Source organism: Amborella trichopoda, chromosome 6 (genome assembly GCF_054954075.1).
Source record: "Amborella trichopoda isolate Santa Cruz 75 chromosome 6, AtrichopodaSantaCruz75HAP2 v2.0, whole genome shotgun sequence".
NCBI classification, from domain to species: domain Eukaryota; kingdom Viridiplantae; phylum Streptophyta; class Magnoliopsida; order Amborellales; family Amborellaceae; genus Amborella; species Amborella trichopoda.
Genome location: NC_142341.1, coordinates 49,860,034 through 49,976,015, shown reverse-complemented (window position 1 = coordinate 49,976,015; position 115,982 = coordinate 49,860,034). Strand labels below are relative to the sequence as shown.

Below are 115,982 nucleotides of genomic sequence, written 5' to 3'. Positions count from 1 at the left end.
TGATTCTTGCATTTTATTCACAGTAAACATAGTTCATGTGAGTATAAAGGACTTACTTTCATCTGCATTATTGTAAATCTATTATTACTTTTTAAACTACAGTGTGCTAGCGTTGTGAAGAAAACATAGCGTAACAAAGCACGTAGACGTGAGACAAGCAAGAAAACGGAAGCGCTAACGCGCCGTACTAGCTGTTGCTTTTTAGCTTTTGAGTCGAAGACAAGCAAGAAAACGGATGTGCTAATATGCCACTATTTTTTTTTAGAAAGAAATAACTTAGACCAAATCAAATCAGTGCAACTAAAAAATAAAAAGAACTTGAAAGACACTTTTATTGCTAATATCATGTAGGTTTGGAAGAACCATATATTGAATGAAAAGAGCTCTCATTATTACCTTTTTTCTTCATGTAGTTGCATTTCATCATCGCCGTCAAAACCTTTTCCTAACTAATTGGAGGCAGCTATACAAATCCTTGTACCTTTCAATATTCATGATAAGTTTTGGCAAAATTTTATGTTCGCTGCTTACCTAACACAATCTTTTATCTTGGCATGAGACAGGTTAAGAGAAAGTTTAAAGTCATCACATTTCATAGACTGATGTAGTTGCACTGAATGGCATAACAATGAATCTCTTTTTGGATTTGATAACAAATTTATAATTTTACTTTGAAAATTTTGTAGGTTTTGTAGTTTGTGTTTTTTTGCCATGTTGTTGCACTTTATTTAAAATTATCTTGATTAGTATAACTAACGAAGATGATATTTTCACTGCCTAAGAACTTTTATTGAGGAAAAAAGTTGGGGTCGTGGCAGTAACATCCCAACACCTAGTTACCACATTGTGATATCTATTCCTATCGCTGATACCCTCAATTAACACTTTTAAAATGTAAATTCTCTAATCTATTGAAAAAACGGGTAGGGCCTGTCTTCCCCACTTAATTACCAAAAAAAAAGAAAAAAAAGCTTGTATTTATGATATTTATGAATTTATGAAAAAAAAGCTTGTATTTATGACCAATTTCTTCACATTTTATTACGAGTTATAAAATATTCTAAAACGATAAAGATATATTTTCTACCGAAGTAGGATGCTGGTTGTAAGGTAAAGTTTTTTTTTTTTTACAAACAATTGCAATGTTATTTATGAACTTTTATGCTCTTCAAATTTGTCAGCTTTTCTACAAAAATAGGACACCACTCTTTAGAACTTTCGTATTCTTGGCAAGCTTTTATGGTTTTTAAAACTATTTATGACTAACGTTTCAGATTTTTAATATGAACTTCTACACGTTTCAAACATTTAGAGGTACACCTTATATAAACCTCACTAACTTAAAATCACTAATAAGTGGAAGGTAAAATGGTCATTCTTTATTATTGTTTGGCAATATTAAAAAAAAGATGCGATTTGTATAGAGATGGGGTTCTAAACAAATTAGAGCCCACCTTCAAATAGTATCGAAAAATATAGTTTTAATATTAGAAATTTTTGTGGTAGCCTTAAAATATATTTTCATCTTTAATTATAAAATTTAAAGTTTATAAAATACTATATATCGAGCAGATCTATAAACACTTGAAAATCTTGAAAATTGACGGTCCTAAAATGTGTTACAAGACGCACTATTTCCAATACTTGAAATCCAATTTTTTCTCGTGTCCATGCATCTTGATATCGAGATGATCAATTTGAGTATATTTGAACATCAAAACAACCTCTTTCTAGTAAAATTTTTGAGGTAGTCTCTAATTTGATCGTTTAAAGCGTAAGATCTATATAAACTTTTCCCTTAAAAAAAGCTATTATGAAATTAGTTGTTATCATTATTGGGGAAGCATATTTGGATAAGTCACTAAAGTTTGGTGTAAATTTAAGGGGAAGTTTGGTGATATTTTCCCCAAATATCTATTATTTTAAGTTCAAGTTGAGGTTTCAAGAACTTCAGGCCTTCAGGCAAGGGTAGTTTGGAAAAATAAAAAAAGTAGAAAAATGTGTATGAAATAATAGCGAATATTTTAAAAATTTAAATACTTGTAATTTAGGAAATATTAGAGTAAATTTCTCTCAATTTCACCCATCTTTCTCTCTTTCAGCTATTTTCCACACTGCTGATTTTCTAATTTACCACCGCTATTTTATCTCAATAAAAAATAGCTATTTTCTCTGCTCTGACCACCGCTAATCTAGTTTCTTCCTAACCGTGCTTCCTTGATATCGACGGTTCGTGGATGAAGTATTTATTTCTACAGAGTGTAAAGTACACTTCCTTCACTATCTCTCTTGTATTTTTCAGTTTTCGGACAACCAGATCACACCATGTTTGCCGCTACTCTTGGATGCACGGACACACCTCTCTCTCTCTAACTTTCTCTCTCCTCGAACTCTCTTTTTGGCGCCTCTCTCTCTCTCTCTCTCTCTGGACACCAGCTCACGCGTTATTTCCCGCTTCTCTTGGACGCACGGACATCTCTATCTCTCTTTCTCTCTCTTCATTCATTAAATTCTTTGGGGACAAACAAGAAGCCATGGTCTGAACTTCATTTGGCGCTTCTTTGTGAGAATCAAATTGGGGTTTCAATCTGTCACTTTATGCAAGTGGAACAAACAACTATCATCCTTCTGGTGCGCGCTCTCTCTTTCTCTCTCTCAAATAATTATCTTCAGCTTCCACCCAACCTCAGGTAATCTCTCTCTCCCTATCTCTCTCTCTCTCTCTCTCTCTCTATTGAATATTTCTTTGTTATTTCAACTCTGCATCCCATTCTTTTTCGCAGACTCCCCATCACCAATCTCTTAGCAAACCATCTCTGCTATTGTTTTCCTCAATTACTTGAAGAGTTTTCAGATTTGGAGTGGTACCCATCTCAGCTATTCTTCCCCATGTTGTTTATTTGCTTGAATGGTGTTGCTTCTGTGTATTGATGGATAGCCGTTTTAATGTTTTTGGTTTTTGTGCTCTTTCTCTCTCTCAGGGCACCCATTTTGGAGAATATCTATATCACTCCTCTCTATATATCTCCTCTTTTGATGCATGTGTTATATTTGAGGGAGCCCCCTCAGTTTCGTCTTATAAAATTTTATAGAGAAAGATGGGCGCAGTTCAGATGGCTAATAACTCCCTTTTTGGTGCAAATTTATTCATTCTATAACTTGCAAATCTTGCAAATATTGCAAAGCATATGTTCTATGGTTGCAGGGTTATCAATCCCATGACACTTTAACTCTTAATCAATTGTCCCTTTTTGGTGGGTCCGAGCTATGAATATTTAAACTGTTTGGAAAAGGGGTGTTAGGGCTTGTACTAATTGTAGAAATGTTTAAATTGGAATATTCTCTTTTTAAATTTTCTAAAATTGGAAATGCTAAATTTGGAATATGCTTACCATTCTTTAAAATTTAGAGTTCTTTTTTTATTGGGTTTGATTTTTCTTGCAGTAGCTGTTGGGTTGGTTTGTTGATAGCTGATGGGGAGTCCCGACGAAGAAGATTTCTATCTCAACCTCTCTCGCAGAGAACTTCAAAGTCTATGCAAGAAGCATGGTCTTCCTGCAAATAGATCACAGTCTTATATGGCAGAGTCACTTATTTCACTTTTCAAGGTAATGCTGATATTGTTGATTAGATTTATTAGTTATTCATTTTATTGTAAGTTTTATTATTTATTTGTTTCTAAGAAGTTAAAAGTTTTAGGGTGAGCTGTTATGGGACCTTACTATCAATTATGGCAAAGCCTGTATTCTTTTAATTGAGCTTCAGCTTAGGATAAAGTGCCACGAGCTCTAATTTGTGATTTTATTCCCTGGACTCAAAATAGAATGCATGTGGTGTTGTTTGTGCCTTGGTTATATGTACATTAGGTAAAATAGGGCATGAGAGAATGGAGGGCCACATGAAGGATGGCATACTTTTTCCTGTTTTTGGCTAGTTTTGTACTAGCTTGGCTTGCCTAGGTTTTTAACTTTTTTCTGTATAGCTTTGGGTTCAAAGTATCATGTTATCTATGTTTCCCATTGTATATGTAATTTATAAGATTATTACTTCTTCAATTTTGATGTAAACCTTTTAGTTCTGTAATCCGAGAAAAAGTTGTATGTTATACATTAATGTCACAGGAAAAGGAGCACGATGTGCGAGGAGATTCATGTACAAAGAATCCAATAGAAGAGAGACCTATTAAAACACAGGAGTTGAGTGTTAAAGCTCCATTGAGCTTCTTTAAAGAAAACAACGAAGGTACATATGATTAGGGGTTTATTTTGCACATATTCACACTACACATGGTCCTGAACTGCTCATTATTTTCTTCTTGCAGTTGATTGCAATGGAAATGTGCAAGATACTGTAGGGACATCCAAAAAAAGACTTGAGGCTATGGATCCTAGTATATCTGGTTCCTTTAACTCCGTCCAAGGCAAAGAGCATCACAATGAGAGGAATAATGGTTTTGTAAACCAGTTTGAGAGAAGTGCCTTAAGGGAGTGTCTTGAACCTTCTAATCAGGTATGACTTCATATGCATGCACATAAGAATGTGTGTGTGCGCACGTGCCCATTAGGATATATGCTTTTAGTGTTGCACTTGTTTTTTCCATTAGGATATATGCTTTTATCGTTACATTTGTTTTTTCCACATTTATTGTTCCTGTTCCATGGTTTGTGCTTCTGTGTTTTCTCTATTATTTGTAGTTAATCAAGAAGCATGTTAACAACTAGTTCTTAGTATACATCAATATATTTACTTTTCTCTTGCAGATAGAAAGGGTCACCCAAAACTTGGCTCCTGCAAATTTTGCTGATACCAACACAAGAGGTGGCTCTGGTTCAGTCTTCAGTCGTAATGCCTGTATACACGAAGGTATACAACCTGTCCAAGCACGTGATACCCAAGACATTTATGGAGGAAATCAATCTGCGGGTAAAAAGGATGATGAAAGCACACAAGGTGTACGTAAGTATATTAAATTACTACCTAGGAAACGCTATAACATTTTCTCAAATTTGTCGATTTTCATTTAAAAACAATTGACCCCATCTAGAGAGTATTTTGGGACTGAGTGCTGATGTTTTGTTTTTTCAGATGATCAATCTGTTGAAGGGTGTCAAGGGTCTTTCCAATTCTTTGTCAGGTCTGAGGAGGGAATCAACCTCTATGTTGATCTTAACTCAAGCCCAGCAGACTGGATTAAGAAGTTAAAGGATGAAGTGCACATTTATCAGCAAATGCACTACCACAAGCCCTGGGCTCATGAGCCAAGAAATTTAGAAGACATTTGCCATGGCAGTGGTGATGGGAAAACATTAGACCAGAGAATTATTGATAGCTCCTCATTAACATCAATTGGAACTTCTTTAGGAACATTTGGGGCTTTGGAGTACAATCAAATGAAACCAATGCCCTATGTACCTGAGTGTGATAGAGAAAAGGTTTTCATGTCTTCTATTGTTTCAAGCAAGGGCAAAGATAAGCCCCCGAATTCAGTGGCTTCTTTTGAGACAACAGTAAATAATGCTTATGTACCTGGGAATGACCAAAACTTAGATTCTGTTAGAGACTCAGGTGTGAATTTCCTTGAGTGTCAACTTCCCATTACTTCTGGCATTGATCGAGAGAATTCAAACAAACGCTTATCAGTTGGTCTTCATGAAAAATCAATCGTATCCAGCACCTGTAATCTTGAAAAGCCAAACAGTGTGCACGGTAATTCCTTGGCATTTGGAAACAAAGCGCCTGAAAGAATAGAAGCCAAAGATTCCTTGTTAAGTGAACATAAAGTGCCTGAGATGATAGAAGCAGCAAATGATCAGCCCAAGGGTATATCATCCGGTGCCACCAATGATGCATATAGTGAATCACGTGCATTACCTGAAGAAGATGTATGATTTCTTTTGCTTTTACTTTCTATTTTAATTTATTTACTTAGAGGATGCTTCTAATGGTAGAGGTTCTGACCGTTGCAAGGTCTGAGAGTAACTTTGACAGACTCTTTATAGGCAATGAGAGTAATGTCTGAACTGAAAATTATTTTGTATTCTTTTTTAGGCTTGATAAATCCATAATCAGATTGAAAACTATAATGGATTCTTCTAACTGTTTTGACTTTTGAAAGTAAGTGCTGCACTATGATGATATGCTACTTCTTTCTATGCTGTGGTATGTGATGCTATGTTGAAATGCATTTCAAAATTATTTATCTTAAAACAAGAATTTAAAAAGCTAGACTAAAGGTGAATGCAGCCTGCTTTGGTCCTCTCTAGATTGAATGACAGTTTATGTCACTTTATCCTATAAGGTCAGAAAGGTGTCACATGTATTAAATTATAAGTTGAAGTACATTACAACAGTTAAGAGAAAATGAAAAATAAAAAATGGGAATATAGTTAATACTAATATTTTTTTATTTTTAAATGAGGTTTTTGGTTCTCCAAACTTTAGACACCCAAATCCAAAACCAATAATCTCTGAAGTAATTAGAAGTCTCTGTGGAGGCACCTAGTCTTGTCTTTATTTAAGATTTCTTATACAGGCTTTAAATGTTTCTTGGGGTGGGTTTGGGCCTTAGGCCTTTCGTAGAATCCCTGTGGTTTTGTGGAGGGACTTGAGGTTGGCTAGAATGATTGGTTATGATATGGAACATCTTGAAAGAATGTTCATGGTGGAGCACAGGATTGATCATGAAAAATTAATTTGGAATGATAGGTCCTATGATGTTCCTGGAGGGTTGGCTGGTAAGGGACCTTAAATAGGTTACAAAAGATGATTTATCATGTTCTTGAAGTAGTTTATTCCCTTGAAAAGGATATGGAGATGTAGTAGTCATGCATTTCATGTTTATAAAGCTTAACTTGAACTGGCAAAAGTAATCTTGGGTTTGTCAAACTTTGGAATAAAGTGACCCCAGAACTTTGCTTCTTGCCCTTGACCCCTAAATCGCGGTTGCCTTTATCTTATCATTCATCATTCAACTAAATGTTCCTCTGATTCTAACATCCTGCCCTTCCTTCTACCCACATGGACCACAGAGTGCATCTTTAGTTACTTCTCATAGAATGATCCTTAGCATTGGTGGCATCGGGGTATATTATTTCGAGAATAAGTCTTCAATGGTTTCAAGCATAGTTCATTTACTACATTGTATCATACCTTGATGGCTGTGTTGCAATGTAGAAATTGATGCTTCACTGATTCAGCTCTAGATTTCCACATCATGCATCTGTTGGGAATGGGAGCTCCAAGGATGTGGTATTGTGTTTGTTTCTGTTGGGGGGAACTTTTGTGACTGATGGATGTGGTGTGGCAAACCTGAGAGTTGAAACTAGATAAAGACTATCCTATCGGAACTAGGGGGCACTTAGCGTTATTATTTTTTTAGTAGTTATCATTCATTGCAATAAGGAGGCAATTAATTTGCTTATTTGTTGGCTAAGGGGTGAGTTGAGCAATCTTTGTTCTTGGTTAGGGATCCTGGAGTGCCGAGGTTTGTCTTTTGGGGATTCAAATGGATAGATGATCCCATGTTGTCATCAATTGAGGGGAAAAAGAAGAATTCTGACTTGTGAAGTGAAGAAACACTGTACGTTGATTCTCTTCTGACTCCATTCTCTTTGATTATTGGCTGTTTATGCTCACTGCTATTGATGACATGGACATGATGTTATTTGCATTGTCATAAAACTGTCTATCTTGGTCTTTGATCTGGTTGCATGGTTGTTACTTGGGGTGTGCGAGGTCAAGTGTTCAATTCCTCGAGTGCATAATAATTTGTTGGGATAGATGGGGGGAGGGCACGGGAGGGCACAAGAAAAAAAAAAAAAAAGAAGCTCTTGGGTTTGGGCTCTGCTTGGCGGTTAAGGTGTTGAGGCCCTCAACACAACATCCAAGGTTGACCCCTGGTTAACCTACTTGTGCACAACATAAATGTAACATACCTGCAAAAATTAACTTCTTTTTCTTTTTTTTTTCCACTAAGAACATATTGTCTCTTCTGTGCTGTGGACAAATGTAATTAGGAAATGTTTTCTCTTTTTGTGGCGAGTTGCTTTGCGCAGAGACATTTGTTTCTTCTTATCTTTACTTTTAATGTTAAATGGTCTTATATTTTGTATCAAATTACTATTCTTTCAATTGCATCATGTTTAAGGTGAAATGCCTGCTTCAACATTTTTGTTACTGGATGATATGATTTATGTAGTAGATTTTTCATGAGTGCGTGAGGCTGATTTTATTAGGTGGATAATATCATAATTGTGTTGATGCTTATAATAAACGGCTAAATTTTATGCTTCCTGTTTCTAGGTTATCAAGGCTCCATTTGGTGAGAATCAGATCTCAGGGTACATTCTAATTCGCAAAGTCATTCTCATGTTTGTTTTCTTTCAAGCTTCATTTAATGATCTTTTAATTATTTTTTGTTCTCAGAAATGCACACTTGCACACCTCTTCAGATAAGGCTAGTAAAAGAGCTCGCAGTTCAGAATGCTTAGAAGAGCTGCATACTAAGCAGACTGATATCATGGACCATCATAATAGTCAGGATGATGCTACAACTCCGAAGAATTTAAGAAGTCTGAAGAATCTGGCAAGAGTTTCCACTCAGAACATGGCAGTTACACCTCGACGAAGATCCATGCGGCTGGTTCCCAAGGTCTGTCAGCCTTTCATTTTTATTAATTTTGTTCGCAAAAAATTGATTTGTAAGCATTTTATGTTGGTTCATGGTTGACTAAGGAAGTCGCATATTTGATCAAGGGTGGATTTAGTTAAACGCAGTTGCTGTTATTTTATGAATAGATTGGTTCAAATTGTATGGGTTGCCATGGGAGCTATATTGTGGCTCCATAAGTTTTGATGCCTTTTGTGCATCTCACCTGGTATTTTCCTATATGTGAAGGCTCTGGCTGCTGTAATGCGGCTACACAAACTCCTTATGGTTGTCCTAGACTTTGGGACACTTGTGGTGTGTCATGTGAGCATCGAGTGGCTTAAGAGTTCCTTTTTTTTTCTTTAACGTAAATTTATGTGCATGTTGTATATTGGGGAGGAAAAATATATTTCTGTCGAATTGAGATTAGGAGGAAAAACTAATGCACGTTGAATATTGGGGAAGGAAAAGATATCTCTGTCGAATTAATATTAGGAGGAAAAATTAATGGTGCCTTCAAGCCCATCATGCGGGGGTTTTAAATGCCTATAGTAGAAAAGGAACTTTTTAAACATGTACCCTTTGTCCACAGTATGTGCTGTTTCTCTGCATGAATCTGTAGTTTTACTGTGGATATGTGCGCAGCACTAAGCAACTGATAAGGATCAACACATAATTTCACCTCGTTGGGGTCTAATGCAAACGTCTGAACAGGCCCTTAATCAAATGACTACTGGATTGACACACCTTTATGAAGTAAAAGATCTCAAACTGAAGCACCAAGACCATGAAGATATTGTAACTGAAGGATCGGAAATAGTGTTGGCTGTGGCTTGATATGCTAGCTCTTCATTAGACTGAGCAGTCGGTCTCTGCTTAGTGCTCAGACTATATTAGAGCCAACATATGATAGAGCAGGGATCATCAGTTGAGTTGCCATATCTAGTCTGTATAACAAATTCATGATGGTGCTAACATGGAAAGGACCCTGGTCTCTCGTGCCCTTATGAACCTGTGATTTGTAAGATGCAATTCCAACTACTGTGCGATAAATCTTTATATGCAAAAAATACTAGAGTGGGCCAAGCCCTCTCATTCCGAAGGTGAGTTGAAGGGTACTTTGAATGCATGTGATTTCTTGTTGATCTTGTTTGCTAATAATAGAGTTGAAGGGTACTTTGAATGCATGTGATTTCTTGTTGATCTTATCTGCTAATAATATTTCATCTAGGCATTGTTAGAAAGCTTGTCGATCTTGTCTGCTAATAATTATTTCATCTATGCATGGTTAGCAAGCATCATGATGTACATCAGAAATATACTAGGTTCACAAAGGAACATCATTTTACATATATTTTTTTTTTCTAATTTTAGATTTTAAACTGAACCATAAAGCACCCCATATATGCTGAAAAATCTGTTCCACCATGTATGAATATCGACATACTACTGAAGGAAATCTCACTTTCTTTGGGTCTCTCTCCCTCTCTCTCTTTGTGTGTGTGTGTGAGTGAGTGTGTGCGTGAAGAAATTAATTGATTCACAATAAAGTTGGAATTTGGGTCTTTTTTGTCATATTTTCTTTATAGATTTGCTATTATTTTTCACCGGATCTACTAGAAAGCATGGTTGATTTTGCCTATATTCCTTTAGGGATGCGTCAAACTGTGTGGTTCACACTTACCATATTGGCTCATTTTCTAGATAGGTGCAAAAAACCCATTCATGGTGACATCCATATAGAGCTTCTTGTGCATCTACTTTCCATTTACATACCTCATGGATCATTTTAATTTCTCTTTGATGATTTGCACATTTCCCTGATCAGTGTCATAACACATTAATCTATTATTATATCCTTTGAGTTACCAGTAAGACATATTGAATCTTCAAATTGGTAGTTTTCTTGATAGACCTTTACAATTATTGGGTTCGTTATATTTACTGTATTCTAATCTTCTTTCATCTGACAGTGAGACCCAAAGTAATGTACTTATCAACATTTCCAATTTGGAGGACGTTATCTGGGTGTACCTGGGTGGATTGTGCAATACAAGTCCATGTAGAATGTGCATAGGTAAGGGTTACAACTAATTGTCGTGTCATCGATGGAATGTTCCTTTTTTTGCAGGCATTCCAATATGGTGCCGTTTGTGACCTTAGGACACCACGATTATGATGCATGATGTTTCCATGGGACTCACCAGGATCTTGAGGCGAGTTGACTCAGGTGACTCATTCAACTTGCTGCGCATTAATACACTGGTCATGATCATGATGGTGGTGGTGGTAATGAAGATGAACAGATGATGTTGATGGTTTTTGCCTATTAGTTAACATTGATATAAACCACCTCGAGGTGGGGATTCGTGCTCCATTAGTGTTTCAAGCTTACCACTATCAGCATGTGTATCATGGGTAATTCATATCCCTCGGACATGCTTTTATTTTTCAATGAATTTGTCATTTGGCCTACAAGTGATCAGATCGAAATGTGGTATGATTCATTGCATTGGGTGGCTTCATGTTCTCTGAGTAAAGCTGGTGGGCTTTTGAGCAGTGGGGGATGGTCGGCTGTATATTTCCTTGATAAAGAGTTAAACAATTCGGTAAGTTTCACAAGAAAATGTTAGAACAATTTTTAGCACTATAGATTTGTGAATACATGAGTTTTAGGCAGGCATATTATTTTAGGGGATTGTATACTGTTTACTTTTGGAACAAGGAGGTCACATTCACTCTCAGCCATTGGATGTCAAATCTAATTCATAAAAGTGTGTTGCAGTATGCAAGAAAATATATTTGGGACTTTGTGGCATATCAATGATACATCTCCAATCACTTGATTTCATATCTAATGGTCAACAGAGGTTGTGACCTTTTTGTATCAAAAGTAAATGGTCTTATTATAATATTTTTTTTATATGTAGAATAACACGTCTTTTAGTGAGCTGATTCAACTTATTGGGAGAAAGCAGAGGATAACAATTTACTTTCTCAAGGAATCAGGCTTTGGTCAAGATGGTAAAGGCTGGGTTTTCATAGCCTAACGTCTCAAGTTCTATTCCTATGTAATCTTGTCAAAAAAAAAAAAAAAAAAAAAATTCTCACAAAAAAAAAAAATACAAGAAAGGAAGAAAAAAAAACATACTTAGTAAGTGCTCATTTGCCCCAAGGTTAAGTCCAAATGTTTTTCTTTTATTAGAAGTGTTTCTCTTTTAAGAAACATGGAGGGTACATATTCACCTTTTTGAAAGACGAGCTAAGGAGAAATTGTTTTATAAGGTGGCAATTGGGTTGACCCAACCCGTGTTTGGGCTTGGACCTGGATATTGGATCTCGTGGGTCCTGTCTACGTTTGGTGACCTGGACCTGGACTTACCCGGGTCAAGGTTGGGTCTGGATCCAACTAGTACCCAGTCTAATGGGGACCTAGCGTGTTTACACCCATAATTTTTTGGCGGGGCATACAATTTCACTAGTGGTGTTGACTGTAGCTGGCGGATTGTCCTTCATCAGTAGTCTTAGCCGTCCGTCATCAGGAATAATGGTGGATGCTCAAGCAGTATGCCTGTACACAAATTATAGTATACCATAGACAACTTGTGGTGTATGATGATGTTCTGTTCCTTTTGGAGGGATCTATTTCAAAAGTGTACAAGAAAAAACAGAAATGTCAAAATGATAACACATTTAAACCCTGTTTGGTAGACTAAAATTTGAGAACAGGGTACCTTTTTTTCCTCTGCAAAATTGAGAGTGAAAAATGGCCTACTTTGGTCTGCTCTAATATTCAAGTGTGGAGGGCTTTTATAAACCTGTTTATCAACAAACCACTAAAGTGCCCAAAACACTGCAAAAGAAAAGAAACCTTCCTTCCTCGTACATAGCTTCTTTGCATGCAGTTGTTGAACTTTTAATGTGTGGCCTTTAAAATGTCTTCATATGAAAAATCACAAACAGATAGTAAACAATGAACATACATCCTAATGGATCCGGACCCGATCCGACCTTTTCTCAACAATGGTAAAACCCAGTATATGGGTGTCTTGGTCATCATTTTAGAGTTAGGAGAAGACACTGGAGATCTCAATGGCACTCGAAACCAATGTAAGTACAATGGGAGATAAGGTACTATTGCAACATTACATCCCAGGATTGACAGGTGCTGAAGCACCAAATATGAGAAAAGGGGGAAAAGCCAATACATTTCCATGTATTGGGGAATCAGGAAAAAAGGTGAGGTTTGTATAAGGTGCCCACTGTATACCATATATGTAAGACATCTCTAAATTTTGACGGAAGATGTAGATTCAATATTGGGAATCTTTGGATGGCTTGAAAACCCATGTTGAATCTTAATTATGTGATTTAAAATTTCAAATAGTACATATTGAGCCTATCTATAAACAATTCAAAATCTTAAAAATAGGCGGCCCAGATAAATTTGTTACGGGATGAACAATTTTTAGGACTTGATTTTTTTTTTTTTGGTTTATATCATACATCTCTAGGTCAAAATTATCAGTTGGAAGGTCTTCCAACTTTAGAACACTCTTTTTCACTGGATTTTATGGTACACCTTACTTTAATAGTATACCGTTGTAACCTGATATAGGTTTTTTCCTTAAAAAAATAAAAAATATTAGATGCATTTTTTTTTTAATGTATACATGGTATGTAATCTCTCATCCAATCTACAAAAATAGAAAGGAAATATAATTGTCTTTAGTGTAAAATTGTAGCACTACCCACATATAAAATAAGGATTGTTTATAAAGAGACCATTTATTTTTTGTACATAGAGGTCATAATCTTTCTCACCCATTAGATGTCAAATTGGATAGCTTGGAGTAAGTCACGAAGTTAGATATATTTTTTTTTTAGAACTTTGAGTCTATTTAATGACACTCTTACAATCACCTATTTTGAAATTTAAGGGAAAAAAATGATTGTGACTTCCAAATACAAAAGATAAATGGTCTCGCTGTGCGCAATGCCTATAAAATATGTATAATTGCTATTCCTGGCCATTAGTCATAATGTCATGTCAAACACATGTTTATTTTTAATTTTTTCTAATAAATATTGAGATAAAAACAGCGGCCTTCCAAGGCTACACCCAAAAAAATGTTTTTGATAAAATAAAATAACCAAAGTTCATTTATACATTTTATGGGTATTTTGGTCATTTATTATTTTAAATATTTTTTTTTTTAAATTTTATTAAGTGCATCTCTATGAGAGGAGAGAAGCCCTAAATTTCATCCCAAAATGATTTGTAAATTTTTTTTAAAAAATCAAATGCTCCAAGCCATCCAACAAGATCATATACTCAAGGCTAACGTCTAATATTGTAACTCAAGCTATAAATTCACGTAAGATAGCTGGGAATTGTCACATATAAAAGTTTGGGAATGTTGTGGTAACCTGTCTCAAATACGATTAGCGGATACCATCATGACCCCATTTGTTTGTTGTAGGACCCATTTGGACAAAACCATACAGAGCAGGCGGTGGAGATCATGGGTACCCTGTATGTATGATACCCATAGACAATGTGTGTAGGTTAATGTTGCCATACCGATTTGGATTGGATGGAGGAGATTTGGAGTAGCATTTTGTTATTTATACGTTTTTTAGTTTAATATTATCTCAAAGTATATCGTTTACTTTTTGTATAAAGAAGTCACAATCACTCTTATCTCTTAGATTTTAAATTGGATGGTTGTAAAATTATCATAAAAAAGACTCAGTTAATTTTTTTGCTTTCTCAAACTTTGTGACTAGCTCAAACTATACAATTTGACATTTAATAAGTAGAAATGATTTTGATCTCGCTGTCATCATCATCATCATCATTTTAACATTTTTCCAATTAATTGGAGTCGGTTACATGAATTCTGATTTTTCATTTTGCTCTATTAATGACCATATCCTCAGTGAGGCTATAACTTCCCATATCTTTTCGGACTACAGCCAACCACGTCATTTTGGGTCTATCCCGTAGCCTTTCCAATCCTTCCACTTGAACTAATTTGGACTTTGTACTCTACTCTCTCTTATTTTATCACATATTGATGACATGCCTAAATTCTCGCGATTAGATGATTGTGACCTCATTGCAATAAAGAGAAATGGTCTCATTGCATACAATCCCTAATATTATATCTATAGTGATAATAAAATGGAAGTTTTACAATACTGTAACTCTATCTCTTTAAGAAAAAGTAAAGTTGCAATCTTATATAAAGTTTTTCCAATAAGTAAAAGTTTTGGGAAAAGTTTTTATACTTCTCTTACATCATAGAAGATCTATGCTTCCCCTATCATTCAACCGTCCAATTTTGATCAATAGAGCCACTCATCGTTTGATCTTAGATTCGATATCTCAAAGTATTTTATTTTTAGTTTTTTTTATTTATAAAAATTGTATGAGTATGAAATTTGGTAAATGCCATCTTCTCATTGGGGCGCACCTATGAAAAATATTAAAAATATTTTTTCGATAAATTATAATGATCAAAATACCTTTTAAACTTTCAGAGGTATTTTGGTCATTTTATTTTATTGAAAATATGTTTTTTATATTTTTTGCTAGTGCGAGTTTACTAGAGGATTGGAGGTACAAAATTTGGTGTTAAAATAGTTTGTAGAAAAAAATTAAAAATAAAATAATATAGAGACGTGATATTGTGATTGAGGCAATCTTAACCTTTCATTCAGAATAGATGGTTGGATAAGGGGAAGTGCATAAATTTTATGTTGTAAAGGAAGTATAGAAAGCTTGCCCATGAGTTTTACTTATATTCCCAACTTATATTGTTATTTGTTGCCTTTTTCAAATTTGCCAAAAACTTAAACAGCTATAGCCCACGGTACACGTGCTTTTCTTGTTTCCGGTTGCAAATGAAGGCTAAGTAGCAACTAAGTTGGTGCTTAAGCTGCATTGTAGGTCCGGCTCCCTGCCTAATTATTCTTTAATAGCTAATGATATGTCTGGTGCATGATGCCTCCTTTAAAAATTAGATGAAAATTATTTTCAAAATATTTAATCTAAGTAAAATATAAATATATTACCTTTTAACTTCTAAGTTTTAGTTATTCTCTTTATATTATTTTTTAGCTTTTAATTTTTAGTCATTTCTAGTTATATAATTTTTATTTTATTTTTCATGTTTAGTTATCTTTCTTTAATTTCAATCATTTCTAAAATAAATGAACATACGACTTAGGTATATGTATTTTTAACTTATATTGCACAATTATTTTACATATTTTATGTTATCTAACTATTATTTATTCCCTCTATTTTATTTGTAAAAACTAAATTTGGTAATAAACAAAGGGAAAAGTTTATATAAGGTTGCAACCTTAAAATGTAGAACTATGGATGCACCTCAAAACTCCATTGGTAAAGATTGTTTTAATGTTGAAAAATCCTCTAATTACTCATCTCGACATCGAGGTGTACGACTATGAAAAAAAAAGGATTTTGAGCCCCATAAATGGTACATCTCACAAAACATTATTTAGACCATCCATTTTCAAGATTTTTATATGTTTATAGATCTACTTGATTTTAATATTTTAAAATTTTATAATTATATTTGAAATTAGATATTAAGATAATCTTAATTATATTCTACATCAAAATTATATATATACGATAAAAGTTGAAGGTACGCCTTAAATGGATTGTTTAAGGTTGCAACTTTATGAAAATGAGAGGTTAACAGATGTTAAATTTAGATAATGAATGAGAGGTTGTTATTGACATATGCTTATTATAAGAAATTATCCAAATGTATATTTGAATTTACATAGAGAAAAAAAAAAAGTGTTTTTGATAGCCCTACATGATTGGGACTCGATGTTTAAAGTAGTCAATGGAGTGTGTTGAAAGGCGTAGAAAGCAAGCTAACGTCTTGGTCCATTTCGTATGAGAAGGATTGATCTTGCTATTTTGAGCAATTGGGGTGAAACTTCAATTTTTCTATGCCTCAACATTCACATGATCCTATCCGAATAATTTGTTGAGGTTTGTTTGTACAAGGCACCCACTTTACTGTGTACAAGTAAAGCGTACTTTTAAATTTTGTTTCAAGATGTAGTTCCAATGTCAAAAACCTTACGATTGATTGAAAATTCATGTGTAATCTTAATTAAAAAATTTCAATTTTAAAAAAGATAACGATTGAGGAAATCTATAAATACTTAAAAACTTGAAAATAGACGGTCCAGATAACTGGTTACAAGATATACTATTTTTAAGACTTAAATTCTTTATTTTCTTTTTATCCATATATTTCGAGGTTAAGATGATCAATTAAAAGGTTTTCCAATTTTGAAACTCTTTTTTTATTAGATTTTTGAGGTGCATCTTTCTTCTATGGTATTAGGTTGCAACCTTATATGAACTTTTTCCTTGGTACATAAGAATCTACGCTATTCCATGACATTTCTTATCAAGAATATAGGTTGATGACGGTTTGTACCTAGTAGAGTTGCGGGACTGGTCGACCCAAATTGGATATGGGTGTAGGCTTTAAAAGGGGTTAGAATTTACCCGGTTTGGATCTGAAATGCGAATTTCGGACCCTATTTGGATCCGTATTGATCCAAGATTTGGATTTGATGAGGGATTCGGATCTAAAATTTGGATCCGAATAATAATTCTAATTTGGATCAGAACTGGATACAGGTGGATCTAATTTGGATATGGCCTTATTATTAATATATATATATATATATATATATATATAAAGATTATATTAACCCGCTTGCTCATGCCTCTAAGGTGCGCCAAACGGCCTTGATTAAAGTGGCTTGTTTGGATGGCCAAGATGCCATCCCACACACGATGAGTGTTTGAAAGTTTTTTTTTTTTTTTATTACGCAGTACTGACACCCACAGGAGCTCATATAATCTTTTTCTCTATCAGAGGCATGAGCGAGTGGGCTAATATAATCTTTTTCCATATATATATATATATATATATATATATATATATATATATATATAGAGCTGAGGCTCTAAACAATCAAATTTGAGCCTACCTCAAAATATTTACTAGAAGCGGTTGTTTTGATCCTCAAATATCTTCAAATTGATCATCTTGATACCAAGATGAATGGATATAAGAAAAAAATGGATTTCAAGTTTTGAAAATAGTGTATTTTGTAACGCATTTTTGGACCGTCAATTTTCAAGATTTTTAAGTTTTCATATATCTGTTGATCTATACTATTTTTAAGTTTAAAACTTTATAAATAAAAACAAAAATATAATTTAAGGCTAGCAAAGATTTCTAGTATTGAAACCACATTTCTCGACACTATTTGAAGGTAGGCTCTAATTTGATTGTTTAGAGCCCATATATATATATATATATATATATATATATATATATATATATATATATATATATATATATATATATATATACACACACACACACTATGAGACCCTCCCACACCCATGTGAGTAGGACCCCAATATATATATATATATTATGAGACTCTCCTACACCCATGTGACCACCATTAAATTTTGACACAGATATTTAGAAAAGTTATCTCACACCCATATAATAACTTTTATAGAGATCTGTGTCAAAATTTAATGGTGATCATTTGGGATTCTACAAGTGTGGGAGGGTTATATATATATATATATATATATATATATATATATATATATATATATACTACAAAACGCCTATAGGTGAAAATGAACAGTGATTTCGCCTACCCTAATCACCTTCCAAAGTTCATCGTATGGTCACGATTTTCCGATAGTGTCTCATTTTTTATTTTTTTTTACAAATCGGAATGATCTGAAATTTGGAGCGTGTGTACATCTTCGTGAGACGAACATAATAGAAAAATAATTCACGAAAAATAAATTGACCAAAATAACTTCGAAACATTTCGGGGGTATTTTGGTCAATTTTTTTCATGTAAAATATTTTTTTGATATTTTTCGTAGATTCACCTATTTTTTATAAACGCATGCTCCAAATTTAAGGTCATTCCGATTTGTAAAAAAATAAAAAATGAAACACTACCGGACAATCGTTACCGTGCGGTGAACTTTAGACGGTGATGAGGGTAAGCGAAATCACTGATATAGTATTTTTTTGTTATATATTATTTTATATTATAAAATAAATCTCTAAAATAATTGTTTGCATCCAAATGGGCCGGGATCCGGATTTGATACCATGCATACGTTTCAGAACTAGATTCGAATATTCTGGATCCGATCAAATCCGGATCCTAATGGATCTAGACCCGATCCGACCCATTCTCAGCCCTAGCTCTAGATCTATACCCATTGCGTTAGGTCTGGGTCCAATAGATCTGGATCCAGCTAGGTTTGAGTGCAACTTGGACCAATCTGTGTCAGGTGTATGCCCTCGAGCCCATATGTCAAGTTTGGGTCTTGGTCAGGTCCAAAACAGGGTTAACAAATAGATAAAAAATGTACAAGGAATACACACCCTACGCACGACACATGCATGTGCTTATAAGATCCCTAATTTAATGTGTACCTTTGTTTTTGGATAGTAAATGATCCTGCTCTTGCTCTAAAAATATTATTAGGTAGGAGTAATCTTTTCATTAATGTGGAATGGCCGAATGTTTTCAAAAAGAATATTTATTAGTAAACAGAAGTTTGTTTTTTTTTAATTTTAATTTTATTTTTATGTGTTAATGGTATTGCTGGAGGGTGGGTCATTACATTGAGGCATCAGCCCCGCCTAACCACCAATGCTCTAACCCCCTTCCCCTTATTAGTTGAAAGGTTTTGTATGCTTAATTTTAAAGAAACCTTTTTATACAGCACCACGGACGTTTAAAACATAGGGGAATTGATCAAAATACACATGATTTATTAATTATTTACTATTGTACTTATTTTCAACCATTTCTGCTCATGATTATACATCTTTTGATGGGATTTAAAAACAAAATATATTGGTATAACGTTAAATAGTTCATTTCTTAAGTACATATTGACAAAATTTCTTGAAAGTATATATAATTGCTATTCTCAACAGATTGCAATGGACATCTGAGACATCTTCGGTAATAGTTTTAAGTTTTTTATAAATCAAATTGACATGAAATTTGAGGTATGCCAACTCTTTATAGGGTGTACATAAAAAAGTTTTATAAACATTTTTAATAAACCAAAATGACCAAAATATGCATACAATTTATAAGGGTACGTATTTTTTTAAAATTTTATTAGGTATGCCTTTATGAGGAGTAGGCACACCCTAAATTTCATGTCAAAATGGTATATAAAATAGAAAATAAAAATTAAGTATGATATACACTCAGAGATGCCAATCGAAATCAGATGCTATGAAGCTAACTTGTGATAATATGACTGAAGCTATTCTAATCGTCCATTCATTTACACCATATGTATTTTGGTCCCACAAAAAAGGTTTCCGTAATTCTAAACCTTATGATGTGTGTTATTTAGTCCATGTGATTCATAAATGAAATAAGAGTCCCGAGTTAAGCAATTAACAAGGAATAGGGCCCTTTTCTCCTCTATCTAATCATGAGGGAAAAATGGCCCAACTCGGTGTGGTCCACTATTCAAGGGTGACTGACTTTCGGCAATCCTGTCCAAATGATGCCACCAAAACATCCATATAATCAATAATGAAAATTTGCTTTCCCCCATTTATAAACAATTCCCTATTTTTTGGTGTTGTTCAATTGCCTAATCTGGGGAGTTTTAACATTGAAGTAGTGCAAATTAAAAACAGGAAAAAGTTTATATAATGGTAAGGCCCTAAACAATCAAATTAAGGGGCACCTAAAAAATTCATTGGAAGAGGTTGTTTTGATGCTAAAAAATCCTCAAATCAATCATCTCGACCTCAAGATGAATGAACATGATAAAAAATTGATTTCAAGTATTGAAAATAGTACATATTAATGTACTTTTTAGATCGTTAATTTTCAAAATTTTCAAGTGTTTATATATCTGCTCGATCTCCACCACAAAGGTTTCAATACTAAGACATTTTTCGACACGATTTGAAGGTGCACTGTTTACGGCCTCAGCCTTATACAAACTCCACCCATTAAAAAATCCATGAGAGATTACCTATATATCTTATATAATTTCTATAATTACAAAAATCCTCCTCAATTTTTAAAATACGAGGCACACATCCGTTTTCTGATCCCATTTTTGTTATTCCTAATTTACCCTCATTTAGGATGTTGAAAACCCGAAGTCACAAAGTTACCTTATGATTGCATATTTTCCAATATCCGAACTCCGAAGTCATAACACAATCATAAGGTAATCCAATATCTTAATGAGGTGACCTTGTGACTTCGGGTATTGGAAATCCAAAGTCATAAGGTGACCTTGTGAATTCGGACATTGGAAATCCCAAATCCTAAGTGACTTTGATTTTTAACATCTAAAGTGAGGGCAAACTAGAAACAAAAAATTAGATCGAAAAAAGGATATGTGCGTAATATTAAAAATTCGAGGGAGATTTTAATAATTCATTAATTACATGGGGATATACGGGTAATTTTCTCAAAATCCATTTATGTCAAATGCCTTAAATCTCTCATTGGTCTTTCTCCCCCTTTTGCATGTCATTATGAAAATGGCTAAATCCACCACACACTTAGGTCATCTCTACCACTTATGGTGAACAAGATTAACCAAGATTATCACTCACTAGCTAATTTAATCACTGTCAAGAAAACTTGAGAACATCTTGTTCAACTCCCAGTCAGATTCTTTCCCTTATATCTTAGTAGGTATTTACTTTTGTGTTTTCCTATAAAATATTTAAGAATATCTCAATCACTTCTTGTCACTAAGCTTTAATAAAGAAGTTGGAACCCCACCACAATCACAAGAATTTACCCCCAACAAAAAACTACCATCACAAGATGGAACTCTCTCTCTTTCTCCTTGAACAGTATCTCTTTCTCTCTCTACCTATTTTTCTGCAGAAGAATTTGATGAGGAATGCATATTTAGAAAATTTCCAATTTGTGACTAGTATTGATTAAATTTTTTGTTATTATTAAAATTGTATGATTGAGGAACAAGGAAGCTTTCTAGAACATACAAAATAAGCCCAACCAACAAAAAAACTCAATAAATACAGAAATTAAGAGATACATTTCAATTAAAGTAAAGAAACCTGACTAAAGAATTACAAAATTGAGGAACAAGGAAGCTTTTTAGAACATACAAAATAAGCCCAACCAACAAAAAAACTCAATAAATAAAGAAATTAAGAGATACATTTCAATTAAAGTAAAGAAACCTGCCTAAAGAATTACAAACCACCCCCCCCTTTGTCTATCACTTTTATGGTAACTTGATCCCTCTCTCTCTCTCTCTCTATATGGTAACTTGATCCGTCTCTCTCTCTATATCTCTCCCTTAATGGTAACTTGATCCCCCCTCTCACTCTAGCCCCCTCTCTCCAATCTCGGTCTTTTTCTTGGTTTTTGTTGCCCAAGAGTTTGCAGAAACCCAGGCAAGAATACTAAAAAGTTTATCATTTTGTCGTCATTCTTAATTTATTAGTATTAAATACAAATATTTTCACTATTCTAGAACAAGGAAGTTTTTATGACAGACAAAATAAGAACACCAAACAAACAAACATAAATAAAGAATGAAACCCATTTGAAATCCAATTCAATAGAAGACATGCTAAATCCAAGAAATCTCTCTCTCTCTCTCTCTCCTATTTATGTTAATAATTCTCAGAAATCCATGCATACATAATTTAAAATTTAAAATCTTCTACAGTTCATAGTCAAAATTTCATGTTTCGAGAACGAGGAACCTCAGACAAGAGACCAGAAATGAGGAACATGTACTGAAGAAAGAAAACTCATTTGAACAAAAGTCTATCTCTCTCTAGAATTTTGTTTGTGTATTAGAATTTTCAGAAATCCAGGTATTACAAGAGCATTAAATTCTCATTTACTCCCTCCCACCTAATCATCCCCGATTCAGAAGCCTGCCATTAATGCACTATTCAATGCTCTCTGTTAACCCACCTCCCTACATGGTTTCTACAGCAAATTTTGGATCCAAAAGCAATAAAAAAAAAGCCCATTTTCTCTCTCTACATCTGTGATTCTTCCTCATGAAGATCCATCGAAGAAACCCGCCTCCATTTGAATCTCAACTCTCAGTCATGAACACCAAGGGACCAACCAGAGAGAGGAGGAGGAGAAGAAGCTACACTCTTTCTGGCCCAACAGCCAGAGAGAGAAGAACCCACTTTTTCTCAATCTCCAATCTTCACTCTCTCCTCCTGCTCTTCCTGGTTTTCTATGAATTCCGCCAAGTTTCAGGCCTTGGATCCATGTCATCCCTTGCTGTCTCTTATGGTGAGAATGGACCAAGCCTTTGTGGCCTAAATGCTGATGGTTCTCACCTTGTGAGCTGCTATGGCTCTGATACATCAGTTGTTTATGGAGCTCCATTTAGAATTCCATTTTCTGGCTTAACAGCAGGTGATGGCTTTGTTTGTGGTCTTTTAATGGAGTCAAAGCAACCTTATTGTTGGGGAAACAATGTCTATATTCAGATGGGTGTACCTCAACCAACGGCTCCAATGGCTTCTTACTCAGAGATCAGTGCAGGTGACCACCATTTATGTGCTTTGAGAGAAAACCCATCTCACGTTCTCAATGGTAGCTCAATCTCAAGCTTTCAAAGCTTCGAATCCTTGAATTTAAGCTTCAGTTACAGATTGGAAAGGAGCTCTATAGTGGATTGTTGGGGCTATAACATGACTGCAACTCATGATATTCAGGGTGATTTGAGGTCTATCACAGCTGGTTCAGTGTTCAATTGTGGTCTTTTTAGAGAGAATAAGACTGCTTTTTGTTGGGGTGATGAGACTGGGAGTGGGGTTATAAGCTTGATTCCAAAGAATTCGAGGTTTAGAACCATTTCAGCAGGTGGATTCCATGTTTGTGGTGTTTTAATGGCCTCCCTTTCAAGGGTTCTTTGTTGGGGTAGGAGCTTGAGTCTTGACAATGGCAAAATGGAATCAATTCCTACTGATTCTATGATCTCCATAGTGGGTGGTAGGTTTCATTCTTGTGGTCTAAGAGCAAGGGATAAGGGTGTTTCTTGTTGGGGTTTCATACTTGATACTAGCACCCCTGTTCCTGCAAATATTAGGGTTTTGGCTCTTGCAGCTGGTGATTACTTCACCTGTGGGGTTTTGGCCTCTGCAACCTTACAGCCAGTTTGCTGGGGTTCGAGCTTTCCAACCAATTTGCCCATGGCTGTGAGCCCTGGAATCTGCTACTCTGAGAAAACTTGTAGTACTGGTTTCTATGCATTTCGCCATGAAAACTCAGATATAGATCTATGCAAGCCTAATAAGCTCTGCTTACCTTGTAGCCATGGCTGCCCTTCTGGTATGTATCAGTCTTTTCCTTGCACTGAGGCCTCAGATCGAAGGTGCGGCTTCAATTGTTCGATTTGTTCATCCCCTGAGTGTTTTTCTGCCTGTTCTTTTCAAATACACGAGAGAAACAGGGCTCTCCTCTCTCTAAAATCCCCCGTTTTCTTCATTGAACTAGCCATTGCTGTAGTACTAGTTAGCATTGTTTCATTGCTTGCTGTTGCTTATGTTCGAATTAAGTTGCAGAGGTGTAATTGTTCGGCGATAGAGCCAAAAACCAATACGAAAACCTGTTCTTTTCGCAAGGAATCAATCAAAATTAGCCCTGATTTAGATGAGCTAAAGATCAGAAGGGCTCAGGCCTTCTCTTATGAAGAGCTAGAGAGAGCCACAGGTGGGTTCAAAGAGGAATCCATTGTTGGGAAAGGGAGCTTCTCAAGTGTGTTCAAAGGTGTGCTCAAAGATGGAACAGTGGTTGCAGTGAAGCGAGCAATAATGGCTTCTGATGTGAAGAAAAACTCAAAGGAATTTCACACCGAGCTCGACCTTCTCTCTAGACTGAACCATGCTCATCTTCTAAACCTGTTGGGCTATTGTGAAGAAGGGGGAGAAAGGCTCTTGGTCTATGAATACATGGCTCATGGCTCTCTCCATGAACACCTCCATGGAAATAGAAAAGAGCCTCTAAATTGGGTTAGAAGGGTCACCATTGCAGTCCAAGCAGCAAGAGGAATCGAATATCTCCATGGCTATGCTTGTCCACCTGTGATTCACAGAGATATCAAGTCCTCAAACATATTGATCGATGAAGAATTCAACGCAAGAGTGGCAGATTTCGGTCTCTCTCTTTTGGGTCCAGCTGATAGTAATTCACCATTATCAGAGCTTCCCGCAGGTACATTAGGCTATCTAGACCCTGAATATTACAGGCTGCATTACTTGACCACAAAATCAGATGTTTACTCATTTGGGGTTCTTTTATTAGAGCTCATTAGTGGTAGAAAAGCCATTGATATGAAATTTGAGGATGGAAACATAGTGGAATGGGCTGTTCCTTTGATAAAAGCTGGTAATTTGAATGCAATCTTAGACCCCAATTTGAGACCACCAGTGGAGATGGAAGCAATGAGGAGAATAGCGAACATAGCGAGTCGATGCGTGAGAATGAGAGGAAGAGAGAGGCCGTCAATGGAGAAAGTGACAACCGGGCTCGAAAGGGCCTTGGCTTTGTTAATGGGAAGTCCATGCAATGAGCAACCGATATTGCCAAGTGAGGTTGTTTTGGGGAGTAGCAGGCTTCATAAGAAGGCCTCTCAAAGATCGTCGAATAGGTCAGGAAGTTCAGAGACAATTGATAATGAAGATCAAAGGTTTGAGTTTAGAGCTCCTTCTTGGATTACTTTTCCAAGTGTTACTTCTTCACAGAGAAGGAAGTCCTCAGGGTCGGATGGAGATGGAGATGGGAAGAATTGTAGTGAAGTGAGAGATGGGTTGAGGTGTTTGGATGAGGAAGAGATTGCGCCTGCCTCACCTCAGCAAGAGCTCTTTTTGCAGCATAATTTTTGAGGTTAGAGAGAGAAGGGAGATGAGAGCAAAGTGGGTTGGAGCTCCCTCTTTCTCTCTATCCTATTTTTAAATTTTTGAGGTTAGAGAGAAGTCAGTTGGATCTCCCTCTTTCTCTTTCCTAGTTATTGTGTGTGTTTCTCTCTCTCTCTCTCTCCCCTAGAGGATTGGGTGTGATTGTGGAGTGAGATGGGTATGCTTTCAGTCATAATACTCTTTGCAAGTTGAGAAATGGGTTTTAGATCTCTCTTCCTCTGGTTTTGAGAATTGGGTGCATTGATAGAGAGGAAGTGTTTTGGATTCAGAATGTTGATGTTTTTTCTATTTTGAGAGACAGAATGCATTGCTCTCTCACTTAATTTGCTTTCCGTCATGGTGGCTTTCTGATCAGAATTTCTGGGATCAAGATGGGGTGCTACATGGGTGATATTGCTTGGACCTCTCTCTCTTTGGAGATTGGTTAAAGGTGAAGAGAGAAGTGATGTGTTCAGTCATGGGCTTGACCTGATGAAAGCTTTGGGGACTCATATGACTGATCAAATCTGGAAAGGCAAATCATGAGAGAGAGAAATGGGATGGTTTTCTTTGTTTTCTTGAAGCAATGGGTGTAAATGTGAGATCAGTTTGTTGGTTCAGTCATGGCGGCTTTTATCTCACAAAATTTTGGAGGTCCATGTACTGCGCCTATCAAATTCCCACACTAATTGTGTTTATTTGGTGTACTAATATCTTAAAACACTTGGCTTTGAATGCATTACTGTGTTTCCAATTGTTTATGCAAATCTGAGTGCAGCAAATTTTAGTCCTATATGCTCTTTGCATTTCATATAGTACTTTGTGCGCGTTCTAGACCGTCTGGATTTTATTTTCTGTCTTTACTTCATGACACAATTCCCTATTGTAAGGTTGTAAAGATATTTGTTGTATTTTCTCGAGTTCTATAAATGAAAATGGATCAGGGGCTTTTCCTCCACTGATTTAGCTAAAAAAAAATAGTGTTTTTTGTGATGGAAAATTGTTTCATAGATTGCATTTCTATATATACGGCCTACAAGGTGTAAAGCATCCATTTTAAAGATGGTTGTAAATAGATGGTCCAACCAAAAACAATTGAAACTAATTGTTCAAATGTTTTTTTAACAGAATTATTATTTTTAATTTTTAAAATTTATTTATTTTTTCATATTCATGATCTCCATGTTAGAGATTACATGTCCTTAAAAATTAGATAAAAAAATCCATCTTAAAAATAGATTTTTAAGAGGCGACACATTTCTACGTAGATTCATAGAAACCATGTCCCTTTGCGATTCAAGTGTACAGTGTGCTCCTATGGGAGCACGCTATAGGCACACTCGTGCTTTTCATTTCTAAATCTATTTTGTTTTTTGTTTTTTTCCATTTTGCTTCATGTTTTACCTCTTTTATTTATTTATTTATTTTATTATTATTTTTCTTCTTCTTCTCTTCCTCCGATGTTTCGTGTTTTTCCTATTTTTTACAACTTGATGAATGTTTGAGTGGTATTCATTGATGTGCTGACTAGGTAATGGGGTTTTGTAGGTACAAGATAAGAGAAGAATTTATTAAGAATTCATGAAAATTAATGATAAATGCAGGCAACTTAGAAATAAATAATACTGTGAGAAGAAAGTTTTTTGTAGAGGGGAAAAATAAGAACCAGTAAAACTGTATTTTTGTCGAGGTTTGTTCCAAAATTTTTGATGTAACTGTTATTGGTATAGTGGATTTCAGTTTGCCGTGCCCATAAATGTAGGTCTTCTAAGATGGACCACATAAATCTTTGTGTTCTTGTAATATGTATTTCATGTTTTATTTTTCATATTTTATTTGTCAAAAAAATTAACCCATTAAGTTTAAAAATATCAACCCATTCGATTTTGCGCATACCAATAATGCCACATGTGAATGTGGTAATATAAGTCCATCATACCATAAATATCTTCTCTCTATATAGTCCCGTGAGCTTCTTAACATCAATGAGAGAAAAGATGTGGATGTTTCCTACCTGTAACTTCTCTCTCATTGATTTTATAATGGTCATTGGTCAATCAAATTTTAGAAGCCACTTAATAATCACTATTTATTATTCTCAAAAGAAAAAAATATGGATTTGGAGGTTTTGATCACTTAGATATCAACCTCTAAAGATTAGTTGATCTCTATTTAATTCAATTTTTGAAAATTTAATTTGTAAGCTGGGAGTGAGTTGCTACTCAGCTGGCTCTCCCAGGTGATGATGGTGTTTCCCTCGATAGAGTTCTCCAAAACATCAGCAAGTTACTTTGGAGTTGGCCAGCTATTACCGAGGAAGGAAGGATTTGGCATTTTTAGAGTGGATGCTATGCTTAATCTTCCAAATCTTTTTCGCTTGGATGTCGTCAAGTGTTGAGAAGCACTTGGTCACTTGACCATTAATGGGTTGTTTCAAGCTCAATTTTGATGGTATAATAGTAACCCACCAGCATTGGGGGAGTTCTTAGGAACTTGAATGGGGTTTATTTTTAATTGAAACAAAATTTAGACAAGATAAGAAAGTGTTTCTCTCTTTCTTGGTTTCTCTGAGGCACACAACGTCTCCCATTATTATTCTAGCATGTTTGAGCAAATTCATGCCTTTGAAAATTGAAAAATTGTTGACCACCAAAGTTGTTTGTGCCTTCAAATCTGTAATTTATTGTACTTTTGTTAGGTCCAGCAAGAAACTATATTCTGTTTTGGATATGAGTGGTTTTCATAGACATGAGACTGATTTCTAATCTCATGGCTTTGAAAAAGTGGTATACTTTTAGAATAGAAATGAATCGGAGGCTTAAACGTAGCCGTAGCAAAACTCTCATATTTTGGACCAAGTCCATTAAGAAGCCAAAGTACTTTATTTTCATCTGGTACATGTTTTCCAATAACTGCTAAATCATCACAAATACTCTTGAATTTGTATATGTATTTTGATATGGTTGAATTCGTTTTCTTGTAAAGTTGGAGTTGCTGGGTAAGTTGGAACTCCCTAACTTGAGAATTACCTACATAAACATTCTTCAGACATTTTCAAACTTTTACATAAGTCTTGAGGCAACAACAATGACTAAGACACTCTTTGGATAGTGTCCTTGTGATCCAGGTTGTCCCATGCAGACTTTAAGAAGCTGGTCAGACTTTAACCATGATTTGTAATCTGGGTTTTCGATTTCACTATTACCATAAGGAGAAGAAATCTTTTGACTTGGAATAAGAAAATCGCCATTAATGAATCCAAAAAGTTCCCGACTCTCAGTTAAGGAGAGCATTTGAGTTTTTCATAATAAATAATTGTTATGTGTGAATTTAATAGACACAAAATTTCCTATATTAAAAGTTGAGGGATAGTGATAGGATATAACGGTTTTTTTTTTCATAATTAATGAGGATATACGAGTGGATTTGGCGAGTTCGTGTGATAGAGAAGAGGGCTTTGATTCGAAATTTATAGAGAGAGAATGACGAGCAGCAAAAGACAATTAAAGAGTCACATTTTGGAGGCAAAAGACCAAGGTATTACGTAGACCAGTAGGACAAGCAATAATCAATGAACAATGAACAAGTGTACTGATAACCAGTGAAAGTGTGTAACGTTTTGGATAAAAAAAAGAAGTAGAAAGGGATTGACACGACCAGTAGGAATGACACGACCAGTAGGAATATAGGATTAGGTAACGGGCGTACCAGCCTTCTGAATTCGAAGCTCCAAAACTAGACGAGAGATCTTTAGCTGCTTGCCATAGAACAAAAAATATAAGATCCGCTGAAAAAACTGATGCCAATATTCGACCTGTGATAAGCTTATAAGCTTGGCTCTGATATCATGGAAGTTTTTGAGAGCTCAACTTTTTTTAATTTTCACCTATTCTGGCCCCATAGGTGTTGCCACTACAATGTTGTCGAATTTTTGGCTCTTCTCCAAAGTTTACAACTCTTTTCAAGTAAGAATTTGGGAACCTTGTGATTCGATGAATGTCACTGCAATAAGAAACAAAGAGTACCTTGGGAGTTTAGATCAACTTGGTTGCAAATCCTCGATTTGCCTAAATGTCTCAATATATTTTGGGAAGTTAATTCTATTGCTGATTCCCTCGCCAAGAGGGGTATCTTATTGCCTTCTCTTTTAATATCTGACGCTGTAATTTCCTCGGGGCAAGTTTTTTATGTTTTTTCTACAACAGAAAACTTATATACTTCCTCTTATCCAACCATCCATTTTGAATGGAGGGCTAAGATTGCCCCAATCACAATGTCACGTCTTTACACTATTTTATTTTTATTTTTATTTCTATAAACTATTTTGACACTAAATTTTGTACGTCCAATTCTCTATTAAACTTGCACTAGTCAAAAATGTATAAAAAATATTTTCACTAAAATAAAATGATCAAATTACCACTGAAAACTTCAGGGGTATTTTGGTTATTATATTTTATCGAAAAATTATTTTAAATACTTTTTTTATAGGTGTACCCCAATGAGAAGGTGACACAAACCAAATTTCATATTCATACAATTTGTATAAAAACTGGCTAAAAATAAAATATTTTGAGACGTCAGATCTAATATCAAACAGTGAGTGGCTCTCTTGATCAAAATTGGATGGCTGGTTGGTAGGAGAAGTATAGATCTTCTATGCTGTAGAAGAAGTATAGAAACCTTTAATTAATATATTTGTTAACTTCTGTTTAAAAATAAAAGAATTTAATTTTTAGTGCCAAAAAGGAGAAGTTCATCAAAACACAACTAAGAGATGCATTCAATCTTGAGATCTTTTTGGAAGTGCTAAGGGTGCAATTATAAATTCTTTTTGGGAAAGTTTACAAATTATTCATGAGAGATGCACTATTTACCATTTGCACTCTTAACACTATTCCGAGCCTCTTTATGGATATTTTTGATAATTTATACTTCTATTTATTTTTTGAGGTTAAATCTAGATGGGGTTTTCCCCAAAGGTGCATAATATCTTTTTGGCTAAAATACTTTGCATAAAATTTCCCCAAGGGCACTTACTCTTAAATAATCAATCTAGGGATGGCAACCTCAATACCCAAAAAAATGATACGGGACTCGGACTTTGACCTAAAAATATAGTGTAGGACCCAGACCCGGATCCGACCTAAAAATTAAAACATCTATACTTTGATTGAACTATATTTAAATATATTTCATATAGTAGATACCCAAAAATATATTTCGTATAGTAGATACCCAAACAATATTACGGGACCCGGGCCAGACCCAGCGGGTTCAATTTTTTGGACCCATACTAGGCGAGCTTTAAACCATTGCATTGAACTATATTTAAATATATTTCATACAGTAGATACCCAAAAAGTATTATCGGACCCGGACTGGACCCACCGGGTTCAATTTTTGGACCTGTCCCGGAGCAGGTCTACCCCACGGGTTCGGGTCCATTGCCACCCCTAGCACTTAGCTACGCTAAAATAATTTGTATAATTCTTTCCCAAGGGCTAGCCGCGGCTAAGTTTAGAAAGGGGTAAAAAGGAATAATGATCCTATTGAAAGAGAGCCGACAATTATTCTTCTGATGAGGATGGATAAATATTTCAAAAGCGTAAGGGCCGTATCTGAAATGGCAAACCAATCATGAGGGAGGGATAAATCAGAAGGATGCATAAATATTTCAAAAGCGTAAGGGCCATATCTGAAATAGGACAAAAACAAAATGGGGATAAAATTAAGGATGAGAGAATTCGTTAGCATTAATATTATAAAAATTAGGTGCCCCCACGCAGGATCGAACTACGGACCTTCAGTTTACAAGACTGACGCTCTACCACTGAGCTATAGGGGCATCTTATTGGCCTAACTACTTTAATATGATATACAAATATGTTCTCACTCCCACTATAACAAATCATCCTCTCCCTCTTCCCCAAACCCCTAAATTTTTTTTTAAAAAAATCTCTCCCCATGACATCTATTTTGACCCTATGACTCTCTTTCTCTCTGTCTTCATAACATCTAATTTGACTTGGGAGATCATAACATCTAATTTGAGTTGAGAGATCATAGGCATATAAATAAAGTGAATGCTATTTACAAAATATATAAAATATTAGAAGTTAAAACAGATATTTTTAGAATATCATTATAAAATGTTGGTTTGAGGCTTAGGTTTTATAATAAAAAATAAATTTCACTTCAAAGAAATTATAATTCTAGTGTTGTACAACTTTCAAATTGACCACCTCGACCTTGCAAGAAGGAAAAAGAAGAGAAAGGATTTCAATCTTCTAAAATAATCTATTTTGTAACACATTATATAGACTGTTTGTAAGTGTTGACAAATTTGTTGATCTGTAACATTCTTGGAGTTTCATATTTTATAATTTTTGGGTGGGGTTTTTTTGTTATGATGCATGAAACAAGCATCCATAAAGAGATGATGATTTGTTATGGTGGGAGTGAAACAATCATCCCACATCCATCTTAAAGATGCATGGGGAAAAGTGGTGGCCCCACCTTAAATCAAAATGAATGGTGTTAATAAAACGACACAAGTTTATTTTTATTTTTTAAAATGTATTTTCTTTTTTTATATTCATATTTCACCAATGTTGAGATTCTCGATCCATAAATTTTTAGATCTAGGATGGATTTTGGAGGGAGTACCCATAGTTAGCAAGTCGAGGACTTTCAATAAATCGGTTTATCTAAAAATTGGAAAAAAAAATTTTGTTTTAAAAAATCAGATAAAAAAATACGGATAGGCAAAAATACTTCATGTAAAGAAACCACCAATATATCATACAAGGCTAAAAAAATCGGATAAATTAAAATATTAGAAATTTTGAAATTTTTAAAAATAAAAATTATGTCGAAGCTATCATTAACTAATTCATCCATAAAATTTTTTATTAGACTAATATAATTAAGTTAATTAACTTTACTACACCATATAAATTTTTTATTAAATACTTTAGGTGTCTTTTCATATCGTAGTCTTATGAGCTTGCTTTCATAGATGGTTCGAATCCTAAGCTGTCTTTTCACTGCCGAAATCAATGGTGGACACTGAAAAAGCGCGCCAGTGAGGGGCTTGAGAGCTCGATCTACCTTTGTGACATCAGGAACAGAGGAATGGAGGGTAGCTATGCAAACATATTCCTTCCCCGTCCCTTGCTGAGATTTCACAAGGCGGGTAGCTCTATCAATGCAAACTATCAATGAACCAGTGACCTTGGGATCGAGAGTTCCGCTACGGTCAGCTTTCGAGACCCTCAGGATGTGTTTTATCCATGCCATCACCTCATTAGAAGATGGGTTCGCTGGTTTATCGAGGTTTATGATGCCATAACGAATGTACTCTTCTAATCGCCGCTTCAACGGAGAAAAACCAGAGGTGATTGGGGTGTAATGGCCTGTTCTTACATTGAGGCGGTCATAGTTTTTTAGGAGAATATGCCATTGAGAGGTGTCTAGAGAGGGAGTGAAGGTCTGGGGTTTTATGAGGTAATCCTTATCGGCCTGTTCTTCCCCTGAAACTACTGGTTCTTGGCTTGGAAATGGTTCAAAAAAAGTAAAAAACTATTGGTTCAAAAAAAAATCTGCACAACTGCTGTTATAGACTTAGAACTACCGGTTAAAAAAAAAATCTGCACAATGATTTCGGTTAAAAAAAAAAAAACAACCAATCTGCACAACTAATGGTTCAAAAAAAACCAATTGAAAATTTCCATTAAAAAAAAATCTGTACAACTAATGGTTAAAAAAAAACCGTTTCAAAAAAAAAAAAAGGGTAAGATAACATGCTTATAACTAATGGTAAGATACTGTTTCTTTACACAATGATTTAACAATATTTTTTTTACACAATAACTACTTAAATCTGCAGCATGTTGAAGTTAACAAGTAAAAGAAAAAAAAATCATACCTTAAATCTCAAAATGTGGCTGTGAACAAAAAGAATATAGCATAAACCCTAAAATAATAAAAACCCTCGGTCCTAATAATACATAACTATATTGGGGATAAAAATTTCTATTTTTGATTTTTTTTTGAGAAAATAATATATTCTTTCAAAAATTACACATATTAGTAAAAAAAGTTGTTTCGCATTTTAAAAAACATTACAAGTTAAAAAAAAACAAGAACAAGGTTTTTTTGTCCCCTTTTTTTCATTCCTCATAAAAAACGCGTTTTTAACATAATTCTGAAAAATCGTGATTTTTTGCCAAACTTTTCAAAAAAACGACATTTAAGACGTTTTTCAAAAAATCACCGATTTTTTTAAAAGTTCGACGATTAGTCACCGATTTGCTAACTATGGTTAGGATTGCCTTTTAAAACTCGAGTTTTAAGGTTGTAATTACCCCAAAAAAAACAAAAAAGTTTAGGGATGTAAACTCAAAACCTAATGCAATCAAGGTCAATTTTTTTTTTCTACAATTTTTTGTCGTAAACCCTAAACTTTGAACGTTACACATTTTTTCGCATGCTTCATTATCATCATCATCGATATAAGAGCTTTTTCCCATCTAATTGAGTTAGCTACATGAATTATGATCTGTCATTCTATTTTATTATAGGCCATACCCTCGGTGAAGCCATATGTCTCCATATATTTTTTTGGGCCTACTCGTTTTTTTTTTTAGCCTTCCACCTAAATTAACTCGTATATCGTAACAGGTATTTGTATTGGATCTACACTACACGTGGTCAGCTCGCCTAAATCTATTTTCTATCACCTCCTAACTAAGTATTTGTATTGAGTTTGCACTACACGTTGTCAGCCCACCTACACATCTAAATCATCTTGAATGTATCCGTTTGAAATTATCTCCCTTTTAGTCCTGCTACCCATCCATCCCAACTACATTCATTCATGGATGACTTGTAAATATCAATCTAATCCCCGTGATTTTGGTTTTCTTTAATATCCACTATTTTTTAAGGGCAAAAAATTCGTACCATGCTACGTAACATTCTTCGCTGTGTACGCTGGAACCTGCAATTTTTTGGTTTAACGACCGAATTCAGTTGTCCATATCTTTTGTCAATAAAGTGAAGTAATTTTACAAAAGGAAAATGACCACAGTCAACAGTTTGCATTTATGTCCATTAATACCATTCGTGGAAGGTTGTTGCCCCAGTAAACTTCATTTTTTCCCCCAGTACATAAAAAGTCATGGGCCCATTTCGAGATCCAGATGATTCATGGTAAAAATAACCCCAAAATCACCCAGTCTCTCTTCTTTTTGTAATTTTTTTTATACTAAAAAGTATTCATCTGTCGACGTAATGTTTCACCTACTATTTCCACAGTTAACATATCAAAAAAAAAAAAAAAAAAATTTATCCGTTTTGACTTCAGAGTCATGGCTTGGATTTGGGGCCTTGGCTCCATACCCCTGACAAGTCCGAACCCGAGTCTGAGTCTTTAATAAGCCGAACATACCAAGAAATGAAAGGACATTTTAACCACCTTAGGAAAATATATGTATTTGTGGCGGTTGAAAGGGTGATTTGGAGATACATGGTATATCCTCAACCCTTTTATCTCAGAAAATAGGAGACATTATGCCAAATATTCCCAACTCAATAGACGGTCCAGATGCTCATGATGGGATCATATATGTCCTTTCAATCTAAGTCATATCAGTTGGTGAAAGGAAAGGCGGTATAGACCAGGGATGGGAATGTTTACTTTTGTTTGACTCAAAGCTACAACTACAGTTGCATATGAATGCTTAATCTACTAAAGGAAAACTATAATATGGTAAAGGGTATCGGTAGTTGTGGTGTGGTAGCAGTCGCACATCGTGCTTTTCAATTCGACTTACAGTTTAAAAAACCTAACTATTTAAAAGAAAATGATACGGTTTGTATTACCCACTCAGTTTCGTCCCCCCTCTCCCAACAAAAAAAAACAGAAGACAAATATGGAAAAGTATTTTATGAAGCAGTTGACTAGGTTCTTGAAATAGGGACTTGAAATACATTCCAAATCACTGTAAATCCATTATTGTCGAGGTTCTTTCAATTTGGATCTTTAAAAATAGTGAAGAATTTAGGTGTGGCTCCAATAGGCCATAAGATAAAAGAAAAAAAAAGCTTAGGATAAGCCTAAAAAGATATAATTGGAAATAGTGAGAAAATATATGAGGACTTAAGGATATAAAGATTTATGACGTTATTGAGGGTATAATCTTTGATAGAGCAGAATAACAGGATGTGATTCATATAGCAGATCCTAAATAGTTAAAAAAAGACTCTAATGATAATAATGAAAAATAATAGAGACCTAATGATCTATGACGAATTCAAATAGGGATAGGATCAGGACTAGGTGGTGAAAGTGTCAAGGTAGTACAACATTGAGTTCTACTCCTGCATTGAGTAAAGGATCTTTTTTTTTTTACTAAAATACCCCCAAAAAAAAAGAAAAATACGAAGAATTAACGACCCAAAAAAAGAGTAAAACATAAAATCTTTTTGATCTAGATTCATGGGCATGGTGGAGATAGTGGACTTGCAAAAGTCTCGATCCCAAATCCACCTTCAAGATGGACCTTGGGAGGGGTGAATCCCTACCCAAAATTATTGGAGACGTTTTGATATTAAAAATCAAAGAAAAATTGTTAACTCATCCTGTTGCTTGCAACAAACGTCAAAGGAAAAATAATCATTCAAAGAAACTGATTACATAAAATTGGGAATGTTAACAAGGAGACCATTTATTTTATGTACATAGAGGTTACAATCATTTGCACTTATTAGATGTCAAATTGGATAGCTTGAACTGAGTCATGAAGTTCGAAATTTTTTTTTTTTGAAATTTTGTGTCTATTCAATAACACTCTTACAACCACTTATTCTGAAATATAAGGGACAATAATGATTGTGACCTCCATGTACAAAAAATAAATGGTGTCTTTGTAGACAATCCCTATAAAATTTTGATTCTTTTGAATTACTAGTTATTTTTGTATGGAATGCGTTACTTGAAATAATTTTTCACTATTCAAAATTTTTGAAAAATATTGTCCATGTATCTCAAGGTCAAGATGGTCGTATTTGAGGGTTTTTCGATATTGAAACAATTTCTCTTGAATATTTGAAGCGTGCCTTAGTTTAATTGTTTAGGGCCTCCATCTTAAACTTTTTCCTAGATTTACGTTGGAAAAAGTTTATATACAAGTAAGGCCCTAAACAATCAAATTAACGTACAGGTAAAAGATTCACTAGAAGAGGATGTTTGGATGCGAAAAAAATCTTCAAATTGATCATCTCGACCTCAAGCTGTATGGACATGATAAAAAACATATTTCAAGTCTTGGAAGCAATGGTTTAAAAAATGGATCGGTGACCCGGATCGGGCTTTCAAAAAACCGATCTGGATCGACGAATCGGCGATCTTGATTGGAAATCGGGTGAATCGGTCATAATAAAGCTTAAAAAAAATCCGAAAAAATTATTAAAATTCATTATAAATATTGTTTTTTAGGAATTCAATAAGAAATGAGGGTACTCCATTAAGAATTTTCATGTTTTTGAATGAATATGCGAATATTGATATGTTCTTTCCCTGCATGAACCGCCATTCAGCATTTAATTTACATCACACAAAATGATAAACATATAATTATCATGGAATAAGTATATCAACATATATGTACTACAATAAAACATAAAATTAGTAACATATGATCTAAAACTAAAATGATAGACGACGTTATTGTTCTTCTTGGTCATGCTGGTGCTATTGATTGAATTCATTTAACAATTTATTGATTTGATCTAAAAACGAATCATCGATATCAGTAGGCATCTGACTATTCTCAAATCCTTGAGTGTTAGTGTTTTGTTGTGTTCCCAATCTAAAATCCTCGAAGTTTGTCCATCCTTCATGCTCACCTGCATTGTCGTGCTCATCCCTACACTGTTGCTGTTGGGACTCGATATGTGAATAATATGGTTGGGATAGGGTGGCCTTAGAATCATCATCTCTCTCATTTTTTCTTTGAATAATATGGATTAAAAAAAAAAAAAAACAAATTTTCAAAAAAATAGATCATGGATTAAAAAAAAAAAATCACAAATTTTCAAAAAATTCTATCATGGATTACAAAAAAAAATTCTATCATGGATTACAAAAAAAAATTCGATCATGGATTAAAAAAAAAAATCACAAATTTTCAAAAAATTCAATCATGGATTACAAAAAATTCGATCATGAATTACAAAAAATTCGATCATGGATTACAAAAAATTCGATCATGGATTACATAAAATTCGATCATGGATTACATAAAATTCGATCATGGATTACAAAAAAAAAAAAAACAAAAAATTCCATCGTGGATTACAAAAAAGAAAAAAACAATTCGATCATGGATTACAAAAAATTCAATCATTGATTACAAAAAATTCTATCATGGGTTACAAAAAAAAAAAAAAAAAAAAAAAAATTCGATCATGGATTACAAGAAAAAAAAACAAACATTTCGATCATGGATTACAAAAAATTCGATCATGGATTACAAAAAATTCTATCATGGATTACAAAAAATTCGATCATGGATTACATAAAATTCGATAATGGATTACATAAAATTCGATCATGGATTACATAAAATTTGATCATGGATTACATAAAATTTGATCATGGATTACAAAAAAAAACAAACAAAAAAAAACAAAAAATTCGATCGTGGATTACAAAATAAGAAAAAAACAATTCGATCATGGATTACAAAAAATTCAATCATGGATTACAAAAAACTCTATCATGGGTTACAAAAAAAAACAAAAAACAAAAAATTCGATCATGGATTACAAAAAAAAAAACAAACATTTCGATCATGGATTACAAAAAAAAAAACAAACATTTCAATCATGGATTACAAAACATTCGATTATGGATTACAAAAAATTCTATCTTGGGTTACAAAAACAAAAAAAAAAAACAAAAAATTCGAACATGGATTACAAAAAATTCTATCATGGGTTACAAAAAAAAGAAAAAAACAAAAAATTCGATCATGGATTACAAAAAAATTCGATCATGGATTACAAAAAAATCGATCAAGTATTAAAAAATATCTATCATGGATTACAAAAAAAAAAAAAAAAAAAAAAATCCGTACGGAACTCGCCGATTTCGTACAGTGAATCGACGAGTCACTGTGCAGAACCGTCCGGTTCTCTCTAGAACTGGACGATTCCCGTTTTTTTTTGCCGATTCGATCTGTCTATAGCAATTCCCGAGTCGAACCGGGCCAGTCCGGTTCGACTCGACGTTTTTTTAAACACTGCTTGGAAGTAATGCACCTTATAATACATTTTTTAAACAGTTAGTTTTCAAGTGTTCATAGATCTACTTGATCTACACTTTTTTATAATTAGAGATGAAAATAAATTTTCAGCCCATCACGAAGATTTTCTGTCCTTAAAAAACATTTTTTGATACTATTTCAAGGAGCCTCAGCCTTATAAAAAAAGGATTTAGGGCTCAAGAACTGCCCCCATTAAATTTGATCGAAGACTAAATCTGGCCCATCCACTCTGATGGGCACTAGATCTCTTTGAGCTCACTCTTCTTCTTTTTTCCTTGTTTGCCCTTTTTTTTTTTTTTTTCAAAAACCAATCCCCGGAATGAGGAAGTTTGGCTGCGAGAGCCGAACATACTTTGTTCCCTCCGTACCACCATATATGCTGAGGTAAAAGTGTTATTTCGTGATAAATATCTGCATTTTCAAGTAATGCATGATCTGATAGCTGAATGCAAAGTCGAAAGGTGTTCTATTGTATGCACTGGAGAGAGAGAGAGAGAGGCTTATGGAAAAAAAACTTTGTTCTGACATCATTTTCATTAGCCATAAGATTTCTATCCACTTCTGCACACCATCGTAAACATCTGAGAGAAAAAAAAAAATGATTCATGTATAATCAAGCGATAAACAGTTCAACCGCAAACCAAAAAAAAAAAGTACAAAAAAAAAAGACAAAAGGATACCTTGGATGTGATAATGGATAATGCAGGATAAAAGCCACATCAAAGGAAAAGATTTTTCAGAATTTAGAAAGAAAAATCTGGAATGACATTAAAAGATGCTCATTGTTGTCCCCATCTTTTGTACAAAGCCGCACTATAGCCTGCGTGGACATACATTTGTTCATCAAAGAAAGCAATATACTAGCACACAACAATGTGCATTCAAGCTTTTCCGCACAATAGCTTCTAAAACACTAATTTTTTTTATTTTCTCACTGATTATATACGAGAACTAGTTCCACTGAATATTGAAATTTTGCAGTAATGGAGAACATAATGATGACTGTATTCTGGATTTCTACAGACATTTCAAACTAATGGACTCCATATATTGCTATTACAAAAAATATGGCTATTACAAGTAGCATCTCGCCATGTTATCTCCACAGATCACCATAATTCCAGCAGTGTCTCCGCTGTATACATTGTCAATGAGGAATGCCCTTGTATAGAAAAGCCCTTTATTGATCCTCTGAATTATCCCTCTTGTATAGGAATGGACCCTTGGCCTAGGTGGTAAGGGTGGCGGAGCCATAACGTGACATCAAGGGTTCTGTTCCTAGCCGTTAAAACATTCCCTCTTGTATGGAAGAACTTCAGTATATGTTTGCTGTATGGGAAGCCATTTCTGTACAAGAAACAACTAGAGCCAACACTTCCCCAGAAAATGGGAAGCAAATATATACTCTAGAGATTTGTATGATGATCCTGACTACAAACTTAGATGTCCGTCTACTCCAACTCTTCATATTGAATTACTATTTTATTTGCATCTTCCCTCCACGAATCCCAATTTGATACCCATCAACTCAATTCAATACCCATCAACTCAATTCTCATGATATCAAGTCGCTATCTTATTCACATCTTTCTTCCTCCATGACATAATTGGAGAAATGATATACTAAGTTTCTAACTGCACACGGGCCAATATTACAAAGAGGAAAAGAATGATCAACTCATCATATGAAATCAGGAACAATCTGTCAATTTTGTACACTGCTGTAACAAAAACAACACCATGATTACAATCTCAAGTCATAGATGAGAGGCACCAAGTACAAATTTCTGATGGAGCATGTTTGAGAAAGTAAACAATTGTCCAATGGACTATGGTGTATGGCACTCGGAGGACACATCCACTGTCCATTCCCACTGATGAATGACTGGACATATATCAGAGTCTGGCGATAGGGACAATAATCAGGGTACAGTTGAGCTTCAACCATTTGTGAATGGAATGAAGCTGCAGGCTTGAGTACCATACATCATATGACTATCATCCAATGGATGATGGTATACTTCTATGAGAATTGAGAATTTTAGGCACCAAGTAGTCTGGATTTCCAGGAATAGGAGGGAGCATCAAAAGGAAAACTACAACACCCATTTTCCTTTTACATATTAGACAGAAAAATGTGAATCCAATTCTTCCAAGAATGGACCATAAAACACAGTATTCAAGGACAACCAAGAATATGTGGCAGATATGTTCACAGCCACAATATAACCATTGAAATACTGATGTGCATTCCTTATCACATAAAAATTTAAAGAATTAAGTGTGCTAAGACAAGTAATTTCAAATTATCTGTGGTGCTTACGATCCCTTTCATGAAATGTTAAAGCATATGCCACATTTCTTGACACTATCAGAACAACCTAAACTTTGGAAATTATTGGGACAATAATTGGAAACATCCACAAAGATCACACAGGGGGTCCAGAAACTTGAAATATCAGAATAGTACCTAGACCAATCAATTTTGCATTTGACCATTTTACCCCTATCTAAAACATTTTAATACAATATTGTTACCATGGAGGCAAAATAATCGTCTAAAAACCTCAAGGCTTCCAAGTAAACGCTAAAATCTCAAGTTTCTGGATGACCAACATGACATACAGGTGTGCCAGTTACTGTCCTGATATTTCCACTAGAAAATATAACTTGACCTTTTATTTTAATATGAAAAACATATGGAACACATCTTCCATTTCAACGTACGCTTACTGTCACCCAACAATGGAACTGACCAAGCATGAGCCAAATGAGTCCATGGTGATGCAGCATGGATTATTGGACATCTACATGTTTTGGTTACACTCACTACATGCATATGTCAGTTAGAAACCAACCTGAAAATTGCGGGCAAATAAAAGACGATCTCAATTCCAATCTTTCAGCATCGTGATCCTCCATGATTGTGCTGAAGTTGCTTCTGTTAAGAACTTTATTAAGATCTCTTTCTTAATCTCCATGTCCTTTTTATGTTCAAGATGCCGCACCTATATTGACAATAAGAATTTAAATTCATACAATAGACTTCTAAAATTCCATTATAGAATATCAAACCTGCCATCTTTTGTAATTTCACAAATTACTAGATATTTATCTGCAGTGTTTATTTCTTACTTACACAGAGACAGTTCTAGTAATTGTAGGAAAAGTTGTCACATGGGAACTGATAAAAGTATCCTTACCAATAAAAAAAAAAAGAAGACACACAAACCCTCATACTTGAGGGGAAAAAATACAGGGCACTTACGTACTACGGAAGTAAAAAAGAGAACTAGTTAGCCACCCAAGTGGCCGCTAATTGCTCAAAGATTCAATTCACTGTAAGAGGAGCAGGTAATAACATTTCTTTCTGATAATCAACCTATACGATGACATTTGAGATCAGCATTACCTTCACATTTCCTGTCTGTGACAAACCAGTTTCAGTTAGAATGACCAGCCACTTAATATCATGTTCATATGCATACTCATACTGCTCTGTAAGGCTGGGATCTGGTGTAGGGACAAAATCAGCCTGATTCACAAAAATATTCATCACAAATGAATCAGCTATGAAACTAATTTTTTTCTGTTGTGGGAATCAAAGTATCAATCACCTTTTTTTTTTCTTCATCTTTTTAGAAGAAACAAAGAAACTTAAAGAAATGCTTAAGATTGCAGAAAAGGAAAATCACAATTTCCCAGGAAAAAAGAAATTGAGGACCTAGTTTGATGTTTAGGGTTTTGACAATTGCAACATTACATCCCGATTCGAATCCCACTGCTGACTTACCCAAAACTAAATAAATTAAGAAATATTTTACCTATACAAATAACAAATAACATTTGGCACAAATTGGAAACTTATCCCCGCCTTCAAGGGAGTAAAAATAATTCTACACTAAAAGGTGATGACAACGCCTGTAAGTTTATGAAATTCTATTCCTTTAAGACCAAAGATAAATATAAAAATTTTGATGCTCAAAGCTTAGAGACTTTTCTTTTGGCTAAATTTAAAGCTTCAAGACTATGAATGCAAAATCTGAAATTTTAGTAGATAATTTAGACCCACTACCCTTTAAGACGAAATGGCAAGGCGATTATTTCGTAATAATTTTACCATGCCCATGTTATTGAGACTGGATAGGACCAGCAGGTCTCAACCTGCTGGACCAGGGACCAATAAACCTGTCTGGTCCACCTAAAGCAGATTTTGATTAAAACTAGTCAAATTCCTATGATTTAGTGGCTTGGGAACCAGACCAGTTGAAAGTTAATATATTTTTCAATTTGTAATTTTTCCTTTTTCTAAAACTCTGGTCTGACTGGTTGTCTGGTAGGACTCGGCCAAACCAGGAGGTTAAGCTCACTGGTCTCAACAAAAGGTGGCTTATTGTGAGGAACATGTTCAACAGATTATTTAGCATGCCGAAAATTCGGTTGATTTTATCATTTCCATGAAAAATGGACTATTTTGTTTATTGTTTAGCAACCTAGGTAATAAATTGTTTATTCTCAAAGTCTTAAGGGACAGCCAATCACTTCTTCACCTTGATGTTCGCCTGCCACAATTCTGAAACTAATTCCATGCGCTCTTCCAGCAAGCCACCACCACCTCTTGAGCAAACAAGAACTTTCGAGCAGGTTTCAGTTCTGCAATCCAAGAGATAAGGATGGGTAATATGAGATACCACTTCCCCCTTTTCTCTCCCAAAATGCATGAATGCAACATTAATGTTCAAGAAGTAAAAAGACAGATCCACAAGAACTATCCAGATAATTATATGAGTCATCCAAATTATAAAAACAACAACAATAAAACCACTAACCGCTCTATTGAACCATGATGCAAAATCTTTTCCAATGCAATACTGACTCCAACAGCGCCTGGAGGACTTGATTTCTGATCAATAAATTTTGTGAAGAAATATTTAGGCAAGATATACGAGAAAATGATAATCTCATCATAAATTATCAGGTAGCTTTGTCACTGAACAATGTTTTATTTTGATAATTAACTTTTTATTGACGAATAAAAAATTACAGATTGTGTTGCAGGGAACAAAATGGGGTATACAATAAGTGTAAAACATATGTACAGGCTATAAGAGAAATTGTGTCTCAAGATGGGGAAAGTGTACAGTGGATGATGAGGAGGTTGGATCTTGATATGCCTCCTTGGGCTAGGGAGCCTGCGAAAGCATGGACTTCTCTCCAATGTGTGCAAATGCCACCAGTAGGTTGAGGCAATAGAACAAAAATCTGGTTAAAATAATGTTGTACAAACCAAGGGCTTGCAGAAGACACTTTTGCCCCGGCAATAACATTTGAGTCACTTAGAATTGGGCTCCTAATCCTACCAGAAGTTTGCAATCCCACTACCAGGGTGTGGGTCTCTGCCAAAGTGGAGTCTGCAATTCGTATTGATCGTGACTCCTGAGTATGTGAGTATTTCACCAAAGTGATTTGTGAAGGTCCTACTGATGCATATTTCAAGGGAAGCCAACACAGCTGCTGACACCCTAGCCAAAGAGGAGCTACACAGTTATTAGACACGCAGCACTTTTAGGGGAATTTCTAGCACCTTTTTGAGCACAAAGTCCCCATTTTGTATCTTTTACTGTTTTTACGTTGGAAGCCCATTTAAGGGCTTTTATTTTTTGAACCCTAGTGGCCTTTGTACAGGACTCCTAATCTGTAGGGTGCCTACTCTCATACTCTCTCTGTATCTTCCTCTTACTAATACAACAGTTAACATGTAAAAAAAGAAGGTCCCACCGATGCTGGCATGAACCCAGGTCCCCCCCTATCTGGAGTTGCCATCAAAATTGAGTTTGATGGCACCTTGGTTTGGGACCACACACTGAGAATTTGGGGACTGAATTACGCTTTGACCAGATGAAGCGTTTCCATTGGGTGTCCTGTTCAAAAGATGAGAATGATTGCAACTCTTTGCAGGTTAATGCCCAAGATATGATCATGGCTTTCATGAGGTCAGAAAAGGTATTCATGTGTAGATAGAAGATCTGGAAGATCTACTAATCCTGTACCAGCCAAAAGGACCATAGTATGGCCATCAATTGCCATAGAACCGGCCCAATGATGAGAATAAACTTCTGATGAATCTCAGAGTTAACCAATCGCATCAAAAAGGTCCAAATAGAATGATTGCACTTATAAGGCAAACCGAAAGTGTAACATTAAGAGATTAACCATTTCTTCCTCCTGTCTACACATGACTAACCCCTAAGTTCACCACTCCTTTTCTGAATTTGTTTGACCCCAACTTCTAGGTGTAATCTCAAAAACACTAGTTGAACAAGTCAAAGAAAAAAAAAAGAAAAGAAAAATTTGATATTGGACACATCTAAATTTCAATCTAGTGGTGCCCCAAATGGATAGCTAACAGTGTATCAATTTCTCTCACCTCAGAAAACCATATTTTAGGTTCTTGCTTTCAAGTTTATTTTTCATTGAGGTTTTGATAGGATCAAGAGGATGTGGCTGCAAAAAATAGAGTCAAACAAATAGCCCTAACATCCATAAATGGGGTGGCACTTTTCTACAGCATTAGCTTACATGCTAATGTAATCTTTTGGATTCACGCATGCATACATCATACATAAATACATACATTAGACACCCACACACATGATAATGATGATAAAATCAAAAGCATCGATGTGCCGTTCATGATACACAAGCTTATCAGGGTCCTGGATGTTGGCAATTTCGGGGTCGGATTCCCACTCCCCTTGTCCGTATCAGTACCCATATATGCATGTAGCCATCTTAATGAAAGCACATATCATGCACATATCATGCTTATTCAAATCATACACAGTGCACATAGTTTCATGATACATGCTCCAACTGCGTGTTATTTACATCTACTGAAATAGTTTCATTCTTTCTAATGCATGATGCTATTGAGTGTTTTAGGGAAAGGAGAAACATAGCAATCCAACTCGGGAAGAGAACTGTAAGGATCCCTCAGGAAGCAGAATAATGACCATGCTTTAATAAAAGTAAAATCAATAACAAATCTCAATCTCTTCCAAAGCACATCTTAAATCGAAAATAGGACGACACTAGACATTTTCCATGCATAAACCTACATATTCATGGCCCCACATCCGATGAATCAGTTGATCATAACGCCCACCAACAGCAAAAAGGATTTCTTTAGAAGTTGATCCATGAGTATTTTCTTTACACCAGTATATCTGTTCAAAACAAGTACTCAATCACTATAAGCATGATTAAGTCACATGAACTCAAATTTAAATAGATGTTTAAGTGATAAAATATATAGAGAAAGTGATAAAATATATAGATCTGTGAAGGAGATGAGCCAAGCCAAGCTTGGGCATGTCCATGCATGGTTTGTATCGATTGAGGAAAAGCTTAAGCTAGGTTTGATCTTGACTTGAGCTTGAATCACCCACTTTGAGCTTGGCTTGGTTTTACTTGAACAAGCCAAGTCAAGCCATAAACAAGCCAAGCACAAGTATATTAACAGCGCAATATATGATTCAACACCAATATTATATAATATGATACAAATACCAATATTATATAATATAACATCTCAACTTTGCTATTAAGGTGAGCTCAATATAATATAGTACACATGTAAAGTATTATATCTTATATTAAACAAACTTGAGCACAGCTCAAGCCGAACTTGACTCAGTTTCAGCTAAAAATGTGTTAGCTAGCATGCTCAACTTCGCATGGCTTGTCACGCCAAAAAGTATTGCTCAAGTTTAGCTCCTAATAAGCCAAGTTGAGTCGGCTTGCGAGTTGGCTTGGCTTGTTGACACCCTTAAAAAAGTAATAGAACATCGAGAGCAAAAATCTCTCAATGCAATTCTTGAAACATGCATAAAGGACACACAACATCATGAATACATTTCTGCTAAGATTGGTAAAGTAAAATGATGTTTATTTAATATTTAAAAGTTCATAACTCTAGTTGGTGCTCTTGAAGTACATGACACCTGATCCTACTACATTAAACATTAATTGAAACTAGTGATTTCATATTCATTTTCTTCAAGCCAAATCCCTCAAAACCACAATTGGCCCAAAATCAAAAGCAAAAATGTTTCGAAATGATTGAGGAAGAAATTTCGCCTAGTTCAACTGAATCCACCAACGGAGTAGAAGTGCATGAACTGAAACAATTTGGTCAGTTATTTCTATTTTTATTTTTATTTTGAAATGAAACCATTTGGAAACATTGGCAGCAATCAGAGTAGAATAGATCTAATAGGGTAGATCCATTTTCTAACAGCAACGTTGAGTCTTGATAGATCCTCCAATCCCTAGTTTTCACATTTCCATAATTTGTAACTCTTCGGCCTGGCTACTTTCTGAATTTTCAGGTTATATGTACAAATGCACATGGACATAGAGATGGAGGCAACAAAAGAAGAGACAAAATTAACTTTCAAATTTATGACCAAAATAAGTGTTGTAAATTTGAAACCACCATCCAATATCTTCACATGTGCTATTGGGTTTACTAGTTCTCAAAAAAATAGAACTTGGTGGCTGAGTGTGCCATTGCGAAAACCGAGTTAGCTCTACCAACTTAAATAGTTAATTCCGAAAGTTATTCAAATTTTTTGTGTGAAAATTTTTAAAAGATGGTATCTTTAGTGTGAGTCAAACCCCAGCTCGTCACATTATCATAGGACATCACTACCATATCAGAAGGGACAATTTACATGTCAAAACAATGTTGAAAATTATATATAATACACAAATTGGAGTCCAGGTGACTCAGGGAAGTTTTTCTGACTTGGCTGGGTTTTACTATTGAATGAAACCAAAGATGCCCACCATGGTTCCAATGTATCCAAAACTATTTTCTTAGGTTTGGCACAAATGGAATAACCACTTTCATAAAGGCTCTAAAGAATTAGTTTCGCTCCTTTAAAAAAGAGGACTTGGTCTCAAGGAGGAGTTTGACGAAATGATTATTGCACTTAGGGACAAAACCAGCATTTTTAGGATTCATATTTTACAAGTACCGTAATGCTCAAATACTAAGTTGATGTGATGCTGGCTAATGGTTGTGCATGCCAGTTGCATAGACAAAATCCTGCATTCAATTTTCTCATGCTTGCAAGGAATTTTTCCAATGACACCTTAACAATGCCAGCACTGACTAGAACAAAAAAAACATGCATTTCATCACCGTAGAATCAATTTATGAGATAGATAGCACCTAAGCATGTGCGCCTCTGATAATTTCTAGAAGCGAAAGTGAATATGTGATATTCTGTGAAAGCATACGTCCGGCTTCCATCGATGAACTTCTCATGAAGACGAGAAAAAGCACATGCTGATTTCCTACAATAGCAGCTTACTGACCATTTGTAGAAGTGGAGTTATAAGATCTACATTTAATCTGGCCAAAGATTATAGAAGTAGTTTTAAATAAAAAATAGGTCAATTTGTGAAATTCTTGGAGCATAATACTTATGTTTATAAGTTATTTCTTCTCCGTCAGTTTATATTTCTAAAATATACATCTTATTTTTCTCTTCCAAGTAAAAGAAAATGCCAAATTTATGAGCTTGCATAATTAGGCGAATTTTGACAAGTAAAATTAACAACTAAGACATCTGTTACTATTTTACAAAAAAAATTATCTTATATAATATTATAGATAAAATTGCCATGATGTAGGTGTTTCTAATAAGATTCCTTTTTTTTGTTTTGAATGGATATAATCTAAGACCATATAAATTACTATAGTCACATATAAATTGTGCATATTGTTGTGGGAGTTCAATATTTCTTATTTACATATGATACAAGACTACTACGAATAAACTCAAATAGTAATAGAAAGACAAGTCTTCTCACCTGGAAGAACAACTTCCGATGATAACTCTCTGGGGGTGGCATAAGGGCATCAATATAAACATGTTTTTGAATTTTCCACTCTCTCAAATAGCTCAGAAGTGTTGATAATTCCTCAAGAGCATCATGTGTAGGCTTATCTGTAATTGCTGAAGTTAGCAAACCACAATACGACTGACATTGACAAAAACAAAATGTCCAAGAAAAATCAAAGGTTAGTCTACATTACCTGGAGGAAGAGCTCCCCTTAGTCTAGGAAGGACTTCATCTGCAGGTCCACAAAACCTTAAGTCTACTATATGTAATCTGTCCAAAACAGTTTCGGCGAGATGAAGACCCTAAACAACGCACCATTGAAAAAAGTTGTTCAGTTGGAAATGTATTAAAAATTGTATTTTGTAATTGCATAATTTCCTCTTCTGACAGATATGCATGGTTTGGTTAGAAAAGAAAAAACATACTGCATGCCAAATTAATGCAGCAAAGAGTTCACATTTTCCACGTAACTTCATTTCTTACACAACATAAACTTGGCCAGCTTTGCCATTCAAAATGTTTATAAAAGGCATGGCTCATCTAAGGCACATCATACATATTTTCATCTAAATCCAATTAAATAGTACATGTTTAAAATGAAAGCAACAGATTTTCATAATTGAAATGAGGTATTAATCCTTTTTCCATCCAGGAGTGTAGGTAATGTCTGAAATAACCCTTCAGGATAATATAAAAGCAAATGATCATAAATTAATTAGTTATACTCATTATACAAATGCATGCAGCATACAAATCTTAAAATCCCAGCCCCAAGCTATAGCCATCAATATAGCTGAGCCAAGGGTTAGCTCAGCAATAAGTTTCTTTCACTCCAGGACTTGTGAATTTGTGAACAAACCAATGGGTTGTTCTGCAAAGGCGAGGTTATCTGTAAATTGGTGATGCCATCAACTAGTTTGTCTCTAATATCGTAACAATCTACCTCAGCATATTTGGTCATTTCATGAAACACATAATAGCTAATGGAATGGCCCTAAACTTGTCTTCATGAGCAATTCAATGTGTATCACAGGCAGAACATCCAGTCACTCCAGTAGGGGGGCTTTGTTTGCCATCACTGGCATGGCCATCACTTGCAAAGCAAGGAAGACATCCTATCAGACATTTAGAGGGCATTGCTGGTTGGTTTGCATTAGTGGTTGTTGCTCATTGCTTCACGGGAGAGCAAATACTTGCATATGTAGCCCCAGAGGCAGCCAAGACTTGCAAGTGCCTGTGTAGTTGAGTGCTTTTTGCTATTGCGAAGCCCTAGAAATGTTTTCCTTGACCAGGTAATAGATTCAAATAAATAGTTGGATAGATAATAGAACAAGGAAGCACAACATAGTAGTAAATGTTAAGTAGGATTGTCATAAATATTTATACTTCCAAGGTTGTTATCTTGGATCAATTAACCCGGAAAATGGAGAGATTGAGGAGAATGTCACATACAAAATTAGAGCTGGGTAAGCAAAGTGGAGATGTGCAACTGGAGTTTTATGTAATCGCCGCATACCAATGAAGCTGAAGGGGAAGTTCTATAAGACAACTGTGAGACTAGCTTTGCTTTTTGGGATAGAATGTTGAGCGGTAATGAAACAACATACCCATAGGATAAATGTAGTTGAGATGAGAATGTTGAGATGGATGAGCGGCAAGACAAGAAAAGATAGAATTCAGAAGGAATACATTTGAGGGAACTTAAGGGTGGCTCTAGTAGGCAATAAGATGAGGGAAAATAGACGTAGGTGGCGCTGGCCATGTGTAGTGCAAACTCAGTACAACACCGATTAGGAGGTGCGATTTGGTTCAAGTGAAAGGCTCTAAAAGGGCAAGGTGAATGTCCAAAAGACATAATGAAAGTAGTGAGAAAAGATATGGGGACTTATAGTCTTACTGAGGGTATGGCCCCTGATATATCAGAAAGGTAAAATAGGATTCGAGTAGCCGACCCCAAATAGTTGGGATAAGGCTTTGATGATGATGATGAACAATGGAAAAATAAAGGCAAGTCAGTATCATTCCATATCCATGTCTCCAGAAATAAAAATGATAATGTTTTTCACAAATCATCATTGACAAACTTAGGGACCCAGAACCAAGAGAAATATTGTAGGACATTTATTTTAAAAAACATCTAACATGCCTGTGAAGGACTACATACATGAATTCCTTTTAGTAGGTAGCACCACAAACTAATCCCTGCCATTATCCTGTATATGTCAGAATCTAAATTCCTAATAGCCCAATTCAAGAGACCATGCACTACTCATTTGTTGCATTTTATGTACAAAAACAATGCATTGGTTTGTCATCCTTTTTGAACAGCACCATAAAGCGGTTCTAGTCCTAGTCTTAATAAAGTCTTGACTAGTCAGTCTTGGGACTAGGCAAGCCAACTTTGACCTGTCCCCCTGCCGATCTCATCTCATGTCTAAAAGCGATGCCCTCAACCATTTCCCAAGTGGTTGAGGCTCAATAAATGGTGCATCAAAGCTGGTTAAATAACGGTGGTTAATAGTTATAATGAGCTCAAGTCCAAAGCAGTGTTTCTAAAAGCGCTAGGCAGCACCTAGGCGGTCGGGGGGGTCTAGGCCACCTCCCTAGGCGGGCGCCCAGAACTTGAGCCTAGTAGAATTTTTATTTTTTATTTTTTATTTTCTCTCTCTAAAATAGCCTCTAATGGGTTTTAGGTTTTAAATGAACCTAAAACCCACAATTTTGCCCCTTTAGTATTAAAAAAAGACCCAAAAATACCCTTAAGAAGCTGCATTTCTGCCACTGGGTGGGGCGCAGGCCCTGGGTGGCTGCCTAGGTGAGTTCAGGCAAGCACCTAGGGATATCCGCCTAGGTGGCTGCCTAGGTGTTGGGTGGTCCGCTTTTTGAAACAGTGGTCCAAAGGCACCCTTAAGGACTAAAAGCCACATGATAACAACCCTGCGTCATGTCATCAATGGGCAAGGATTGCTCTAATTCACACATTTACATGGACGTTCTGTGACAAGCCATACCATTGTGTCGAGGGTAAGGCCTTATCCTCCTTAGACTTGTCAAAACAGGTAGGACTACTACCTTGCACATACAGACAAGGCTTGAAGCAAGAGGCTACTAAAGTCGTCACTGTGGAACCTCCATGGGTTGCTCCCCCAAACCCTTGACACCAGTTACCTTAGTCAACCTATAGGTTTTCACTCACATACATTCTGCGCATGTGGCCTATCAATTATTTGTGCCAAGCCCCTTGGTCCAAACGGGACATCTCAATTGGATTACTGTTTCCCTCATTGGCACCCCCACAATTGGGGTATGCCATTTCCTGGCATCTCTCTAATTGGGGTGTGCTTATAGATATCTCTTGCTAATATAGCATTGAGTACATTATCAGAGGGATAAGCTTTGCAGGCCAAAACAAGAACCAACAACGACCTCATGGTCAGGGATTCATGGTGCACACTCACTCAGGATACCATGTCACATGTGAGGCTATCATTGTCAAGTGGTTACTCCTATCCCCCTAAAGAGTTTGAGAAATTCTATTAGTCCCATCAATACCTGCGAAGCATTCCATGTACCACCATTTATAGTAGGTAGTCACACATAGGAAATAACCAGAACTCACATTAACATATAACAATCCAAACAATCCAAAAAAAAAAAAAGAAAAAAGAAAAAAAAAAACATATGACAATGCAAATAACAAAGATTCCAAGCATATTTGGAGAGCCAAAATATGACTTTCATCAATATAATGACCCAAACATCCAAAATTATGTAAATAACACCTAATCAATGCCTTTCTTAGCTTACATATACTAGTACTTGCTAAGTTCATGACTAGAGAAAAGCTTCAGGGAAAATATTGCCAGGATAGAAGGTTCAACACCTGTCTCTCAAATTATAACTCTATCAGAGAAGACTCTGACAAAGACTGAAAAGGTACATGTGCTCCAAACAAGTTTTTTGACAAAGCTGAAATTTTAATGTAAATCAAACAAAATAGTATTACAAATGGACACCATTCAGTAGAATCTGAAGTGCATATTTGTTTGAGAGACACATTCTCATATTGTCAGTAACATAGTTCTAATTTATACGTTTTTTTAGGGGACAGGATTGACATATCCAAAGTGTTGCAATCTATGCCTCTCGAAATGAATTTAGACTTTACAAAGTACTCCTACAGAAATTGAGAAGCTTTAGGATGATCTTTACAATGTCGGAACTGGGAAGGACAAGCAATAGTTTCTATTAGGGGGTTGAAGAAATGTGTGAACAAACACACATAATATAACTATGAATTAGCATATTACAAAATAACAAATATTCATTAATTAATCATAAACTCGGCTCATACCAAATAAAGTAGCATTCAGGTTCTTCCTAAAATGATGTGAGCAGTCACCACTTTGTAACGTTTTTAACAGTAAAATGTTAAACTAAGAACATGACCTGTTTTCTCATTTTACAAAGCTTATAAGCAACAAAAGGATCAATCCTATTATTTCATAGATAGACAAAAACATTTTCCTTTGTAACTAGATGTCTATGCAATTACCACGTACTGCCTCGATTTATAGGAATGAGAATAAAATTTCTCTAGAGTATATTTGTGAAAGGGATTATTCCTATATAGCTACAAGTAGATGCCTATGCAATTACCACGTACCGCACTAATTTATAGGAATGAGAATAAAATATATCTACAGTATACGTGCGAAAGAGATTATTCCTATCTAGATACAGGTAGATGGAGCATTTTCAGCCTTTTAAAAGATGAAAGCAATACCTTTATACAAAAATGCACTTCCCATGGTTAGAATGTTTAAGGAAGATGCATAGAAACCATGAGACACAATGTAAAGAACATACTAGGATAAGTCGGTGTGGTAAGAGAGTAAACGATGTCTTTCTCAAAAATATTTAAGCTATACAGAGAGAACCTTTGGCTGCTCTATTATCACGTGATAGTGTGAGAATATCGTATACCTAGGTGTTGGTTTATTGAGAAAGAATTAAATATAATAATAATAAAAAAAATACGTCATGTCTCCTATCAATTACAACAAAATAATATCCTCCAACCAATGAAAAAGAAAAGGAATCATAGCACAACATATTACTTGTCTCAACGACCTCACAATATGTTGGAAAAATGTCTTGATGGTAAATATAAATTGGCACAACAAGAATACACTTGGAAAACAAGAAAACTTCAAATATGCATTAGATTGATTGATAATGACTCTGGCTTCACTCTAAAATATGATGATACAACATCATATGCTAAGTAATGAACTATAACAATTCATCAGACCTGCAAAAGTTGTCGTCGGACTAATGACCATGTAGCCTTACGTCGAGAGGACTGTGGGCATGAAGAAACCATCATTGATATAAGCTGCACATGGAAATTAAATGAGTGTATAGAGTGCTTAGAGAAGGATTTGTAGAGATCATACAGCCTTTTGAGAAATAATTTAAAACAATACCTTTGCCACGTTTCTTATATTCTCGCCCTTGATTCCTATCCAAGACCATATGGCATAAAAAATCTTTGCATGATTCAAGTGTATATCACATGCATCTGAATGGAAGAATTTGGCTATAACATCCATTGCAATCTGCAAAAAATGTTATGAAATTTATAATGGACATACAATTGACAATTAAGTGGAGCCTCAAAAATGTAACCACCATGATAAATACAAAAAGGCAGAAATCCATATCCCGAGGTCAAAAAGTTCTAAACCATCATCGAATATTGATTGATCATTCCCATGGTTATTCTTTATCAGTTGATCATTTCCATGCACAAAACGATGTGCACCTCTTGAAAGAAAAATCCAGCTGAGACAAATTCAAGTAGCGTTTCAAGGGCTGATGAGCACATTAGTGATTTTCTCCCACAGATTGTGACTTGATCTACTAAAAATTCCTAATGAACAGAATTTGGATTTCATAAGCATTTTCAAGATAAAATCAACATACCACAACGCTGTTGAACCCATAACCCATTTGATGGCAATTAGACAGTTGCTCTTCATTATGACTAGGATCTCTAAGATATTCTTTGTTGTACGGAAATCCTCTGAAAATAGTGATTGATTTACCAAATCCTGACTTTTTGGTGCAAAAAGGTCCAACTGTGTGAAGGATGTCCTCAAGAAAAAGTTGCTGAAGTTGCCAAGGAATGGCCAAATTTTAGACAGACTTTTTGAGAGGAAAGTCAAAGTCAATTTGGTAGAGCAGGTTCAAGAAAGGCCTTTTTTTTTTTTTATCTTTAAGCACAAGGAAAATACCACGAGCGATTTTTTGGATCCTTGGTCGCTCTTGTTTTTTCACACACGTCCCTATCCTCTACTAATTATAAGTAAAAATAAATAAATGCCGATACATATTTAAATGCCAATACTTGGTATATCACATAATTCAATAAGGTATTTCTGAATTTCTGCCTACTGGGATAAGTTTTGTTTTGGATAGGAGACAAGCATCCATACTTTCAGTAAATGCTGGTAAAGAAAAAATGTGAAAGGAGGGAATCAATAGTCACAATCATCACCCTGCATGTCCATTTTAGCAATCAATTAAGTAGTTGGACTGGGTAGATAATTCAATGAAGATATTCATAACATCATAATGGTGGTGTTCAATAGCCTCCACAAGCCTAGATATTCACATTGAAGATGTGAATCAAAATAACGTCATAGAGATGGTGCCATATGAACAAGATAAGATAGAGATCTATTATATTTAGTAAGGAAAACTATTGATGGTCTTGCAAAACCACAGTCAATGAATGTTCCTGCGCCCAAAAGCAAGGCTAGGGAATTTCTTTCTAAAAATTTTAAAATCATCTTTATTAATCCCCAAGATCAATTTAAAAAATAAATAAATAAGAATTGGTTTCAAGCTCAAACAATGCCCCCAATCAATTCCACCTCACAAGACTGACTTTGAACCAGTGTAGGAAAATCGAACCGGACATGGGGCTAGAAGCAGTTCAACCGGCCTAACTGGGCAAGTCCCGGGCGGTCAAAAAAGTATTAAAAAAATAATAAAGAATACAAAAAAATAATCTAATAAAATATGAAAAGCATATTTTATGCATGATTAAACAAAGCACATCCAAATGAAGTTGAAAATTAATGAAAAAAATGGATTTTAAAGAATCAATTTGTGCCCAGGGGTATTTTTGAAATTCTCAAAAAAGATGGAAAAATGTAAAAATATGTATAAATAGTCAAAACCAGTTCCAATCTTTGCCAAAATGATGAAAAACATTAAAAAATATATTACAAACAAAATCACTTAGTTTTGGGATTTTATATAATGTTTTTGAATTTGTTTTTAAAATACCCATTCGTTGAACTCGTTGAAACCGGAACCGGCCAGTGGCCGGTTCCGTCTAACTGGCAGGTTAGAATTTGAACCACTTGATTTTTCCTACACAGCTTTGAACCATCCATTTTATGGATGATAAGATCTAGGGTTTTAAGAGCTAAAATAACCTTTTTTCTTTTGAAACTGTTCACTAGATGTATCAAAGATTTAAGAATTTCCAGGAAAAAGAAGTCCCCTTAATTATGTGCTTTGGGCATGAGACAATGCATATAAAATGGCATCATGGGACTACCCAAGCAGCACCCATTTAAAAGTGATGGCTCTAGTTGATATCAATTTCACTAAGAATCACACTTTCTGATTCAACCAATTGTGCGAGTATGTTCAGTTACCCCCTTACATAAAAAAAATATATCTAGGGTTAAAAAATAGTTATGTTTATGGAAGAAAATTCCACTTAATTTGCTAAGAGAATACCGCATCTTGAATCAGTTCTGTACCTCTGGAAGCCTGTGTCGGAAAAATCGGGCGGTTCAAATTCTAACTGCCCGGTTAGACCTGGTTAGATGGAACTAGCCACTGGCCAGTTCCAGTTTCCGCTGGTTTTAGTGAACCGACTGGGTTTTTTAAAAACAAATTCAAAAAAATTATATAAAATCCCAAGCAAAAACTGTATTTTTTCAATGCTTTTCATCATTTTGGGAAAGATTGGAAATTGTTTTGGCCATTAATACTTATTTTTACATTTTTCCATCTTTTTTCAAACTTTTCAAAAATACCCTTGGGCACAAATCAATTCTTTAAAATCCATTTTTTTCATTAATTTTCAACTTTATTCGGATGTGCTTTGTTTAATCAATGCTTTAAATACACTTTTCATATTTTCTTAGATTTTTTTGTATTCTTTATTTTTTTTTAACATTTTTTTGACCACCCGAGACTTGCTCGATTAGATCGGTTGAACCGCTTCCAACCCCAATGTCCAATTAACCGTTCCGATTCGATATTTCCTACCCTGCTGGAAACTACTTCAGGTCAGCCACCTAATAAGCATTGTAGAAGCGTTTCAAGATATTAGTTTTCATTTATAACTTTATTTCTCTTCCTGTGTTATTTCTTTGCCAAATCCATCAACAAATTTAACATATATTTGGGGTTTGAGTATGTGTTTTCCTTTCGCGGAATATCCGCATGTTCATCTGATTCTATTGCAATAGCTTTGAACACATTAGTATTGTCCATGAAAAAGTTAAGGAAGCATACATAACCAGTCCGGAGCAAGGAAACCTGTATATTCCAGAATTAGGCATAGATTTCACTATAATCATGTGCGGATTGCTTTCGAGAAACATGCATTCACTTGCTAATAAGTTGTGTAGATAATTACAAAGAAGTATACAAAGACTGATGGTAAAAGAGTAACATTTTCCAGAACATAAAGACATTTACTTCTTTGAGTTCTTTCCAATGAAGGTTAGTTTTTCTCATTGTACTTTGGAAACAAAAGGTCAATAATTGCAAACTGCACCAAAGAAGAACCAAAAATCTTAACGAAATAATGGTTTTCGGTTCTTCTGTTATTCTAGTATCAGCAAAAGCACTAGGCGTGCAACGAAAAAACTGCATTAATAAAAAGATAAGATACCTTAATAATTTCAGACTCGGGTAATGCAGGCCCACCTCCAATAATGTCAAAATCCCCCTGCAAACATCAAATTATAAAATTCAAAAAAGAAAATTACTTGTGACACTCCAGGAATTTACTTGAAATTTGGTAATTAGGGGATATACTAATAACCACATGATAGAACCATACAAGGTTGTGCTTCTTGAATTCCATATAAATATATATAAGACAATGTAACAAACCTGAAGGTAACGATTTGGGGCAGAAGGGCCCACTGCCCTTCTATAAACCCATGATATTTCGTATCTTTTGAAAGATGTCTTCTGCAATAACAATAAACGCATCATAAGTGTCCTATTCTACTTGTCGACAAAAGGGCCATTTAACAACATAACTGGATCACAAAATTTTTCTTCTTACACTGTTCTTGTTCTGTTTTGTAAAGGTACCTCAAGCACCAAGAAAGAAAACAAGCCCTATAACTGATAGGCACTATGTCAAGACTAGTCAAAACCATTACATGTATCATTCAAGATCAATTCACAATTGTTTTTTCTCAAAAAATAAAATAAAAATACAAACATGTAAGGTAGAAAAGTTTCAACCACCAAACATTTTTATCTAATGAGATGCATACCTGTTATTATATAGAAATATTTCAACCTTTTATGATCTTGACTTACAAAACAGACTAATGGAATAAAGGGCCACAGATGAAAAGCCCTTGAGCTCTGAATCTGATGGCTTTACAAGTGTCTACATGGGAGAAGTCACTAGGTGATTCACATCTAAACAACCACAGAAACTTCTGACAAAAAGTGTCCTGAGGCAGAATTTTGAGGACAGCAAATGATGCACGTATTGCTGGTTTTCGTCGTCAGAAATGAAATAGAGGTAGAAGATTATATGTAGGCCCAATGAGATTGGAGGGCTCAGAGTGGGTAGAAACAAAAGGTGACTGACCACAATTCACATCTGGGGGTGGGAACTCCTCCCTTCTTGACCCTTGCTAGGTTATTTGCACAGGTATTGGACATGGCAGAAATAGTGCCATAGGTAGTTGTCACGTATTGAAGGGGAATAACCCTGTGGTGCAGCAGTTAGCCATCCTCAGGGCAACATCATGACTTTCTTGCCATTTGAGATTTATGACATTGTTCTCAACATCCTTTCTATATATGCAGCAAAATGTTTTTCATTTAATCATTTGCGAGAAAACAGAAAAGGTAATTTTACTTGACATAGATAAATTACCCAAAGTCCCAAAAATGTAACTTCCAAATTATTATACCACATATTGGTGAGAGATAATACCCATCATTTATCATTGAGATTTCATGAAAGGAATTATCAGAACTAAAGATCAAGTTTATGTCTGCCCACCTGTTGTATTTTCGACGGATCTCTATCTATTAAAGGTTCCTTGATACAAAGCAATGCTACAAGCTTGGCATTTTAGAAGTAAATGCTTTACTTTGATAATTGGAGTATGAAGATACTGACTAAAGGACTTCAGCCCAAAAAGAAAAAATTATAAATGCAAGCACAAGTATACATTTAACGTAGATATCCTTGTTGAACTTTAACCACCCACGATGCTTGCTACTTCAATTGCATTGCTACAGTTAATTCACTGTAAATAGAAAGTTTCTTTCATGAAGAACTTCCTATTTCTGCTGCATCAAAATAAATGGTGAATGGTTCCTTATGCATAGCAGAAGATCAAATTAGTTTTAATACAAAAATATGAACTTTTCTTTGGTCATCACCATCATCATTCAAGCCTTATCCCAAAAATTTGGAGTTGGCTGTATGAACTTTTCTTTGGTAAGTAAAGAAAATGGTACTTCAGCTTGTTTGATATATAAGGATAGACATCTAATGGTTCTAACCTTTGGCCTCCTCATCCAACCAAAATGCCTACCATGAGGTTGTGGCCTAAGGGAGACAAAAGAACTCATTACTTTGTACATAGACATATTCATCTATAAAGTTCGTGAATATATATATTTCGGAAAGGAGTAAGAAAGCAAAAAAATGTGCACAACAATCATGGCCAAAATGGCAATATATTTCTTTTTTTCTTTGGAGTTGTCATATTTCATTTATTTATTTCGTAACATGTATTTCGTAACATGTTGCCCATAGGAAAGGGAAAAAAAACAGAAGCAAATATGGAAAGATGTATCTGGACAAAATTTGGTTCTTTAAAATAAACGTGTACCTGATTTTCAACAATCCAATGAACAAAGGGCATACGCAACTCGTGACAAAGCTCAAGCATATCTCCTCCAGAAGTCAACAATCTGACAGGTTTCCTATTTGTGACAAAGAACAGAAAATAAGTCCAAACCAACAAAACAATTAAGCACTAGGCAAATAAAGAACATTGATGAAAAAAGGACAACCAATTGTGTTCTTGAGGCTCATCCAAAACACAAAGAGGAAGCACTTCCACCCTTTTTGCCCCATGACGCTTAAAGAGATCCTTGACAACATCAATAATATGATCCTGGAGCTCTAACTCTGTATTTTGAATAAAGTAAGAACTATCGCTTCTCAAACTTCCCCTTTCACCATGATGTCTATGGGCTTTGGCAAGAAGTCGCATATCATCAAATATCGTAGATAGAACCCGATCATACACATATGTGTCTTCAGCAGTCTGTATTGTTCGCAAAATATCTAGAATACACAACTAAGTCAATCTAAAGAAAAATTAATCCACCAATAAGAATGAATACAACATGAACAATAATCATCATCAATAAGACTATACTCATGATAAAGAACAAGAAAAGAGAACATGGCAAAAAATTTTAACAAATGTTTGCAGGAAAAAGATGGAACCAAAAGATCCAACAATCACCATATCCTACAGAAAGGTGCAATGAAAATTAAAACCAATCAGGACAACGCTTCCAACAAACAGCTGCCTTTTGGAAGAATAAAATGGTCCTTTTATGTATCTTACTACAATGATTCTTGAAAAAAATAGTCCTAAGCAGTGCAACACTTCTTGATCTCTGCTTGGCATGACACAATAGACCAAGATAAGCCTTCAGTCAGTTGCCACAAATTATGCTCAGTTTCAATTATGAGCGCGTATACTACACTCCCATGGTAAGAAGACCTACTTGGGAGGATATTTTAATCTCAAATTTTGGGAACCACTTAAGAATCACTAGATGATTATTCTCAAAAGGAAAAAATTGAAATTTGAGTTTTCTAACACTTAGATCTCACCATCTAAAAGTTGGATACTCGCTATTCAATCTCGAGACATTATTTTTTTAAGGGCATAGAGGGTGAAATTAGGAGGTTAATCTATATATTGAAGAGGTTACTTCCCCAAAATTTGGGATCTTAAAATTAATTCTAGGTGGGGTTTTACCCCAGGAAGTAAATGGACATTATATTCCTGTGGGAGTGTAATATCATTTGGCTTCAATTATTAACAAATATGCCAGTGTCTGCAAATAAATCCCGATAGCTTGAATGTGTGTATTGCTAGCAAATCAGTTATTCGTTTGGAAGAAAGGAGATTCATGTTGAGTCAGAATAAACAAAAAGGGTCATTAATTTAGAATGCATAATGTGACTGGTTAAATAAATAGTATCTCAACAACATCTCTGACATATACAGGACTCATCAAGCCTTTCACATCAAAGTATTCAGCTCATTATTATTAATGAAAAGGAGTTGATTGGAAGAAGTCTGCCCATGAGATAGCCAGTTGACTACTGCCATATTGATCTACTCATTGTAAATGTTGCAAGGCACATCATTATAATTGAAGTCAATAACTTGAGAAGAGATTCTCTACGACTACCTTTCTGTAATGTAACAGGTTACAAGATCCTCCCAATATTTGGCTTCCAAAATAATTAGAAAAAGATATCGATGTTTTGATATCTAATAAGCGAAATTCATCACCTATCCTTGATCTTTAGGGCATCGATTTTACCTAGACGAATACTTTCACTAAGATCCAAAGACAAGATGCTCTAAGCTCCGAGAAGAAGGCAAATCTCTCTCTCTCTCTCTCTCTCTCTCTCTCTCTCTCACACACACACACACACACACACACACACACACACTCTTCTTAGATCCAGAAACAAGAAATATTGTTAAGATGATTAAAGAAACTAGGCATAAATAAAATAATTGCTTCATGGTTTGCTATCATAAGAGGGATTGGAACATGGTGGCATTCATTTCCAACAGAGAGATATCGACATCTATCTGTTATCCAAAATTGTCTAAATGCTTTTATGGGGCTTTCAAGGAATGTATTCATCTGCATATAAACCCATATGCGAATAGCTGTTTCTAAAATGTCGCCCAGCAACATCTCAGTAGCTGAGCTGAGAACAACAGTTATTACTAACAAGATAGAAAACTACTAAGACAACTATAATAAATAACTTCACAACCAGCACACTTGATCAAAACAAAAAAGCAAAAACAGGAGATAACACAAATATGCAAGACACTAAACAGTAGTGTAAACAAGTCAATGAAGTTCATCATGAGAAAAGAGCTTTCTCTATAGTGCACAATGTTACACACAAGAATCGATAACAAACACGGCATTAAGAAATCCAAATAGTTTTATGTTAGGACCTCAACATAGCCTTTAGAACAATACTACATCATTAACTTACCATTTAGCCACTCATCTTCCATACGAGGAGGCAGTGCGTCTCGCAAAATTTCTACTGCAGATGGACGATCAGATGGACTAGGGGACATTAAACGCTGCAATAAGGAGAACTGTTCTGGATATTTGGCAACCCAGTCAGTAGGTGGCGTCCCCTTATGTTTCAGATCCGAAAGAATGACATTTCTTTCCATGGCCGTAGAGAAGGGATGCCAAAGCTCAAAGAATACAACTCCTAAGCTATACATATCTACCTGTATATTGAAAAAAAAAAAATTTAAAAAATCAGGTGGCCATCTAACAATGGTGGAACCATTCCAGTTATCAGAAATAAATTGATATAATCGCCTCTTATAACATGAATTGGAAAGCAACAAATGAAATAACCAATCCTGCACAGAATCACAATATACTGACTCTTATCATTTGCAGGTTCTAAAAGATGGGTAAATTCGTAAAAATGATTTCCCATATCAGCTTTATGACTAATTTAAGCCCAAGATGAGAACTTGCATGACCACTCACTCGAAAATCTTTCAGTCAACCCAACAGGAGCAAACCATCATTTTTATTTAAACAGCAGTGTTGATTTCTATATTATAATCTCCCTTCCTCTCCTCTCTCTCTCTCCCTCTCTCTCTCTCTCTCTCTCTCTCTCTCTCTCTCTCTCTCTCACACACACACACACACACACACACACACACACACACACACACACACACACACACACATGCACACACACACACACATAGGAGTTGGACTTTCAAACTTTACCATTAGGATGGTGTATCATAGAATATCCCTGTATAGATAAAGAAAGGGGTCAACCCACTGTTTTTTACCTCAGCCAACTGTTGGTGGCCAAATCAATGTGAAGCTGTATTACCACCCATGTTTTGAAGAATAAAAAAACAGTCGATGGATAATTAAAAAAAGTGAGTGGCCAAAACTCCCCCAAAATAAATATCAACATAGATAGATAGACACAGAGATGTGTATATATATGCATGTATACATTTACACATCGGTATCTATGCATCGGTATATTCATATGTATATATTTCTGCATGCAAATGCATGAGTGTGTACATGGGTTTATATAGGTAAGAATGTAACTCTTTTGCATGTTTATAATCAGAGATGTATGATGTAATGATTCACATATTAACATATAAAGACACATTAAAATACACACAAGGACATCTTCATGTGCTCACTATAAATAATGATGGTCATCTAGAGTTCATGTTTGTTATTTTAGATTCATAAAAATTATTTTACATTTATATTTAATAGCTTGTATGCCAGTTAATGTACAAGATGCATGGTAGTCTTTACCTTAGAAATTCTTTTATTTGTGTAAAGTGGAATGTGGAAAATATAAGCACATATTTTTAAACTGAAAAGAAAAGGATAAATGGAAACATTAACAAATCCATGCATTCATATATGACATGATAATTGTGAGTGATTCTAGCAACCTTTTCATTGATTTGAGGCCACCCCTGCTCAATTTCAGGTGCAGTATAGAAATATGTCCCCATTTGACCAGTTCCTTCAATTGAAAGTCCATTTTTCTCAGAAGGAAACAAAGGGTCAAGATCCGCCTGCTCCAGCTTGAGAAATTTGGCTAGATATCAATAAGATCATTAAAATGACTTAATGTTGGATTCCTTAGATACAATAGATGGACAAAGCTATTCTAATTATGATAATCTAATTATGATCACATAACAAACTTGGAAATTCATGATCTCCCAGCAAATACAATATGCAAAAGCTAAAGATATTAAAAAAAGGGATCAAAAGAGTTGGACTTTGAGAAGATCTCTATATAAAGCTGGTTACATTATACTATGAAACTATTAGCGTTTTGATGAGCAAGAAGTCATGCACCACTTAGTAAGCACAGGTGAATAGCCATCAATTTCCATGAGATTCAGAGTTCAGGAAACTTATCATAAGGCAGCACACAGATTTTTATAAGAAATGTATGTATGTATGTACATACATACATACATATATATGTATGTATGTATATAAGTGAGTAAGAATACACATATCTTGTATGTGTGAATGAATATATGTATGTATGCATGCATGTACATATCCACATAGGTTTTTTATTGATATGAAGGTGTTTGTTTCGTGTGCTTCTGACAAAATATAACCAATGAAGCATACATTTTATAACCCAACCAATATAGAAGGAAAAGAAGTAGAATAGAGCTTATAGAAATGCCGGAATAGAACAAGAAATAAAAGGGTGCAAAATTTTTTGGACATTTTAACATGATAGTATGGCCTCAGAAAGGTGGAGAAGGAAAGACTTAAGGATAGGTAACATAACAAAATATGCCATTAGGCAGAACCTAAAAACCTAAAATATACTGTAAATTATAATATTAAATAGCAATGATGCCTTAATAACTCGAAAGCATCATTAATCCTAATGGCTAGATGTATTCAAGATATTTGAAAATTTTATTGTGTCAACCCATCTCACACATAACATGAAGATGTTACTCGATGGTAATCTAGTTCTGCTAATACAACAATGGCAAGTTGGATGGCAAATTCACAATAGGAGAAACACATATTTCTGTTAGATGCTGAATATCAGATGCCTTTTCCAAATCAAATTGTCCCATAGACACTTAAAGTGGTAGAAATGCGAAAGTAGATTTTGCAATTAACAAACACCTGCAGAGAGAACTGGTGAGATAGCCCCAGTTTGGAATTTGGTGATTTGATGGACATATAATAAAAGTCAAATTTCTTCAAAGGTGCCGAACCATGGAGAACAAACTTACCTCCATCAGTTAAGACCTGATAAGATTAGAAGCCAACGATGGTCTCGGGTCTTAAAAAAAGATCCTCACCATAGGCAGTGGTTTATATTATTGACAGTTACAATGACTGCAAGGCTAAGTAACAAACGGACTTTTAAAAGATGACCATCCAAAATTGTCATAAAAAAATATGGAACATACTTCTCAACAAATTAACGTATTAAATAATCTCCTGCCAGTCCAACAGCTAGCCAGGAACATGTAAACCAAGTAAACATATTTTTTTACTCCAAATTAGCACAAGAGGTCAATATAATGAATATGCCAAATCATAAATATTAAGATCTACTAAAATTTATAGTTTCACACTGCATTGAAGGCGTGATTGAATAGACTAGCTCAAGCTAAAGAACTATGGATTTGATATAAAGTGGCCATATGGCCATGTGATAGATCCATTATCTAATAAAGTGACTTCCATGAGCTTGGACTCAATTCTGCAACTCGAGCTTCACATTGAGATGTGGCCCCTTGTGATCATTCAAATAACAAGAAAAAAAAAAAAGCTTTAGGGCCTAATTATCGTACTCACAATCTATTCCTTAAAACCCCTGAGTTGACAACATCTAACAACTGATGGGCACACAAACACGTGCGCGCATGTGCACACACACGGGCGAAAATGATAATGTGATCCTGAAGGACCAATTATTGATTTGGTCATGCCGATCAAACACCTAGTTATGGGTATTGGACCCCATAAATCTCAAATAAATATATAACTCTCTATACATATATAACGCTCTATTACCATTTTTAAAAAAAATAACTCAAAAAGCATCCCCAAACATTATCCACTCCAAGACTAAATCTCGACCATCCATTTTGATGGATGTCAGATCTGGGAAATTTTGAGACCAACTCCTATTTTTTACTTTCTTTAAGTGATCTTTAGAATGCTTGAAAGATGTTTCGAAAAAAAATCAGCTTACAATACACACCAAACTAAGGTTCTAACTGTGGGACCCGATCTAAAGTTTGAAGCAAGGGGAACTTGGATATCCAGTCGCTTACTGGTGAGGCAATATGATCAAGATGCAGAACTGCATTTAATGTTCTCATCTGGTAAATAAAAAGTGAAGAAAGAAAAGTGAAGGGACGAAGGTCTATGACAATTGTGTACAATCAAAGAGAAATAAACAAACAACAGAGTGTCTTCTTATACTAGAAAACATAAAAGGAGTTCACAAGTGCAGCAATAATGCACCATCATCTTACAGTATGACTACTATGCTATGCCAAACACAGCCAAATGCTCCATACTTAAATGAAAAAATTATACTGTAATAACTATATTTTGGTAAAGTGAGAATAAGCCTACCAAGGCCAAAATCCCCAATTTTTATATCATTGCGAGTATCAAAGAAAATGTTGCTGGGTGTCAAATCACGATGGATGATGCCTTGCCCATGTATGTGTGCCAAGCCTTCTACAATTTGACGGAACATGTGCCAAGTTGACTCTTTGTCAAAAAGACCATTATAAGAATCAAAGACCTGGCGTAGAGTTCTTAAAGAAAGAAACAAGAGGGAAAAAGAAAAAGAATAGACACGATCACCATGGTTAGTAAATTTCCAGATTTCAAAATATGAATGCTTAAATAAAACAAAGAATAATGACATGACCAGGATTCAAAGAGGTGCTGCCGCCCAAACTTAGCAATACAATGTATCTAATAGTGCAGACCAATTCGAACCTAATCAAAACCATTTTTAAACTTGCAACATGTGTTCTCCTTTTTCTTATTTTTATCCTTTCTAAAATAGAAAACTAAATAAAACCTCTAGAAAAGAAAAGTTAGGTATAAGCTTATAATAAATAGGCAAAATACATATGAATTTTACACATACATATTGCATATACATGTATACTGCTAAAGTTATTTAGTATGGTACGCACATACATGTATACAACATACTACAGAGCACAACATAATATGCATAAAGTCAAAAATAAGACAGCAAAATACACCTAACTGAACAAAGAGATAGTGTATGTAAGCATCAAAAAGCATGATTTTAAGAAATATCCAAATAGATCAGATAGTAGATATTCGCAATGTCATATTAATTACAAAAGTTTTAGAAGTGTACATGAGTCCAATGATAGGGATACTAATTGTGTCTACTCCCAAAATAAAATAAATAAATGTTTCATGTTTACACAATAATTCTAGACCATAACTATTTGAAAATCTCAATTATGAACAAGAAAAACTTCCCATTGCAAAGTGTACACCTTTTTAATGGGAAACAGTTTTGCCACTGTTTAGCTAAATTTCATAGTGACATTTTTATCATTTTGCCAGACACAATGATGAGTTACCACACAAGCAGAAGTTGACATTCAACACTTAAGGACATACCATGTATGTAAAGATCTGTTATGGCTCTCTACAGCCAAAAGTCAACCCTTGCTCTGTATAATCATTTCAACAATGCCCTAACCGATTACAGAATGCACACCTATCCGTATTTTTGGACGACACATAGGACAGGCAATATCTTGGAGTACAATTAGGTTCACAATATTACATGGTAAGGCATATATGAGTGATACTAAGCTCCTGATAATTTAACATAGGATCTGCTGACAATTTCCATTCTTCACAAGTTCATAATGATGAGGAGATGATTATGATCTAAACCATCTAAACAATTATTCCACAGCTAAAACAAACCAATCGGAAAAAAATAAATTTATAATAGGCAAAAAGAAAACAATGTATCGTCATGAAATACATATCTAGTGCAAGACAATTCATACCTAGGGCAGTACTCCATTTGTATATATAAATAAGTGGATTCTAGTTTGTCTATTGGTTCCATAACATTAGTCGAGTCTGTTATCTGAAAACTGCTACTTGAGCACCCTATAGTCATGGAACCCCTGGTAATTTCGCCCAAATAACTACCAATCCCTGTCTCAAACCAAGCCTGCATTTCAAGAAGCCATCATCATTAAACAAAACAAAGAAAATGGAATTTTTAAAGAATTACATAAGGGCGAGAAAAAGATAATAATCATGACAATTAATAAAATTAAGGGAAAATGACCTACTCCCCCCTCCCTGAAACTTATGGCTCATGTAGACCCCCTGTCTACCTAAAATACATAGTCCCCCTCCCCACCTTTTCTGCATACATCATTTACAAAAACTACCATTTAGTTTTCAAGAATTTTAAAGATGTCCAAATTGAAAAGAGAACCTAAACGCGCTCTCCCTTAGCATGGGTCTCTCTCCACTCTTCCCATGGATGTGCCTTCTTCACCCCACCAAAGAGAGTAAATGAAACAAATTTTGAATGGAGAACTTTTTGCTCATTGAAGGAGCCACGGAAAGCAAATCATGATGTGGGCCATGAGACTCTTCCATGTTCTGCTGAATCAATGGTTTGGTTTGATAACACTTCCATTGGGCTATCATGGACTTGGGATGGCTTTGTGGCTTTTGAGCTAGAGAGAGAAGAAGTAAAATAAACCCTAATACTTGCTGAAACCAGTATAGAAATTAGGAAGAGATATGTGGCACTCCTCAAATATGTCTGATTGAGGCTGACTGTTACAGCATCCACCATACTGGATGATGGTCAAATAAAAAAACATAAGCCCAACTCGGCTAATAGAGGTTTAAAACACTAAAGCTGGAGAGAGAAACTCTTATGTTGAATTCAACCCAAACTCTCTTGCTTTCTCTCTATTATATCTCTTGCTCCCACTCTAGCTCTACAGAGGCTGAGAAGCCATACTGCAAGCCGTTTGTGGCACTCTTTTCGGATACTCAAAATATTGAGTGAGACAGAGCCGTGTTAAGGGTAGAGGGAGAGAAGGGGTTGCAAATAATGGCAAAGCAAGTGGGAACGGTGGAGAGAGAAAGACAATTTGGGGAAGGTGGAGAGAAGATCCGAGGGAAGGGTGGAGAGAAAAAATAATTTCGGAAGAGTGGAGAATGAGAGCCACGGGAAGGGTGGTCAGGGCGAGCCAGGGATGGGTAAAGATGCAGCACTTGGTTTTTGTCATTTGGATTAAAAAGAAAGTGGTAGGCCTAACCGTCCTAACTTTTGAGGTTGGAGGGAATCTGTTGGATTTACGTAGATCCAGGGGTTTACGTGAACCACTTTTTGCAGGAAGGGGGGAGCAGGTAACTTTCCCTAAAATTAATCAGCATACATAGCATCTGGATTGGATTTTTCCATGAATGCTAACTTATGACCTTCAAAATTGAATGTATCATAGTACATGAATACTTCATTATGAAACATAACATCTAAAGTTTTGTGCAAGTTAGATGACCGCAAGCTATTGGTTAATTATGAGATGACAAGCTAATAGCAATCATTTCCTTTTTTTCATAATCAAGTATTCAAGCCAATAAACTAGCCTGGAAAAAAGAGATACATTACTTTAGTTACCACGCTTAAATAAGCAAAGCTGAAGGGATGGAAAAGGAAACCATTCACCATCAGAGTATTATGTTTGCATCAATAACTAATGAGCACATATCAAACCATCAATAGTAGAGAGAAAGAAATCCATTATAAAAACAAGGGAGAAAATTAAGGAAAAAAATAATATAAAGAAAAGTAAAATGGAAAAGAAAGGTGTGACAGAAACTGCCCTCTATTTGAGCCTGCAAGGAAGGCCACCCAGAAAGCTGCGAGATTTAGCACTCTCTAGCTCAGCAAGGGAGTCCACCCCAAAAGAAAGGTCTCTTCACGAGCCCAAATATTTCAATGCCTTCTCTTTGTTTTCTTTATAATAAATTTGTATACTTCTAGAGAATACTTTAAGCACCTAATTTGACAAAAATGATCCTCATGAAACATCCTAGTGCTTCAACAGACTGAACCCCAGACAATCATATATGACAAAATCACCCTAGTGTCTCCAGAACAATAAAAGGCACAAATGCCCCTTAAATCTCAACAAATCTAAAAGACTAAATTGACTATAATTTCAATGTTCCCAAAAAAGTAAAACTAAAGAAATACTAATTGGATCACAATGTTCTATACATAGTCATCGAGAGGGAAAGGAAGTCAATGTATTATACATGGTCATCGAAAGGGAAAGGAAGTCAATGTATTATACATAGCCATCAAGAGGGAAAGGAAATCCTACAAGATGACCAGTCTAATAGGAAAACTATAAAAAATAAACCAAGAAAACACTAATCAATCCATTTTGAAATAGACCAATCAGGTTGAGACTTCAAAATTGGAACACAGACACCAAGAACACTTGTCCATCATAGGGGTGGCAACGGGTTGGGTCCGGTATGGGTTGACCCGGACCCGGACCTGATCTGACTAAGTTTTACCCAGATCCCAACCCAACCTGGACGTGGATCAGGTCCAAGACATTGGACCTGGACTTGGGTCTAGAAATTAATAAAAAGTAAAAATTTAATTTATATACTGTATAGTATCTACAATATAGTTCTTTATATATTTTATACAGGGTCAGGTTGGGTCGGCTTGACCCGGACCCGGACCATGACCCAGACCCAGGTCAGCAGGTCAACTCGATCTGATTGCCACCCATATTCCAACAAGAACCAGATGGAATGGTTCATCAACAATAGATAATAAGCCATGGAAGCTAATATTCTGTTATACCTTCTGAAATGAAAAATTGATGAACATTAAGTTTTAATGAAACAAAAGTTAAGTGTCACTACAAGTGCCAGGATGAAGATGGCAATTTCGTTCCTTTACCAAAGGAAAAATCCAATATAATTAAGGAAGCATTTTTATCATGGATAAAAATAAATAACAATACCACCAAAGAGCATTTCATATCCCGAATAATTAAGTCAAACAAAATTACCAGAATATCTACTTTCCTACACCATATGTCAGTGGTGGAAACCATGGTTAGCAATATCTCAATGAGAGAAGAAGCATAACGACAATGTCCCTTCCAAGATTGCGTAAAATGTTTCAGTTTACAAATGCATAAGTAAAAGAATTAGGAGAAAGAACGTGTTAAACCTGATAGTACCGGACAACATGTTGATGCTGCAAACGTGATAGTGTTGCCACCTCCCTGAGCACCTTGCAAACATAGCTAGTATTAGTTTGACATGAACATAATTCATTGCGGTCAGTATAAATGTCGGGACAGATAAACAGCAGATGTAGGAAAGAAATCAGCATTTCAAATCAAGACATGGCACAAAAGCAGAACTTCAGAAAGAGAACAAGCTCAAAAGATGAAAATTTTTACGAGGAATAACATAAACGCTATATGATGTAGCCCTTTTGCTTGAAAGCCTTGAATCTACATAAACCTTCCTCCAAAGAGGGTAAAGGAAAGAAAAGACATCCAACTGATAGAAACACCATGGTACCTTGCAAAGAGAACTGGGCACACCCATCAATGTCATACATTGTACATGGGCATTAAGGATGCAGCTACTAATCAGGTCTGTCTGACCATATGGAGCACATTGAACAGTCACTTCCAATGTGGAAAACTTATTGATGATATTGCTTCGACTTATATGCTTTTTTTTATTAGCAGATAGGCAGATAGCTAAATACATAACAAATGCCATCAAATGATTCAACCACACCAGGAAAATTCTCCCTCATTGATATTCTCTACTCAAACATGAATCAAGTTTAAGGGTGTATCAGTCAATGACTTAAGACTATTATACCTTCTGTTTATTGCTCCTTAAAGGAGCTAGTCCGTTTGTTTTGTTGAGGAAGATTTTATTATATCTTGTAAGTTGGAGCTATTCCTTTCAGTTAATGAGGAATTTCCAACAAATTAACTTAAGCATTATACATTTACAAAAGCTGAGTGCACATGCTAAAAAAAAATTCTTTTAGGACCTAGTAATTGAGAAGTTCACGGGGTGGCTAGTCAGTTCCCCACTCTAATCTCATTAGGACCATTTTTGTAATATTTGGGTCAATTATATGTCCCTATTTCAGATTCCATCATAGATGACTTCATGTCAACAGGAACTGGTGCTTAAAAACTAGATAGAACTTAGAGTCAATTAGCGTCAATAGAGTATCGAAACCATAGTTGCTGGGATCTCCAACCTTGGTGCTGATCTCCGCTCAGGAATCTCACTCCAACATTGCAGGAGAGGGATCTCCAAGGGATCTTGAACCTTAAATTCAGGGATCTCGATTCCCACCTCAAAACCAAGATAACAACCAATTGACAATTTCCTTTATTTATAGCCAGCTAGTAATGCAACTACACTTTTCATATAGCTGAATAGCTTGTTGTTTATATATTACGTCATCCATGTATACATAGTCCTAGTCTATACATATTTTTTAAAGTTGGGAGCAAGATCGCCAAAAGGATTAAATCGAGATCCTTGGAGATCTCGATACCTAACATATGAATTTTAGGAATGGCGCTTCCACCGACAGGGATCTTCTAGCCTCTCATGATCCCTCACTCCCAATCCCTATCCCACTCCAAGTCCTGCTCCAGAGCCCAACAAGTGTGATTGAAATTATTGGAACAATCCAGTTAAGTGGGAATCATTTGCAAGTCTAAGTGCCTAAATGACTTCCTCCAAGATCACCAAGTTGATCCGCTCTTCCTTGGAAACATGCATATTTGTGTAGCCACTCAACATTCATTTGTAAGCAAATGGATAAGGCCTAAGTTGTTTTACCATCTTAGTTCATAAGAGGGAAACAAGAATTGGACAAAAGAGGCAATCAACAAAGCTAACTACACGAGTGAGAACCAAAACCCAAACAAGACAAATACCAAGGGCCTGTTTGATAATTAGAAGCTGGATATCCCCTGAGATATGGATGTTTTGGACTTCTAGAAGCCGGAAATCTTATCTATGGATCTAGTAAACATTCTGTTTGATAACCTGTCAGGAATTCCTAGAAGTTTGGAAGCATGTGTTTGATTGAACTTGGAATTCTAGAAACCTAGACATTTGGAAACTAGCTAGTTTTAACCATTTCATTAAAAATTTCATTGATAACAGGGTGATATTTGTAAGTAATGAAAATTTCAAAATCATAGCTCACCCAAACTAGGTCTAACAAATTGGACTGTATAGATCATGTAAGAGAAAAGTGTGGTTCTAGGTCACCACAAATTAGATGGTGGAGAGCATGTCTAATTATCTTTATTGTATTTCATTTTGCATATACTTCGGATAGAGCAAAAATTTTAGGCATGCATACTTCTTACTCTGTCTGTCTGTGGGTATGGCCCTTGATAGAGTAAATGACAAAACATGATTCGCATAGCCGAATGCAAATAGTTGGGATAAGGCTCGAATGCTGCTGATGATAATGATACTTCTCACACTTGTGCACATGAGGGGTATTTGGGTTATTTTATTTTGTTTGAATTAGTTTTTATGTTTTTAACAAATGAGCCCAAATAAGGTGCGCACACACTCCCAACTTTCATATCATCTGATATGGGGGTAACAAAAAAAAAAAGGATGAAGATAAGGCCATCCTTTTCAAAATCACCATATAGTTCACACTCACCTAAAAGGCCAACGATCTGGACCATCTAATCTTAATCGGACAGTTGAAAAGAATTTGAATTTTTTTATATGCATGGGAATGAGCTAAAATTAGAAGAGCATCAATTCTTCTAGACCTCACCCACCTCTAAAAAATATAAAATACATATTTTAAAAATAAAAAAACCAAAAAACCCCTGAAACTTTGAGGGGTTATTGGTCATCTTATTTTAGTCAAATTATTTGTTTTATATTTGTATACAGATGTGCCCCAATGAGGCATCCAAAATCTCCAAATTTCATTTAGACCAAAGTTTTAGAAAAATAAATAACAGAAAATATACAAGAAACAAATTAGGAAATGACACAGCAGTCCATCCCCCACTTCCAAACCTTGTCTTCGATGGGGGGGCATGGAAGCTGTGGTGTCTACTTTTTGAGGAAATTGGAAGTTCCAGACAGGCCTCCTGCTATAGCACTTCCAGCATCAAACATGGAAGCACTACTAAAAACTTTTCACCAAAAAATCAAATATGCCATAAAAGTTATAGATCACAAAATAATTGGTGAGGCACTAACATTGAGAAGCTACAAATATTACTTGCTAATGCTATATTTAGAACATACAAGAGACACAGAAAAACTCAACCATGTATGCCCAAAACCTGATCATATCAAAAGGAGATAAATGTACAAGTACAACTGTAAATTTATACCGGCTTCTTCCACAAGACCGCCAACTGTAGGCATAGAGACAATACAATTTCCCACCTTCTGGTGGGGGAAAACCTTCTCGATCAACCTCAAGAAATTGAACAAGCTTCTTACTTCAGAAACTTGTTTTCTGCTCCCCAAATCTCTACACCCGCCATGGGGGACCTTTCTTTCCTCTCGCTCCCCCCGAATAAAAAGCCATTTGTCTGGAAAGACCTTTCTCAAAACCTGAGATTCTGGCTGCCATTTCTTCCCTGGGCTCGGACAAATCCCTTGGCCCTGATGGGTACCCTATAACCGTTTTCAAATTCTTTTGGGAATCCTTTAGAGATGAATTTTTTGCTCTCTTTGAAGAATTTCACTTGAGGGGGATAATTCACTGTGCTATGAGCGCCACGTTCATCACTCTTATTCCTAAGATCAAAGGTGCGACCCAGCTTAAAGATTTTTGCCCCATTAGTCTGGTGAACTCTACCTACCAAATTATCTCCAAGGCCTTGGCCTCTCGGGTCAAAGAGGTCCTTCCTTTAGTCATTTCACCGACTCAAAGTGCTTTCATTAAAGATCGCCAGATACTGAATGGGGCCTTGTGGCTCATGAATGCATCCATTCCAGGCACTTGACCAAAGAACTTGGGATCATCGTTAAGCTTGATTGGGAGAAGGCGTATGATCACGTCGATTGGGATATTCTAGAAGAAACTCAATCTAGAATGGGTTTCGATAGTAGGTGGAGAGGATGGATGAGAGCGTGTTACTCTCCTCACTTTTCCATCCTTATCCCTAAAGGTTTCTTCCCCTCTTCTAGGGTTTTAAGACAAGGGGATCCCCTCTCCCCATTTCTCTTTGCCATCTCAACAGAAGTATTCAGTCAATCCATTTTCAGAATGTATGCAGCAGGTCGCATGCAAGGTTTCTTGGTGGGGATCCAAGGTCTATGGTGACTCACTCCAATACGCAGTTGACACCTTGGTTTTCTGTAATGCTACTCCCGAAGAGATTTACAATCTTTTATTGTTTCTCAGATGCTTCGAATTCACTACGGGATTCAAAGTTAATTTCGACAAATCCAAAATGATGGGGTTAGCGATGGACCCCATTACCCTCAGAAGCTTCGCTGATAGTTGTGGGTAGAAGATCTACCTTCCAAATATTTCGGATTACCTCTTTGCTTGGGCACACCAAAAAAGCAGTCGTGGTCTCACATTATCGACAAAGGTAGGTCGCAAATTAGCAGGGTGGAAAGGTCGATTCTTATCTTTGGGAGGTAGGCTTACTCTCATAAAAGCCACCTTGCCTAACATCCCTGTCAACCAAATGTCAAATCTTCCATATGCCTGTAGCGATCAGTTCAAGGATCGAACAATTGATGCGCAGGTTCTTCTGGTTGGGTGAGGCCACAAATTCCATCTCATTACATGGGAGAAACTCTGCCTACCTAAGAAGTTCGAAGGGCCAGGGATAAAAAACTTGAGGAAGCAAAACCTAACTCTTCTAGGGAAGTGGTGTCGAAGAATAGTCACCTATCGACTTCCAAGCTCGCCTTGGCTACCTGATTGCAAACCTAAGTACAGATCCTACGGGATCTGGAGATCGATTTGCTCGGCCAATCAGGTGTTCAAATCTCACATCAGATCCCACCCGAGAGCTGTTAACCCTATGTTTTTTTGGCAAGATCTGTGGCTCGGACATACTCCTCTAATGGATAGATTCCCAGATCTCTATTCACTTGCTCAGGTTCAAGGAGCAACAATTGCAGAAGAGATGACACTGCCAGGGTCCCTGCGATCTTGGAATCCAGTCTTCAGACAGGCACTTAACGATAAAAAAATACTACTTTTCACCGAACTTGCGGCTGGCCTTCAAGAATTTTTCATCGCTCTCCAAGGGCCTGACCGCATTATTTGGGCCCCTTCAGCTTCCGGGACATTCGGTTTCCTCTTTTTACCGAAGCTTATCGCAGCCTCCCACTTTCCCCATCACACCAACTTCTGTTGTTGCGCAGGCGTGGGCCTCGTTCACTCCCCCAAAAATTCAGGTCTTTATGTGGTTGGTCCTCTCACAAAGGGCACTCACAGTAGACCATTTCCAAAGAAGAGGTATTCCTCTACCTAACCGGTGTGTCTTGTGCTTGGCAGATGAGGAAACCAATGTCCACCTGTTCCTGCACTGCCCCTACACCTTCAATCTGTGGGGGGAACTCCTTAGCCTTTTTAGTATCAATTGGGTGCTCCTTGCTGATGTACCCTCCATTCTCTCCTCTATTCAATCTTTTCCTTGGCCTAAGGCTGGGATTTTACATTGGAAAACAGCAGTAGCAGCCTCTCTTTGGGCTATTTGCATCGAGCGAAACAATAGAATCTTCCGGGGGGAGTACTCTTCGTGGTATAAGACCTTTGCCAAGCTCAAATCCACGGCCGTGTTTTGGGCAACTAATCAACACAGTTTCAAAGGGGTACCTACGACGGCTTTTTTCCAAGACTCTGGTGATGTTCTACAGTACAGTCGCAAACGCTTACCTCGGACGTCCTTTTGGAGACCTCCTCCTCAAGGTCGTCTCAAGCTTAACTTCAACAGGTGCTTCCTCGGTAATCCTGGGCCGTCCGGAGTAGGAACTATCGTTAGAGATCACCTTGGAACAACTGTGGCGTCTGCCTCTAATTCTATTGGTCACACCGACTCTATGGAGGCTGAGACGATAGCACTTTTGGAAGGGCTCAAGCTAATCCAACCTCTTAATTTCACTCCATTACTGTTGAGGGGGATTCTAAGCATATCATCTCTTGGGCTCAGAGGCCTTCTTCGCCCCCCCCCCTCCCCCCCCAGCTTGGTTCCTAGTTCATTATTTTGATAAGATCAACTACCTGTGCAGGGATATGTGCGTCTTATGGAAGCATAACTGGAGGGAAGGAAACCAGGTAGCAGACACACTAGCTAAAGAAGCGGCATCAATGGGAGGAACCTAGCAGGACTTTTTGAATCGGCGTCTTTTTTTGGGTTGCTTTCTTGTTTGTAACCTTCAAAAAGAAGGCTTTTTGATTCTGCACTTTTATTTATTTTTTCAATCCTAGAGCATCCGCCTTGTGGATCACCTAGCTCTTTGTACTCCTCTTTTTAAAGGTTAACATTATCAAAAAAAAAAAAATGTGTACAAGTACATTGCATGGGTACAATAACACACTGAAAAAAGTAACCTATTAACCAATATCTACATACCAATCAATTGCAAAAAAATAAATATAACAACCATATTCAAGCCTCAAAGTTTCAGTATGAGAACATAAATTGATTTAACATAGAAAAATTATTACCTTAAAATTCTTTCATTAACTGACGGGCTTTTATCCTTGAGACGGATTCTTTTCACAGCATATTGCCGCCCATCTAATTTGTTTCTGCACAATGCAACATGACCGAAACCACCATGACCTGCCAGCATTGTAATCAATTCAGTTAGTAACTAGTTTTAAAATAGAACACTAAAATAATCTCCCCCAAGTACGATGGAATATTATATAACCAAAAGGGAATAAAGCCCTCACCCAGCAACCCAAAGGAGTGCAGAATTTGGTCGACCATCTCAAATAAATTCTATTTATTTCTCAAGATTGTATGTGACATAAAATACCACCTCTTTTTTTCTTTTTGGAAAAGGTACCACTACTTTTTATTTTTGGAACTGGTACTGAGTTATAAGACCACAGTCATATGATAATTTTCAGCCTGTCCTTCCGGCTAGTGACACCCATCCCAAATTTTGGCCCTAAATCCCTCCTTCCCGCCTTATGTCATAAGATTTCTGATGCCTCAGACCCCGATTCATGTGACCAAGTTATGATCTCGAAAGCCTTTCCTTGTGATGGACCTACCCAGCATAGGCATCTCCTTATCCAAGGCCCCTCTCAAAATTAGTGATGTAACATATACACGTCCTCTTCTGTATATAGAAAATGATGAATCCCTTTGTTACATCAAGAGTTGGTCAACAAGATGTTGTGGTTATATTTCCTAATATTCTTTCACAGAAGAGTTTAACAGATTCATTTAATAGATAAGTTTTTAAATATAAAATCATCTTTCTTTTGTATTTTTATGCATCTGCATGTTTTAACGTGGTAAGACTGCAATTTGGATCATTTTTTATCTTTGACTCATCTAATGGCTGCACCAAATCCCAGTGGCCTTCTGTTGTCACCCCATTATTCGTCTTCTGTTTATCCTCAGTCATACTCACTTATGATCAAGTTCCTTTATTTAGTAAAATCTAATTTATAGCTTCAAAAGAAAGAAGAAATGAGAAAAAAAGATAAAGAGAAATAGGAGAGAAAAGAATCAAGAAATTAAGAAAGCAGAATGAAACAAGATCAAGACTTTAAGTCCTAGAAGGCCCACCATTAAAATTATGAGAAATGTCCCTCCTTTCTACTTAAAATTCCCAGTTAAAATTGGACTCTTTCCACCTCAACTTCTAGAAAAAGAACACAAGGAGGTGGATAGAGGAACTCTTTCTCAGTTGGTTAATGTTGCCCAAGAAGATGAAGAATGATAACTAACTGGTGCTGTAAAGAACGAAGAAATAAGTGGGAAATATAACCTCATGCAGAAAGGATACCATTCTAGCCAATAAGAAGTAGCAACTTTTAGTATACAACTCATTTCCAGACTCCCAGTTTTCCAATGTGTGAACTCATTTTGGAAGTTGGAAAGCTCACAAAAGAAAAGATTAACTTCGTTTTAAACTAAGTTATCCAAACAAGTGATAGATAACATAAATTTGAAATTTGTGACACTTTAGAGAAATGTTTTCAAACAAGTTTTCAAAAACTTGCTATGTCCAAATCCGACTTGCCCGAGTCAACTTGCTGGCTAGTCTATATAAAACGACCCGGGTCAGAGCAAAAACCAGGGCAGTTCAGTCAGATTCACCCAAGGCAGTAAGTCTCATCTGAGGAGCGAAAAACTAGATTTAGGTTTGTACAACCCCAAAGTCTCATCTGAATCTCATTCGATCACATGGGAAAAACTTTGGGACGATCGGCAACCAAAACCGGTATCAAAACTTACGGTAAGCAATATTTAAGTTTGTTCTCTCATTTTAAAGCCCTCTGAACTAATTTATTTTGGACAAATCTCACTAGATCCGTAGAGATGTAATGTTATTTGCATCGATTTTGAAGTTTTGATGCATTATAGCAATTTTCCCTCAACTTATTTTGTATAAAAATTTCTAAAAAATGAAAAAAGTAAAATAGAAAAATAACCATGTTATTAGTAATACGCTTTTAATTTTCTATCATATTGCTTTGGTTTTTCCATCCTTTCTTGATAATTTTTCCATTTCATCCCTTTTCCCACAATTTATCAGATTTTTTTCTTTTTTTCTCCCCCTCTCTCTCTCTCTCTCTCTCTCTCTCTCTCTCTCTTGTGGAACCAGGCAATACCTGCTGAGTGAACGTTAGACTTGGCAGGCTGACTCTCCCGGCCCTTGTCAGGTCTTTGGAGCAAGTTCAGTTTCAAAACACTATTTCAAACTATACTAGGCAGCCTTCAAAGTAACATTAGGTGAGATCCATAAGTCTATCTTTCTGACAAGAATATATAGTGTTCAATCGGCTCAAGCAAGGTACTCGGCCCCCTACCGAGCTGAATGACTCTGGTGAGTTAGAGTTTACTTGCCTAAGTCCTACCAGAGCCACAAAAATGTCACAATACGTGGAAAATATTCTAAAAAATTGAGGAAAATCTGAAGAAAAAAAATAAATAAATAAATAAATAAAAAAAAAATATATATATATATATATAACCCAAAACCCAAAACTTCAGACTAAGTAGAAAACATATAAAACACAGAATAGAAAAAAAAAATACTATTACTGATTTAAGAAATATCTTTAAAAAGAAGAAGAGGAAAATAGACAAATAGAAAATTTATAAAAAATAAAATGTAAATATAGAGTAAATTAAAAATCTTAGTAAAAAACAATTTTATGAATTTAAATTGAAAAAATAAAACATACACAAACAATTGAAATGAGGCTCTAATAATGATGATGATGATGATGATGGTGAAATTGAAGAACATAAAACATACCCAAAATTTCAAGACTAAGCTGCTGGTCTTTGCACTAAGTGGGACTCGATGAATCAAGTCCTTGTGCAATCTTCATTATACAACTCAAATCAAAACCCCTCGACCAATTTTGGGTTTTGAGTTCAGATCTAGGAGATCCGAGCTCTTGAGAATTTGGATGAATAGTATATCCGAATTTTAAATCCATCAAAGTCTAATATTTCGCTCATTTTAGGTGGGAAAAAAAGGCTTGGATCAATAACCTAAACGCAGGCTTGGGATTCAAAGCTCTTCGACCCATGCATAGATCAAGCAAAAATCTACCTAAGGGACAAATTTGAGCGGTATTAGGAGACTGACTCTACAGCTCAAAACGAGGGCTATTATGATGATTGAACAATACTTGGGTGAGTACCCTAGTGACTACCCTGAGTACTATGCAAACCGTACTAGGGTGAGCCTGCACTATACTCACCCTGAGTAACTTTTGATACGTTGTTACATCCTTGGCAAGCTGCCAAGGCTGAGCTACTCACCCAAGTCCAAGTTGAATTTGGCAACTCTTTGAACACTGAGTACACATTCAATCGCTAAAGAATTGACAAGGAACCTCCATCTGGGGCCTCCAAATCCAAGCAAGCTTAGTGAGAAAGGAATCATATATTGGGATCAAGAGGACGTAGTAAATTTCCCACTAACACGTTCAAAAAACTAACTCCTAAACTACTTGAAATCATGGGTAAGGCCCTGTCTTCCCCCCTGAATTACCCAAAAGAAAGAGGAAGCAGTGATCAGTATGTAAAATGGTAAACAATTAGCCAAATCATTGTCAAAGGCGAGATGGTAATGATGGTCCACATAACATATTGACTAGCCATAACAAGCTGTAAAAACTCAAGAAGGTTTCGGCTCCCACAGAATGTAACAGACAGGTGATCAAAAACCAATTTATTTCATCAGATTTCATGTTTCCTCAACCTTTCCCATGATTTAAACTTAAAAAATAAGAAAAAGAGCATATCTATGACTTCAAGGCCAATGTATGCCGGCACACAACATCACATGCATGCATGCACAAACTTCTACGCATCGACACTCGCACACACATGCAAGCAAAAATATGCGCATTTTGCATGCAGATAAACATGCACATACACAAAGATCGGAAAACATTTAATTCCCTGCAGAATATATATTGTCATGCCGTCCCATAATAAACACCTCTTTGAAACTAATCACATCCATTTATTTCTAATTACCTGCCAACTCAACAAGTCCTATGACCAAAATTTGATGATCTCATTGATAATAAGCAGCATTACAAAGTAACAAATTCAAATGCTAACTAAGGCTAAGACAGAATTTCTGCTTACCAAGAGAACAAATTTCTTCGAAGTCGTTTAAGTAACGGGAAGTCGCACTAGACAAGGAGTTATCTGCAGAAGGATACGTAGATGCTTTCCAAAACTGAGAGACAGGGGAACATAACTGTGCAGAACCAGAAAGACTATTACAATTCATCCATGACATGTATCTACCGTGTATCTAGGGAGACAACAATGTGATAGAGTGGGATCAAATACAATGGCTAACCATATGCTTCTCGAAGACATGACGAAAGGTTCTCTCGAAGACAATCTGCGGTTTGGTTGCCAAGTCGCTTGCCCAATCTGACAGAATCTGATCCAAGCCACGACCAAGCAGTACATAAATACTACAAAAGATCTTGAGAAGAATGTGAACTGTAACTGGATTACCATACCAATCACTACGTACCCCTAAATTGTACAATTCGGTTGCAATTTCAGGCAATTCATGAGGCACCAATCCTTTGGAGGAGCAAACGAGACGAAGCAAATGAACCTAGTACGAAGGCAATCGAATTTAGCACATTATATCAAGGAAAGTGCAAAAGATAAAAAAACCAGCAGCAAACTTACCATTAGTAAATTCTTTTCCATGGCTTCAGGGGTTTGATTATGTGTAACTAAAATATATGAATCTGATGTATCATCTTCTGAAGCACTGGAATCAGAATTCCCTGATTGCTTAATAGCAGAATTCTGTAAGAAGACAAAATACTAATAAGGTTAACATTTAAAGCTGAAAAAAGTATAGGAAAAGAGAGAGCTGAGAGTCATAATATTTTGAGCATGCTATCTTGAACATACTAGATTTCTTTATCTCTGATGTCACATTAAGAGAGTTTTACAAAAATAATGGCATCAACTATATAGATTGTGTGTTCAAACCTCTAAAATGGAATCTTCCAGATAAAATAGAATCTTTTATATAAAAATATAATGCCTCAACATGAAGAAGAAATCCAGAAAACCATGAGTAAGAATGAAATGCATCCTATGATGGTGAAAAGTTGGAGCAACCCAATGGAACAATATCCACATCCTAGGAGAACAAAAATTCAATGCAAAGCTCTTCTAATGTAATCAAATAATGCAAGGAAATTTCCCGGATTCAATGAATAAAAACAATACATCAAGATGTTATCAGGACCTATGGCCTCAGTTTCATCACACAGAAGGTAATTGAAAGAATAATGAACAATGTGTACTAAGGATTCAATAGTATGTCAAACCTCAAAAATAGCAACCAGCAAATATGAACAATTGCTTGTTTTACTAAAAACATAATGACAAACTTGACGTGATAAACAAAGAATACTGTGTAGGACATACAGAAGTATCCCACTGAGAAGTGCAAGCACTAAGCCTCACTCCTCACGGAAGGTGAGGAATTGCTAAAACAAGAGTGATCTCATTTATATAGGAATAGAAAGCACAATAACAAATTTTAGAATAAAAATAGACATACAAGGAAAACATACAGCATTAAAAAAAGATAAGAATCCATTAATTGGACATATGCACACTATGAAACCTTTAACAAGTGCATGTCTTGCTTAAGAAAAAGACAACTATAAAATTGAAACTTAACATAGCGATATCAGTTTTTGCAGTATTCGAGATTCTGCTATAAAACTCCACATCCAGTAAGAGGCTCCACACCTAACACATATTAAACATTAAATTTCTAAATTCACGATCATCTATAAAGCATAAATTCGAATGATTCATCCTATGGGGATGAATGGCATAGGCCCCGATGAAAATAATCTGCATGTTTATTCAAGTCTGAATTATGATCGTATTAAATATACTTGTCCAAGAAGATCTAATGAGATCTATCCATACTTCTTGCAGTTACAACTATAACTTAAATGAAGGACTGGGTAATTTCAATTTAGAGCCAATCAAAGTCATTGAAGCTCTTTCAGTGCACAACTTAAGAATGTTACAATACATGGAAAGAATCAGAATTCTTTTTATGGCAATTAAGAACAAACAAATGCTACAAGATTTAAATGATTATTGATGCGAAGATCAGAATAACCTACAAAAAACGAACAAATGTTACAGATCTAAATGGCGCATGATGTGAAGATCAGAGCTGACTACATACTGTAAAATCAAATAAAAATTACCTTTACAGTCGAATCCACAGGAAGTAGACTATTATGAACCTCTGTAACAGTTTCCAATTCTAGGTCAGAGACTGAAGCTTTAGAAGAGATACTTATGCTGTCCTCTTCACTATCTTCTTCAAGAACGTCCAACCTCACAACAGCAGGTGGTAAAGAAGTCCTTTGATTTTTATCAAAATGTGTTGTACTTTGATGGGCACAGTTTATCATATTTCCTACTCTTGAAGCATCAAAAGCGCGCGACTGTGAGAAATCTCCTCTCCTCTCTACAATTTTGTCACCATGAATGATTTCACTTGGACGAGTGGATGAAGTCTTGCCAAGATCCTCATGTAAATTGTCCAAGCCAATGTGACCATCCCAGGACCCATCATCCCCATCAGGGCCTCCGAAGAGATCTATCAAACCATAGACCACATATTTCCCAACAGTGTTAAGCTGATCACAAGTGACATCCACATCACGACGTAGTGATTGATTCAAATTATCCGGTGCAGAAGATGAAGCCTGATCAAGCACTGAAACAGTCACTTACCCAAACACATACAAGTGAAAAAACGAAGAAGTTGCTAACACCAACATAAGTAGCAAGATTTGGATTCATTTTGTTCATACTAGGGATGAGCACTACATCTCATTCATGAATAGTTACAATGTGATAGAGCTGTGATACATGCTTCAAAGAAAATTCGGAGCAGATGTAAAATGAAGGGGTTAAGAAGACATTAATTATAAGGGAGGTAGGCATAGGAAATGAGACAAACCAGGTAAGAAACGAAAAAACAAAAAGAGAACTACGGAAAAAGACAAGCTAGCACTAAAAAGAAAGAAAAAACATGCAATAAAGTGGGGGCCACGTAGGGTGCGGAGGGGGGCTTGGGGAGGGAGGGAGAATGCATGCGTTTTGTGTGTGTGTGTGTGTGTGTGTGTGTGTGAGAGAGAGAGAGAGAGAGAGAGAGAGTTTTTCTGCAAATGAAGTACATGAACAAAAATCTCACAGAACATCATCTTTTGAATGTTCATTCCACGAAGAACATTAGATTTGTAAAATAATGAACAAGTGATAGACATTTAAACAATGTAACAAGTCAAAATGTCTACACGCACGCACGTACATACAAGATGAACACATAAGAGACATTTGGAGAATATAGCAAGTGATAATATCAATACACAAACACACACACACAATGATTTGACCGTCCTGAATAAGACGATAAGTTATGTCATTATCAACTAATTCAGCAATTAATTAGCATACCGACTCAAGAGATTGTTCTACCGAGGCAACTTCTGTCAGAAACTCTTGAGCTGCCTCTGCAAGGTTAAAGATCATTACACGCCCTTGTCTAGCATTGTGATTTGCCTGCCCCAACAGAAAGGCCACATAAAATGAGGAGGAGGAGAAGAGATTATTCTAAATGAATCTTATGGTATGCATGATGGTGAACATCGAGATGTTATTTAGATGACACCCAAGATAAAATTAGGTGCAAATTCAGAAAGCATAGCAATAATAAAGATCTAATGTCGGGGCTGATAGAGGAATTCTTTCTAGTATCAATTTTTATTGATGAGAAATGTAAAAAACAAAAGAGCAAGACCACTTGTTGATACAAATAGAGAAGTTACCAAGAAGGGAAATTATCCAGCACAGGAAAACCCTTCCCATATACCCCTTTTTGTATGAATACCAGCTGCTCTATTAGCTTCCTAATGCACAAGTTGAAAACAAAATCTTCAATTAGCAAGAGATCTCATGAATATTGACAAAGCCATCTTCGATCTAGAACAATGATTCTTTCTTATCAGTAGCATCCGTTATACGATGACAGAAGACTGGGCTTTATTCTCCACTTCCTATTCCTAATGCACCCTAGGAGGATGTTAGCATGGATTTTGTTTTGGGACTTCCGCAGACTCAAAGAGGTATGGATTCTATATTCGTGGTGGTGGATAGATTCTCAAAGATGGCTCATTTTATACCTTGCAAGAAGACTCTGAATGCCACACATGTTGCTAACTTGTACTTCAAAGAGGTGGTGAGGTTGCATGGTGTTCCCAAGACGATAATTTCAGATCGGGATATAAAGTTTCTCAGCCATTTTTGGGGAACTTTGTGGAAGAAATTGGGCACTCGATTACAATTTAATAGTGCTTATCATCCGCATACATATGGCCAGATTGAAGTGATAAACCAACCCTTGGCAATCTTTTGAGAAGTACTTTGAGGGAAAAGAAGAAACATTGGGACCTAGTACTGCCTCAAGCCGAGTTTGACTATAAAAGTGTTTGCAATAAATCTACTAGTAAGAGTCTTTTTGAGGTGGTATATGGGAAAACCCTACTCATTCGCTTGACTTGGTTCTTGTCTAGGCCAATGTGGAGGGTCATACTACTGTTGAGGACTTGGTTGAACAAATGAAAGGAGTGCATGAACAATTGCATGCTAGTCTAGAAGCCAATACAGCCAAATACAAGGAGGCAGCAGACAAACATCGTTGTTTCAAGGAGTTTAATGTGGCAGATTGGGTAATGGTGTATCTCAGGAAGGAACAACATTCAGTGGGAAAATACAACAAGCTGGATGATCGCAAGGCAAGACCATTCAAGATTTTGAAGAAGGTGGGCAGCAATGCTTACAAGGTCGCTTTGCCTTCACATATGGAGACTTCGGACATCTTCAACATTGTTGATCTGTCAGAGTATCGTGGTCTGGAAGTGCATGAAGGTGAAGATGTGAACTCGAGCGCGAGTTCTCCTCAACTCAGGGAGAATAATGATGGTGATCAGAGCACAAGTAGCCATGGGTATCTTCTTAGGGAGCGACAAATTCCTCCTAATTTTTCCTCATATTTAGATGATGAAAACCCTAAGAAGGCTTCCAAGAAGAACAAGAAGAGCGAGAAGTAGTTTGAATTCTTTTTTTTAGTGCTAAGAATATTTAATATTTTTATTTATTTATTTCATTGCTGGACCAGTTAGGGGCTTTTTAGATATTTTAATTAATATGTTAAGGAATTTAGTTTCAATTTATACATAAATTAGGACCTTTTGATCCAAAGTTAATTGTATAGACAAATATTGTCCAAAACAAAAACTTTCCATTGTAAATAAGGGCATGAATGGGCTGGAGAGGCATTCATGTATTCCTTTTTAAGAAAAGAAAATATTTTGTCTTGTAAAAGAAGCCTATGCCTTGAGCCTTAGGTACAAGAAAGCCTTTAGATTTCTCCAAAATTGCTAGAGTCAAGGTGCTTCTTGCTGATTTTCTATGTTTCTTCAAGTTCTCCTACATCACTTTCATGGGCTAGACTTGATGTAGAAGTTGATTTCACAAGACTAATCATTTCCATATCCTTCCACCCAACGTACAAAAATTCAGCCGCCCAACCACCTTGGCGGCCTGTTTCTCAAACTGTCTAGGCATGGCCCAGGTGGGGAGGTCCAGGCGGACTTGTTTAAGGCGGAAGCCTAGGTGGGTTTGGGTGCCTGCCTAATACCACTTAATTATTATTTTTTCTTTTATTTAGTGAGAGAGAAGTAGGTATATGGAGAAAGAGACTTTTATCGTTTGTAATTCTATTCATTTATTTGAGAGAGGAAAAAGTATCCTTTTTCAATATAAGTATACTTTCTTTAATTTTTGTTCATTAAAAAATAAAGTACGAGGCACAGTTCTTCAAAAACCAAAGTATATCCTTTTTCTTTATTTAATAAAATACCTTTCTTTAATTTTTAGCAGAGCAAGAGGGTAAGTTTCTTAAAAAAGCATACATAAGGCAAATTTACACAATAACACACTCACATAGCCATGATATTAATATTACTTTTTTATACATGTGCACATTGCCTTGCATTGATATTAATTTTTTATACAAATCAAAACCAGAAAAGAATGCACCCCCCTCTGCTTTCTTGAACATTTTTACCGCCAATGGCATATAACCATATTCCACTAGTTCTTCAACAAATGTCTAATTCATCGTTGATGAATTTGAATATAACAATTCAGATGGACCGTCTCGCAGTAATAGATGCTTATGTTATTTCTTAGCCTCAATATCAAAGTTATCAAAAAGAGTCAAAGTTAGGTCATATGTAAGGGAATATTGACCTTGGTTAGCAGCTAACCTGATCAATAAGCAAGGAAAGGAGACGGTCAGCATTGTCTTTTGAAAGACCTTCCCCAGGTACAATCTGTAACTTTGGACACTTGAAAGGATACCCAGGCAAGCATCTGAAATATATCACAAAAGTCAACTGAGCTAAGGCATATAGAGAGTTCATTTGCAAAGTAATAAGTAAATTACATTAGCAACCACTGATAAAAAAAATTAATATTAATTTTAGCAACCTCACTAGAAGATGAGCTGAAATTTTATTATGGGTAGAGGATGTATCAGTCAAGAAAGGCCTGCAAAATGCAGTACATCTTTTAGTAGATAATTCAAGAGGAGGCTCGCAAAACTAGCTTGCAGGTTCTAAAGAAATAAGCAAATAATTTTCAAGACACCTGAGGGTTATAGAAAACTGTGGCTCACGTGTACTTGAAATAATTTTGAAGTCCTCTTGGAATATACCATGCCTGAAAAAGCCAAAAAATGGAATCAATATGTCACTAACATGAATTCAATATTTTCTCAAAAGAATGACAAATATATATTTTTTAATAAAAATAAAGAATGACAAATATATGATAATCAATACAACTAAGTCCGGTGGAAACACGAGAAAGGGCACTCATAGTTATTATAATGCTTGTTTAAAAATAACATATATTATAAGTAAAGAATATAAGTGACGTATATAATTAAAGACAAATGCATATCTAAACAGCAACCAGTTTCTCCGAAATAATCATCATCATCATGCAAACCTTATACCAACTATTTGTGGTTGGCTACACGAATCATGTTCCGCTATTCTGCTCTATCAAGAGTACTACCCTAAGTTAGACCATAAGTTATTATATCTTTTTCACTACTCTATCAATATCCTTTGAGGTCTTCCCCTTGCCCTTTTAGAGTCTTCCACTTGTACCAAATCACCCTACCTAACCAGTATTGTTCTAGGTCGATGTTGAACATGATCAGACCACCAAGTCTATTTTTCCTCATTTTATTGCCTATTAGAGCTATCCTTGAGTTCACTCGAATGCATTCATTCCAAATTCTATTCTTCCTTAAGAAATATAATAGAAAGAGATCCATGTATCCAGATGATGGAGATCAAGAGTTGGGTGATTCAAAATTTTATTATTTTTTAATTTCATGAATGTGGGTGTATGTTTTATTTTTTTTATTTCGGTTGAATTTTTAGGGATTATAATGTGATGTTAATCTCCAACACTTAGATTGTATTTTTTTTATTTTTTTTTAACTATTTCTAAGTATTGTTCACAGGTTACCATGCACTATATTGTTCGTGGGTTACTATTCACATGGGTATATATAGAATTTTTTATATTGTTTCGAGATATTTTAGAGTCTTAAATTGTTTAATTGGATCTTAAGTTAATTTTAGGTAGGGTGGCAATGAGTCTAGTGGCTCGGTCCGGCCCTAAAAAATTAGGGCGTCGACCACAAAATGTGGCTTGAGGGCCAGGCCAGGCCCAACCTAGTTCAGACCGGCCCAGCCCTACTGGACCCAATTATTCTTTGTATTACTTTATTTTTTTATTTTTTCCATTTGGCCTGGCCTGGCATTAGTAGGGCTAGGTTGGGCCTAACCAGGGGACGCCCTATTAGGGACAGGTTGGGCCAGGGCCAAGCCATAGCCATGACTGGCCCGGCTTGTTGTCACCCCTAATTTTCAGGTTTCATAGGCTTATAAAATGTGGGACATCATATTATGGGGATGCGATGTTATTGGAATGAATTTTATTATAAAAGAAGAAAGTTCATGTCTGGGCTTGATTTTATAGTCATGCTCTTTCTCTATTATTGCTGATTTTCATGAAAAACATAAATTTAATTTCTCACCTTTCCTTCTCGCATATAAAGAATGTAAGGTGACCCCAAGAGAGAGTTTGACTATGCAATATATGCTCGTGATTATAGATGTCTACATAAAGAGATGGAAGAGAAGGGGTGAAATGAATAGGTGTCCAAGAACTAGGTAGTGGAATTTAAAAAATGAGAAAATAGACGTATTTAGGGACAAATTAGATAAAGAAGGAAAATGGAACTCTGAACATGAGGTCAATGTTATGTGGAATCAGATAGCTGACTGTATTAAGTAAATATTGGACATGACCAGTCTTACATGTTAGTTTTTCTCTTGTGAAATTGAGTCATAGAAACCTCCTCCATTGAGACACGAGAAATCATTTGGTTCAACTCTTCCATTTATTTTAGAATTAGGCAAAGAAGAGCCCGTCCAGTTAAATGTTAAAGGACGAAGAATAGAACCCAACCACTTATGATGAGGAGAAAACTGAGTTATGACTTGTTCTTTTTATTTTCCTTTAGAAGTGCTACGCATAATGATAATTTGTTATTTTATTTGCCTCCTCACATTGGTTGAGGCTGATTTTTGTGGATCACCGAGATGTCACCTCGATATCTCCTTGATGCCAAACCTTTACCAATTTTATATGTATACCTCCAATAATAAAAGTTTCTGTTACCAATCAAAAACAAAAAAAGGACAAGTCTGTCTCCTACTGAGTTCATGTTCGAGTTAGTGGATCAGCTGGGGCAAACATGCCACTTTCTGTATGTTGACCTTCTCTTTTGTGCTGTGTATACGATTTTTCTATTTTCATTTCAAAAGAGCCACTATGATTAGATATAATCGATAGACATAATATTCATGTTCCATTTTGTAAAGGCGTACAATGCACTCGTAAGAAGAGGTCATGGTAGAGAATGTTTCTGAAATACAACCATGTACCTTCCAACCTTGGGTACTCTATTGTATGTTCTGCACTTTTCCATCCTTGGTTTCAAGGTTTTCAGCATCAAAAAATCAGAAACTAAGGACCACCCATTCTCATAACCCAACAAAGATAATATTGTTATCTCACATCATAGTTGATCGCAATCCATGTCATCGTACTGCAATCACTCATTGACAATGGTTTCAAAAGAAACAGTGGTTTTAACCATTATTATGATTCATAGACGGGCACGCAATTCTCGAAAGTTAAAACCACACAAGATGAACATTTGGCGTGAACATGTTTTGACAACAAGAATAGAATATTATATCATAATTCATGTTTTTGGCCTACGTGTAGAAAGAAACGCATAAACTCTGTGCTCCACATAATGCCCAAGAATTCACATATAAAGCATTTAAAAATATGGCACTCATCAAAAAAAGCAATAAAGGTCAATTCCCCTCACCGTAGATTAAGCAACAAGGAATCATTTTCTCCGAAACATTCATCTACTCTAAGCGTAGATTTGCCAATAAATTCATGACAAAAAAAATGATTTCCAAAAACTCTCCACCAATAAAGCACCGAAACCAAAGGAAGCAAATACTTACAGTGCGGTGAGCTCGTCAATAAGCTCAGGGTCATCCTCAAATCTAGAGTGATCCTTTGGAGAAACCCTAGCTTTTCCCTTCTTACCAGAGCCACCCTTCTTTTTCTTAGAGTCACGCCCCATGAGCCCTTTCTCCTTCTCTCATACTACCAAGAACAATGCACTTAATGCTTCCTAATTAAGCAGAAGAAGAAAAACACACAGATTTCACAGACTAATCCTTGTCATGAGTCACTATAAGAAATTCCGGACTCGTAATCAGCAACTTCCAGATTCACACAACAATTGAATTACTTTTATCAAATCGAATTTTCAACTTCTTCCCCAAAACCATAAACCCTAACTTCATGATCCATTCCTTCCCATTTTTGGCAGTGATATCACAGACCAGGCATTGAATCAAACTGAAATCTCCAGTTTCTTGTGTTATGGAAGGAAACAAAGCAACTGTATCAGAGTCAAGTAAACGGAATTAATCGAAACTTCTAAGAAAGCGTCACGATTTCATCGCCATTAATTCAATAAAAGAGGAAAAAAATTACAGTTACTGGTTCTTAGGATTTATTCAAATTCAAATGAAATTCGAAAAATTACGCCATAAAAGCGAATTTATCATGGGATGAATCGTGTTTATATTAAGCGAAGCATGGGAAATGAGAGTGGCGGCTGTTTATATCTGAACAATATGATGCCCATAAATGCATCCAGCCCGCCAACAGCTTGTCGTTGAACAGGAGTGCGTACGAACACTGTTTTTAAAACCACCCCATTTTTATCCGGATCGTCGATTTGTATAATCGGGTGCGACTAAACTTGGTTTTGGGTTGTATGGGTCCCGGCCTGATTTTTTAAAACCACTCGTATAAAAAAAAAATATTTCCCTTTTTATGTTTATATAATATTTTTTGGGTCATTATTATTATAATTTTTGTTTTATTTTATTTATTTTAAATATTTTTTAGATCACCGATTTGGACTAATAGAGATCCGACAATTCTACATATTTTATAAGTGAACAATCCATCGTACCAGGTTTTAAAATATCGGACACAATTATTTTCAAGCTCATAATTGGTTTTTGGATCGCCCACTTGAATAACCAATATGGATCGACCAATTTGATTTGGTTCGGCTAGTGTTTGAATATGGATCAATTGGGTGGATTGTTTGGCTTATGTATCTGTGTTGGATCGCTAGACTATCGATTTGTCTAGATGCGTAATTTAGAAAAATTATCAAGAAAATCCAAAAATGAAAAATTAAATAAATAAATTATAAACTACCCCGCTCCTATTTCCCCATTAAAAAAAAAAAAAAAAATTTTTTAAGCATGTGCCCCAATACTCTTTAAACCACATCACTGACCCCAACATTTTTTTTTTACATCCACCATCCACCCCCAAGTACAAAAGTAACATTTTTTTTTCTTTTTTTTTGTGACGAATATACATTCTCCTTGTTTTTTGTCCCCATTGAAGTTATTCTCACTCATTGTGACGGATTAGTATGCACATTAATAAAGCCGGTTCAACATACATTGTGCCCCTACAAGGATCAAGACTTTACCTGGACTATTGACAACCCCAAATGCTTTTTAAATAAAGGAAAAATTTATATGGAGCCGAGGCTCTAAACAATCAAATTTGAGCCTACCTTAAAATTTTCATTAGAAGAGATTGTTTTGATGCCCAAATATCTTCAAATTGATCATCTCGATATCAAGGTGCATGGACATGAGAAAAAAATAGATCGCAAGTTTTGAAAATAGTGTATTTTTGTAATGTATTTTTGGACCGTCAATTTTCAAGATATCATAGATATGTCGATCTACACTATTTTTGAAGCTTTGAACTTCATAAATAGATATGAAAATATATTTTAAAGCTATCACAAAGATTTTCAATATTGAAACCACATTTCTTAATGCTATTGGGAGGTAGACTCTAATTGGATTGTTTAGATCCTAGGATCTATACAAACCAAACCCTTTGAATAAATCTGTTTGTTAGATCAGAAATTAGGGAAAATTTGGCCCATTTCCAATTTTGTAAGGGAATGCAAGTGGGCCAAATTACCAAGTCGGACCTCTCGCACTTGAGCCAAATGACTTCAATAACTTTACTGGTTCTAGGTTCCAAATCTAAAATATTTTTCATTAAAAAAATATCATTAGGGCCTTAGAGCCTAAAAGAAATTAGGATATTCTAATAATTTAATCTTACTTAAATTACTTGAGTCAAATGATGTAAATATCATTGCTTGTTCCATCCACCAAACATAGAACAAGATATTTAATGAAAAACTATATATATTCCAAGTTTGATGAGACACCTGCGCTAAATGATCTAAACACCCGAGCTTGTTTCAGGTTCCAAACTCGGGGCGAGATATTTTAATAAAAACACATTCCTAGTTTGGAGCCCCGAATGAGCTAGGACAGGTAGGTCATTTGGCTGCAGGATAGAGACGGGGGAGAGGTCCTACATTCGAGTATCTGACCAAAAGTCTTCCCAAATTTTGAAATTCACAGCAGATTCTTCACAGTTTATTCATGTTAATGAAAAGAATCATTTCTTAGAAAAGTCCACAGAACACACACTCTTGTTCTCAAGAATTGTCCATAAACCACTCACACTATCCCTCTGTGAATAAGTTCTAAGGTGTAACTTGAGAATTTTGGATGAAGAATACGTCTACATTTTGCAGTAAATCACAAGTACCCTAAACTAAGCCTTATTAATATGTCAGCCATATTTTGAGTTGTAAATAAATATTGTACCAAAACTTCGTATGTAAAAACCATAAATTCAACAGTTCATGAAGGGATGTAGGCTGATACATCTTTTCTCTTTTCTTTTTTTGAATACATTATTTCCTCTAGATTGTGAGTGACAACTAGAAAATGATTATAGAGGCCTGCGATTTGTCGTAGATGATCATGCCACATAGACAGGACAATTAGAAGTTAGTATAGATTAATTAGATGCTCATAATCATAGCCCATTATCAGAAGAGAATTTGAATCATGGAAACCTTATAAATAAGAGAAACTATCCTAATGGTACAGAACAGTACTTCAACTGTAAGATCCACGAGAACAGGCGGACCGCAGACATCGTCAAAGTGGTAGATAGTTCAGTTTGTGTAAGAGAAGTTAACAATTCCATCCCTTGAAATTTGCCCCAAAAATCCAAGCAAGCTAACCCAGTCTTTTACTTTCCCTTGGGCTTGCTCAGTAGAAGATACCAGTTTAGGTTACAGAGGCCCAAGATTGAACTCTCAAAGTTTGTCTCAAGAGCACATACAAGATGACAGCCTTTTGTTTGTTTTAACCATTGGCAAGCAGATAAAATGGCCATAGTTAAAACAATCATTTAAGAAAGGAATAAAGGTCTAATAATTGTCATAATATATCAGGAATATGGATCAACCAATCTGTACTAGTGTTTAGGCACTTGCATGATCTAGGAAACTATTCTAAATACATAGCTTAAACTTCAAACATTTTTGCCTAAACTTCCCAAACAAAAATAATTTATCTGTAGAAGACAAAATTAGGCATGTTTAAACAAGGTTATTAACATTTAGGAAGAAAGAACAACATCAACATACTGATGCTAAAAGTTTGATAGAATTGATGCCTTATAGTGTCGCACGCACAGGAATGAGCCCCTTAACCTCCAGTCCTTACCCAACCAAGATAAATATATGTACAAATAGAAAGTAAAACACAAATCAAATGACCAATTTATATCACACATCGTGGGACATTGAATCATCATTCGCTTTCAGTTTAGTATTACTGCTCTCTGCTGATCTTAGAAATGGTGCTGCTTCTGAACTTTTTGTGTCTCTGGCAGGGTAGAGAACATAATGCTGAATGATGAAAAGAAGATCAAAGAAGACCGTCTCCTGCAAATTGTTCACATCACAATGTCCATAAGCCAGGACAAAGAATAAATGGTACAAAAGAGATAAATTTCTTAGGGTCTAATTCAAGAGAGAAAAATAAGAACAGAAAGTGTTCCTCTTCTGAGCAACATGAGATTAAAGAGTAGTATAGTCCAAATCAGTGTTAGAAAACATGCACTCAAGCTTGATTGGCTAGGTTCCTAAGCCCAAGTTACACCAGTGATTTTCTTTAATAAAAAACAGGGTTTAGCAGTCAACTCAGTGTGAGTTCCAAGGTTTAGCATCTAAGACTTGCCAGGCCCTGACTTGAGCTGAGTTGGCAATTTTCTAAACACTGATTCAAATGATGGCATCGAAGGTGTTAGATACTCTTGAAATTTTTGAATTGCAGCACTAACAAATCATTGTTATGAATTTCGACAAAATGGTAAACAACAAATTGCCATTGGGATCAATTCATGCTCGGTTTTGAATGTAATGTGACCACCAAAATTAATTGTAGTCTCTTGCACAACCGTCACTTGGCCATTTGGAGTGAAATGATCTTTTGCATGTGCTTTCTGTGTTTCTGTTCTTTTATTAGCATTAGGATTTTGCATAACTTGGATCGAAAACCTAGAAATAAATTGTTTAGACTTTACGCACATACACACAAAACATACCCATAGACATGGGGAAAATGGCTTGGGAGCCATCCAGCCTGTGGATCAGTACATGCCGGATGGCTCAGATTCAATCTCGTGGATCTGAACAGTCGACATGTTTTTATTTTATAAAGCCTTTTGACCTGAAATTCAGGGGAGAGGTTCCTCTGACCTCAGAGCACCAAAAAAAATATGTCACAAAATGACCAAAATTACCCGTCCTTGTTGGTGAATGCTAGCAGTCAAATGGTTCAATCAACACCATCAGCTGACATGTTCAGTAAGCCGGGGCTTATATATATATATATATATATATATATATATATATATATATATCACACTCTCCTCAATACACACACACACACAGCAGTTCTGTTTCAGAGTGTTCTCATGCACTAGATGAAAACATCTGTTGGGAGAGCATTCAAGATCAAGAGAAAGGAGTAAAAACATATTACAAAGCACAGGGAAATGAACAAAGGCAGAATTTTCTTTTTCTCTTTATTGGTAGTGAACAAAGGCAGAAGTTCAAATAGAAGTTCCACGACACTAAATACAAAAGGGTAATATGGTAATCCAATGGATCAAACTCTGATTCATATTTTTCATATAGAAATCTCTGATAAACGATAGAACAAGACCCATTTTGCATCATATCTAACGGATTCCTTGGTTCGGACCGAAGAAGCAATGTCACTCAATCATTATCAAACAGACTGCAGTCCTTTTCTGTCCGTGAGGATCCCACTCGAGCACCTTCTAATAGGCCATGAACTAGATTAGAATCATTCTCAACGGATTCATAAGAAGTGATCCAATTTTTTTCATCGGGTCCGCGTGGAGACCAAAGATCTTGAGCAACTGATCCGACAGAACAACTCACAAGATAAAGAAGTGTCGTTAATTTCTTTAGGCTCGTTCCAAGTTCGAAGTACCATTTGTACAAATAAGAATCCCCTTCCTTACATGATTTCTTTTTCATATAGGTAGATATAGGATCTATGGAGCAATTACTTAGAAGAACACTTTGTACGAAGGACCTTCCTATCTGATCCTGAACGTATCTTACCTGGGATCGCAAATCCCAAGTTTGCCTATGAAGAGCAGATCTAATTGTATTAGTGTCTATAATTGATTTTTTCCATGTAATACTAATTTATAGGGCCTCATTTGTAAGTGCTACAAGATCTCGTGCATTGGAACCCATGGTTATGAACCCGAATCCGTTAGTATGGAACATCTTCTTTTCCAAGTGGAACCCCTTAGTATATGAAAGAATGAAAAAGTGTTTTCGTTGTTATGGAATAAGAAGCCTTCATATCTTAATGCATGTATTTAATTTATTCGGAGCTATTAGAGTGGGGTCCACTTTTTGGGGAATATGAGTCGAAGCAATACACATAGTTGTCGGATCATTGTCAACTGATGACATTATAGATGGTGATGGCTATAAAGTGGGACCCACTAGAACAGGAGTTGAGAAGTGCGTAAAGCCCACCAGAAAAGGATCACCCCAAGGTGGTCCCACTCACCATCATCACCTAACAGTGATGACGCCCAATGGACCATTGAATTGCAGCATACTTTCCCACACAAAATGAACTATAATAAGGAAGTCATGCACTCAATCAAATACATCTATGAATAATTTGGGGGAAACAGAACATACCAAGGATAGCAGTGTCTTTCCTATATTGCCATAAAAGTTCACTAGTGTTCCTGTAAGAATTCAAAGGATATGCTACATGAGTACTCAGGAGTAGAATGTTAAAATTGCACATATAAAGTACATAAATCCTTATTTCTCAAGAAATGGGAAAGCTAGAATACGCTGATCTATTGATTGGATGCCCATTTGTGCAAAGTTTGTTATGCCTCCCGACAAATCAAGTAAAATGTTGCCTATGCTCCACCCTTCTGTACTTTTTCGTGCAAAGTTCATGATTGCCTGTGAGCATTAATATCAAGATCACAACCAGTAATAGTGTGCCTCTGTACCCGGGCAGCTAAGAGAGGTCAGTGGCAATTGGAATGTGCAAAAGGTGGTTGAAGAAGATAGTGTTGACAAAACTCCTTTATGACCAGTTCAAAACACTTCATCATTATCATTGGTTCAGGATTTATAAAATAAATGTGGCAAAAGTTTCTCCTTTGTGATCACTTCAGAACTCCTTTGTGACCACTTCAAAAGACTTCTATAATTGAATTAAATTAATTTCTCATCCTTTCCAATTTGTTAAAAATCGATGCAAAGCTTCTTTGACATCAAGCAATAGAACTTTGGAATGTATACAAGTTTCATTATGTTATTTTTTACCATCCTTTTCCTTTCGATAAATAAATAAGAAATCTGAAGAAAGGAATTATATTTCATCCGCCCAGCCTGTATATCAAGGGCAACACACTAACATGCATTAATAGATGAAAATTGTAAGGGAAACAAAAACAAAACAAAAAAACAGAAGTTAACCTGTGGTATGTATTTGATAGCGGTCATGAAAACCTGTATGGAGCTGAAACAAGAAAACCATCACAAAGACTAGATTACTTTCAGCATCACCAAAGCGATGAGTTTGCAACATTAGTTAGAGATAAACATTCAGTTACTAATACACATCCTATTACACAAATCTATGAACTAAATCTCAATTTCCTGGATAAGGAATTATCATCATCATAATCACCCGAGCCTTATCTCAATTGCCTAGATAAACTAAAAAATCAAACCACCAAATGTAGTATGCCTGAAAACAAAGAAGCAGTTGAATATTAAACTAAATAAATAAACTAAATTCATGCGCTTGTGGTTTCTCAAAACTACAAGACTAATTCATGAGCATGTGGTTTCTCAAAACCCATAACATTTTTGCATTCTGAAAATGCAATCTTCTTAAAACCTTTCCGTGTTCTTCCACTTGTAAAACTCTGAAGTTGGAACTTGAACCAGGTTCTAGGTCCCACGTTGATAAAAGCATCCATGAAAATTTTTATTTACCCATTGGAAAATCAGCCAATAAGATACAAAAGATCCTCAAACATGATTCCAAAATAATCACTCAGGTTCCAAGAAAGACCTCCAAAAGTCTAAACCAATCCTGATTCCTCAGCAATATTCTCGACACATAAAATGTGATATGTACATTTCCAATCCTTAAAACAAACAGGGCACCTACATGCAAGCAGAATATTTGCTTCTGTTTTCATAATTACTTCTAATCCAAATTTTGTTTTAGTCAAAATAATCCCCATAAAAACCAACCTGATAACAAAAACCATGACGAAGGGGTCTTGGGAGATCCAAGACCCTGAAAAGGGCAAACAACCTCCCCACATCTGGACATTACTGCCTAGCATGGGTTGTTTTAAAACCAATGTTTGAAAAATCATTGATCCATATTAAAATCGCCCAATCCAGATCAGAAATTGTCCTAACTGTTCTCGGTACCATAATATATCAGGATCTGGCTGCGTCCCCCCATAACCGGCTGGTTCAGCCAGGTCCGTATCGGTTCTCTGACCAAACTGGCCAGTGTTGGAAATGGTATTTTTTTTTATTTTTTTCCTAACTAGTACTTTTTAAAAAAAGGGGCGTCGTGGGCCACCCCACCTTTAAGCTGTATCACCATTTGTTAGAGGCTCTCATCATTGGCTGATGCATTCCCCATACACATGCCTTTGTTGACTTCCAACTCACAAGTGTTACCTCAAGTTTTTGAAGTGTGACACAAGTCTTCCTTCTTCTCACTACGATTTCCATGGGTTGAATAAATGGGGCGTCTCTACCACTTCTACAGGGTGAATAAATGAGGCAAATGGAAGAATAAATTGTGAGGCAAATAACAGTAATTCATGGGATATTTAAAAAAAAAATTCACACCAACCCATGGAGCACCTTTAGTCGATACGCTAGACTTCAGAATCCATTTTCAAGTTGCTCTATCTATTATTCCTTGTTACAAGCATAAATTTATTTGTTTGTTTTCTATTTTCATTCAAACGTGATTACAAATTCATGTTTTGGGCAATAATGCGAACCGCTTTGGGGGATTTTGAGAAATCATGTATTAAAAATTAATAAATTTCTAAATAAATGTGGGGCTTTTGATGCATATAATTTATTGATGCATATGGTGTGTGATTCGATGTTTTTTTCATTTTTTAAATTTTCTAAAATTTTATGTCATTATTCTTCATTTTTTATTGAAAAACCTTTTTTTTGAATTTTTTAATGTCATAACATCAAAATTTATAAGGGGTTTTATATTTATTTTTAATCTTATGATATGGAAGTGCTTTCTAACATTTTGAATCATGTTTGATGTAATATTATAGCATTATAATTAAATTTATACATTAATAACCAAATCTTGTATATTTAAATTACATAATGCATTATTTTTTGTTATAGTTGTAAATAACATTTTTAAAATATTAGATGATATTATAAGACAAAGCTTAAATTTATTCTTATTTTTTATTCTAAAATAATTATAATTTCCAATTTCAGTATATAGTATTATAGTTTGTTAGATTGTGATAATTTTGGATGAGTAGAGGGAATTAACAAATGTTTGATGTGATACTAATTTTACTTTATAAGGGGTATTTTTTTTTTTAATCTTATAATATGGAAGTTTTTTTCTAATATATCATAACTTATATTATAAGTAATAATTATACAAGCATCCAGAAAGGGAAACAATGTCTCAATATTCATCTATTTTTGCAAAATAATAAAAGTACATAATGTAACAACCCCTAATTTTTTTTGAAACTCGAAAAATACTATTTTTAGGGATTTTTAATATTTTTTGAAATTTTTTGAAGCCAAAACCAACCGGATTGCCGATCCACCGATACGACATGGTTTTTAGAGTGGCCGATCTGGGTCATCGATCTGTTTTTCTAAGCCTTGTTAAAATCCATAAAAAGGGGTTAAAAGGTTCAAGATCCCAAAATACTCCCTCCCTAGAATACGAACTGAATTTTACAAAGTAAGAAGAAGCACCTCTTCCAACGCATGCAAGTGCATCACTATCCTGCTAATCTTACAATCAAATCCCTAAAGTACACATAAACTCAAATAGGGAAACAGTCTATAAAAGCCTAGCACATACACTATCAATCATTCAAAACAAATGTACGGACCACCACTAACCATTCATTCAGCTTCATAACAAGAGACCCCCAAAATTTCCAATCATGTTTCCCACTTTCTCCATTTGCAAGAGAAATATGAAACCCTCAAACCCCAATAATATATAAGAATGATAACTCGGACCAATCTAACCTTCCAACATATAATAACACAATCTTAATTTGATTCCTTTAAGAACCAGAGAAATCCAATACGATGGATCTAGGAGGTAGAACGCTTAGTGAAGCCCATTTCATTTCACAATCAACAATTGCCAGGCAGCCATATCATCCTGTGAATCATCAACTTTTACAACGTATTCTTACACAAAAAAATTCCATAACATATCTCCCTTATTTGTCTTCAATGAAGTCAGTAACTAAAACTATATCAATAAGGCCCACGACGGTTGCAGTGAATTTACTCAACCCAAATAAATTGGTTTCCATTAAGCATCAAGTTCATTGGCACATACATCTCTGCATGAACATCTTCAAGAATCATCAACAAAATGGAGCATTATAACTCATCAACATAAAGTCAGTAACCAGAAAAATAATATTCGTTAGGCCTGTGACATTCCCAGTGAATCTACTCAATGCAAAAAGATTGTCTCCATTAAGTGAAAACCTCATTAATACATGCATTTCCATATGAACACTTTCAAAGAATCAACAACATTTCACATGTTTATTGATCATGTCACATGAAACCAATATTTTCTCAATTATGAAAAAAAGAGAAAAAGGAAAAGTTGCTTACTTAAATATAGAGATGTACCAAAGCCAGGATTGCTTTGGCCAAGCAATGAACAAACAAACTGTGGCGACAGTCCACACTGCTACAGTAATTACCCCCGCGGTCTTTGAAACTTTCTGGGATCCTCTCTGGAAAAAAAAAAAAAAAAAGTCATAATTACAAGCAGACTTTCTACAAGCAAAAATCACATAATTGCGCATAAGGAAAAACCATAATCAGTATTTAGCAAAAAACAAAAAAAAAGCAAAAAGGCTATCAAAATTACAACAAAAAACACATTAATTGGGGATTACTTCATATATGAACACTTGAAATATGGTAAAGGCTGTCAAGACAACGGCATGAATCGAGAAGGCAACATCATTTGCAGCTACTGGAATCATCTGTAACAAGACAAAAACAACTCATAAACCACTAAAACTCGCAAGTAATGAGGATTTTCATATATAAGTTGGCCTGAATCCATATAAATCTAAAAAAAGTATGGTAAAGGTAGAGAGGAAAAGTTAGAGAGAGAGAGAGATAGCAATTCAAACTCTATGTAAGTGGGGGGTAGAGAGAGAGATATATGTGGTGATACTGACCTCATCAGACCCATATTTTTCGAAATACTGGCGTTGGATGAAGGGGCTGAAGAAGAGAGAGGCGTTGTAAATGAAGTAGGATGAGTGCTTTGTGAAATTGAGGAGCAAAAAGTCGAAATTAAGCCCCACAACGCTGAAATCAAAACCAGGAGAGATTAAGGAACTCCAAAAGTAGAAGGAAATGCAGAGAGAGAAAGAGTACAGAGAGAAGAGAAACCTTTTTCTTCTGTAATTGAGGAAGACTTGGGGGTAGAAGCTGATCGACCATGAAACAAAAGCAATCCAGCCAACAACCTGGTACGAAACCTCAAGAGGCAACGAGTTCCATGAAGCCATCTCTCTCTAGCCCTCCACGAAGCCCTATGAACGGACTCCAGCAATCATCTTCACCGTTTGACTCTTAGAAGCCCATCACCTCCAATGTCGATTCTCTCTCTCTCTCTCTCTATAACCCAATGTCAATCTCTCTCTTCCCCAACAACCCGGGATCTATACTCTCTCTCTATAACCCAATGATAAATGGGTACTCCAAATCTTTGTCTCTCTCTCTCTCTTAAAAATTCAATAAAACGAGGGTAAATCCGTCTCTAAAGTCTAAACCATTGTCTAGGTTCGATGCACCGGGAGGCGCGCAAAACTATCCCAGCAAACAATTGTTCTCTCTCTAACAAAATACCCTCATCATCAATTTTAATATTAAAATTTAAAAATAAAACAATTTTAAGTTTTTTATATTTTTTAACTGTTTATTCTGAATTCTTTCAAAATGTTACGACCTAAATTTTTTTTTTTTTTTTTTTTTTTTTGTATTCACCCTTGATTTTAAAAATGTTCAGGTTGGCACCGAATCATCTATCCGAGCCAGAAATCAGCCACCCATGTCGATTATGTCAATATATATAGGTATCGTCCAGGTCTAGAAGTTTGTTAGAGTAAAATGAAGTTTTCCTATAGCAAAAATGCTATTTTGCTATAGTAAAAACGTCGATTCATTGATCCAGATCGTTTTTTAGCCGATTTATTGTTTTTACACATGTTTTTTTGTCGGTTCATTATTATTTCTACACTAAAACGGCGATCCGAACAGCTGATTCACAGATCCATATCGTTTTTTACGATGCCTGATCACCGATCAATTTTTTAAATCACTGATATTCACATCGTTGCCATTTTTATTGGCCAATGAAAGTTTAGATCTAAGATCTATCTTTAGAATATGAAATTTTAGACCCAAAATCCGTCCCTAGAACGCATATGAACATGGACATGCCAAAAGTTTTTCCATTTATTTTAGCATTATACTGCACCCCTTGGAGTGGAACTTAAACTTGGGGGTGAGAGACCCAATTACGATGTTTTTTTGGCTTGAAATTTTGGGATTTGAAAGCATGATTATTTTTTAGGTTTGTAAAATTGTCGATCCGACTTAAAATCACCTAAGCTAAATTGAAAACATCAAGCAAACAATTGCACTTTTAAAAACTTCAAAATTTCCGTAATTGTCAATAATTTTATGGAATGTTTGATATAAACGATATTGAGCTGCCTTACACTTCGATCAAATTGATATGTGGGGCAGTTCGATGCTGCTAATGTCAAACTGCCATAGATCAGGCAAAGCTCGACACCACCCCAGAGATCACAAAAATAAAAATACAAAAAAAAAAATGATTTAATTCGATATTGCCAATGTCAAATTAAGGGCTAAACTATAATAAATACAATAGTTATTATCGAAGCTAATAGTAAAAATATGAACCGTATATATCAGCATGCATTGATAAATTCTAAGTTGGAATCTTTGGACAGAGAAACACTGGCACATCATATAGTAGTAAATCACGAGGAGGTGAAAATTTTAGCCCTAGCGATATCAGCCCTATCTGTAGTCCAAAAAGGGTGGCCATGTACACTATGCTCAGTCCCAGCATACTCTATGTTTACTCCCTCCGCTAAAAGATTTATTTAAGATTTTTTATTTAAAACTTTAAAGTCTAAGTATATATGATTATTTTCACACAAAACTTTTGGATTTTGAGTTTTTGAATATCAAGATATTTTCCATTAAGAATTTGGATCGTTCATGTGCAATCTTGGATGCTATTTTTTAGGCACGTAGAGAATAAGAGATTTTTTATTTTATTTTTTCCTTTTGAAGTACGTCACTAGGTTTTAGAGATTGCATCTCCAAAATTTACGATCACAAAAATATTTCTAGCATAAGTTTTGCCCGAGGGAGTTTTAGAGATTGCATCCCCAAAATTTGTGATTACAAAAATAATTGTAGCGTAAGTTTTGCCCGAAAGAGTAAATTGACAACATTCTCTCTTGGGAGTAGGAAATCTTTTGGTTTCAAAATAAGAATCTCTGAAATTATAAAAATTTGTTCAATTTTTTGTTTTTGACGTTTACCTTTTTATTTTTTATCCTCTCCTAAAATACTCGAGCTTTGGATCTTCAAGTTCCAAGTAAGGCCCTAAGTGGCAGTGATTTCGGATCAAAGTATTTGAAGGCAATTTTTTTAAGAAAAATTCCGTATAGAACCCTAATTTCTCATATTATTTTATCGTTGATCCTCTTTCCGTTTTTCTTTCAAAGGGCACGAGAAAATACCTACTTATCTATTTTTTTACCATAAAAATTAGCTCCAACAAATTTTTTTATACCATTTTATCTCAAAAAAATTTTTAACCCTCTTTTTCCTTTTCTATCTATTAAAAAAAATTTTGAGTTGAAATGGTATAAAAATATTTGTTACGAAAAGAGGATCTACCATGAAATAATACGAAGAATTAGGGTTCTATATGAAATTTTCCCTTTTTTTTGCTTTGAATTTGGACCTTCAAATTTGTTTTGAAATGATTTACAATCTTTATGGTAGGAATTCAAGTTTTGTTGAAATAATATCGGGTTTTCAAGTCCAAAGTCATTTTGACCGGAACGTGACAAGTAGGCACCAATTTCTCAATTTTTTTGTGTCTAGTCGCTTCAAATCTTGAATATCTAAAAAAGATTGTCTTATAACTTTAGACCTTAAAAGTCCGAAAATATCCATTTTAGAAAACAATAATAATAATAATAATAAAAGACAATACCAATGTAAAAACAAAAATTCCAAAAGCTTTTTATAGGAACATTGGCGCATTTTTAGCAGTATTTTTAGCAGTAAATATATAAACGTTGTACCAAAATAGAACAGTAAAACCATCCTATTCCACAGCTCTGGAGCAGAGAAGATCATAAATCTTAACGTTTTGGATAAATCCTGCTACTGGGGTGTCGACGGGAGAAAGAAAGATAGAAGGCTGTGATTTGTTGATCAAGGGCACTTTACTAAAACTAGAAGGTAGTATTGGTTCAAACATCCTGATCATCAAACCTTATAAATAAGTACACTGTTAGAATAGCATGAAATACTAGAACAGTAGAAGCCCAACATAAATTATGAAAGTGGCCTCTTAGGTTTGGACCTCGTGGTAGAGATATCAGCTTGTGCAAAACAGAAACCACGGATTCGAACCTTTGAAATTTGTCCCGAAAAGCCTATCAAGCTAACCAGTCTTCCATTATTGTCCCTTCGGCTTCGGTTTAGTAAAAAACATATTGAGGGTTTGAAGATATATCTTTGTTGATCAGGATAGTCTACAAAGATATCATTTATCTTTTGTATATGGAGTTCACAATCACTTCTACTTATTAGATGTCAAATTTGATGGCTTGGTGGTAATATTGCCGAGCCCCATGGTGAGGTATCTGACTCCATTCTCACCAAAAGGTATCACTTTTATTTACAAAAAAAAAATTGAATGGTTTGGGGTGAGTCACGAAGTCTTGAGATTTTTTTTTTTTTTTTTTTTAAATTTTGTAGATATTTAATGACATTCATACAACCACTCATTTTAAAATTTAAAAGATAAAAATGATTTTGACCTCTATATATAAACAAATAAATGGCCTCTTTATAGACAATCCCTAGTTGATCAACCAATCTGTACAAGTGTTTAGGCACCTATAGTATCCATACAAGTATTCTAGGCACTAATCTCCAAACATTTTGCCCAACTTACCCAAACTAGAAATGACATTTTAAAGGCAACATTAGGCTTGTTTAAACAACTTTATTAGCATTTTGGAAGAAAGGACACCATCATCATACTGATACTAAGAGGTTTGAGAAGATTACTGCCTTGGGCATGTTTGGATGGCAGTTAAATATTATTACATTGTCTTATCTAGAATTTCTCTACTATTATTTGTTGGTTGTATGATACTTACAATGTATTATATGCAATATCTTTTAATTATTTAACTTTCTGGGCAATTTTCAGCTATTTTTAGTTAAAAACATGTTATTTTCAGCAAGTTACTTTAAAGTAAAACCATGTTATTTTCAAGGAAAAAGTTTATATAAGGTTGCAACTTTAAAATGTAGAATCATCAATGCGCCTAAAAATCTCTCAAAAATTTTATTTTAATGTTTAAAAAAAACTCTAATTGATCCTCTCGACATCAAGATCTATGAATATGAAAAAAAAAAATTTGAGTCCCGGAAATAGTGCATCTTGCAACACATTATCTAGACCGTCTATTTTCAAGATTTTCATATATTTATAGATCTATTTAATTTTAACTATTTTTAAATTTAAAATTTTCTAATTAGGTATGAAAATAGATTTTAAGATAATACTAAAAAACATTTATAACAAAATTAAATGTTATGATAAAATTTTAAGGTGCACCTTAATTGGATTGTTTAAAGTTGCAACCTTATAGAAACTGCACCCTATTTTCCAAATGCTAAACTTATATGTAAAAACTACATTATATGTAAAAACTACATGGAAGTTTATCTTAGATAATTTTATGAGGGACACCATCAAATAACTAAAAATCCACTATCATGATTAGTTTTAATTTTATTGAAAAAACAAATTATCAATTATAACATGTATATTCAATGAAAGCCTTAAGCTATGACTGAAGAAGTTAACATACACAGGAAAGAGCCCATTAAACCAGTGGGTTCTCCACTCCTTAGCCAACCAACATAAATATATTTACGATTTGAAAGTAAAAGACAAATCAAACGATGCATTTATATTACACGGTGTGGGAGATCGAATCATCATTAGCGTTTGCTTCAGTATTACTGCTCTCTGTTGATTTTAGAGATGTGGCAGCTATTGAACATTTTCTATCTACAGCAGGGTAGAGCACATAATGCTGAATGATGAAAAGAAGATCAAAGAAGACCACCTCCTGAAAAATATTCACATCACAGTGTTCATGAGCCAGGAGAACAAATAATGGTGCAAAGAGATGAATTTCTTTTTGTCCATTCAAGAGAGAAAGAAGAAGCCAACCACTCATCAACATGGACTTGTGCTCAGACTTGCTAGGGTCTCGAGCCCGAGTCACCCGGTCCAACTCAGGCGAGCCCCAAGCCAGAACACTGATATTTTTCAAATAAAGGACATGGGTTTTGGGGCCTACTCGGAATGAATTCCAAGGCGTTACCCTCGGACTTGCCAGGACCCCAACCTGAGCTGACTGGGGCAAGCCCCGAACCAAGTTGGTAATTTTCTAAACACTGGTCCAAATGACGGGTCAAATATATGTTGGATTTTCTTGAAATGTTTGAATTGCTGTTCTAACATGTCAAGGGTTGTTGAAAACTTTGCTGCTTCTGTGACTTGTTGACATACATACGTTGGTGGAGCATTCCAGTTACAAGGGAGGAGTAAAAAACATATCATAACGAACAGAGAAATGAACAAAGGCCGATTTTTTTCTTATTGATAGTGAACAAAGGCAGAAGTCCAAAGCATAAGTTCCACTATACTCAACACAAAAGGGTGATAGAATAATCCAATGGACTGTGCTGTACTCGGTACATCGGGGTCATTCTTAACTGATGAAATGATGGATGTTGATGGTTAGAAAGTGGGACCCATTAGAACAGGGGATGGCAAGAGTGTAAGGCCCACAAGAAAAGGGTGACCTCAATGGTGGTCCCACTCACCATCCATCACCATTCCTCACCTAACAGTGATGATCCCAGTGGATCATAGAATTGCATCACAATTTCCCAACACAAAATGAATTATGATAAGGGAGTCATGCACTCGATCAAATTCATCAATGACTAACTTGGGGGAAACAGAACGTACCAAGGATAGCAGTGTCTTTCCTATATTGCCATAAAAGTTCACTAGTATTCCTGTAAAGATTTGAAGGATATGCTGTGTGAGTCCGCAGAGCAGAACGTGGAAATTGCACACATAAAATACCTAAATATTAAATTCTTATATGCTGTGTGAGTTCGCAGAGCAGACGTGGAAATTGCACACATGAAGTACATATATATTAAATTCTTAACAAATGGGTAAGCTAGCATACGCTGATCTATCGATTGGATGCTCATCTGTCCAAAGTTTGTTATGCCTCCTAACAAATCAAGTAAGATGTTTCCTATGCTCCATCCTTCTGTACTTTTTCGCCGAAAGTTCATGATCACCTGTGAGGATTAATGCCAAAATTACAGCCAGTAATAACATGCCTTTGTGCCATTGTGGCTAAGAGAGGTTACAGTGGCACTTGGAATGCGCAAAAAGTGGTTCAAGAAGATAGCCTTGTGACGTCTTCAAAGAACTTGTACTATTCAATTACATTGATGTTCTCATGCTTTCCCATTTGATGAAAATCAATAATTTTTGCAAAACTCCATTGCCACCACTTAATAGAACTTTTTGACATACACACAAAGTTTCACTATGTTACTTTTTATCATCCTTATCATTTTGATAAACTGAAAAGAAAGCAGAAGAAAATAATTATCTTTCATCCGCCAAATCTCAATAACCAAGGCCAAACACTAATTATGAACTTTAAGTACTCAAAATGGGTAGATATGTTGAACATTCATTAATACATGAAAACTGCAAGAGGAAAAAAAACATTTAAAGCTAACCTGGGGTATGTATTTGATAGCGGTCATGGAAACCTGTATGAAGCTGAAATAAGAAAACTACCACAAATATTATATTACTTTCATCATTACCAAAGCAACTATTTCCAACGTCAGTTAGAGATAAACCTTCAGTTACTAATACATCCTATTACCCAAATTTATGAACTAATTCTTAATTTCCTGGATAAGACATACAAGCTAAACGACCAGAATATTAAATAAAAATAAATTGCTTGCAAACAAAGAAGCAGATGAATATCAAAACTAAAGTAATGAATGTCTGTTCTATAACTACGAGACTAATTCATGAGCCTGTGATTTCTCAATACCCACAAACACGATTCCTTTGGAAAATCAACCAATCAAAATCAACCAATCAAAATCAAAATCAAAATCAAAATCAAAATCTCCACAAACATGATTCCTCGTAATCACTCAGGTTCCAAGAGGACATCCAATAGCCTAAACCAATCCTGAAACCTCTGTACTATTCTCGACACATAAAACTGTGATATGTACATTTCCATTTCTTAAACAAACAGGGCACCTACCCTGCAAATGGAACATTTGCTTCTTCTTCTTCTTCTTCCTTTTTTAATAATTACTTCTAGATTTTATGTTTTTGAGAATGGTAACAATTACTTCTAGATTTTGTTTTAGTCGAAATGATTCCTAACCTGATAAAAAAGACCGTCTCAAATTGGTCTCAGGAGGTATAACACCTGAAAAGGAGAAACAAACCTCTACAAATTGGGAGATCACTGCATATAATTCATTGACACATGAACATCTATATGAACAAGAATTACCAAATTGGACAATATCGGTCATTGATGTAAAGTCAGTAACCAAAAATAGAAAAAATCCATTAGGCCTATAACATTCCCTGTGAATTTGCTTAACGCGAAAAATTTGGTTTCCATTAAGCATAAACCTCACCAATGCATGCATTTTCATATGAACACATTCAAATAATCAACTAAGTTTAACATACTTATTGATCATGTGACATGAAACCGATGTTTCCTCAATTATGAGAAAAAAATAATAAAAAACAGACAAGTTGCTTACTTAAACATAGAAATGCACCAAAGCCAAGATTGCTTTGGCAAAGCAATGAAGAAACAAACTGCAGCGAAAGCCCACACCGCTACAGTTATTAGCCATGCTATCTTTGAAACTTTCTGGGATCCTCTCTGAAGAAAAAGGACAAGAGAAACCATAATCAGTACATTGTGAAGAAAGACAAAACAATAATCGGAGACTTTGGGATCAAATGTACTTCATATATGAACACTTGAACTATGGTAAAGGCCGTCAAAATAACGGCATGGATCGAGAAGGCAACATCATTTGCAGCTACTGGAATCATCTGCAACACGACAAAAGCAATTCATAAACCACTTGAACTCGCAAATAATGAGAATTTTCATATACATGGTGGCCTTAGTCCAAGTAAAATGCAGAAAAGCATGGTATTGGTGTAGAGAGAGAGTAGAACTGTATGCAAATGGGTCGTTAGAGACAGAGAGATTCAAACTCAAGTGAGAAACTGAGAGAGAGAGAGAGGGCTGGCAAAGGGTCCGGTCGGGTAGGGTCCAACCTGGACCCGAAAATAATTATGGGACCCGCACCCAACCGGACACAAAGTTATCACACCCAGACCCGGACCCACAAAAATATATTTAAATATGATATTAAATATATGGGAAAAGTTCATAGAGAGTCGAGGCTCTAAAGAATCAAACTTGATCCTACCTCAAAAATTTAAGTAGAAGATGCTGTTTTGATGCCCAAATATCTTCAAACTGATCATCTCGACGTCAAGATTCATGAACATGAGAAAAAAATGGATTGCAAGTTTTGGAAATAGTGTATTTTGTCACGCATTTTTTGACAGTCAATTTTCAAGATTTTCAAGTTTGCATAAATACGTCGATCTACACTAATTTTTAAGCTTTAAACTTTATAAATAAATATAAAAATATGTTTTAATGCTATCACAAAACTTTCCAATATTGAAACCATTCTCGATACTATTTAGAGGTAGGCTCTCATTTGATGGTTTAGAGCCTAGGCTATGTATAAACCGCAACCTAAATATATACATGTATTATTTAACTATGGAAAAAGTTTATATAAGGTTGCAACCTTAAAATGTAGAACTACGGATGCATCTCAAAAATCTATTGAAAAATATTGTTTTAATATTGAAAAACACTCTAATTGATCATCTTGATATCGAGATATATGACTTTGAAAAATAAAGAGAATTTTGAGTCCTGAAAATAGTGCATCTTACAACACTTTATCTAGACCGTACATTTTCAAAATTTCCATATGTTTATAGATCTACTTGATTTTAACCATTTTTAGAGTTTAAAATTTTACAATTAGATATGAAAATAGACTTTGAGATAATCATAAGAATATTTTACATCAAAATTATATGTTATAATAAAATTTGGAGGTACACCTTAATTGGATTGTTTAAGGTTGCAACCTTATTCAAATCACACTCTTTAAGTATTATAAGTAGCTATATTAAACACAGGAAAAATTACGAAAAAAACCCCAAAATATATGCCCCATCTACCTTTCTCTCTTACTTTTTTCCAAAAACACAAACTCTTTATGCAAATGCCCCCCAACCATCCCAAAAATTAAAAAAAGGTAAAACTACCCTTTACCCATTACCCACGCTGCATGGTGTAAGTGCGTTTCGGCAGTGTAACACAGCGCTCCGGCAGTGTAATACAACACTCAGGTACTGCGTAAGTACGCTCTGGCAGTGTAGCATTCTGAGTCACAGGGCTACGATACTATTTAAGTGCGCTCCGACAATGTGCTACGGAAAGGGCACTTTCGTCTAAAAAAAAACTTTTTCCCTCGGGGGTATTTACCTAAGTTGGAAAAATTACAAAAAAAAACCCTAAAATAGACTATTTATACAACTTACCCCCACCCCAATCTTTTCTTTCACTTTTTCCCCAAAACAATTTTTCCTCGTAAAAACCCTCTAACGTCAATAGTAGTTACTTTTTAGACGAAAATGCCCTTCTTGTACAAACCAAATCAATTTGCAGGTCCCAAGTAGCATAATGTCGAAGTGCATCTTTGCACTGCTGGAGCGCGATCTCATAATGTCAGAGTGCTGTGGCTCGGACCTGCACTGCCGGAGTGCACATTTCGAACGCCGGAGCGCTTGTTTATACTGCCGGAGCGCGGTCCTCGCCGGAGCGCTGTGGCTCCAAAGACTTCATTGTCGGAGCACGTCTTTGTACTAACGGAGCGAGTTCTCATAATACTGGAGTGCTGCGGCTCAGACCTACATTATCGGAGCATACATTCAGAATGTCGGAGCGTGTGTTCGTACTGCCGAAGAGCGTGTGAAGACAGGAGATAGAAGGCTGTATGAAAACAAAAAAGGATAGTTTGATCTTTTTTATTCCATGCTACTTTTGGGTTTGGGGGGTTATTTGAGAAGAAAGGTTGTTTGAGGAAAAAAACATGAGAAAAAAATTACGATCGGGGATAAATTGCATACGAAATTCATTCTTAGGTGTTTTTTGTAATTTGCCTTGTAGTTGGCTGTTTTGGAACAAAATGGGAGGGATAGTTACCTGTTTAAAAGTATATTTTGGGTTTTTTTTTAAATTTTTTTTAAAATAAATATTATTAAAATATTATATATTAAATATTATTTAAATAATAACATCCGGACTTAAATAGCATTCGGATCCAACATAATCGGACTCAGGTCAGATCCAGTCGGCGTCGGGCCCGGTTCAGGTCTGGGTCCATCGCATGAGCGAGAGAGAGAGAGGGGTTCTGACCTCACCGGAGCCATACTTTTGGCGATACTGGCGTTGGATGAAGGAACTGAAGAAGAGAGACGTGTTGTAAATGAGGTAAGAGGAGTGCTTTGTGAGATTGAGGACCAAGAAATCAAAATTAAGCCCCACGACACTGAAATCAAAACCAGGAAGACATGAATGAACTGTAAAAGCAGAAGGAAACATAGAGAGAGAAAGGGGGGAGAGAGAAAAGAAACCTTTTTCTTCTATAGTTGAGGAAGACTTGGGGGTAGAAACTGATGGACCAGGAAACAAAAGCGATCCAACCAAGAACCTGGTACACAACCTCAAGAGGCAAGGAATTCCATGAAGCCATCTCTCTCTCTCTCTCTAACCTCTACAAAGCCTTCTCCCTCTCTCTAGCCTCTACAAAGCCTTCTCTCTCTCTCTAACCTCTGCAAGGTCTTGGCAGTGGACTCCAGTAACAAGCTACACAGTTGTAATTCTTAGAAGCCCATAAGCTAGTCAGTATCCCCACATCAACTCTCTCTCTCTCTAGATTAAGTAACCCAATTAGCCGCCTTTAAATGTCATTCTCTCTCTAGATTAAGTAAACCAACAAGCCGCTGTTAAATGTCACTCTCTCTCTAGCCGCCCCGTTATATGTCACTCTCTCTAGATTAAGTAACGCTACTGTACCCCGTTAAATGGCACTCTCTCCAACATTGACGATGCTTTAAGTCAGTGTCTTCAATGCACTGAGACGGAGACGGAGACGGAGACGGAGACGGAGACGGAGTGCTCGCTCGCTCTAAGGCTAACCCATTGTCTAGGTTCAATGAACCAGGTAGGACCATAGTCCGGAAGTTAGGCATAATACATTGGCAAACCAAAACATCAAAATGAATCGGTTTCGTTTCAAAACCTAAGAGGAAAAACTCGGATAAAAATTATGAATCACAAGAAAATAAGATAAATTATAGAATCGTAAATATTTGGATTTGTTTTAAAAAAACAGTGTGAAAACACCAGATATATAACTATGACAAATATAAAATTATGATTTGCAGATATTGTGCATATGCATTAAAGTTATTGAACAATAATTTTATAGGATTACCTAGTGTCGTTAGAGTATTACTTAACAATTTATTGTCTAAATTTTCAATAAATCCATCAACAATGCTTATTTTGTTGTCAACAAAGCAGAGTTAGAAGAGCAAAGCAAAAAAATTATTATTATTTTTTTTTTGAACCAGAGCCAGGAATTTAGTGTGAGTTTCGAATTTGCTTTAGCATTTTATTGCTTTTTTTATGCATAGAGAAGTATACAACTAGCATTTTGGATAGACAACTAATTTGCATATTTTTATTTACTAATATAGTTATTGTGTTAAGTATTCTTAATATTTCATTTTATGCTCCGAAGAAATATGTGATATGCTATTATTTTGAGATATATGATTGTTTTGATATCTTATATTTTTGGGAATACATTACTTGTAATATTTTGTACATTTTTTTTAAGGGAACTTATTGGTGAAACTTTTGTTGAAATTTTACTCTAAATCAAGATTCTTAATTTACTCCCATTTTTAATGTATTTACTTTTAAATTAAAATTCAATAATATTAAGTTAATGAAGAAATAAAGTAATAAGGAAAAAGGTTTTTTGAATTTATTGTTATTTTTTAAAAAAGATAAAATATGGATTTATATCAATTCTATTAAAAAATGTTTTTTTTTTTTTTAAGATCTTTTTAAAAACTTGAACCTCTTAACGAATTTAAAATAATCAATTTATTTTTTGAAAAGATCGTGTTTTAAACAGAGGCTTGCTGACTATGAGTTAGATTAGGACTGTTGAGAAGATACTTCCACTACCAAGAACCCCATAACCCATTTTCACAATTATTAGCTTATGTTTTTTTCTTTAGTAAATATGGATTGATCTAGCTCAGACACTGCCCAGATGGGTGGAATAGGATTAACACCTTGGCAAGGAGGGGCTCCGTTCTGATTTTTTAAAGAAAGATATATTGAATTCCTAAATATTTAGATGTCGATAGTGTATTTTACTATCATAAAAATTTTCCAGATTTTATTTAGTCAAAAATTATTTTTTCAAAAATTATTTTAAGCATTTGTAATTTATAACTTTAGATAGTTTAAAATCCAGCATAAATTTGTTTGTTTGAAAACCCCTCTCTCTCTCTCTCTCTCTCTTCCAAGAGAGACTGCCAATGAAGCAAGGCCAGGCCTCGGGCTTTCAAGCTGGGCCGGCTAACAGCCCTCCAAGGGGCTGGTTAATGGGCCATTAATGGCCTGCAAACCGGGTCGGGCTACTTTGGCTGCTATGGTAAGCCCAAAATATACCTTGGCTAGGCCTAATAAGGCCCGGCCCATTTAACTTATAGTTATCAATTTGGTGTGTTTTTTATTTTTTTTTATTTTCGCTTTTCTTTGAGTGTAAAATTTGTAGTGTTCATATAATATTACACCTTGTAACTATAAC

The 115,982-nt window shown here is 35.5% G+C and overlaps 5 protein-coding genes, 1 non-coding gene and 1 pseudogene across 60 annotated transcripts; 2 read left to right on the top strand and 5 right to left on the bottom strand.

Annotated features, from left to right (window-relative positions):
* The first annotated feature begins 2,275 nt into the window (after positions 1-2,275).
* LOC110007899 (uncharacterized) lies at positions 2,276-11,122 on the top strand. 44 transcript variants are annotated; one of them, XR_016057185.1, is made up of 12 exons: positions 2,276-2,631; positions 3,445-3,608; positions 4,122-4,242; positions 4,322-4,509; positions 4,761-4,956; positions 5,086-5,882; positions 7,466-7,579; positions 8,302-8,339; positions 8,425-8,650; positions 9,362-9,750; positions 10,621-10,724; positions 10,855-11,122. XR_016057185.1 is itself a non-coding variant. In XM_088869046.1 (10 exons), the coding sequence occupies exons 3-10, from the start codon at positions 3,474-3,476 to the stop codon at positions 10,824-10,826; spliced, it is 1,749 nt and encodes a 582-aa protein (XP_088725172.1). In that variant the 5' UTR covers positions 2,293-2,690; positions 2,784-2,864; positions 3,445-3,473; the 3' UTR covers positions 10,827-11,122. The 44 variants fall into 44 exon arrangements, 9 of the variants coding, with proteins under 9 accessions (XP_088725173.1, XP_088725177.1, XP_088725174.1 ...); XR_016057177.1 differs by lacking the exon at positions 9,362-9,750 and adding an exon at positions 2,784-2,864 and having other exon boundaries at positions 2,291-2,690; positions 10,811-11,122; XR_016057176.1 differs by having other exon boundaries at positions 10,621-11,122.
* Positions 11,123-22,365: 11,243 nt separating this feature from the next.
* On the top strand, positions 22,366-26,438 carry CR4 (crinkly4). The gene has a single exon (XM_006852054.4). The coding sequence runs from the start codon at positions 22,816-22,818 to the stop codon at positions 25,657-25,659; it is 2,844 nt and encodes a 947-aa protein (XP_006852116.3). The 5' UTR covers positions 22,366-22,815; the 3' UTR covers positions 25,660-26,438.
* A 5,009-nt stretch (positions 26,439-31,447) lies between these two features.
* TRNAT-UGU (transfer RNA threonine (anticodon UGU)) lies at positions 31,448-31,519 on the bottom strand. The gene has a single exon. It is a non-coding gene; the product is annotated as a tRNA-Thr (tRNA).
* Positions 31,520-32,508: 989 nt separating this feature from the next.
* On the bottom strand, positions 32,509-40,259 carry LOC148781845 (H/ACA ribonucleoprotein complex subunit 4 pseudogene; annotated as a pseudogene).
* Positions 39,748-92,408, bottom strand: GCN2 (protein kinase family protein). Of its 8 annotated transcripts, none has more exons than XM_020671944.2 (30): positions 91,666-92,408; positions 88,685-88,756; positions 88,526-88,585; positions 88,303-88,408; positions 85,430-85,534; positions 84,169-84,675; positions 82,607-82,729; positions 82,443-82,529; positions 82,260-82,346; positions 82,040-82,154; positions 77,908-78,025; positions 71,401-71,455; positions 68,174-68,343; positions 66,729-66,916; positions 64,037-64,185; positions 62,560-62,809; positions 60,300-60,576; positions 60,116-60,209; positions 58,134-58,214; positions 57,910-57,966; positions 54,410-54,541; positions 54,235-54,318; positions 49,114-49,222; positions 48,888-49,024; positions 46,124-46,231; positions 43,835-43,908; positions 43,556-43,658; positions 42,418-42,540; positions 41,864-42,013; positions 39,748-40,726 (listed from the first exon to the last, which is right to left on the bottom strand). In XM_020671944.2, exons 1-29 carry the CDS (start codon positions 91,785-91,787, stop codon positions 41,894-41,896), a joined length of 3,813 nt encoding a protein of 1,270 aa, XP_020527603.2. In that variant the 5' UTR covers positions 91,788-92,408; the 3' UTR covers positions 39,748-40,726; positions 41,864-41,893. The 8 variants fall into 8 exon arrangements, with proteins under 8 accessions (XP_020527603.2, XP_006852117.3, XP_020527604.2 ...); XM_006852055.4 differs by having other exon boundaries at positions 39,748-40,723; XM_020671945.2 differs by having other exon boundaries at positions 39,748-40,640.
* Positions 92,409-95,276: 2,868 nt separating this feature from the next.
* Positions 95,277-103,164, bottom strand: LOC18441825 (cystinosin homolog). Its single transcript, XM_006852057.4, has 8 exons — positions 102,918-103,164; positions 102,701-102,833; positions 102,410-102,499; positions 102,120-102,244; positions 98,691-98,733; positions 98,051-98,168; positions 97,890-97,939; positions 95,277-95,576 (listed from the first exon to the last, which is right to left on the bottom strand). Exons 1-8 carry the CDS (start codon positions 103,034-103,036, stop codon positions 95,418-95,420), a joined length of 837 nt encoding a protein of 278 aa, XP_006852119.2. The 5' UTR covers positions 103,037-103,164; the 3' UTR covers positions 95,277-95,417.
* Positions 103,165-107,581: 4,417 nt separating this feature from the next.
* Positions 107,582-114,173, bottom strand: LOC18441824 (cystinosin homolog). Of its 5 annotated transcripts, none has more exons than XR_016057149.1 (8): positions 113,725-114,145; positions 113,507-113,639; positions 110,953-111,042; positions 110,742-110,866; positions 109,671-109,727; positions 109,100-109,217; positions 108,871-108,920; positions 107,582-107,959 (listed from the first exon to the last, which is right to left on the bottom strand). XR_016057149.1 is itself a non-coding variant. In XM_020671902.2 (8 exons), exons 1-8 carry the CDS (start codon positions 113,841-113,843, stop codon positions 107,801-107,803), a joined length of 750 nt encoding a protein of 249 aa, XP_020527561.2. In that variant the 5' UTR covers positions 113,844-114,173; the 3' UTR covers positions 107,582-107,800. The 5 variants fall into 5 exon arrangements, 2 of the variants coding, with proteins under 2 accessions (XP_020527561.2, XP_011626139.2); XR_016057150.1 differs by having other exon boundaries at positions 109,671-109,703; XM_020671902.2 differs by having other exon boundaries at positions 109,671-109,713; positions 113,507-113,552; positions 113,725-114,173.
* Between the last annotated feature and the right edge of the window lie 1,809 nt (positions 114,174-115,982).

Bases quoted from the DNA above. Each gene is read 5' to 3' on its own strand.
- LOC110007899 (XM_088869047.1), top strand. From the start codon at position 3,474: ATGGGGAGTCCCGACGAAGAAGATTTCTATCTCAACCTCTCTCGCAGA. The intron at 4,510-4,760 runs GTATGACTTCAT...TTTCTCTTGCAG, and splicing joins GTCTTGAACCTTCTAATCAG to ATAGAAAGGGTCACCCAAAA. The intron at 8,651-10,778 runs GTCTGTCAGCCT...CTTTTTTTGCAG, and splicing joins CCATGCGGCTGGTTCCCAAG to GCATTCCAATATGGTGCCGT.
- CR4 (XM_006852054.4), top strand. From the start codon at position 22,816: ATGAAGATCCATCGAAGAAACCCGCCTCCATTTGAATCTCAACTCTCA.
- GCN2 (XM_020671944.2), bottom strand. From the start codon at position 91,787: ATGGGGCGTGACTCTAAGAAAAAGAAGGGTGGCTCTGGTAAGAAGGGA. The intron at 82,730-84,168 runs GTAATTTTTATT...GTCTTCTTACAG, and splicing joins CTGTGGATTCGACTGTAAAG to AATTCTGCTATTAAGCAATC. The intron at 64,186-66,728 runs GTAGGCTTATTC...ATTGATATCTAG, and splicing joins AATTGGGGATTTTGGCCTTG to CCAAATTTCTCAAGCTGGAG.
- LOC18441825 (XM_006852057.4), bottom strand. From the start codon at position 103,036: ATGGCTTCATGGAACTCGTTGCCTCTTGAGGTTTCGTACCAGGTTGTT. The intron at 102,500-102,700 runs GTCAGTATCACC...GTCTTGTTACAG, and splicing joins AAAAATATGGGTCTGATGAG to ATGATTCCAGTAGCTGCAAA. The intron at 102,245-102,409 runs GTAATCCCCAAT...TTTTTTTTCCAG, and splicing joins TTCAAGTGTTCATATATGAA to AGAGGATCCCAGAAAGTTTC.
- LOC18441824 (XM_011627837.3), bottom strand. From the start codon at position 113,843: ATGGCTTCATGGAATTCCTTGCCTCTTGAGGTTGTGTACCAGGTTCTT. The intron at 109,714-110,741 runs GTAAGCAACTTG...TTCTTATTTCAG, and splicing joins TGGTGCATTTCTATGTTTAA to CTTCATACAGGTTTCCATGA. The intron at 107,960-108,870 runs GTACGTTCTGTT...AATATTTTTCAG, and splicing joins GAAAGACACTGCTATCCTTG to GAGGTGGTCTTCTTTGATCT.